General features: G+C 39.0%; 3 protein-coding genes across 5 annotated transcripts; 1 reads left to right on the forward strand and 2 right to left on the reverse strand.

Moving 5' to 3' along the window:
* Positions 1–13,636: 13,636 nt before the first annotated feature.
* On the reverse strand, positions 13,637–20,395 carry COPRS (coordinator of PRMT5 and differentiation stimulator). The gene is made up of 4 exons (XM_045837103.1): positions 20,225–20,395; positions 17,797–17,863; positions 14,578–14,799; positions 13,637–14,062 (listed from the first exon to the last, which is right to left on the reverse strand). Exons 1-4 carry the CDS (start codon positions 20,321–20,323, stop codon positions 13,893–13,895), a joined length of 558 nt encoding a protein of 185 aa, XP_045693059.1. The 5' UTR covers positions 20,324–20,395; the 3' UTR covers positions 13,637–13,892.
* A 3,320-nt stretch (positions 20,396–23,715) lies between these two features.
* Positions 23,716–49,265, reverse strand: UTP6 (UTP6 small subunit processome component). Its single transcript, XM_045837454.1, has 19 exons — positions 49,072–49,265; positions 47,603–47,687; positions 44,374–44,415; positions 44,050–44,142; positions 43,328–43,375; positions 42,811–42,874; positions 41,304–41,422; positions 38,562–38,639; positions 37,734–37,815; positions 35,051–35,132; positions 34,033–34,217; positions 33,058–33,137; positions 32,619–32,696; positions 29,589–29,768; positions 28,684–28,764; positions 28,381–28,490; positions 27,507–27,573; positions 25,217–25,289; positions 23,716–24,314 (listed from the first exon to the last, which is right to left on the reverse strand). The coding sequence occupies exons 1-19, from the start codon at positions 49,161–49,163 to the stop codon at positions 24,157–24,159; spliced, it is 1,797 nt and encodes a 598-aa protein (XP_045693410.1). The 5' UTR covers positions 49,164–49,265; the 3' UTR covers positions 23,716–24,156.
* Positions 49,266–74,861: 25,596 nt separating this feature from the next.
* SUZ12 (SUZ12 polycomb repressive complex 2 subunit) lies at positions 74,862–116,519 on the forward strand. Of its 3 annotated transcripts, XM_045837055.1 has the most exons (16): positions 74,862–75,380; positions 77,914–77,960; positions 78,045–78,109; positions 82,455–82,523; positions 92,503–92,552; positions 96,858–96,943; positions 98,766–98,997; positions 100,236–100,329; positions 104,723–104,828; positions 108,790–108,967; positions 110,416–110,507; positions 110,700–110,843; positions 111,387–111,544; positions 111,875–112,073; positions 112,487–112,566; positions 114,213–116,519. In XM_045837055.1, exons 1-16 carry the CDS (start codon positions 75,095–75,097, stop codon positions 114,556–114,558), a joined length of 2,232 nt encoding a protein of 743 aa, XP_045693011.1. In that variant the 5' UTR covers positions 74,862–75,094; the 3' UTR covers positions 114,559–116,519. The 3 variants fall into 3 exon arrangements, with proteins under 3 accessions (XP_045693011.1, XP_045693012.1, XP_045693013.1); XM_045837056.1 differs by lacking the exon at positions 82,455–82,523; XM_045837057.1 differs by lacking the exon at positions 112,487–112,566 and having other exon boundaries at positions 114,213–114,362.
* The last annotated feature ends 2,606 nt before the right edge of the window (positions 116,520–119,125 follow it).

Here is a 119,125-nt window from a genome sequence, read left to right on the forward strand (position 1 = left end):
GCATCACCTGTGACCCCGACATTCCATTCCTAGGCATATGTGTCATTGCAATCTGTACGTGTTTCACCAAAAGACATGAACAAGAACGTTCAGAGTGGCGTTCTTTATAATAACCTCCAACTGGACCCGCCAACAATAGATGAGATAAATGGCGACATATTCACGCAATGGCACACTGTTCGTTCAGCCACGTAAACGAGTGAGTTACCGCTCTGCAGTGATGTGGATGGATCTCCCATTATAGAGCATGACCTTCATCGAGTATAAAGTCAGACGGAAAAACAATGTAAGTCATGTGGCCAACCTAAAGTTCAAAAACGAGTAAAACGTGTTCAAGTAAAATTTGCACGTGATTGTTCATAGCAGCAGTATTCCTGACGGCCAAAAGGTGGAGACAATCCAGATGTCCATCCACTGCTGAAGGGATAAAAAAAACTCGGTGCAGCCATACAATGGAGTGTCATCCAGCCACAAAAAGGAATGCAGCTCTGGTGCATGCTGCATCATGAGTGGACCTTGAAAACATGATGCTAAGTAAAAGACGCCGGACACACAGGGCCACGTATCGCATGATCCCGTTCGTCTGGAATACCCACGTGGGCACATCCACAGAAACGAAAGGCAGATGAGCAGTCCCAGGGGCTGCGAGAATGGGACACAGGGAGTGACTGCTCGTGGGCGTGGGGTTTCCTCCCAACGTGATGAAAACATTCCGGACGAGGCGATGGTTACGGTGTGCCGCATTGTTAATGCACTAAGTGCCACTGCACGGCATGCTTTCATGCAGTTAAAATGGTAAATTTTATATGTATGTTGCCATAATAAAATTAAAAATAGAAAACCAACCCATGGTGTTGTCAGGACGGTGGTTACCTTGGAGATAGAGGGGGCGAGGGACTGGGAGGAGCATGGGGCTCCTGGGGTGCTGGTAACATATCTCGCCCCCTTTTTTTAACCTGGAGGGTAGTATCACGAGTGTGTTCATTTGTAAAGATCCACTAAGCTCAAGTATAGACAGTCCGTCCAAGCAGTTCAGTGCACGGTGGAGCTGAGAAGTGGACAGGGGATAGAGGGACAGTGAAGTCAAGGGGGCACTGTTTTCAGGAAGGAGACACAGTAGCGGGTTTTGTGCACATGGCAATGACCGGGTAGGAGAGTAGGAGAGAACTGCTTACATGGTCCTGGAGTAAGGGAGAGGAGGTGGAATCCAACTCGGGGGCGGGGGTCTGCAGTTTGTGCATTTATAGAAACAGGCAGGACGCCGATCGCCTGGGCCAGTGCTGATGGGTAGGTAGAGGGCGGTTAGTCTGTGCAAGTTCACTCCTGGTGTGTTACCAGGTTTACTGGCCCCAATTTGCCAATGGACAACCTGAGAGTCAGGGAGAAAAGAAGACTGCTCACAACCACACAGCTAGATCCAGGAGCAAAACCCAGGTCTTCCCGACTCCAGGGGCACAGCACCAAGCTGCCGAACGCCTCAAGCTCGCCTCTGCACTGCGGAAGGGAGCACTCTCTACCTCTGCACTGCGGAAGGGAGCACTCTCTACCTCTGCACTGCGGAAGGGAGCACTCTCTACCGTTTGCCCTGAGACACTTCTCAGACTTTCAGAAGCAGCACCCTGGGCTTCTAAGGATTCTGGGATTTGGTGGACAAGTCTGTCCTGCCTTAGCGATACGCCTTTCACATAATGGACTTTAATTACATCCCTCCTCAGCCTCCGTCTTTCCAGGCTGAAGAATCCTAAATGGGGACCTTTCCCTGATGGTAAAAGCCCTCCATCGTCGCTCCATTGTCTGGCTGCTTTCCAGTTCTATTACGTCTTTCTTGGAATGCAAAGGCTGTAACAACACAAACCACAGTGGCTTCCATTTTGAAAAGCTTTTTGCAGGGACAAGGGCTCCATTTATATATTCAAACTCATGGTCAGCAAGGCTGCAGCTTGCCCAAGGTCACACAGAGTGACAACAATAGAGCCCAGCAGTGGAGCATTCCAACTGCCGTGATCTCTGCCCCACACCCAGCTAACTGCCTGCATGCGGGACTCCAGACGGGCACATGCGTTAGGTGGGGTGCATTCAGCAGCAGGCAATGGGAAAGGTCATGTCACATTGGCTTAAACCAATCAGGAGGATTTACTGAATCACATACTGAAGTCCTGAGGCAGGCAGGCTTCCAGGATGGCAGATAGGAGTTCACCAGTGTCATCACGGTCCCAGTTTCACTCTGTCTTGCCACCCACAGAAGCGGTATGGGTTGAATGGCAGCCTCAAAAAAAGACGTGTTTCTCTCCCAAACCCTAGAAGCTGCGAATGTGCTTATTTGGGGGGCGGGGGTGGGGGGTGAAGCATCTTTGTAGATGCGATTTAGTTAAGGATCTTTAGATGAGATCATCCTGCATTACGAGGGGGGGGTGGTAATTCCAGTATCAAGTATCCGTCCGTGTAAGACACAGAAGGCAGGCGTGGAGAGGAGAGCCTGTGAGGAGCAGGCAGTGACTGGGCTGAGCAGCCACCAGCCGAGGACTGCCGGCTGTCCCCAGAAGCTGAAAGAGAAGGAACAGGCTATCCCCTGGAGCCTCGAGAGGGAGCACAGCCCTGCTGGTAACTTGATTTTGAACTTCTGGACTCCAGAACTGTGAGAAAAATCTGTTACCTTAAGCCACCAAGTTTGTGGTAATTTGTTAGGCAGAACCAGGAGACTAATACAAAAAGCAAGGAATACAATCATTCAGGTCAATCTAGGCTTGAACCTCATGTGCTGCCCTGTTTTCGGGGTGGGGTTAGCTTTCCCCAAGGTCCACGAGCTGCCCAAGAAAAGGGTGGCCATTGGGATGAAGGGAAGGCATGTAGGAGAGGCTGCCGGAGTGTCCACTGCAGACGCCCTGTTCCAGAAAGACACCGTATCCTGAGCACCTGCTCTGAGAGGAGAGCAAAGGAAAGACAGAGGGTACCCTGAAGGTGTGGCCTTCACATGTTCAAGGTGCAGGGCTAACACGGCCCAGGGGCATCCTCCGAACCCTGAAAACAAAGCTGAACATCTCGAACATGGAGCACCTTCCTCCTGAAACAGCGGGTGTGAAAGTGCTTGCGAATTGTCAAGACCATTCACACTTACACCATCCCATCCACCTGGCTGCCCAAGCCTGGACGGGCCTCGGGGTCATCCAGGACTCTTCCTTTCCCTTCCCCCTCCCTCCACAGGCAATCTGCCCCCTCTCCCGTCAGCTCTGCCTTCTACACATAGTTCCAATCTGCCCATCCTCCTCCATCTCCTCCACAGCCATTACCCTAATCTAGGCCACCACCCTCCCTTCCTAGGTTCCAGCCCTGAACTGGCCTCCCTGGCTCAGCCTCAGCCTCAGCCCACCACTCCCCCAGAAACTAGAAGAATCTTCTTCTTTTCTTTTTAATTGAACTCATTGGGGTGACATTGGTTAGTAAATTATATAAGGATCTTTTAAAAATGTCACATTCCTGCTAAAAACTCTTCAAGTCCCTTCATAGCTTTCAAGGCCCCTTGCTTACCTGATCTCTTCCCTCACCTTGAACCTCACCAGTTCCCCAAATACACAGGTTCTCTCACATCAAGGAGTGGGGAGGGCTTCGCACCCCCAGCTCCCCCTGCCTGGTGATCATCCGCACCCCGTGCCCCGCCGAGTCCTCCAGGACTCAGCTCTGAAGCTGTCTCTTGTGAGGGACTTCCCTGGCCTCCTCCCCCTTCCTCAGGGTTCCCGCTGCGCCCTGGGCTTGTGCGGTTCTCCTGTGGTGCTGCTCTTGTGTGCCGTCGCCTTCCCCCTAGACTCGGAGACCCCCAAGAGCAGGAACCTGCTCTTTCTCCCCTCTCCACCCTGAGTACACATTCGGAAAGAAGTCAGTGAATACAGATCAAATCCACACTGGATTCCCTTGCTTTTTCTGAAACAAAATTCATCCTAGACGTTTGCTAAACCTAGTTACCCCCCACCCCAGTAGAGCAAGCATATAAACCCAAAAGCTTAGAGTCAGAATCATGGGTCACATCTTTGTGAACTTGGGCTGATCATCTTACCTCCCTGGGCCTCAATGTCTCTTTCTGCAAAACGAGAATTATTAGCCTTTCTTCATAAGAAAAACCACCCAACGTATCTCCAGCTCCCCGTTGGAGAGGTGGAGCACAATGCGTTTTACTTTCCTTTGCACGCAGGCACACGTTGGCTGAAGTCAACAAGCATCTACTAAGCACTTACTGTGTGTCAGACTCTGGGGCAGGTATTGAGTGGTAACGAGCACAACCCTGACCCTAGATTTCACAGTATCCTTTCCTGAGAAAAATTCATCTATAAAATCAGAAGTAAATTCTACTCACAAATTCACAGGTGAGTTTGCCAACCAGCAGGAAGTCCACTAACAGGAAGGTAACCTTGAGCCTGCTCTGCTTTTCCTCCAGGGCCCTTCCCTCTCCCCAGCCCCCCACTCCCCCGACCCCCGCCCTCCGCTCACACAGGAGATAGCAGAATCAATAGGTCTTTACTGCCACCTGCTGGAGGAGCAGAATACGCCCACAGGCTGCAGCCAGAAATTCAGATGCCTGCCTGGAGCTGCCAAACGGCTCTAACTTATATCTGCCACATTTGTTCAACAGCTAATGAGAACTTGTCAGAGGAAATTGCTTTTGAAGTCAAAATCACCTCACCAGGAAAAAAAAGAAAAGAAAAGCAACTGCACTTTGTAATGGTCATAAAGTGGAAGCAGGCCTCGGGGGGAAGTTAACTCGAAGGCAAGGACCAGACAACCCTGTAAGGTGGAGAGAAATACTGTCCTCTGAAACCGTGGTTGTGGTTTACCGCCCAGGCCATCAGCAAGCACAAATCCCAGTGGAATTCTCCAAGCCTTGGTGCCCTGGAACCCAACCAACCTATCCCTCGAGCCCGTAAACACCTGCAGAATCTCCCTCAGTCCCGGACCAGCTCAGTAGAAACTGCCGAAGCAGGGAAACCATTCTTTCCAAAGGCCTTGGCTTTGCAGTCAGACTTGCAAAGTCAACAAAGTGGGAGCCAGCCCCGCTGCTTGCCTTCCTGTTCCACCCTCCGGCTTCTTCTCCCTGGCCTGCCGCACTCACACACACGTGTTCTCTCTCCTTCTCTCCCCCCTACCTAACCCCCCCCCCCCACACACACACACACAGAGTCCTCCAGCTCTAGCATCCTCCGTTGTTATTCGGGTGAGGAGCCTGTTCTGGGAGAACTGGAAAGCAGAATCCAGACGGGCTCTAGCCAGGGCTTAGGGTTGTTTTTTTGTTTGTGTTTTTTCCCTCTTCTTCTCTGTATTCCAACCACTCAGTAAAAAGTTGGGCCTAAGAAAGCAACTGCTGGAACACCAAGGGCAGCAGTGCCAAGATGTGTACTTAGCCATGAGTGTGATTCCTCGTCCCTGGAAGACAGGCTCCGGTGTCCTCGGGGCAGTGTGGCTTCACTGCGTCCGGCCAGCTGCTTCTGGACACGAAGACAGTGGTCCCCGCAGCCCCTACAGTCCTCCTGCCCAGCCACACAAGCGTCTGAGAGCAAAGCTTGAAGAAGCATTGCCCACTATAGCCCCCCGGGGTCTCAGGATGACTGACCTACCCCCACTGAAAACACAGCACCAAACTAACTTAGGAGTGGGGTGAAAGGGTATGTTCCCCCACAATTCCCCAAAGGGGAGAAAGTCGTAACAGACAGAAACACGTGGGGGCCATCAAAAACACACAAAACCACCTTTCCGAGTTGTGGATGGCAACTCTGCTTGTCCTGCCACGGCACAAAACTCGCAAGTTTTTCATCCAGATAGAAAAGAAACAGGAAAAAATGATCAGCATTTCAGTGTTAATCTACCCATGATGATACTTAAAATACGCCACCTGTCCCCAGCTGACAGTCTGCCTGCCCCCCACCCCCGGCGATAACTGGTTCTCACCCAGGCTCACTAACTTTGCATCTCTCTCTGTCTTGGGGGTTCAAGGAACCAAGTCTGGTTCTCTCTGACCATCCCACTCCCTGACCCGCGCTCCCATCCGGGCCTTCAGGGGCTGTCCTCCCCCCTCCTGCGGTGCCAAGGCAAATGGGGGTGGGACAGCCAGTCATCCATGTCCATCTTCAGAGGTCCTCCAGGCTGCCCAGCCCCTCTGGATCCACTAGGTTTTCTGCAGGCTCAAGGCATGGGCATTTTTTAAATCTTTTATTTTTTAGTTACAGTTGACACACAATATTATATTAGTTTCAGGTATACACCCCAGTGATTAGACATTACATGACGAAGTGACCGTCCCAATAAATTCCATATCCATCTGCCACCATCCATAGCATTATTGACTATATTCTCTATGCTGCACTTCACATTTCCAAGGTCATGGGCCTCTTTTGCAAGGTGGTCCCCACTGCCTAAAAGCACCGACACCCATCCCTCTCTGCGGGTGTGACCCCAGGGACACACCAGGAAGCCGGGCTCCTGTCAGTTCTGCTCTCAGCACCTCAGACGTCTCTCTGCTTTGAGTCCTTCTTCTCATGCCCAGGGTTTCTTTCTTTCTTTGCAGGGTAGGAGGGGATGACCTAGGGAAATTTCTTTCCCTCCAAATTCCTTCAAGACACATAATCTAAGTGGATAAAACAACTAATGGGACAGTTACACAATGGGCTACTCCTGGGGCGTAAAAAAGAAAATTTTACCCTTTGTGACAGCATGGATAGACCTGGAGAACATTATGCTGAATGAAATAAGCCAGTTGGAGAAAGACAAATACCATATGATTTCACTCATATGTAGAATCTAATGAACAAACTGAACCAACAAGCAAAACAGAGACAGACGCATAGATAGAGAGCAGGCTGGCAGCTCTGGGGTGGGGGTTGGGGTGGAAGGAGTGAGCAAAAAAAGAAAAGGGACTCACAGACATGGACGACAGTGAGGTGACTGCTGAGGGGCGGGAGTATAAGGGGGATAAATGGTCATGGGAAGAATGCAATAAAAAAACTGTTAAAGACACATAATCTGTTGGCTTAAAACCCATTGCTTCCTTACCACAAAAAAAAATTCTTTGTAAAACAGAAGCTGGAACACCGTCTTGGCTGTTTTGGACCCTGTTACGCGCCTCCACTAAGGCAAAGGGCAAAGGGCCAACCACCTGCTCACAGGAGAGAAACAAGAGCAGATCTCAGATGGCACCCAGCCACACTTGATAAACACGCTTTTACTCTTTCTCAGTCACCCAAGATTTTGGCAGTGGGCAGGTGTGATTTCTAGCTTGGTGAATGACAGTGTTTGAAAGCAATGTCAGAATAAGTTTGTCTTTTGCTCCTCCCTTATCAGCTGTGTTTCTCCAGCAGCTCCTGTCCACTCCTGTCCCTCTCTCCGCTCCCTCCTCGTCTCTCCCATCACTGCCACTTCCCAGCCTGGCACACGCCTTCTGAGAGAAGCTGGCCAGAAGTCCCCAATGCCCTCCTACCGTCAAGATCAACAATAGTGCTAAAGGCTCAGGTGGCCACACGCAACCCCCACGTGTTTTAACCTGCAACGCCCACACCCCCCCTACCCCTGCACCTGGCCGACATCATTAGATTATGTGAGCACTTTAATTTCCATATCCCAAGATACCCTTTTTAGCCTTCATCTTACTTGGCTTCTTTCTATAAAAGATGGCCAGTCCTTTTTCCTTAAAACTCTCTTCTTAGATTTGGCTTGAATGATACTCACCTGGCGCTCCTCCTTGTTGGCTGCCACAGGCTGCCCTTGGACTCTGACCTTCCATCTAGCCTTTGATTGCTGACGCTCCCCGAGTCCCTGTCCTCACCCCTTGTCTCACTCTACGTGCCCTCAATGAGCAATCTCAGCCTCTCTCGATGCCTTAGTGCCTACCAGAACCTCAAACATTCCCTCTCCCTCCCTCCCACTCTCCTCCTCCCCCTCTTCATCTCCCTGATTGCAGATATTTATGTCTATATATCCCTGTTGACGGTTTAGCCTAGAGAACAAAAAGCCAGAGAGAGGATAGATTGTGAACTTCCTGTATTTGAAAGAGTACCAGGGCCATGGAGCAGAGCTGGCCCACATGGATAGACGGTAACTCACTCCAAGGGAGAACGTTCTAACCAACAGCACTAGCCAGCAACAGATGGGCTCACGGCCTCCGACGGGTTCTGTCTGAGGCCGTGAGCCCCCACGACTGGAAATGGGTGGGGAGGATCCCTGCACACAGCGCAAGGCCCAGCTGAGCAACACCCACGCCTCTCCCTCTTCTGAGACTGACACTTCTCAGCTCGGCATTCAGAGGTTTGGATATGCAGAAGGGTTTTGTTTTTTTCTTGTTGTTGAGTGCCTAAAATTACAATTCTTCATTTTAGAACACTGGTTACAAATTGTTGTGATAGTTCTTTTTTATTCAATTATTTTAAAATCATTTATTACCAGTTACTTATCAAATAATTTGTATTATAAATTCATTTGTCATACACACACTCTAGGGTTGTTTTTTTTTTTTAAGATTTCATTTATTTTTATTTTTAGAGAGAGGGGAAGAGAGGGAGAAAGAGAGGGACGAAACATCAATGTGTGGTTGCCTCTCACATGCCCTGCACTGGGGACCAGGCCTGCAACCCAGGCATGTGCCCTGATTGGGAATGGAACTGGTGACCCTTTGTTTTACAGGCTGGCACTCACTCTACTGAACCACACCAGCTAGGGCCACACTCTAGTTTTTCAAGAACAATTTATTTGGTCATTGATTGAAGGCTTTCACATTAAAGCATGTTTGCAAAGTTCACTTCTTCTAGACATTTCTGTCCTATTTCTACACACTGTTTCAGAAAATAGTAGGTTAATAGAAAAGCAATCCTAAATAGATCCTAATCTGATGTAGCACAGACTTATTAGAGGTTCCTCAACTACTTTATTCATCAGCAGCCTGGATGCTTCATCACAAGCCTGGGGCACCCAACTGTAAATACAGAGGTGGGCAAAAACAGGTTTGCAGCTGTTCATATGGAAAACAATCCAGTAATTAATAAACCATAGTAGAAAAATAAACTATTTCAAGTGCTCACAACTATAAATCTACTTTGCCCACCCCTGTACAGCCAAGGCAAAGAGCCCCCCATCCCTCCGCCCGTGCTATGAAACAGGATGCTGAGGAGGGAGTCAGGGTCCCGCACCAGCGGTCTCGCCCTCCAGAGGGAGGCAGGCCCTCACACCGTGCCTGCAGCGGAGTGCAGAGGGCAGGCTGTGAAGTTTGTCAGACAGCAGGGAAGACTAGGCAGAGGCGGCAACTGTCTTTGAATAATATCCTCTCCTTATTTTAAATATTGCATTGCAAAATCTGTATGAAAATAACAAAAATATAAATTGTCCACACGTCCACAATTTAATCAAATTGTTTCCATGTATCCACATTTGCAACATTATCTGAGTAGTTTCACAGTCTGTATTTTCACTTATGTCATTATTATTTTTCCATTTCACTACCTTTGTTCCTTACTCTCCACTGACCACCTTGAGATAACCAGTGTTCCCAGCCCGGGGGAGTACTGTTCTAGCCATAGTTACTGTTCTCTCTCTATGCTTGATTCATCCTGTAGGGGGCACTAGAACAACATCTAAATCAGAACAATTGACTAATGCCCCCCCTCTTTGGTGGTTCTCCTGACAAACCCAACATTCAAGCCATAAAAGTCCTTCTGTTTTTCCTTTTTCTTTTTTTATGTAATTTTATTTTTAATTACATTTTATTGATTATGCTATTACAGTTGTCCTTCTCCTTTCCCCTTCTTCCCCTCTCCACCCAGCACCCCTCACTACTTCAGGCAAGCCCCACACCTTTGTTCATGCCCATGGGTCATGCGTATAAGTTCTTTGGCCGCTCCATTTCCTGTACTGTACTATACATCCCGATGGTTGTTCTGTAGCTACCTATTTGTGCTCCTTAATCCCCTCACCTCTTCACCCATTTTCCCACACAGCCTCCCATCTGGCAACCTTCAAAATGCTTGCTGTATCCATGATTCTGTCTCTGTTCTTGGTTGCTTTTTTTTAGATTCAGTCGGTGATAGATATGTATTTATTGCCACTTTGTTGTTCATGGTTTTGATCTATTTTCTTAAATAAGTCCCTTTAACATTTAATATAATAATGGTTTGGTGATGAACTCCTTCAGATTTCCCTTGTCTGGGAAGAACTTTTCTGCCCTTCAATTCTAAATGATGGCTTTGCTGGGGAGAGCAATGCTGGCTGTACATGCCTGCTTTTCATGACTTTGAATATTTCTTGCCAATCCCTTCTAGCCTGCAAAGTTTCTTTTGAGTAATCAGCTGACAGTCTTATGAGAACTCCCCTGTGGATAACAAACTGCTTTTTTCTTATCATTTTTAAGATTCCCTTTTTATCTTTAACCTTTGGCATTTTAATTATGGTGTGTCTTGGGAGTGGGCCTCTTTGCATCCATCTTGTTTAAGACTCTCTGTGCTTCCTGGACCTGTGTATCTATTTCCCTCACCAAATTAGGTTTTCTTTCATTATTTTTTCAAATAGGTTTCCAATTTCTTGCGTTCTCTTTTCCTTCTGACACCCCTATGATGTGAATGTTGAACCTCTTGAAGTTGTTCCAGGGGCTGTTTACACTACCCTTTTTTTGGATTCTTTCTTCTTCTTGATCTGTGTGGTTGTTTTTGCTTTCCTATGTTCCACATCATTGATTTGATTCTTGGCTTCATACACTCTACTCTCGTTCCCTTGTAAATTGTTCTTTATTTCAATTAGTGTATCCTTCATTTCTGACTGGGTCTTTTTTATGCTGCTGAGGTCCTCACCACATTCCTTGAGCATCCTTACAACCAGTTTTGAACTCTGTATCTGATTGCTTATCTCCATTTTGTTTAGTTTGCCAGGTTGGGGGAGGGGCAGGAAGAGTTTTGATCTATTCTTTCATTTGGGCCATATTTGTCTGCCTTCTGACTTTGGCAACCTCCCTGTTTTTATATATTAGAAAGAGCTGCTTTGACTCCCTGTCTTGGTAGCATGCCTAATGTAGGAGGTGTCCTGTAGGGTCCAGTGGCTCAGCCTCCCCTATCACCCAAGCTGGGTACTCAAGGTTCGCCCTTCATGTGGCCTGAGTACACCCTCTTCTTGTAGTTGAGACTTGATTGCTGTTGGCAGGTCAATGGGAGGAATTTACCCAGGCCAGTCAGCTGCAAGGACTGGCTGTGACCACTGACCACCACCATTTGTCGTCCGTGGAGGATCAGCCGTGCGGGGTCAGGGTGTTGGTGCTCTGACCTGGTCTGTAGCTGTCCATTGGGTGTGTAGGCTCCAGGGTTTCCCAGGTGATGCAGGCCAAGGTCAGCCTCCACCTGTGTTTTGTCCAGGGTAACCCTGGCTGAGCTAGAAAGCAATCTGAGATGGCTGCTACTTGTGCTGAACTTGGAAATTCCCAAGCAAAGCCAAGCTATGACCCTAGGTTGGCTGCTGCTAGTGCCAGGCCTGGGGCCACTTAGCAAGAGGTACAGGGGCTGAGGGTTCACTGAGGCTGGCTGTCACTTGTTTGAGAGGGTTTAGGAAGTTGTGAAGCATGAGCCAAGACCAGCCATTCATAGAGAAAAGCAGCTTGGGTGGGCCTATAAATTGGGTGGACAGAGTCTCAGGGGTCTCCAATGCAGGGCAAACAGTGTTAGCCAGGTTGAAAGAATCTCAGATATGGTACCAGCCTGCTGGCTCTGTGTGTGGGGGGGGGGGAGAACAGAAAAGGGACAATGGTCTCTGCCCACCTCTCTGTCCCCCAACTCTCACCTTGATGACAGACACTTCATTTTCTCCCTGTTTGCCATTGGTGCCTTTCAATCTGCTACCCCCGTAATGGAGCTCAGAGGGGTGAGACTGATTAAGTACCCATGCGGGTTAAGAACTGCTTGGGACTCCAGAAGTTTCTTCCACCAACACAACTCCCACTGTTTTTGTAGCCAGATGTTTTGGGGACTTATTTCCTGACACTGGAACCCTGGACTGGGGGTCCTGGTGTGGGGCTGGGACTCCTCGCTCCTGAGATATCCCTCCCAAATTTTTATCTACCACACGTGGATGTGGGATCAACCCGTTCCACTCTGCACCCCTCCTACCAGCCTGGACGGATGCAGTTTCTTTAATTCCATAGTTGCCAGACTTCTATTCAACTCGATTTCTGATGGTTCTGAGTGATGCTTGTTCTATGTATTTTAGTTGTAATTTTGACGTGGTTGTGTGAGGAGGCAAGCCGTGTTTACCTGTGCCACATCTTGACCGGAAGTCCTGTTTTTCTTTTTAACTCTAAGAGAACAGTTTTCTAGGTCCTTGCTCAAGTAGACCCCATCTTCCTCCCACCTGCTTTGCTGAAAACAACCAGGAGGAGAAACCACAAAGGTGAACTAACTTCTAAAAAGCACGAGCCCTAGATCCACGCCTGCTCCAAGGATCACAGCAGCGGCCTGGGAACGTTCTCTGCTGTTCCTGACACGGGTGCGTTTTCTTCCCTCCCTCCGACACACTGTACTCCCCCCACCTCGTGACTTCTGCTTTCACTGCTTCAGCTCACACGTGAGCCAAAGTAGCCCATCAGTAACACATCCTTCCCATCCTCCTCACTCCCTCTCGTTTCTTGGTTCAGCTTCTCAAATTCACCTTATCTCGCCACGCATACTCATTTTCACACCAGTCTTGCCAGCTCTGGCATTGAGAGGAGAGAAGAGCATTGTGGCGAGAGGGTCTATGACTGTCCCTTCAGCAAGGATGGTGGAAGGGACATTTCATCTCCCCCTAAGGCAGCCTTGGCCATGAGGGACCTCAGTCAAAATCACTGCCTTTCCTCGTAAGGTTCTGTCTGCTCATAATTTGTGGTGCCTCTGAAAAAGTAGTTTAAAAGGTTAGGTGTTCATTTAATTGCTATGGAGTTGACTCAGACTTCAGATCTGAAACTTTTTCTCAATTCAGCTTCAATAAGAAGGCACGGAGGTAAAGAAGCAAGCCCTCAGCCTGCCGAAAAGGCAAAGCTGACTTAGTCTGCTGTGTCACAGACTTGCCGAGGCACAGCCCCCAACCCCACCGCCAGGTCCTCACACACACAGGGCCACCGAGAGAGCAGACTTCACGTCAACCATGGGGTCAGGCCCCAGCTCTGCCACTTCCTGCTTGTGTGACCTTGAAGAGGTCAGCGTTTTCAGTCTTTTCTTCATCTCTAAAATGAGGCAATTTTTTAAAAAAACATGGACTTCATATAAGTAATTATAAGTCTTAAAACATTAAATGGAAAATAATTTTAAAATCCTTTCATGCCAATTGAGGGTTATATAAATGCTGGTATAATCAATTTGCCATTTAGTTTTCCAGCCCACAGAAAGTCCTTGTTAACTAAGTGAATGATCAATTTTCCAACAACAGGAAAAGAAATCAACCACAAAGTCACCAACGTTTCTTGGATTCCAGTCCCCGGCCAATGGTGCCAGATCTACAGACTCAAAACTAAAGAAGTATTTTCTTTCACAGTAGTTTTAAGCCTCCATGTCCTCCATCCTGAAAGTGTAAATCAGAGGCTTTCGCTGAAGGAATAAGGCTTTACTGGGAAGTATCTAATTAAACGGGAGGGCGGGGTGAGTAGACAGAAACGCACTGATTTTTTTTGCTGCCTTTATTTATAAAGAACACAACTCCTCCTCCTGACACAGAAACAAAACGCACGTCCAAAGAGGAGCTCTTTAAACACAACACAACGACAAAAGAACGAGGGGACTGTGGGACCTTATTTAACACCAGTCTGTGTACCTGGCTCGGGCATCACCAGGAATATTTCCTCAGGTATGACATCTCACCTCAAAGAAAAGGAGACCTTGATCTTGAGAGCCCATCCATCTGCCAGGCAAAAGCTGCACTCAGTCTTCAGCATCATCAAACTGTCCAGTTTCAAAGACCATCTTGGAATAATGCGGTATCAGTGGAGGCGGATGGTGCCAGCTGGGGTCGTAGAGCATTTCTCCTTGCGGGGCACAGCACACCCACGGTTTGGCCTCCTGGGAAATGCAACCCTGTATGTCGTCGGCATCTGCAGGCCGTTTTAAAAGACAAGATTAAAGGAAGGAGTGAAGGTGAAAACAAATAGGCAAAAAATGTCGAGAAGGAAAATACTCGCACTGTTTGCGCGCGCCCACACAAACACACACACACAGAGTCCTCCATTCCCGAAGAATCGCAAGCATGTTCTTTCTGAGGGCACCCATGGCGGGGCTTCCCAGCCAACAGTTCTTGGCAGGCAGAGGAAGCAACTGGGTAACAAGGTACTTCTGTCCACAGCTGCTCAGTTCACACAAAGGTATTTGGAGAGAGGAACATTGTTTCAAGGGTAAAACCAACCGATACATTATGGAGTCAAATGTAAAATTTGCATGTATTTTTTTCTTCAGTATGAAAAAGAAGCTGCCACAGAAATCAGGGATCTGTAATAGACATCAGCTAAGCTCACAGCTGTGGGTCCCTCTTCTAAATACTGTCTGCCTTTAGGTGCAACCTGGTAGGAGCATCTCAAACCCTGGCCTAGTACCTCAGAAATGCCACACCTACCATATGGATTCCCTTGATCTGCTTTCAGCTCCAAGTCCCAGTCCTCATTAAGAAGGTCAGTGGCCCGTTCCTTGGGCAGACAGCGGGGCATCCTTTCCGACAGCTCCCAGGAATTCAGTTCCCCATCAGAATCTTCATCCCCCACCGCAAAGCCTTCCTCTTCAGAAGGGGGGCCCTCACCACCGGCAGGACTATCGTTAGGGATGCTCTGTGCTCCACTGGCTAAGAAATCAACAAAAGGAAGAAGGTCTTAAAAAAACTGGCAAAGCAGGGAGCCTACTTGAGTGTTTGGGAAATTTTTGGCAGACTTACCAAGAGGGTGGCAGTAAAACAAGCGTACAGAGTTCTTTAGCCACCAGAGTATTTTTAAAAAAAGTTCTGTTGACACTTTTAGAAGTAGAGTTGATCAATTCTGTCCAATAGATAGGATATTTTGCCTACAACAAAGCCATTAATACCTCAGTCCTGTAATTCACACAGGGGGTCAGGCACAGGATACATTTTTAGGTAGCTTACAAAACTTGCACAATACAGGTGTGAACTGAACTTTTGCTCTTCCATTCCTCCTCCCTTCATCCTCAAAGAGCAGGTGAGAGGAGAGCACAGGAAAGTGGGATTAGGATACAAGCAAGCCAAAGAAGAGTCACAAAGGACAGCCACCACATCTCCTCCTAACATAAGATGGTCCATTTTCAAAAGGTCTCGTTTACGGCCATACCACCCTGAAGCGCCCGATCTCTTCTGATCAAAAGGCCTCAAAATAATGAGGAAAAGTTGGGGGAGGACAGAGAACCTCCAGGCACACGGTGCTATGATGATGCCAGGCAGAGCTGGGAAATGAATCAGCCTATTAACACTACATGATAATGACAGCTGTAAGGAATAAAGCAATACTTCAGGGCATGGGTTTGAAGCCAAACTGTCCGGGTCCAAATCCCAGTTCTGCCAATTACTAAAAGCGTGACTGAGCTTAATATACTCAACTGATTCCCACAACAGCTTAAAAACAGAATTAACATACAACCCACCCCTAAATGGATACCCAAAAGAATTAAAAACAGGTGTTCCAACAAAACTTGTACAAAAATGTTCACAGCAGGACTACTCACAATCACCAAAAGGTGGAAACAACCCAATACCTACCAACTGACGAATGAGTAAGCAAAACTCAGTTTATACACATGATGGGATTATTTGACCATAAAAAGGAATGAACTGTAGGCAAACTTCGTTTTATGGCATTTTGCTTTATTGCGCTTCACAGATTTTTATAAAGGCAAAATCCTCTACCAGCAAAAAGATCACAACTAGCTTTATTGTAACAGCAGCTTTATTGCAGTGGTCTGGAACCAAACCCCTAATATCTTTGAGGTATGCTGGTGCTGATACACGCTGGATGAATTCATGTTGAAAATATTATGCTGAAAGAAGCCAGACATAGTGTACGATTCCATTTACATGCAATTTACATTTGCCTGGCCAGCACAGGTAAATCCATAGAGACAAAAAGCAGATCAGTGGTCACTAGGGGCACAAGAAAGGAGGCAATGGGGTGTGACTACCTTCTGGGTAGAAGGTTTCCTCTGGGGTGATGAAAATGTTCTGGAGCTAAACAGTGGTGGTGGTTACATAACAGTTGTAACTGGGCTAAATGCCACTGAACTGTACACTTTAAAATTGTTAAATGAGGCCCTGGCTGGTGTAGCTAAGTGGATTGAGCATGGGCTGCAAACCAAAGGGTCACCAGTTCAATTCTCAGTCAGGGCACAAGCCTGGGTTGTGGGCCAGGTCCCCAGTAGGGAGCATGTGAGAGGCAACCACACATTGATGACTCTCTCCATTTCTCCCTCTCTTCCTTCTCTCTAAAAATAAATAAATAAAACCTTTTTAAAAATTGTTAAATGATAACTTTTATGTTGTGTGTCTTTTACCACAATTAAAAAATTTTTTTTTACTGTGCCCTGGCTGGTGTAGCTCCGTAGATTGAGCATGGGCTGTGAACCAAAGGGTTGCCAGTTCAATTCCCAGTCAGGGCACATGCCTGGGTTGCAGGCCAGGTCCCCTGTGAGGACCACATGAGAAACAGCCATACACTGATGTTTCTCTCCCTCTTTCTCTCTCCTTTCCCCTCCTTCTAAAAATAAATAAAAACTTTTTTAAAAAGTTGCACCCATTAAAAAAATTTTTTTACTCTGTATCTCTGTTTTCTCATCTGTAAAATGAAAATACGACTGTTGTGAGAGCTTTTAAGTACAGAAAAAGGAAAAAGAAACACTTGGAATTGTGCCTGGCACACAGCGGGAATCAGTCAGTGTCAGCTGCTGTGACTACACTGATGTACTCGGTGCTCCTCCTAGACCAGCAGCATCCAACGGCACTTCCTGCCGTGACAGTGATGTTCCACAGCCAGTGCTGTCCAACAGCCTGGCATTGGCCGCGTGTGACTATGAGCACTTGAAATGTGGTTAGTGCCACTAAGGAACTAAACATTTCATTTTATTGTATTATAATTTGCTTAAATTAAAAATAGCATTAGAATCAATTAGAGTTCTAGATCTTCTCATCTAATCCTCAGAACAACCTTCTGAGGTAAATATTATTATCCCCATTTTGAAGATAAAGAAAAGATGGCCCTGGCTGGTGTGGCTCAGTGCACTAAGCACCGGACTGCAAACCAAAAGGTCAGCGGTTCGATTCCTGGTCAGGGCACGTGCCTGGGCTGTGGGCCAGGTCCCCAGCTGGGGGTGTGCGAGAGGCAACTGATCAATGTTCCTCTCACAGACTTATGTTTCTATCTTCCTCTTTCTCCTTCCCTTGCCCTTTCTCTAAAAAATAAATAAAATCTTTAATAATAATCATAATAAAAATAAAGAAAAGAGACGAGACCCTTCTAAGGCCACAAGACTCAGGCCAGGGCTCTGACCCAGCACTGAAAGTGGAAACAATTTTGCCTGGCTCCAAAGCCTATATCCTCACTGCATTCCTAAGCTGTCTTCTTCAGTAGAAGGGATACATTTGGACACAAGTTCAGGACTTCCCTTAAGGAAACTCCAGTGGGGCTTCCAAACAAGGGCACTATTGGAACATGAGGCAGTAAAGACAATTTGACAGCTAAGAGGAGGACCTGCTAGAAAAAGAAGGTAAGCAAGACAGAGACTGTCCCTCTTGTTGCTTCCTGGGTCTCTCCCAACATTCACCCAGTCTCTGCCATCTACTTGCCTAGGCGATCCGTGGCCTTCTTCGTCTCTCTCTCCTGACTGGAGTGGTCGTCTAGGCCAAAGCCAGCCTGCCAGAAGAAGGAACAATTACCCAGGACTTGGACATCTGCGGTAGCCCCAGTATTAAGCTGTTTCTCGGCCACAAACCCATCCATCCACACACCCCTCTGCCCCCTTGTGTGTGGGGTTGGGACTCCGCAACCCTGGAGGCACTACCCCACCAACACTTCACCCCTGGCAGCAGGAGCACCTTCCCACAGCAGCCACTGAATCCAACTCAGAGTCCGCCAACACTTGCAAAGCCAGCCTCAGTGCCTGGTCCTGTCTTCAGAGCTCTGACTCCCAAACTCTCAGGACCTCTCCTTCAAGCTCACAGACCCCAGCACTAACTGGGGCGGTGCCCCCTTCTCCAAGGCTGAAACTTCAGCTCTGCAAAGCCTCTCCTCTGAGCTTATAAATTTTAACCATTCCAACCTCATCCCTTTGTTCCCTCGGCCCAAAGGCTGGTAGCTGTTTCCTGTAGTTGCTACCTATGTGTTCATTTTTAACTTTTCAGTTGCTGGACAATTTCTTATCTAATTAACAACTCTATCAAATTCTCTGTCTCCTGACTGATACACGGGGGCAAGAGAGCTTTAGTGTCTCAATGATGCTGAGGGAAATCTTTTTCCCCCCAACCAACGATAGGCGTCTCTGCTCTCACCACTCCAAAGTTCCCTAAGTCCTACCACCTCTAAGACCTCCTGCTAAACGGAACAAGAAATGTTTACAGTCTGCATGAGAAGACCTGCCTTCAGTCCCAGCTCTGCCATTCGTTCAGCATGTGACCCTGCACACATCGCTTCCACCACTCTGTCTGGGTTTCCTTCTCTGGAAATTGAGGATGATTGTTCTGACCTTGCAGAAGGCTTAGGATGACATTAACATTTACTAAAACACCTAGCACGTAGCAAGAATGTAACATTTGTTAAATCTAAACCCACCTTCTGACCTGGCTGCTGTGACTCAGTGGATTAAGTGCGGGCCAGCGCACCAAAGGGTCACAGGTTCAATTCCCAGTCAGGGTACGTGCATGGGTTACAGACCAGGTCCCCAGTAGGGGGTGCATGGGAGGCAGCCACACACTGATGTTTCTCTTCCCCTCTTTCTTCTTCCTTTCCCCTCTCTAAAAAGAAATAAAATCTTTTTAAAAATTAAATAAACTCACCTTCTGTGCCCCTACATCTACATTGCATTTGGCACCTGTCCCAGCTAGCTCACGATCTAGTCACACCTAGATTTAAAACACCCTACAATCAGTGACAACCCTTAGTCACGACTGAGACAGCTGGTGAGACCTCTCACTGCCACCACTGCCATAACCCCATAACTGCCTCCAGACTCACCTATCCTGCCTAGCCCTGCAGTGTTAATTACTTTGCTCCTCAAAAATCTTCACTTTTACTGCGGGAGCACAAAATTACCCATGGGAGTGACAACTCCCCCTCACAGCCATCAACCTGTTGAGCATAGTGTTCTCCCAGCTCTGCAGCCCAAGTTCCCAGGCATTTGCCCAGCACGCCCTCATCTCCACACCTCCACAGGCACCGCCTCTCTCTCCCCTTGGAGAGGAAACGCACGTCCCTTCCTACTATGCCCTAACAAAATTAGTCTCATCACATCTGCACTCCAAAGCAATTTTCTTTATAAGTCTATCACTACATTTCTCTTAACTTTGGTTAGTACTATCTTTGATACTTGAACAAGCATGCCATTCCTCCAATTAATAAGCGTGCCTACTGTGCCAGGCACTATGCTAAGCGCCAGGTTAACAGCAATAAACAGGATTTCTACCCTCAAGGAGTTCATTATCCAGCAGAAATTACTGACTGCAAACAAGGGCAGGTTATGGATGACGGTAATAACGGTCTTCGAAAAAAACAGGAGCTGCCTGGCACTCCAGTGAAAACAAGTTTCTGGAAACCCTACGCCAAACCAGGCCTGTGGGTTTCATTCAATAGAGAAGAGAACGCCTGAGACCTCATCTGGTGCTCAGGGCTAGCTAAGCATGACCACCAGTGGACACAGGTCCTTCAGGAAAAGTCTCTCTCCTCACCACCCTCACCTGGCCCGGGTCCAGGCCCCCCGCAGCTACCCCCAGCCCTCAGAATTCCGCATCACCTCCCATTTAGCAAGTACGCAGTGGCAGTGGCGCCCAGGGGCCTTAGCCTTCCTTCCCCGCCCCGCGCGCTCACCCACGACTCTGGTGCCCCGCCCCAAGGGCCCGCACCCAGCAGCCGTTCGGCCTGGCGGTTTCCAGCTGAAGCGCGTCCTAACGGCGATCAACGGTCTCCCCGCAGAGGCGCTTCCCCCAGCTCCGAGTCGCCCCTGCAACTTCCCGCCCCCACGCTGCAGGTGATGGGCCTTGCCCGCTCCCGCGCGCTGCTCACCTCCGGGCTTGTGGGCGCCACCCGCGCGCTTGACAGCGACAGACCCTGAGGTGGCTCCGCAGCCCCAAGCGCCACTGCCCGAGAGGTCTGCGGGTCCATGCCCGGCAGCCCGCTGCTCTGCGCCCTCGCGCCCTGGACGCTGCACGGCCACGTGATGCAAGGCCTGGCTGAAAGCCCGAGGATACGCCGCGGAGGGGCCAATCAGCCAGGGGTGCTCCCGGCAGAGGGGGCGGGACACGTGGTCACGAGGAGTGGAGGCGGGGCTGCGCAGGACAGGCAGGGCGCCCCCAACCGCAAAAGCCCACCTACCAATCCAAATCTGGGTTTTTGCAACTCTGGTCCCTGCAGGTCAGCGGGCTGAACAACTGAGTTTGGAATGCCAAATGTGATCACCTCCCAGCTTCAAAACCTCGAATCCCTGTTACCCGAGTCCATTTAATAATGTATAAATGTGAGCTGTAAGAACTTAATGCAATTGTAGCTCGAACCACATTTCACTTTTGACTTTATAATTTCTCTAGAACGCATGCTGGAATTGAACTAGAATCCAGACAGATGAGACAACACAGCAACCCTGTGATTCTCCACCTTAAGTTAATGATAGTTCTTAAAACTAGTTATTAAAAACCAGGGCAGATGATAAAAACAAATTCCGACAATGTACTGAACACAGCATGATGACACTTAAGTCATAGTAGCCCTTAGGACTGTGCTGACCATAGTCTGACCTGGGTAGTCCGACCTGGGGAAAGATCTTTTAATTGCTTGGGTCTGGCCCTCTACAACCTGAAGGTGGCAGAAGATAGGCAAGAACAAGCTTCACTGCCTTTCCCTACCCAACCTGCCTAAATTAACAAACCGCCTCAAGGTGTGGTGTGATAAGCATGTTAACATTTAAGTAGCAGAAAAGCTGTAAACTGGCTTACCAGACCACGTTAATACAATCTTTGGGAGGTTACAGAACCTAGTCCTTCGCCTTCAAAGTATGTGTTGCCTCAAAACTACGTAAGATATTTGAAAAAACTAGTGTAACAGTTGGCACGTAATATTCCTTTTTCTTTTTCTCTACGTGCACTTACTTCCCCACAGGGAAGAGAATGTGACATTTAATGTGTGCTCTGCTCTGACCCATGAGTCAGCTTCTCCAAACCTAATTTATCTATAGGTCAACTCGGTCCAATAGAACCTTCTGCGATAGTAAAAAAAGAAATTCTATTCTTTGTGCAGTCCAATATGGTAAGCATATGGCTAAACACTTGAAATGTTGTCAGCGTAAATGAAAAATTGAATTAATTTTAATAAATTCGAATTGCCGTATGAGCTAGAAACTACTGTAGCTAACAATGCAGCCCCAGGTGAGCTGCCTAGATGCCTTTCCAGAACCCGAAATGGAGAAAGCCTGACACCGGGTAGTTGGCGGTAACAGGGATCCTGACCTCCACCCTCTTTGCTCTCCTCTCTCACATGCAACATGTATCTCCTTACCACAATAAAAATGCCATGTGCAGCTTTAGAATGGTAACCATCCCTGGACTTAATTAGAAAGAGGAAATTTTTCTTATTTTAAAACAAATGACAACATTTCGAGTACAAAAGCTCAAAATAAAAATGACCTAAAACAGACTCTAATATTCATAGGAATTTAATATAAAGGTATTATCACAAATCAGCAGAGAGAAAAATGGCCACAAGTGGTTTTGGAGGAAAAAATCTGAGCTGTGCTCGGCAGAAAAGGGGTTATCAACAGTAAAAATCATACAGACAAAAAAAAGAAAAGAAAAGAAAAGAAAGACATTTAGGACAAATTATTTGCAATAAAGACAACATAAAGATTAATATTCTTAATATATCAAAAACCCTTATAAATTAGAAAAGTTTTTAAAAACTGTCAAAAAACATGAAAAAATAATAGATCCAGGAAAAATATATTAACATTAATGTCAAAGAAATACACATGAAAACAATATTTTTCACCTATTAAAATGACAAAAATTAAAAATATCCACTGCAGCTAAAGGTGCTGACATTTTCATACATTGCTTGACAGTATTTTTATACATTGCAAATTGGCACTATATATATCAACATTCCTTTAATAAGTTGTATCCTTTAACCCAATACTCTGTCAGATGTCAATCTCCTAAAAAAAATAACCAGGGATATAAACAAAGACTTACAAGAATCTTCATCAACATTTATAAGAAAAAATTAGAAATAACAAGGTCCAACCATAGGAGATTAGTAAAGTAAGTCATGGCTCATCTACACAACAGAATACTGTGAATGAAATGTTCTTAATGCTATTTTAATATGAAAAAATAACATTAAGTGAAACATAACTGTACCGAACATTTCTCATAACGCCAAGTTAAAGGATACAAAATTCAAACTGCCTCCCCTGCTCCCAGAATGCCCTCTGCTCCAAGCCATTTTCCACCATTGCCTCTAAACCCCTTCTCGGCAGCTCTAAACTACTCCTTACCCCTGCCCTTCACTGGTTGTCAGGCCTTCCTGACAGGGGAACTGAGTTTTCACTTCAGTTGTAGTTGATAGGCTTAAGTGACTGACGCATGTGGCAAGTTCTTATTCCAGGAACAAGAATGCATGACCTACAAAACTCCAGGAGGTTGACAAGCAACTCAACCTTTGTGCCCCAGGGGGTCTGCAAGCATAGGATATCTGAGCCCTTGTGTTCCAGGCAGGGAGTGTCTGTGATGCAGATAAAGAATTGTTCATCAGTAGACTAAGAAACACTAGAGAAATCGCCCCTGGCCTGCAACTCTCATCTGATTAACCTTTTCCCAAACTCCTTACATACCCTTCTCTTCTCCTTATAGAAAGGTCATATTGAGGTAAGATGTGAAGACGGTTTTTAGGGTATGTAACCCGCCATCTTCTCAGATCACCAGCATATAAATAAAGCGCCCATGAAGATTCAATCCTTAGCTCCGGCTGGCGTAGCTCAGTGGATTGAGCATAGGCTGTGAACCACAGTGTCGCAGGTTTGATTCCCAGTCAGGGTACATGCCTGGGTTGCAGGCCATAACCCCCAGCAACCGCACATTGATGTTTCTCTCTCTCTTTCTCCCTCCCTTCCCTCTCTAAAAGTGAATAAATAAAGTCTTTAAAAAATATTTTTTTAAAAAGATTCAATTCTTGTCTCTACTTATTGGTTCTGGTACTGAGAGGCGGCACAAACGCTGACTTTTCCAGTTTCATTCCTGCTGTAAACATTTCTCTGTGATCAGTCCCAGAGATAGAAGACACTTTTACAATGTCTTAATCTTCTTAAAGGACACCTTTCCCCCCAATACCCAGCATCCCTCTCTGCTGCTTCAGCCGGCTCTCAGGACACCCAGCGCCGTTCCTCTAACCCGTACCTCCATCCCAGAGAACCTCCCCTCTTTCCTGCTTATGATGGGCATGCGGTGAATGAATAAATGATCTAAGGGGATAAATCCAATTCTGATCAAGAAAACCAAGTTACTGAGTTTAACTCTAGATATTACAGGATGCTTTTATTTTCTTTTCATTATTCTATTCTCACCATAGTTTCTACAACAAATGCATACCAGGTATACTTTCATAATAAGGAGAGAATAAACAAATAACTGTACTTTCTCCTCCATTTCAGCTGGCCCCTAGGTCTAGATTAGAGACATTCATCCTTGACCAGAAGTAATACAAGAAATTCAGATGCACAATTTCCACCAATTTTGGAAAACATTTAGCACCTACATGAGATCCAGCTCAACAAGCAGCCTTTGGCCACTAAACAGCAGTTCTCTTTTCTGGAATTAAAAATTAACACAGTAACAAAATTAGAACATGTCACAGAATCTTGTCTGCAAATGGCAGATGAACTTGTAATCTAAAACTGCCCAGAGGGCTCACAACACTATCTCGCCAAGTCAGCTGTGGTCTTCCTCTTTTCACAAATGACCAGCTTGATGCAGAGCATGTTTAGCTACAAACGCATCTGCTGACTCTCCCTGCAACATTTTCATGGCTCGCCAATGGATCTGTCCGCAGTTCTCAGGTCTACCCAGGGGGTGGGTCAATTCTTCTTTGATGTAATCCATCCAAAGATCTTTAAAGAGAACCCAAAAATTACTATAAACATACAATTAGATAACTGATGATGCTCTAATGGGTAAACTTAATTATTTAACTTCAACACAAGATTCCTAAGAAACTTAACTTCTTTTTATTTCCATAGAACCCTATTGTGATACAATACCTCTCTCATCATCTTTATACTAAAGTATATCAAAGCTATTTTTTAAGTATAAAACTTCACTTTAATCATGACAGTCTACACATTTGACAAACTCAAATATACTAAACATTTTGGAGATAGGATTTTGTTAAGTCTCTTTCAAGGTGAAACTGACCTCAATGAGTTCACTATTACCTCGGTACCAAACCTTGTCTGGGTTAGTAAAAATGCCGTTTTCATGCATTCCATCAGAAGGTCTGTTGAAATCTCTTAAGAACTAATGTATTTTTTTAAATGGGAGCTGAACGACTATATATGTCAGATGTTACATGACACACCTACACCCAGAAGTATGTTTTGCAAGTCCTATAAATGAGGACAACGTGGCAACAGCCAATGACAACCAATGTCGATTAGCATGACACTACCCCTTCACTGTAAGTCCCACTCCTTTGTGTTCTGACCTAATTATTAACCTTTCCCTTACAAATACCACATTTTTTAAAGAGAACCAAACCAAGCAAATCTTTCTCTAAATCCAGAGTTAATAGAAGACCCATGGACTCTTGAGCTTGTGAACTTGAAATTATAAATAAAATTATATCTGCAAGTATTTATGCCCAAAGTGAGGGAAGAGGCAGGGGAACATGCAAGTTTTATTCTCAAAGATGACCATGACCCCCCAAAAGTTAAGGAACACTCTTCTAACTGTGCTGACAGGTTACAGACCACAAATGCCAACAGACTTGTGTGTCTATAACTTGTTTACTTACCAGAGTCTACAGATCCAAACTCTCTCAAAGCCCTCTCGTAATACTCTCTTAAGTTCACCATCTTGCAGGACTCCTAACAAAAATAATCAGACAGATAATCTTGCCTCAAAAACCTTAATTTATGTCACAAACTCATTTCAAGCACACTGTTAGGCAGCTACCATCTATTAGGTATTTCAAGGAGAGGAGGGTGTGGTTTAAGATGAGCACGGCCTGGCTTTCAGCTTACCCAGAGAAAAGTCCTGTGCATCTACGTCCAGAGTGAAACAAAAGCTAAACGGTGATAAAAAGCACTTTACTTTGGTAGCATATAAAAAGCCTAATTAATTCTCTGTCGGAGAAACATGCGCACTTTCACGGAAAAGTATATTTGAAAGCTCTGAGGGAGGAGTAGGACTGAAATAAATAAATGGAGACAGTTCTACTCCCTATGGCTAGGGGTTTCTCTCTTATGAATACCTGAGCTCTAGCACGTATTAGCTATATCTACCTTAAGACTTTTTATATCATGGCAAAGTATATATAAATACTGGTTATAAGAACTTCAGCAAATTTTTAAACCCTCTGACCTTAAAAGTTTCCTCACCCATAAAATAAGGATAATGATATCTGAGAGAAACTGCAAGGATTAAATTAAAATGCTGATTAATTATACACCTAACCAAATAGCTGACACTGTCTTCACGATCAGTGAATCTTAATTCTTTACCTCTACTTCCACTTAAATGTATTCTCTCTTTCATTTTCTAAGCAGATTAACATCTTCAGTTTAGAAATCCTTTTGTGTGGTCAAATAACTAGTTCCTCGTTCAAATTTCTCTTCACTGAGACTATTATTTTACATAAAGTCCATTTAACCTCATTATCTTACACATCCATGAAAATCAGAATTACACTTTAAGGGCTCATAATGTACGTGGCACTGGGCAGACCCCTTCCTATCCAATACCCCCTTTGCCTCCCTTATAACCCTCGCACCCCTGAAAAGTACTATGACCTTCTTTACAGATGAGGATGCTGAGGCCTAGGATTAAGTGACTTGCCCAAGGAACATAACTATTACATTATCAATCCAAAACCTAGCTATTAATTATTATTCTATACTATCTCTTATGCTATAGAAAAGAACAGAAAATTGACCCACAAAATGATCAAAACTATGAAAGTAACAGTTCCACTTCTAACTTTTCAAAATTCAAGTAAAAACAATAAACACCAAAATACCAAAATAAAGAAGAAAAAGCAAAACTGAATACTTGGAGGAGGTGTGATTATCACTATAAATAAGTATAATCCTTTTGGAGAACTATCTGGCAATATATAAACAACCATAAAAAACTAGTTTCTACAGTCTTAGAAATTTATCTCAAGATAATCAAAAGAAAAAAAAAGTTATGTAAAGAAAATGCTAACAACACTGTTTTCACTATCGAAAATCTGAAAATAACCTATATGTAATGAAATAGTTAGGAAAATTATGGGTTTAAGAATAAGACTACAACCATTAAAAAATTAGCCCTGGCTGGTGTGGCTCAGTAGACTTAGTGCCGGCCTGCAAACCAAAGGGTCGCCAGTTCAATTCCCAGTTAGGGCACATGTCTGGGTTGCAGGCCAGGTTTCCAGTAGGGGGCGCACAAGAGGCAACCACACATTGATGTTTCTCTCACTCTCTCATTCCCTTCCCCTCTGTCAAATAAATAAAATTTAAAAAAAGTATAGCCATGTGAAAACACAGAAATTTGTTTACAAAAAATGTTAAAAGAGAAAAAGAGAACCTCCATATACAGCACAGAAGTCAGAAATAAAACAGTGTAAAACTGTGTGTATAAAAGTAAACAAAAAATTAAAAGAAAACAATAAAAGTAAAAACAAACATGGCTGATAGTGTTTGTATGATGAGATTACAGATACAATTGGCTTTCATGTATTTTTCCTCACTCACATGTTCTGTTCCAGAAACCAGTTACTGAGTGCCTACTCTTTACCTCACGACCCAACAAAAGAAACAGGCAGCATGCTGTGCAGGCAGGAGGTAGTGCCTCACCCAGCCAGGCAGGGAGGGCTTCCTATAAGAGGTGACATCTAAGTTTTCTATCTTCCAAACAGGCACTTTCTCTTCTCTGCTTGATTACCACTCCTAAGCCATCTCCATAAAAAAAGAAACTAAACAAAGGGATTAGAAATTTATATTCTATTATAATGAGAGCTTTTTAAACATCAAAATGCTCCCATAAATTAGTAACCACCAATTCTTTTTCACAGACAAGAAATGCATAGACAGAACACTTACTTGCTCCTTTTCAAATTGGATCATTTTCCTGAAAAAATCAACTGAAAATGGACGGCTTTCCTGTAAACTAAAAAAGGAGGGGGCAACCGTTATCTTCACTGTGACAGAAAGCCTCTTACATCCCATGAACATAAATGCCTATGCCAGTGCCTCCACAAAACATGGTTTAATCAAGCCCTACCCACAATTCAATGCAAGGACAGGCCTTGACCGCCAGTCACTCAATGCTTTCAATCTCCAACAACATTCTTCACCACCCCCAAATTCTTTTCTATCCAGTTTTCTTCCTGTTTTTTCTCACTTTCAGAGTCCTAAGTTCCCTCTTTGACTACATCTCAAGGTCTTTTGGAGACCAATAATTCTACTTCTAAAAATATATTCTAGGGAAATAATTTCCAATATGGATAAATGTTTGTGCAGAAATATTAATCAAAGCAAGTACTACTGTGCCAAATAAGTTATGACACATCTACAGAGTGGCATATCATACAGCTATTTCAATAAATGATGCTTATGAAAAATTATTACTGGTAGGGAAAAGGCCAGTCTTAATGTTCACCAATAGAAGTGATAAAGAAAATGTGATCATAGTATAATCTCACATATGTAAAAGACAAATGTTAAAATAATATATCAACATGGCTTTTCCTCAATGATAGGATTACAATGAATTATAAGTTATCTCTTTTTTAAAAAATTTCCACAATAGGTATAAACTGCTTTAACTGTTACAAAAAAGAAAATAAAATTTCCTGAAAAAATCTCTTGGATTGGATTACTTCCTCAGATACCACTGGTGACATGTATAATCTGGGTATGAGGAGCAGAGTACAGAGTGGACGGACTAGCAACAGTCACGAACATACGTGGGTACCTTTTAAACACAGCTCTGGCCTTTTTGTAGCCACCACTTCGGTAAGCCCAATCCAGGTACTTATCCTTCAGAGTGACAGAGTCGGCGCCCTTAACAGCTAAGAGAGCTTTCTACGATTTAAAAGAAAAAACACACAAGCTGTGTGAGGAAATTTATAAATACCAGAACAAACGTTCCCAGAATCATCCCAGGCTGCTCAATGAATAGTGCTTTAGGGACAGCTGCTATCCAAGTCAGCCTAAAGCCAGCAGACCTGGCTGCTCACCCCCACACACTGCAAGACTCAGAACACTGCGCCTATACCTTATAGATGGCTTCAGTGTCTTCTCGGCTTTTGGCACCTTCACTCCACTCTGCCCAAGAGATCCACAATGGCAGACAAACCTGCTCACAGTAAGAATAGTTAGAAAAGGACAGCACAGCACTCACACTCTGAAAACAAGTCACTGTGAACACAGGTTCCCCCTAAGGTGAATCAATACATAAGAGACAGATCATCCGCAGTCTGTCCCCACTGTGACAGAAGCCTCGGTGCCCAACAGGAACGACGTGCCAGGACACAGCCTTCTGACCAAGTCACATTAATTCTAGTTCCCTTATGTTGGGGAATGCTGCCTACAGTTAGTATCATCACTTACCTGTTAGTTAACTAAGCCATTAACAACCCACAGCTACACTGCCAGTGACTGTGCTGTTCAGGACCCACAACACTATCCAGGCTGAACCATCTGATCTTCACTCGTGTCTGTCTCCGAGGCACACACAAATTAGCAGCAAAATAACTAAGATTTTATTTCCCACTTTAACTTCTGGAATACTTTTTTTTCATACTAACATAAAAGATTCATTGCAAAGCTTTAAGGTTTAGTCTTTTAAACTTTAAGGTTCAGGAATACATGTGTGTTTAAAAATCAGGCCAAAGTTCAGCTAAGTTTGAATATTCTGTTATACGTATTAATAGAATATATACTATATTTCTCACTTATAAGATATCTAGATGGAATATAAAATTTTATATAATTTAGCTAATTTTCAAATAAAGAACTAGAAATAGGCCATTAAATGAAAGTAAATTCTTCCACTCTTGACCCTTAAATCATCAGCACAAATGCAGCTCCCATCGGACAAGCACATTCCAAATAACCTTTGGCTGAGACCTTAAAAGGCTTCCCAAATAGAATGAAACATAAAAGACCCAACTCACGGACCTGGGGTTTCAGGCACAGAAAGGCTTCTTCAAAAAGCATGGCTACATCCGGGCTCTTTGCTTTAACCAGCACCTGCAGCTTCACCTGCCACATCATCACTGAGTTTCTAAACAGTTCAGTCCCGGCTACTGCCACCTGCAGGGCCTCCTCAAGGAAGTCTTGATGCAGCAACAACTCAACCTAGGCAAGACAAGAGATCACTGGGAAATTAACTACTGAAAGCTAAACTATTTACGTAATGAGGGATAAATGAGGTAGTAATTTCAACAGCCTTTCTCCATGGCTATCAAGCATGCACAAAGTGAACAATTTTGAATCCTCCTCCATTCCCTGCTCCTGCTCCTAAGGGGTATCAAAAAATAGGGAAGAGGTAAAAAGTAGAGGGCCTAAATAATCTACATTGAAAGTTAAGTTTTTAATAAAATAGCTTACCACAGCATAATAAAACTCATACCCACTAAACAGAACATAAAAATCAATAAAGATAAAACCAGTATTTGTGGGCTGGTAAGGAACCAAAGTTTATTCATTCAAACAGAGGTGGCACACTACAAACTGGTATAATTTCTCTGAAATATGACATTATGTAACAAGTCATAAAAGTGTTCATAACTTAAACTTGGGGATTATATTTTAACAAATATGACCCAACGAGTACATGAACAGAAGATAATCTCATCTGTTCAAAATGCTTGTATCTACATTATTTTAATAGGAAGGAAAAAACCCAACCCCAATTATAAATTTGTGAAACAGCAAATAAGTACAGTGTATAATCCATTCATTCAACAAGCATTTTAACTGCACACTATATTAAATTCAATAATGAGAACATCAGGTACATCCTCCCCCACCCACAGAGCCTCCAGTCTAGCAGTCTGACATCTGCCGTGACAGCAAAAGCATCACATGCTGCCAGAGTACAAAGCAAGAGCACCCAACAAGGTCTATGGCAGTGATGAGAAAGGACTCCAAAAAAGGAAGCACCATTCAGACTTAAGAAAGAGCAGGCATCAGTCAGGTGAAAGCATAGATCATAACCAGCATGTGCAAGAGGCTGAAGAAGAGAGACAGCTTGGATACAAAAGGAAACCAAGTTCAGAATGGCTAGAGGGGTAGGATGTAAACTGGAGAACTGGTACATGAGGCTGAAAATACAGGCAGGGGCCAAATGAATGAGACTGAGCAGCTTGGTCTGAAGGACGGTGAAAAACAACAGGATAATCAACGTGAGAGATTTGGAGAGCAGAAGATGGCTGAACTAGCCAGAGTGGTGAAAGGCAAAATAAGCCATAGTGGACAGAGAACACGGCTGCCAGGACGATACTCAAAGCAAAGCGCATCTGGATGTACAGGGTGGGACCGTCCTGCCAGCACTCTGTAACTCCACCGGGGCAGCTGAACTCACCCAGGACTGGGATTTCCGCCAGACAGATGCCACTGTGGGAGAAGGGTGCCTCAGTAGCAGTATAATGTAATAGGCTAGTCGACAGGATGTACATTATATAAGCATATGTAAGAAGTATTTTCTAGTTTTTAAAGAAGATATTATTTATTTATTTTTAGAGAGAAGGGAAGGAAGGGAGAAAGAGAGGGAGAGAACACTGATATGAGAGAAACATCATTCAGTTGCCTCTCATATGCACCCAACCAGAGACCAAACCCGCAACCTAGGCATGTGCCCTCACCAGGAAACGAACCAGCAACCTTCTGCTTTGCAGAATGATGCCCAGACAACTGAGCCACACTGTTCAGGGCTAAAAAGTATTTTTAAATGTTAATGTAAAATAGAATACAAAATGGCAAAAGATTAATTGTAAAAAATTATATAAAAATTGTACGATGATATGAATCAGGAGTTCAACAAGTTAGAGGCACTAGACAAATACAAAAATTTTTGTCCTTGCCCTGGCTCTTGTGGCTGAGTACATTGAGTGCTGGCCTGTGATTTGAAAGGTCGCCGGTTCGATTCCAAGTCAGGGCACATGCCTGGATTTCGGGCCAGGTCTCCAGTGTGGGGTGTGCAAGAGCCAACCCATCAATGTGTCTCTCGCACATCAATGTTTCTCTCCCTCCCTTTCTCCCTTCCTTCCCCCCTCTCTAAAAATAAATAAAATCTAAAAAAAAAAAGATTTTTGCCCTTTTTTGCCCTATAAAGGTATTTAAATACACTAACGCATTCATTATCCCATGTTATGCTCTCAACAACTCTGTGACATGGCAAAAACAAGGCTCAAGACCATTATTTTAAAATCAAGTAAAAAAAACTCAGAAAGGTAAATGATTTGACCAAGTCACCTAGCTCTTAAGTGGCAAAACCCAATCTAGAACTATGTATATCCCACAGGACATTACTCTGGTCTCTATAACCATCCTTACCCACACCAGGGACAGGGATGCGTCAATATGCCTCTTACTAGAATGTCAGCTTCTGAAACACAGGGAACACATCTAACTAGTTTTTACTATACCAGTGGTTAATCTGGGCCAGGCATTGTTTTTTAAGATTTTATTTATTTATTTTTTAGAGACAGGAAGAAAGGAGAAAGAGAGGAAGAGAAACATCAATGTGTGGTTGCCTCTTCCACACCCCCTATTGGGGACCTGGCCCACAACCCAGGCTCGAGCCCTGACTGGGAATCAAACCAGTGACCCTTTGGTTTACAGGCCAGCGCTCAATCACTGAGCCACACCAGCCAGGGCTGGGCCAGGCATTTAGATCTAAAGCTCAGGAAAGGGATGTTCAATAAAAGATGGAAAGATGGACAAACAAAATAAAACCAAATTATGACTCCTTGTTCTGAGTGTTTTCTGCTACATAATATTCTTCCCTTTAGTGGTACAGATTTCATTTCTAACAGATACCAAATACTACTGACAGCCAAATGTCAATACTTTCTACAGCTATCACACCAAACTTCCAAATGGCCTTAGTCATAACTATATAGATATATAGAAACACATGCCACCAGGATGAACCAACTGAAATTAAGTACATATAATTGACAGTGAATGTGTTCATGTCCTTACCCACTGCTTATATAGGAATTCTGGTAGAAGTTTAAGTTCATGTGCCTTCCTGAAAGCAGTCGTGGTTCTTTCCAGCCTCTGAAATCAGAAAAATGCCTTAGTTCATTACAGAGATCCCAGAAAAGGTCTTTGGCCTCTGACAGGAGCCAATGCAGTTCTGCACCTTTCTGAGGACCAAGAGAAGGGGCTGAGGTGTTTCACTGATGATCAGATGAGTGGGACAGCTGCACCAAGCACAGGCCAGTAAGAGAGCACCTCCCAAGCTGGTGGCCAGTGCCAGGGCAAGGCAGACTCAGACCTTCAGAATGACAGGTCACTCAAGGAGAAAGAGGAACTAAGCATGAAGTTCTTGGAAGCTGAACCAAGCCCCAAAAGAGTCTGTCCTTCTTCTTTCAAAGGACAGTCCTTCTTTAGTCAGCCACTACACCCATGTCCTTACCTTCCCTCTGAGGGGCTGACTATTTGTCTTCTTCGCAAACCTCTCCAAGCAGAAGCTGATGTAACACTTCCACATGGCCTCTGAAAAAGTCAGAAGGATAACACTGATCAGATCACCAACTCTTTCAGTTTAACCATCGTCCTACATCTTTTCTCTGAAGGAAAAACTCCTCTGAAGAAAAGTTTAAACTACTCTGGGTAAAAAAAAAAAAAAAATATATATGTTATTCTAATTACAGCCAATAAACCATCTCAAATACTGGGGGATAAAACAACAGAGTAATGACATAAATATAAAAATTAAGAGCCCATCCACATTATATATCCCTTCTACCTTAACACTCCAATATTACAAAATTAGAAAATAAATCTATAATCAACAAATAAGGAACTATAATTAAACAATCTTCCTAAGTACCATAATTTGCCATATATAATGCACTCCCGTGTATAATAAAGACCCACATTTTTGGCCCAAACTTTCAGGAAAAGAGTCTTTCATTTTAATTTTTTTAACTAAGTTATTCATTTATTTACAGATGCTTGTTTTTTGTATTATAATGGAATTTTAGCATTTATTTTTGAACATACAGATATCATTATTGCTTTCTAGAGTCACACTTTTAATGCATAAGCATAAACAAAAGAGTTTAAAATATTTATATACATACAGAATTAGCACTAGCCACATATAATAATGCACATTCTTATTTTTCCCTCAAAAATTTGGGCAAAAAGTGAACATTATACACAGCAAAATACGATGTCATTTCCCTCAAATGAACACATCTATCCACTACTGTCAAGAAGGTCATAGAAGGTCCATCTTTCACCACGTGAGAAAGAGCAAGTTGGAAAGCCAGACAGGTGCACTGTAAACCACCAGAGGTTCCTGAAATCTGTTTTGGCCGTGGGAAAGTGAGCCTCAGTTTCACATTCATGAGCACTATTATTTCTACCCCACACCATGGTTTACCTGTAGGGAGAGTCTTTACCGCCTCTTCATACACAGCACAGCACCGCTCCTCCCTCCGGCCTACCTCCTCCGCTTTGGCTTGTTTGGTCACAGGCGGCTCTCCCCCTGGCTGCGACTCGATCTGTAATTCTCGCCGTGCCACATAATCCCAAGTATGGGGGTCATCTGTGTGCATAGCCTGAAGGCTGAAAAACAGAGTTCACTGGCATGACTCCTGTGATGTGAGGCTAAATCAGGGTACCAAGCAGACAGTTCCCTGTGCTCTAAAAATGTATCCAGGATACCCTTTAACAATTCCATTACCATAAATAGGCTCTTTAGCTATTATCACATGCCCTGTATATAATATTTTGCCCATGGATCAGAGCTGTCACACATCTAGTAGGTTTCAGAATGTTTCAGGAATCTATCATTCACAAATGTTAACTCTCAAGCCAAATCAGCGGGAAGGTGTAACGAGACAATCCTTGAGCCCTGGAGAACCTCGTTAGGACCAGACTCTTGCATTTCTGTACTGAAGGCAGAGGAAAAGCAACCACCTAATCCTCTACCAAAAGAGAAAAGTGACTCCAGTGCTATTTTATCTCCTGTGAAAAGAAAGGGATACTACCTAAGAGCAAAGACCCACAGGTAGGCTGCAACGAATTTTCAAACCACATAATCGGACATTAAAGTATAAAATCGCCTGCATCACTCAAATGCTCACAAGTACAACTTATTTTACAGACAGAAGACATGACAACAAAGCAGAAATATAGATTTTTATAAAAGCTATAGGATGTACTATAAATAGTTTTCGAATAAAAGCAAACTATTTTCTAAGAAAAGCCAATAATGAGTCAACTTTTCCAAGAATATATTTTTTAAATGAAATGTATTATGATACAATGGTCCTAAAACTTAGCTCCCCTCCAAGAATTTAGTGTGCTATCTCCTGTCCCACTTTCTAAATATCCAACTTCAAACCCTTACCACAAGTAAGAAACAGACACATTCACCTTTCTACTGTTTTACTTACTCTTCATAAATTTCTCTTTGCAGGTCTTTGGCAAAGTCAAATAGCTGTGCAATCGAAAGCAGTGACACATGAAACTCTGCACCTAAAATTTTAAAAGTGGGGGAGGGGCGTAAGTCTCTAAAGCAGAGGTGTCAAACTCATTTTTTTCTTTTTTTCCCCCCAATTTTGTCATCCCCGTCATCCCCCTCCTCCCTGTACCCTACCACCCTCCAGCATTGCCCTCTACTGCCTAGTTCATGTCCATTGGTTGTATATATAAGTTCTTTGGCTTCTCCATTTCCTATATTATTTTTAATCTCCCCCTGTCTATTTTGTGCCTACCTATTATGCTTCTTATAGTCACTTTTCCCTGTACCTTTACCCCCCATTCTCCCCCTCCCCACGGATAATCTTCCATGTGATCTCCATTTCTGTGATTCTGTTCCTGTTCTAGTTGTTTGCTTAGTTTTTGTTTCTTAGGTTCATTTGTTGATAGTTGTGAGTTTGTCGTCATTTTACTGTTCCTATTTTTTATCTTCTCTTTCTTAGGTAAGTCCCTTTAACATTTCATATAAGAGCTCAGTGATGATAAACTCCTTTAACTACCTTATCTGCGAAGCACTTTGTCTACCCTTCCATTCTAAATGATAGCTTTACTGGATAGAGCAATCTTGGATGTAGGTCCTTGCCTTTCATGACTTGGAATACTTCTTTCCAGCCCCTTCTTACCTGCAAGGTTTCTTTTGAGAAATCAGCTGATAGCCTTATGGGAACTACTTTGTAGGTAACTATCTCCTTTTCTCTTGCTGCTTTTAAAATTCTCTCATTTTTAATCCTGGGTAACTTAATTGTGATGTGTCTTGGTGTGTTCCTGCTTGGGTCCAATTTTTTTGGAACTCTCTGAGCTTCCCGGAATTCTATTTCCTTCACTATATTGGGGAAGTTCTCCTTCATTATTTGTCCAAATAAGTTTTCAATTTTTTGCTCTTCCTCTTCTCCTTCCGGCACCCTTATAATTCAGATGCAGAGCATTTAAAATTGTCCCAGAGCTTTCTCAGCCTCTACTCATTTTTTTGAATTCTTGTTTCTTCATTCTGTTCCAGTTAGATGTTTATTTCTTCATTTTGTTTCAAATCCTTGGTTTGAGTCCCAGTTTCCTTCCCTTCATTTCACTTTCCTTCCCTGTATATTTTTCTTTATTTCACTTTGTATAACCTTCAGTTCTCCCTTCATTTTACGACTGAGCTCAATCGTTTCTGTGAGCATCCTGATTACCAGTGTTTTGAACTCTGCATCAGATAGGTTGGCTAACTCGTCACTTCTTTTTCTGGAGTTTTGATATGTTCTTCCATTTGGGCCAAATTTCCTTGTCTTGGCACACCTGTTATGTTGTAAGGACCAGAGCCCTAGGTATTCATCAGGGCAGGGCAACCCTCTTTGCTGTGTTGTGGGGGAGGGGTCAGAGAGGGGACTATGCCACTTGCTGGCTCTGCTCTAGCCCCACTTTCCATCACTTCCCTCACTTCCCACAAGCAGACTGTGGCCTTTCAGATGCCGACTTGCACATGAGTGGATTTGTATATGTTCTAGGACCCCATGGGCCTCTCCCACGGACTCTCCTGTGATCCTGAGTTTCTCCCACTGCCACAACTCCTGCAGATTTTAACACCCAGAGGTTCTGAGTCTGTAGTTTCCTATGTTGAAACCTTGGGTTCTGCAGTCTGCCTCAATTCCCAATGGTTCTTCCCAGCTTATCGGCCCATGAATGTGGGACGAACTGGTCCACCAGCCACTTCCTTGGCTGTGCATTCTCTCTGCCTCAGCTGCCCATCTCCACCCCTCCTACCAGTCTGGATGAATGTTTCTTTAAGTCCTTGGTGGTCAGACTTCCATGAAGTTTGAATATCTAGCAGTTTTGGTTACTTTTTGTCTTTAAATTTGTTGTTGTCCTTCTTTTGGTTGTCCAAAGAAGTGAAGCGTTTCTACCTATGTCTCCATCATGGCCAGAACCCCTGGGCTGCTTTCTCCATATCCTTGGTGTATCAGTACAGGAGTAGATCTTCAAACTCATTTTCACCAGGAGCCACATTAGCCTCGTGGTGGCCTTTAAAGGGCCAAATGTAATTTTAGGACTGTATAAATGTAACTACTCCTCAACTAGGGGCAAGGAGCTCGGCACTGCCACCGGGTAGAAACAAGGTGTCGGGCCAGATAAAACACAGTGGAGGGCCGATTCGGCCCGTGGGCCTTGTGTTTGCCACCTGTGCTGTGTCATATAACTTTACTCTGAAAGTATCACCTTCTTGATATACTGTAGTTTGCTTTAGGTTGAGAAATAGGACAAAGGACAAAAAAATCACCCATAGTCCCATTACACAAACAAAATCATTATTAATATTTTGGAGTATTCATAAGTACTTGTAGCTTTTATTCTAAACTTAAGGGCATAAAGGAATGTATTATATCATGTACTTCTTTTCAACTCGCCACAGGAACTAAGTACTAAGTAAAAACTTACTGAAATGTTCAAGTATACCCTAAGGGGCAATAAGCCTTCTGAAAGAAACAGGACGTCATTCCTACAAAGTTTTATACACAATCTAACAATTTCTAACAGAAATTTTCATAATTAGCTAAAGGTCTTCCTCATCATAATAGATTGTCTGACTGACCCACCATAAATAAATTTTCAAAAGATACCTACCTTTAATCATGCTTACAGAATTTTTGTAGATGATCCGTGCCAACTCGCCCGTAAGGATTTCTTCAGGATAATCAAGATTTTCCTAAAGAGTGTCGTATTGGACACAACTTAGCAAGCAGTGCAAGCAGAAAAGCACTAGGGTAGAAATAAACAGTCCTGGCCCACCTGCCATATGACCTCTGGCAATCACGTCTCTCTCGGGGCCAGTTTCCTCACTTGTATACAGTGTGTGGCTGAACCAGACCACTGATCTTGGAACTCTGTTCTCTCAGGCTCCTGGAGTGGTAGCAGGATCACTCGGCTTAAGGTCTCACCCTCCATTTAGATCAGAATAGTCTGAGGACCCTTCTGTGTGTGACTTTATTTGTATAAAAATTTCAGAGCTGGGAACCATAGTAACAACAGATGACGGCCAAGTTCCTTCTTCTGTACTAACATTCTAAAACTTTTTTTAAATTATTCTGTCACGTAAAAAATTACATAAGAAAGGAGGCTAGAAACCACACAGTTCACCACCTTTCTTGAGCACCTTCAACCCATTAATACACCATTTCATGAAATCATGAAGTATTAAAGAGTAGCATTTGGCCATTCCATCAGTAATAATTTTGAGGTCCACTCCCATTAGTCCAAATGCCTATTTTTAAAGCACAAAATTCTATTATTTTTATTTCTAAGCCCATTTTATGAAGTCAACTCTAGACTCATCATTAAGTCTCAAAATACGGCATTAAATTAGAAAGAAAATACATTCCAAAGACTTCCTCTAACTCATAAGCAGGCTCAAAACCCTATATATTAACAAGTGACAATACATTAGGATCTTACCACATCCATTTTGGCTTTTTCAAATTCTTGCTTTTCCTTCCTCAATTTCTCAGCATGCATCAGCTCCATCCTGAAGTACTGCAGAAGGCAAAAGATAAACTGAGGAACTTGGGAGATACTTTTTTTTAATTAGAAACACATAAGATGCCTTATTTTTTAACTGTGATTCCTGGATCTGGAAAGGTTCAGGGACTCTGGTGTATTCGTTATGGAACTAGCTGACAATGACAACAGGGGAGGTCTCTGCAAACATGGAACAGTTCCATATTTTGACTGCAGTGGCTACACAAACCTAGACATGTGGAAAAAAACAGAACTATGTGCACATTATACCAATGTCAATGTCCTGGCTTTGATATTATACTATAATTTTATAAAATGTAATCATCAGGGAAAACTGCATACATGATACACAGGACCTCACTTTATTATTTTGTAATTTCCTGGGAATCTATAATTATTCTGAAGTAAAAATCAATGGTAAATATGTAATATCAGGTATATAAAGAGAAAGATAATGCATGATTAACATGTACTGTAAAGTTGACTTTTCAAAATTTTTAACATTTTGAATTCTATATTACAAGACATATTAAATGACAAGGTTTTAAAAAATATTTAGCCCTGGCTGGTATGGCTCAGTTGGTTGGAGCATCATCCCATGAACCGAAGCCTCACAGGTTCGATTCCCAGTGAGGGCTTGTATCTAGGTTGTGGGTTTGGTCCTTAGTTGGGGCATGTATGAGAGGCAGCTGACCAGTGCATCTCTCTCTCATCCATGTTTCTCTCCCTCTCTTCCTTCCTTCCCCCTCTCTAAAAATCAATAAGCATGGCCTTGGGTGAGGACTGAAAACAAAAAAGCTGGCTATAAAATGTTACATACAACACCATCACCCCTATGTGAAAAATGTTGCACAGAAAAAAAATGCACCATCTTGTTAATAACATTTGTGTGCCATCAGTCAAACTTATTTCCACTCAGTGCTTTTGCTTTTTTTCTCCAAGATTTTCTATAAACACGTTACTTTGCTAGTGTAAAATAAAAACAGTATTTAGTGGGGTTTTTTAATGTGACTTTTAGAATAGATAATGTTCATCAGAGTTTCTCAAAATGTGACTTCAAGCTACCAAGGGGTCCTTTATACCCCTTCAGGGGGTCTGCAAAGCCAAAATTACTTTCATAACAATACTAACATGTTACTTGCCTTTGCTCTTATTCTATTAAGAGTTTAAAGTTTTTCAGAGGCTATATAATGGGTCCTATTACCCACATCAAATGCAAAAGGAGATCTGAGGCCCTGGCTGAGCAGCTCAGTTGGTTAGAAGACCGCCCTGATACGCCCAGGTTGCAGGTTCGTCTCTGGTCAGAGCACATACAAGCAGCAGACAGTGAACGCATGAGTAAGGGGAATAAAAAATCAATGTCTGTCTCCCTCTCTCAAATCAATAAATAGTAACTTTAACAAAAGGAGATTGAGAATCCAGCTGTCCTCTATTAAGTCAGATATTCCAGGGATTAACAAAAATGTGTAATAAAGCCATTCTTCTTTTTAAACTTGATTTTAGAAGAGCTATTTTTATTAAAAAATAACTAATTTATATTAATGTATCACGAGCTTGTTTTTAAATAAATACTTTTAGATTTCTTGGTTTCGATTTTCAATAAAATAAAAACTGATAGGTATAAGGACCTTTGGGGTAATTTAAGATTGAAAGAGGACCAAAAAGTCTGACCACCACCAATATATATCAGTACATACAAACATGGACCTATATTCATGATATATTAGGTAAGAATACAGAACATAATGACATGTAATAGAATCTCCCTTTTCATAAATAAAACCTGTTTTAAATATGTGACAGACAGCTTATGAAAGCTGCCAAAAAACATGCAAAATAGTAACAGCACACAACAACCCGCTAACAGTAGGAGGATGGAGTCTCACAACAGTTTCTCCATAAGAACTCTAAAGGCAGCAAAGGAACATCTAACAGCATATGAAAAAAACAAAGGGATGCAAGACAAAAATACAAAACATCATTAAATTAAATAAGACCAAAACCATGGTTGGAACAGCTACTATACCAATGAGCACGAAAACCCGTATCTTTTTCCCCTCGGCACACAGGCTTAATTTCTATTTGAAGGCTAAATAGCAATTTCTCCCTTATCCTGACAACTCAGAAAAGGGTGCATTTCCAGCATTTGTTTGGTTTTCTTTCAGCAAAAGTATGGCCATTGATGTTCTAGTGTACCCCTCCAAGGGGGAGTAAATTTACCAAGAGGGGAAGGAAGTATCTATCTCAAGAGACAGAGAAGAAAAAGAAAATGGGGAAAAAAGGGGAAAGAGAAGCTAAAAGGGGGGTTGTGGGGGTTAGAAAAAAAGGAAGGAAAAGAGGGAGGGAAGGACAGAGGGAGGGGGGAAAAAATAAGAACAAAGGTATAAAAAGATGGCTGAACCCTGGCCTTCCAATTTAAAAAAGGGAAGGCCCAGTTCCCCATGACTCCCAACTATAATGGTCAGGTACGAGTTTTAATCTCTCACCAAGAAGCTGGGAGATGCACACGGTCAAAACCTACTACTGCCCAAAAAATACCTTCCTGGCCCCCTTGCCACAGCAGCTCCCTGCTAATTCCTAGCCTCCATAATGCGAAGCCCTTTTTCACTTAAAGAATATGTGTCTCCAGAGGACCAAACTGAGACATCACTCTGTCGTGTTATGTACATACACACTCACCTCCTGATAAAGCTTTGGGCACTGCGGGTGAAAGCGCAGAGCTCGAAGAAAGAGCTGTCTTGCACTTTCTGAAGACAAGCGATCTTCCATTTCCCACTTGGCCGCCATAATCCACAAAGCTATAAGTGAAAAACATCAGACTGTGTTTTAACAAATTAATCAACTCAGGCAAAAAGAAGACTAATGTTCCAATTTTAATACTTAACAGAATTTTTTAATCCCATCAAAAGGAGGAGGAAATGAAGAGAAGGAAGTTTGTGATAGTTATCTATAAAGTGCTGTTCCTTTATCTAAAATTACAGAGTATCCTAAAGGAAATGGGTAAATGTTAACATCTGAGAGGCTTATGTGCCTATTACCGTTTCATCAGATCTAAAGGTCAATAGCATTTTAAGTCACACACAAATTTTAAGTGTTAAAATGCTGGGAAAAAATTGTGCATCCTAGAATCAATGAAATAAAATTATTTTGTTCTTTTCTCTATATTTAAAGCAGTTCAGAATTTTTTAATGGCTCATAATTTTAAAACTAAATTTTTATCATACCCTCTCGAAATAAAAACTTCAAAAAAAAAATAAAAACAAAACTTTTGTCCTTCCACATGAGAAATTAACCTTGAGTTAGCATTCTAACCATTTCCCTAGAAATGTAATGAAGATGAGCTATGTTACCAGGCAAGACTTTTTTTTTTGGGGGGGGGGGTAAAAATGACTATGATTGGTAACCACATCTGGACTAGGAGGGCTATAAATAGCAGAGAGCCACTGCTCTGGGCTCTCTTGAGCATGTGATTCCTCAAACTGAGCACGGTCCTTCCTGGGATCCTGGAAGCTATACCCATCCTGGTCTTCTAAGGCCGAGTGGCTCCTCTATGCACTCTTTCCCTCACACCCGAACTGTTACTAACCTCCAAATTGCTAAGAGTATTCTACTGAAGAAAGGCACCAAAAGCTGTCCTGCTATATTCTTCTGAATAAACTGGTGCGAAATATAGCCTATGAATCTTGTGTCTTATAAAATGTCTGATTGAGCCACATACTTGAGAAAAGGCACTGGAACACCTCCACTGTAAAATCACATACCATGCACACAACACACACAAGAGAAGTCTTTCTCCTACAAGACATGAGCACCTACTCTGTGCCAGGCACTCTTGTAAAATCTGTAGTAATCTTTTCCCCTGTCCCTGTAAGTTTCTAAAATCCCTTAAAAATGACTACCTTAAAATAGAATGTCCTCCCAAGGACCAAAGAGTTTCTTTTACCATTAACTAAAAAAGACACATAGTTCTACTTGCCCACAGATATAGCACCTGACACAGTAACTAGTACTCGGTAGGCAGGGATGACCAAGAAGCAGCTATTCAGGAACCAGATCTGCTGGGGCCAAGTGCCTAAGCTCAGGTTCACAAAATAAGTTCTTTTAGGTTCATCACGCAAAATAAATTCCAAAGTAGTGTGAGTCTTCATAAAAGGTAGAAAAAGAACTGACAAGGATTTTACCATACCTGGCTTGTTTGAATGAATGGCCAACATTGCAGAGAATACCTTGCTAAGTTGAGGTTTGGTAGCCTGCAAAGAGGAAGAAAAATTATACTTCCTACTCAGCAAAATCACTGTTACTACTTCTCTCTCTAAGTGATCTGTCCCATACCATTACCAATACTCAAATCCGAGGTGGCAAGATCTGCTACTGCCAGGGACATATGAACAAATATAGACCTTCAGAGTTTTCTTCTACCTAAACCTCACTATAAAAAACATTCTAAATGTCAAAAACATTTTCAACTTTAATAAACAAAATACTCATAAAGATCTTTTCTTTTCAACTGAAGTGAAGCCCCAAATCATTCAAATGTGCAAATGTCGTTACTCTGATGGTCAGCCTCCTTGGGTTCTCTCCCCATTTGTTAACCCTACACCTTTGGAGAAAACATGGAATGCAGCAATGAAGCATGGGGCCTAAAAGGCCAACTAACCAAAAGAAGGAAAGAGGGAGTAAGACACAGCTGCCCAAATACTCACCCATTTCTTACAAAAGACTACATAGGATAGCCAAAGTTGAACATCATCCTGCAAGAAAAGCAATGTAGTAAGCTCCCTGAGTTTGAACTTTATACCTAATACACCTTTGAAACAGAAGCAGATTTCAGAAAACCTACTGTGTTACAATGCCCCTCAGCCTATTAGGCCTTAAATCTCTTAACCGCAACAACTCAGTCTGTTCCCTTACTCCCCCCGCCTAACCATGCTCCACAACAAAATCTGTCGTATATCCAGTGTGTTCAATGTAGTTTTTACATGGCCTCAATCAAGGATAGCAACCCCAAATTTGTCATTCCCAGGAATCCAAAGTACTTCCCATATAATATGTTCCAGTCCCAGAGCCAAATGTGAAGAAAATCAAGTTACTGAAGTACTGCCGCTACTCTAACCATTTATCTTCCACAGCCAAGTCTTTGGCATACTTCAGAGATACACACAAACAAATGCCAGACAATTTTCTGATCCTGAGTTATGTATCAAGTCCACTGTTTTCAGCACCATCCTCACAGAATAACTATAAAGTAATGAGATCAATTTTCTTAATAGTTTGGTAAGTGGTTTCAAGTAAGGATACCATCACTAGAGTAAGAATCAAGACACTCAAGATAAGAACAGACAACAATACATTTGAATATCCAAGTCATATATGTATAATACATATCTTCACATCTCTTACAGGTAAGGAAGCACTGGCCACTCACTTTCCACTTTGCTGAAGCGCGTCGGAAGACGCCTTGCACCCGGTGCACTATAGAACTCTCAATCTCCTCCTTCTTAAATGAATACCCAATGCGCTAAAAAGGAACATCAGAAACAAAGCCTCAGTTTAATCACATTCATCCAAAGCAGCATTCCTACTTGATCATTAAACAGTACTAACATGTTGAGAAACAAATAATTACAAATATCCACTATGAGTACACCAGCATGCAATTCATCAATGCCACCTGCTTCCCAAACCCAAGTTCTAGCTACAGAGCCACCCTGTTTTATTCTACATAACTGTCAGAAAATCATCTACTCACAACTCTCCTTCTCTGAATCAGCTCCAGAAGGTTAATTTCATACTATGGAAGAAAAACATACAAAAAAAGAGAAAAATAAGGAAAATCATGTCCTTTTACATGTATAAGATATACATTTAGTTAAAATCATAAAATAAAGCACACAAAACAGAAGATAATTCACCATCAAAAAACATAATATATAGCAAATATCTAGCATTCACTGAAAATTCACCTTGCAGTTGCCAAATTCAAAAATACATACATTAGCAAGCATATAAACAACTTAGCTACAAAGAAAACATTTTACTAAAACCGTAAGACATAAGGTTTATAACAACCATCTACTTTTCTCATCCCTAACAGTGTATTTAAACTTTTAGTAGTTAACCTTTCCAAAAGTTTAGCTGATGCACAAGCAAACAAAACATGTAATAGGTTTGTACCAGCTGAAACAGGATGCCTAATTGGCCCTCTCTTCTCCCCTCTAAAGGACCACTTAGAACCTCTAAGGCTCCCTAAACCCACCACTACACAATTTCTCTATAAGCCTTGGCTTAAAGATTATTAGAGACTGAACGCTCAGAACCTCAAATATTGCATGCTTCATTTTAAAATTTTTATGAAATATTTCAAGAACATGAAACACCCATGTAGCTAACTACCACATAGCTACATCAAGGTCTATGTTTACTATATTTGCTTCAAATCCTATTTATGAAGAAGATATTCAAATAAGAGTGAAGGTCCCCTATGTACCATATCTGATTCCACTCTTCTCCCTCCACAGAGGAAGTGACTATCTTGATTTGACTGTTTATCACTCCCAAGCGTGACTCTGGACTTTATTAAAATGCTGTCTTGAATGCTTTCAAAATTTACATAAATGGTATCATACCATACCCATCACAGCATATTTTTACTCAGCACTGACATTAGATATATTCCTACTGACATGTGAAATTGAAGTCCGTTCCTTTTAACTGCTATATAGTATTTCATTGTGTGAAGTACAAGTTACTTATCCTTTCTGGTGATGCATATTTGTCTCCAATTTTTCCATTACAAAAAGTTGCAACTAATATTCTTGTACATATCTTCTTGTGGACATATCTAGGAATTTCTCCAGGGTGTAAACCAACATCGACCACTAGTATGTAAGGTCTTCAAGGTGATGACTTTTGTCTGGTTAATTTATTCTTGTACCCACACTGGACTGAATCAGTGCCACGTACAGAGTGGCACTCAATATTTACTCTGGCCATAAGAATCAAATTGCTAGATCATGGAGTAGACATATTTTCAACTTTATGGATTACCAAATTGCTGTCCAAAGTGGTTACAGAAATTATATACACACAGTATCAGTTTTTAAAAGCACTTGCTAACATGATGGATATAAAGTAGTACTGTACCCTGGTTTTAATCTATATTTACCTGATTACTAAAGAGGCTAATATCTTTTCATAAATTTATCAACAAATGATATTTCCTCTTTGGAAATTTCATGTTCACATTTTTCCAGTTCTTTTCATTTTCTTCTTAGTTTTTTGTCATTTTCTTCTTGATTTGTAGTTCTTTATATAATCTAGATCTTAAGCACATGTGTTCCAAATATTTTCTCCCAGTCTGTGGCTTGTCTTTTTACATTTAAGGTATCTGCACAGAAATTTTTACTTTTAATACAGTTGAACAATTTTTCTCTTCATGGCATGCCCTTTCACAGTCTCATTTTGGAAATCTTTCCCTACCTGAAGTCATCCTTTCATTGTTTTTGCAGATTTAAAGGGTTCCCCACACATTTAGCTTGCCAATCTAGCAGGAATTTATTTTTGTGTATTATGTGAGGAAGGGACCTAATTTATTTTTTTAAGGTGGATAACCAGAAACTCATTTTAAATTGCCACTCACAACTCGTAGCAAGTTTATATGGTTGTGTGCAGGTGGGGAGGGAGGGTAATATGTATAAGAGAATGCTTATTTGTCGTTTTAATCTCCTTTCAGTTATGCTCTTTTAAAACTAAACAAATCAGCCCAGGCTGGTGTGGCTCAGTGGATTGAGTGCTGGCCTGTGAACCAGGGGGTCACCGGTTCTATTCCCAGTCAAGGCACATCCCTGAGTTGCAGACCAGGTCCCCAATGGGGGATGTGTGAGAGGCAACCACACATTGATGTTTCTCTCCCTCTCTTTCTCCTTCCTTTCCCCTCTCTCTAAAAATAATTAAATAAAATCCTCAAAAACAAAAAAAAAATCTAAAATCAATCTAATAGCTCTTAGCTCTTAAATACTTGAAGAGTGAAATGATTTACCACTTCTTAAGTCTCTTTAAGGTTAAACACCCCTATTTTCTTCCGTAATTCCTCCTAGAATGAGATTTCCATCCTGGCTGCCTTCCAACCAACCTCTCAAAGTCTTCTTAAAATGTGGTCTTGAGCCTAACACAGTGTGCAAGACATGGTCTGGTAACTGCAAAGCCCTTTTTTTCAAACCTGCATCTTCTGAGTGCTTACTGTTTGCAATGTCCTGTGCTCAACTAACTTACCCAACACTCTACTTTTGTTAATGTGATCAACTAGATTATATTTTGTTGACAGAATATGCTCATTTTGAATAAACAATCTATTATGAGCCCTCGGACCTCTCCCAAATACAAGACTCTTAGCCAGGCCTCACATATTGCTAGTTGTTTTTAAGTTAAGCTCAGAACCTCTAGTCTTAGAACATTTCACCTTGTTACTGGGTTCTTTCTGAATCCTGATTTTGTCATCCAACATACAAATTATTCTCTCCCATCTGAAAATAGTTCTAGCATGTAAATTTCATCTTCACTCAAATCTTCCACTCATTTACAGGACTGAAGAATCCTGCAGCATACTTCTTTCTAAGCTGACAGACTTACAGTCACATAAGTTTTAACTTTCCAACCAGCTACTATCATCAAACTCACTCTCCGTTTTTTCCCCCCACACAAGATGGTTTCTCAAATCCCTTGCTGAAACCCTGACACCATGTGTCTTTGGCAGTCTCTGATCCACTAACCCCATAAGAGAAGAGAAAAAAAAAGTTCAGTTTGCCAAGAATTATAAAGCCTTAGTGCAGTAATGCTATTCCTAAATCACCAGGTTTTGTTTGGAAGTTACCTGTCTAATCATCAGTTGTAGAAATTTGTTGAAAATTGACATCAAGCTGGCCATTCCACTATTAATTTAAAATTTGTAAGATTAAAAGGTAATGAAATTATTCACTTACTTGAACATAATTGATAAAGTCTTCCTTACAAAGAGCTCTTCGCTGTATTCTGTATTCTAGATCCGAAGCTTTCTTAATGATAGCCCTGAGGAGAAAGCCACTTAAAATACAATTCTTGCAGGTTCGATTCCCAGTCAGGGTACATGCCTGGGTTGCAGGCCATGACCCCCAGCAACCGCATATTGATGTTTCTCTCCCTCTCTTTCTCCCTCCCTTCCCTCTCTAAAAATAAATAAATAAAATCTTTAAAAAATATATATAACTCTTGAAAAGAACAAAGTTTAAATAACTTTGGAGGTTTTGTTAAGTTTCTTAATTTTTAATATATTTAACATATTTACCAAACCATATAATTCCCAAATAATTGTTCTTCATAACCAAATATTCTCTTACAAGATTACTTCAGTGTTCTTAAGGGTATCAGTATATACTTTAAAACATCCATGAAAATCATCTTAATCAATTGCATTAACAGACCCACCAGCAAGACAAATAATCTTAAGTACTTTATTTATATGCAGTATTAATAAAGATTTCTTTTCCTCCAAATTCAGCTCACTTGAATTTTAACAAAGTCCTAAATTCCTCTTGCTTCAGAGTTCCAATATGCAGTCTTCAAAAAAATAAATAAATAAATAAAAACCTGACACTGTCTCTACCTAGAAAGGTTTATCATCTCTACAACACTTACGGAAGCAGATTCACTGTATTTAGCTAAGGAATGAACACACAACATGTGCAAATTAGGGGAATTTAATACAAAATATGCAATACCAATAACTGTCTCTAGTTAATTATAACAATAACATTTACTGAGCCCTCATTAAGAGTTCATACTGATAAGTTGTGTTTCATTAAGTATGTTTAAGGATCCCACAGTCACATTACTACATTCAGTCATTGTAAAATTTAGAAATAGTCGCAGAAAACCATTTACAACCACTAAACTTAATGTTAACAAATTACTGAATACCAACTTTGTGCCAGATATTGTTGGCCAAGCCCTGGGGTAGAATACGAAATTGAAGTAAATGGTCCCCATCTTCAAGCCTTGTTAGATTTATCTGCTCCTCCGGGGCTCCCTCGGCCCTCTCTTCGCATCTCTAGAGTATACACTCTAATCAACTGAGAGGAGTACACCGCACTGTAATCAACATGTTTAACTTGTCTGTCGTCCCCACCGTACACAAGGCAGTTAGCTCCAGATGGGAAGGGATCCTGGTTTTATCACCTTTATAGTCCCAAGACCTGGCTCCATGAAGAGCTAGCTGTCAATAAGTTTGGTGGGACAGATGACCTTGCAATGAAAAGAAATTAATTCTAGGCATCATAAAAATTAGAAATGAGCTTCTGCCGCGTGAGGAAAAAATAAACACAGCTCAAGTGCTCCCCATCCCGGTCCCCGCCACACTCCCACTCGCCGCAACCTCCTCTCTGCCCTCCCCAGCCCTTCCTCTTTCTCAGCTCACTTAATCTCCGCGTGACTGAACAGTCCAATGCGCTTCAGCTGTTCCAATTCGGGGAGTCTATCCTCGATGCGTTCCTGAATTATCTCCGCCATGAGGGCCAAACTCTAGAACCCAGGTGAGCTTCCTCAACCTCCAACAGACGCTGGGACAGCCCACCTTCTACTCCGGAGACCCAGCCCTAACGCTCGCACGTGCTGGCGTAACTGGAGCTCTAGGTTCCGCCTTTTCCGCTTCCGTCGTTGGAGAAGGCCCTCCGGCACCTGTGGCCGCTGTCGCCTCCCTGTGACTGACTTTGGTATTGCAGCGAGGGACTCTCCCTCAAAGAAGGGCTCCAGGGGACCGCAGTGGAAGGGCGTCGCTGGGGGGAGGTGGGGGTAAATCCGCGGGAGGCTAGACGTGGGAGGAGTTGGGAAAAAGCGGCTGCAGGTCTGTAAGAGTTACCTGGAGCAGACGTGAAAAGGCATTTTCTACAGAAAAATTGTCTCCTTTTATTAGGCTGGCTTCTCACACCCTTGCTTTCCAACACCAAGAACCGCCCCTCCCCCCAAAAAAGCAAAGAAGGATAGAGGGTATTATAGTACAAGGTGGACAAAAGTGAGTTTACAGTTGTTTGTACGGAAAATAATACAATCATTAATAAACAATAATATAAGAATAAGCCCTGTTTCACATACAACTGTAAACCTACTTCTGTCCACCCCTCTATACGTAAACACATCAAAAAAAAGTCACTAATGAAAATCGTAGGGAGTGCTAAAACTGACCAGTCTATTGAAAGCACTGTGTCTGCTTTCCACTAGATTTGGTAAACCAGTGTGGTAACACTGCTTTTTCAATTAGAACCAATAATTGGCTGATTAATTTTTAAATGGGGAGGTGTTTTTATTATTTAAATGATTATCCTTGTTGTATTGGACAAGATCTTTCAACACTCATATCCCTGGGTGGATATCAGAAACTTTCTTTTTGGAAAAGATTCTGGTATTGAAACGTTTGTGAGTTGCCAGAACGAAATCAATAAACCTTTGCCTGAACAACTTAGCATTTCTAAAAGAACCTCAGACACCCCAGCTTGGAAGCGACACTGTTGGTTTAGTTACTAAACTCAAAATAACTACATGGCTTAGTTCTTTTTTTAAGATAGTAAAGAACCAAAGCAGGAGTTCTGACTAGACCTGTTTATTTCAGGATCCACATTAGTATCTTGTGAATCCTCTGTGTGGTTTGTAACAGGGGAGTAGGCTTAGCATTTACCACGTTCCACCTCTGTACCTTCCTTTTTTTCCTTCCACATTTTACCCCACTGGTGTCAGAATTGAGGCAAAGGTTGGCTTGGGCTTCATCATTTCTTTCTTTCTTTTTTTTTTTAATGAAACAGGATCTTTTTAAAACATTTATTTTTTAGAAAGAGGGAAAGGGAGGGAGAAAGAGAGGGAGAGAAACATCAATGTGTGGTTGCCTCTTGCACTCCCCCTATTGGGGGGGACCTGGCCAGAAATGGAGGCATGTGCCCTGCCTGGGAATCCAACCAGCGACCGTTTGGTTCACAGCCCAGCACTCAATCCACTGAGCCACACCAGCCAGGGTGAGCTTCATCATTTCTTAATTCCCTCAGCTTTAAGACACTAGGGAAGTGGAAGAAAATCATGGAGGTAAAACAAAGAGGAAGTTTCTTTATGATAGGAAAATCTCTGTGGCTTGTGTTAGCAGTAAGAGTGGGAATGCCACTAGTAAGCTCCATATGGGTAGGGAATGTTTATTTGGTTCACTGGATAGCCTGGGAGTGTAGAACAATGTCTAGAATATAATAAACATCAGATAAATGCATGACAGAATAAGAAAAGGCACTTCATAAATTTCTTTAGGTACAAGGGAGTCAAGGAGCTCTGAAAGATTGTATTCTTTCATTTAAAAGCAAATTTGATAGCTAAATATCATTTTTAAATCAACACAACTATAAATACTCTCCTCTTTTATTTTCAAATTTAGCTTGTTTGTTATCTTGCTCTAAGAATTATTATAATGATAATGGTAAAGACTTTTTCCATCTCTTCTGCATCTCATAATAAGCTGTTACTTAGTAAGATTTACAATGCCCAGCTACAATGAGCAATGTTCTAGTTCTTTGTATATTAACTAAACTGCTACCACAAATATTTTTAAATATAAACCCATGAAGGAGCTCTTGAAGAGGTAAAAAGCACCTACTAGTGAAAGCCCAATACAGCAGAAGAAACTATATTTGAATGAAGCCCACTGGGTCTCAGAATGCTTAGCTGAGCTCACCTTCAGTTAGGAGCCTTAGGGCCAGAGAAAAGGTTCTCTTGAGTGTGGCGCTCTAAGGTGCTCCTTGTAAAGCTTGAGATTCCTTTTAGTCTTTTATTTGATCCTTAAAATTCACCATAGATGGCAGATTAATAAGCAGGTACTGACTGGGATGGAGCCCAAGGGGGCATTCTGTGAGCTGGAAACGTTCTATACTTGATCTGGGGGATCATTATATGGTTGTACACATATGTGAAAATCTATCCATTGAGATTTCTTAAGATTTGTGCACATTATGAAAGTTATACTTCAATTTAGAAAAAAAAATTAATGTCTAGACCCACTTTTTGAGGATATAATTTCTTTCGAGAGCTTTATATGTGTGGCAGGGTCAAAATATTAAACCACAGATGACCAAAGCCTCCTCCCTCTTTGAAAGAGTTCATGCAAATTTTGCATCCTCGTCCACAATGTATTAGTATTTGTTTTAATATAAATTACTATGTTTCCAGTTCATCAAGGAAGATTAATCTCAGAAAGATGTATCCTGCTCACCCCATGTTGCAGAAACACCCTATTTGGTGTTCATGACCCAGTTTAGAAAACAGCCAAGAGGGGTCTCAATTAGGGTCCTGAAGCAATCTCTTAGGGAGTGTGACAGATGAACAGTAGCCGCATGTTTGCAAATCAAGTGAAAACTCCTGTTCTTGCCTTCAAAGTACTTAAATGTAAACTTCTAAATAACTTGAATTTTTCTTTAACTATTCATTATCATATCTGAAGATTAAGTTCTCAGACAGCTCAGTGGTTAAAAAACAGCAGACAAATGTGTATCCTTTATTATTATTTTTATTTTTGTATTATTATTTAGTAAAGGGAAGTACCTAATTTCAATGCTAATTCACCTGGAATCCCATCCCCCTACCTTGCTGAAGTACCCAGTCTGCTTCTCCCACACAGAGAACTCTGGTAGACTTCAAAGTCAGAGTAGAAGTGATAGACACAGACCGGTCTTTGATGCCTAAGAACATCTGAGCCCGCTGTTTGATGAGAATGCAAAGCATCTGTACTTTTCAAACCTTTCATGTTATCTCACATTGCTAACAACAAAAGCTGAAGAGTTTGAGGTGACACACATTATACACATTAAAATATTTGGAACCAGGAACTTTTCATTTCTTTTTCTATTATATATAGCTTCTTTTACTTTGCCAACCACAATGGATAGTAAATTACTTCTGGCACGCAGCCTTGTCAGCTTGCCAAATTTCAACTGGAGCAAGTTTTTACAGCCGGGCTAATAAGCCCCGAAAATTAGGAGGTAAGTATAATGGAAATAATGGCATGGTCTTTAACTGCAGGAGCACAGAATGACAATGTGAGATTCTAGTAGATTCTACTTTTAAAGTTTTTTTATTCTAATGAAATCTTTAAAAACTCTTTTAGGTTATTCCAGTTCAAACACTGGAATAACCATGTAAATGGAAAGAGTTTCTTTTAATTGGCAAAAAAGCATTTTTGTGGGGTTTTTCCTGTGGCTTAAGTTATTGCTTTTTGCAAACTCAAAAAAAAAAAAAAGAAAGAAAAGAAAAGAAATGAAAACAAGAATATGGTAGATTGGGGATAACAACCTACTATTAAAACAAACTGACATCTTGAAAAAAAACATGTTCTGAAATGATTGGCCTGGCGATTGTTTGTGTATGAATACATTTCATCAAAGCCATAGCTGATTAGCTACATCAAACTTTTTTTCAGCTTGCCTCCAATCCAGATAGAAACCAGTCCTGCTTAAATACCTTTCAGGTCTTTATTGGACAAAGCTTCAAAAAATTAAAAATAAATATCACAGTTCATTTTCATCACTGAAAGACATAGGTAGTATCGGTTGTGAGGTAATACTCATTTCTCTAAATGTAATTCCCACACCCACTCCCATTCACAAGTGACAGGGAAAAATTCTTTTTCCCCCGTCTCATGCTGCCCTCCAATTAGACGTGGACTGATTAGCCTCAGCATCACATGGTCAGTCCCAAATCATTTAAGCAAAGACGTTTGGCATTGTGCGTGTGTGTGTGTGTGTGTGTGTGTGTGTAACTACACAAAAATAATATGGCCTTGCTCCAGTAATGCCAGCTTTCTTACAGTTCCCGACAGTTCCATGTTATTTTACACACACTCTTCCCTGTGTCTGGAATGTCTTTTGTCCCCTTATTCACTTGGCAAATTTAGTTCATGGGGAAAAAAAACAGGAAGCCTGCCCTTCACACCCCACCACCCCACCATCACCACCAACTTGTGCACTTATATACATTTCTATAAAGGGCTCAGTCTTTAAATCTCTTTTTCCTTCTCACTAATTTTCTACATTTCTAGGTGATCTTATCAGGCCCATGACACCTAGCAGTGCTGTCCAATAGAACTTTCTGTGATGACAGCAATGTGTTGTATCCGCACTTTCTGACACAGTAGCCACAAGCCCTAGGTGGCTATTAAAGTACTTGAAATGTGCCCTGGCTAGAGCATGTGAGAAAATGAATTTTTAATTCCATTTAATTGATTTAAATTTAAATTGCCACACATGTAGCTGGTGGCTACCACATTGGACAGCACAGATCTACATGGCTTCCAAATATACAATACCAGTCCATAACTTTCCACTGAACACAGCTCATGCCAGTGTACCCAGCCGCCTACTCAGCATCTGCACTTAGAGCTTTCAAAGGCATTTCAAAATTAGTATGTCCAAAATCAGTCTGCTGATGTTCTCTCTCAAAATCTGCTCTTGCTATATATAATCTTCTCCATCTTGGTTAATGGCAATTGTATTTTTTCAGTTTCTCAGGCCCAAAGCATGGGAGTTGCCCCAGCTCCACATCTAATTTGTGGGCAATCCTCCACAAAATATAGCCAGAAGGTGACTCTTCCCCATCACTGCTACTGCTGTGACCCTAGTGAAAGCAACCGTTTTCTCTCACCTGGATTATTACTATGGCCTCCGCCTGGTCTCCTTGCTTTCACACTGGCCATTTGAGTCTATGCTTTTTCTTTTTCATGGTAAAAGTTATTATATTTATTCAATATCAATTATGAGCTAGTGTTACCCATAGCATCTTATTAATATTTCATAGCTGAGATGTGTTCTATTGCTTACTAATTATGTGAAAGACCTTAGAAAAGTCATTTTACTGTAAGTAAAAGGTAGCATACATATGTATATATAAGCCACCATTCTGTTTAGTCTATGTATATTGATTTATGAATCATTAGTCCTATTTTTTATTTTTCAATTACACTGTACACTCAACATTATTTTGTATTAGTTTCAGGTGTACAGCGTAATGGTTAGACAATCACATACTTTACAAAGTGTTTCCCCAATATTTTCAGTACCCACCAGGCACCATAAATAGTTATACAAATTCTTGACTACATTTCCTATGCTATACTTTACATCCCCATGACTATGTAACTAATTTGCACTTCTTAATCTTTTCACCATTTTCACTGAGTTTCCCAACACCCCTCTCCTCTGGCAACCATCAGTCTCTTCTCTGTCTATGAGTCTTATTTCAGTTTTGTTTGTTTGCGTATTTGGTTCTTTAGATTCCACATATAAACAGGTGTCTGTTCTTTGCAGTTGTCTGCTTTTAACAGCAGCCAAAGTTATTACTATAATATGTCAGACCACGTCCCTTGCTCCTCAAAGCCCTGCCGTGGCTTCTTGACCCAGAGTAAAAACTAAAACCTCTCACTTGCCTACAAAGCACCATACTATCTGGTGCCCTGCCACTCCCTTCCCTCTCTGACCTTCTTTCCCACTCCTCCCTGCCTTCCAGATGCATTAGCCTCCTTGGTACCCCCAAACACAGCAACACAAGGCCTTTGCACTGGCTACTCTCTCTGCCTGGAATTCTCTTCCTCAGGTACATTTACGTCTCATTCTGTTACCTCCATCAGATCTTTCTCAAATGTCACTCTTTCAGGAAGGCCTTCATATTTACCTCCCCACAACAATCCTCAGTCTATATTCTTGCTTTTTCCCCTCCATATTACTAACATAGTGTTCGTCTTTCCACACATACAGTGAAACATAAGCTCCACTGAGCTGAAATTGTTTGCTGCTCAACCTTCAGAATTAGGCACATGGTAAGTCTCCGTTACACACCTGTTGAATAAATGAATGAATATTTGGTATAGTTATACTACTTAGTTTGTATTGTAATTTGTTTCTTTACCCTGTATGAGTACCCTTCATAATACTGTGACTTCCATGAGAGAGAAAACTAATACTTTCTTTACCTTTGAAGTCCCTAGAACCTAGCATTGAAAGACACTAGGTACTCAATAAATATTCACTGAAAAGAAACAGCTCTATATTGTGCATACCACCTGTTCTAAGAATCACTCACAGTGTTTAATATGCTCAGAATGCTTCCTAAAGGAAACTGTTCTCCCCACAGCTGCTTTCACCTTGCCCCCTGACCCTGCCACTGCCGGTCAGATCCTGACTCGAGATGACCAGTCCATTGGCCGGCAAAAAGCCTGTAAGCTACCATGGCATAAAAAGATGAACTGAACTAACTTAATTTTCCGTCTTTGGACTCTGAATTAAGAAGAAAAAAGAGAATTACATGATGGCAACATCTGAGTTAAAACCAAAAAGAATCCATGTGTTAGAGATTGAGCTTGAAGAGCTTGGCAATGCAAAGTTGTAAGGGAGTATAAACTATGAGTAAGTAGAAGTCGAAATATTATAAAGGTATGCAGAGGAAAGGGGTTGGGGAGGAACATAGTCCGTAAGAAAAAATGGAGAGCCGCTGAATCACATTAATAAGAGCACCCTGGAGTAAAGGTCCACAGACTCCTGCAACCTGGGCCCCATTTTGTACTGTTTTGAATCCAGGTCTTGTGAAGCTCTGTGGCCCTTCTTGCTCTCTGTGCCAATTTACAATAAAGCTGAATTGCTTGAGGTATCTTAGAATAGATTGTGTCTGTTCTTTCAACCCCATTCCTAACTAAAATACCATTCTTGTCACATAGTTGCTGTCACATGTAAGAGTGAGGGTATTGCGGTTTCATATTTTCTACCAAGTAAAACATTTGAGATGTTCTTCAAAGATGTAGGCCATTGACCCTTGGAGCTTTGAACATTTATTAAGAAGCACAGGGAGCAATGTTCTCTTTGGAGCCATTTGGTTTCTCTTAAATTCATACTCCTGAGGCAAGCTGGAATCCACTTACAGTGTGGAGGGACCCTGCTTAAGCAAATTTGAAACCCTGGATATACAGCAACAGATTATTATTTGGTCACTTTTAACACTCTTTTATTTATTTTATTACAAAAGTAGTGTACTGTTAGAAATTCAAATGCCATATTCTTTTAATAGTGACAATTTATGAACCACAAGAGAGCCACAAACCTAAAGTTCCCCTGCTACATTTCAGTGAATAACATTGGCTTCAGTTAACACAAAGCACCTAAGGAAAAGGGATTTCTGCTTCAAAGATTCGGTCACAATCTTCCTTTCTCCTTCTCCATGAGTAGCCCTCCCTATGGGTCCACACAGCTGCTGCCACCACAGAGGAAGCCAGCTATTTTAAAATGCACTCACTCCTTTGCTGGCAGGGCAATGGGCCATAACGATTAAGACCACCAGCTTTATTTTGAGTACATTTTGGCAGTATCTGCCAACATTTTAAATGTACATGCATTAAGGCCCAACTATTCTGACATATACAAATCTACAGAAATAACTAACAAAAGTGCACAAACATGTATGTATAAGAATGGTCACTGAAGCAATGTTTGTAAGACCAAAACAATTGGAAAAATCCTAAATTGTCTATCAGGGAAATGGTTAAATAAACTAAAGCACATCCATCCATACAACAGTATAATATGCAACAATTAAAAAGAATGAGGAGTGTATTTATATGAAATGGAAATAGGCCAATATGTTGTTAAATCTAAAAAAGGCAACTTGCAGAATAGTAGTTATTCTATAATACATTTAAAATGGGTGTGTGTGTGTTATGAGCAAAAAACAAAACAAAACAAAACAAAAAAAAACTTGGAGGATTGCCCACCCAACCATTCACACATTGGGAAGTGGAATGGGGAGTTTATACCTTGCTGTTTTGTGGAGTAATACAACAAAGACATATCCCAGCTGCAGCATCTTTTGGAGGTTAGTTGGGATATTAAAATAAAAATTTGCTTTATCTTAACATCTGATTGACACGTCACAGCAACTGCTGAAAATAACTTAGCTTTTATTTAATATATTGTTATTTTTAAACACCAAAGAAGATTCTGTCTGAATGGACTTGTGATGTTTTTCCTACCATGAACACTTTTTGTAAAGTAAATAATTTCACTCCCTAATGTGTGTGTTTGCTAATAAGATATCCGTAATAAATAGGGCATATTCTGTCTCCTTTGCAAATCCTGCTCCCTTTTCTCCCCGTCTTACCCAAGCCTCCATAACCTGGGAGCTGTCCAGGTACAAATTACCATTTAAAAAGACCTCAAGTTGTTCACACAAGCAGCTCTATTATGGCTCTCTCCTTTACAGCCTTGGTCTGCTCAAAAACCCACATTCAAATTGGATCCCATCCACTCCAGCCCTTCAGGACACAGGTATTGTGGGCAAGAGGCCGCTTTTGGCTACAAAACCTTTTATTCATCCTAAAATAACTTCATTCATAAGCTTCATTGAACAACTAGTTTGTGCTCATCACAGGCTCTGACAAAGCATTTTTGCCTACCTTGTCACTAATCCTTACAGCAACTCTGTGGGTGGGTGAAGCTTCGTTTACCGAAAGAGTCAACCTCCGGTCCAAAGAATGAAGAGACTTGCCCAAGATCTCACGACTGGGAAGTGGGGGGAAATCTAGGCTTCGGGGCTAGGAAGGGTCATTAACGGTTCTTTTTCCTTTTTTTAAATTCACTGATTTTAAAAGCCAAACAGTACTCTACAACTTGTAAAGAAACACACATTCCCCTAACCCATACGGGAGCTTTTACACTGGGGGTCCTGGTTTACCACCATATTTCTAAATAACGCGTGTGACCGGTGCGTGGAGCGGCTTTGGCCATGACATATCAAAAACTCCACTCTGCGGGCAACTCCCTCTGTTCCTTCACCTAGGGGTCACCCCCCTGCCCCGGCGGCGCGCTGGGTCGGACGCCCTCTCGTTGCTCACTCTGAGCGCGTCTGGGGCCGCCAGCCTGGCCGGACCGAGGACCGAGCGCGCACCACGCGGGCAGCCAGACTCAGATCGACCTTGCGGGAGGCAGGCTTGCGGCCACAGGGTCTGAGCGCGAGGATGCCGCGGGGGCCAGGGACACGGGGCGGGTGTTAAGGGGCAAGGTGTGGATAAGGGTCAGAGCCTGGGATGGAGGGCCGGGGTCTGAGACGAGGTTCCCTGACCGAGGGTTGCAGGCCGAGGTTAGGGAGGCAGTGAGGGGCCGCCGGGCGTGCATCAAGCAGAACTTGGTTTAGCCCCGCGGCGGGGCTCCGGGGCTCCCGGGCCGGAAGAGCACGGGAGCGGGGGCCATCCCCGCCCCTCCACACGGGCAGCTGTGGCTACTGGAGGTTCCCCGCGGGCCCTCGACAGGGCGGCCACAGCGCCTGCGAAAAGGGCGCTGACCTCCCTTCCAGCCTCGTCCCTGCCTGTGGCGACAGCCCACGCTTCTCCTGCCCGCTATCAAGCCTCTGTCCTCCCCTGGCACGGATTCCCTGGGGGACACAAACCAGGGCTCCAGGGCTTCGGGTGTCCCAGTTGGAGCAGCACGGCCTGAAGGCTCGGGGTTGAGGGGAGCACTCCCTGCACCGGCCTCGGCCTCGGGGGCGTTGGGAGCTGTGCACAACACTGCAACCTTGTTTCGTAGAGACCGCTCCACCAACCCCTCCCAATTTTCCCTTCTGACCACCTTTTTGCAAGTCCTTCATCAGGCTGAGGGTGTTCAAGACTTGAGCAGTTTTGGAGGGGAAATTCCCTTTGTTTAGGGGGGGCCACCGGGTGGGGTGTCTGTTTCCCACTAAGAGTAGTATCTTCTTTTAGGCCTTCCATCAACTGTCCCTCCGCCCCACACTCGCTTTTTCTCCCCTGCCTTCCCCTGTCATCACAGCTGTGGGTTAAATCAATTTTTAATTACACGTTATGAATTTGAAAATACTTTTCACCGTGGGTCTGTGTAATATTTCCTTTCTTACCAAGTTTTTCCCCTTTTCCCCGAGTTAATCATCGTCTCAACTAAGATTTCTATGTATTTATTAATTTTTTTCCAACTGTTCTGCCAAAACTGTAAATCCCATTCACTCAAACTCATCAGGTAACACATCTATTTTTGTTTGTTTTTTTTTTCTCAAAAATATTCCTCCCATTCCAATCTTAACAGTCGCTCACTAAGCCAACTGTACAGCTGTTGTCCTGGGATTTTCCTTCTCCATCACGGTCCTGGTAGTTTTCCTGACTTCTTTGTGTGAGTCCCTGCTGTCCCGGACTCCTTGCCTTGTTTTTGTTCCTCCTTTTGGTACAGTGCATCTTCCAGTAGCTTCCTGAGAAAGAGGGGAAAGGAGGTAAATTTTTCTTGAAATCTTTATTTGACCTCCTCAGTTGACTGATGTGATAATTTGTGTTTGTAAGTCTAGGCTGGAATTCATTTTTCCTTAGAACTGTGAATGGTCTCCTGGGTTTCACTGTTTTTGCTGAGAAGCCCAATGAAATTCTTATTTCTTTATGATCCATATGACTTTGCGTATTACCCTGTATTTATTATTGTTTCTGGACGCTTTATCTCCTAACTTCGATGTTTTGAAATATACCATAATATGCCTCAATGTGCATCTTTTCATTCATTGTGTTAGATACACCAGGGCCCTTTCAATTTAGAAACTCCCTTCAGTTCTGGAAAATTTCTTGTATTATTCCTTAGATCTCTCCCCTCTACACACACACACATGTGTACACACACACACACACACACACCCTCACTCCATCCCCATCCATTTTCTCTGTTCTTACTTTTTCAAATACTTGTTATTTGTATATTGGAAACTCCAAATAAACCCAATTCTCTCATCTTTTCTCCTCTACTTTTCATCTCTCTTTTTTCCTATTGTCTGTAAATTTCCTCAACTCTGTTTACCAAACTGTTCAAAACTGTCCCTTTGTCATTTTTGGCTTATAAACAATAGTGTGCTAGTAAATGTCTAATAACTAACTTTCCCAAAGGGGGAAAAGCTTACATTAGTAGTGTTTGTCCATTTCTATAGTGTAAATATTTCCACCATGGCTGATTTCAAGCTACCAACATTATATCACTGAATGCAGAGTTAAGAAGAGATGCACAGTAGTATATCACTATATTAGGATTTCTACCATATAGATACAAAAACCAAATAACCTCAAGAGCATATGTAATAATAAAATGTAGGAAAAATAACTTGGAAGTAATGCTCTTTTAGTATTATTTTTATTTTTAATGTAATATATTTAATTGCAAAATTACTACAAATTCAACAATTAGGTCTTGCAAGCTGGTATCAGCCAGCTCCTGCAAACTACTGCTTCAAAATAAAAAATCATGGTCTCTAACATAATAAAATGAAATCAGAGTAATCTTCTAAATTCAGTTCCGATCGCATCACTCCAATGAATGAAACTCTTTATTGTTTCTCTAAGCACTGAAAACCTTAACCCAATAGTCAAAGCTCAATTCAGATTCCACCTTTCTTAGTTATCAAATATTGATCAAGTCTTAAACCAGAGGCTGTAGATACAAGGATGAATAATGTACATTTCCTTTCTTTGAGATACTCACATGATAGTAAGAGAAGCAAAAACTTAAATACATACTACTGACAGTGATAAGTACTGTAAAAAAAAAAGTTTGCACAAGGTACTATAGGCATGCCTAGAAAATTACTAATTCAATCTGGGGTATCTGCCAAGAAAAAACTTAGCGTGTCATTCTTGGTCTTCTAGATCTACTAGTGGTTTTTTTTGCTTGTTTGGTTTTTTAAGCATTATACACTTCTTTCATCACAAGCCCTAAAGGTAAAGTGAAATGTTTATTTTGAAGACTGCTAGTCTACTTTTTTTTTAAGCTACGAGAGTTGTCCTCAGAATAAACTGATGGTTCATTCAGTTAAGTGCAAAAATTTTAGACTGAACTAATAAAGAATTTCTTTAAGCTATTAATGTATGGGAAAGGTAGGAATACTTAAAGTACTGCTGCTAAGTTTCTGGAGTGTATTTACAAGTATGAGTAGGAAAAGTGTCATGAAAATAATGTGAAACAAACATGAAAGTAAGATAATATGTGGCAGTGGATAAAATGTACTTGAAAGTTGTTACTGAGCTGTGTAGGACCCAGAAATCGTATTTCACAGGAATAGCAGTCATCTTATCAGAGTATCACAAAGCTTTTTCTGACCAAAAATATTTAAGGCTATAATTCCATTCCAGACTGAGAAAAACTGACCTCATAGAATCTTACGATTATGTAAAGAAAAAGACCCAGAAAGTTGAAGTGACTTTTCCAAAGCTATGTGGATGTTGGCTGAGCTGAGATTAGAGAAACTAGGTGACTTGCCTCCCACTTCAGTGTATCTTTTCCTTAAATACTTCAGTTATCTAGGGGGAAGCTCTGATGGCCACCAAGCCGCATTGAAGCAACTTTATGTCAGCATGTTCATTCTTCTGTTGATTAGTTCAACAAACACTTATTGAACGTCTGTCCATTCTATTACAGGTTTTAGAGACACACAGATGAATTAGATATTAGCTAGTAGGGTAGACAAGTACATACACTATGGGCAATTTATTTTATCTGGGAAGATTGTGGAATATTTTCATGTCAGAGATGACATCTGAGTTAAAGTGATAAATATGTAAAACTTTGATGAGAGAATGTGGGAAAGCATTCCAAATATATTAAGAAAATGCAGCCTTGACCAGTGTAGCTCAGTTGGTTGGGCATGGACCCAGAAAGTGAAAGGTTGCCAGATCTATTCCCAGTCAGGACATAGGCCTGGATTGCAGGTTCAGTCCCTGGTTGGGTGGCATGGGAGAGGTAACTGATAGATGTTTCTCTTTCACATCAATGTTTCTTTCCCTCTCTTTTTCCCTCCCCCTTTCTCTAAAAGTAAATAAATAAATTTTTAATGCAGAAATGTTCATGAAGCCCTGGCTGGCATAGCTCAGTGGATTGAGCGCGGGCTGCGAACCAATGTGTCGCAAGTTCGATTCCCAGCCAGGGTACATGCCTGGGTTGCAGGCTATAACCCCCAGCAACTGCACATTGATGTTTCTCTCTCTCTCTCTCTATCTCTGTCTCTCTCTATGTTCCTCCCTTCCCTCTCTAAAAAATAAATAAATAAATAAATCTTAAAAAAAAAAAGAAAAACGCAAAAAAAAAAAAGAAATGTTCATGAAATAATGTTGAAATTAGTGTGATGGAAGATCAAGCAGGATGGCCAGTAATAAAAAGACATAAGCTAGAAAGGAAAAATGAAACCAGACCACCAATTTACACCATACACAAGAGTAAACTCAAAATGGATAAAAGACTTAAATTTAAGTCACAAAACCATAAAAATTCTAGAAGAAGGGGGAAGGGGAATGGGTGGAGGTAGAAGAGGGCATAAGGGGGATAAATGGTAAAGGAGAAAATACAATAAAAAATGAAAAAATTCTGCACTGGCTGGCATAGCTCAGTGGATTGAGCACGGGCCTGCAAATCAGAGGGTTGCTGGATTGATTCCCAGTCAGGGCACATGGCTGGGTTGAAGGCCAGGTCCCCAGTGGGGGGGGTGGGGGAGCATGTGAGAAGCAACCACACGTTGATGTTTCTATCCTCCTCTTTCTCCTTCCCTTCCCCTCTGTCTAAAAATAAATAAAATCTTTAAAAAATGAAAAAATCCTAGAGGAAAACATAGGCAGTAAAATTTCAGATATTTCAGATAGCAATATTTTTGCTGGTATATCTCCTAATGATAGAGAACTCAAGAGTTAAAGATTTTATCTTCGGTTGATAGGCTAAGTGATTAATGCATGTGGAAAGCTGTTATTCCAGGAACTGGAATGCATGACCTATGAGACTCCACTATGTAAATGAGCAATTCAACCTTTGTAACCCAGGGGCATCTGCAGTGACAGAGACAGTACCTGAGCCATTGTGTTCTAGGCAGGGGTCATAGTGATGCAGATAAAGGAATACTAGGAAAATCTAGCTGGACTGCAACTTTTATCTGATTAACCTTTTCCCAAACTCCTTACCTACCCTTTCCTTCTTCCTTAAAAAGGTTGGCTTCAGATGAGACACTAAGACAGTTTTTGAGTACATGACCCACCATCTCCTCAGATCACCAGCATCTACATAAAGTGCCCATAAAGATTCAACCCTTGTCTCTACTTATTGGTTCTGGTAGTGACAGGCAGCATGAACACCGACTTTTCTGGTTTCATTATGATAGGGGACTCAAATGTTGGAAAAATTTTAGTTTCAGGTAATAGCTAATAAGCTTAGTAATCAATGTATGTAAAAAGCTATTGTTTCAGGAACTGAAGGTATGATAGACCCTGACTCCAGGAGACTATAAGCAGTTCCACCTTTGTGCCTCGGGAGGACTGCAAGCAATCAAGATGGTATCTGAGCCATTGGACTCCAGGGTGAGACATCCACTGCCCAGGGCACAGTTGAAGGAATGCTTCAGCTTTTTATCTGATTAACTTTTTCCCCTGAATTCCAATCCCCTTACCTATACTTTTCTTCTTCTTATAAAAAGGGTCGGTTTAAAATGGAATTGAAGATGGTCTGTTAGGGTAAAACCCACTGTCTGTTCACATTGCTGATGATCCGAATAAAGCACCCATAAAGATTCAATCCCTCCCTGTCTCTGCTTATTGGGTCTGGTAGATCACAGGCAGCATGAAGGCTGGCTTTTCCAGTTTCAACTATGGCAAGGGAAACAAAGGAAAAATAAACATGTGGAACAACATCAAATTAAAAAGCTCTGCACAGCTAAAGAAACTATTATCAAAATGAAGAGGGAACCAATTGTTCCAATATGGGAGAACATATTTGCCACTGATACATCTGATAAGGGTTTAATTTCCAAAATATATAAAGAACTTACACAACTCAACACCATGAAAACAAACAATCCAGTTAAAAAATGGGCTAAGGACCTGAGTAAACATTTATAAAATGTTCAACATCATTAATCATCAGAGAGATACAAATTAAGACTGAAATGAGATATCACCTCATACCTGCCAGAATGGCTACCATCAATAAATCAACAAACAAGAAGTGCTGGTGAGAATGTGGAGAAAAGGGAATTCTATTACTCTGTCAGTGGGAATGCAAACTAGTGTAGCCATTGTGGAAAACAGTATGGAGTTTTCTCAAAAAATTAAAAAATGGAATGCCTTTTGATGTAGGGATTCTACTTCTGAGGATATATCCTAAGAATCCTGAAACACCAACTCCAAAGAATGTATGCACCCCTATGTTCATAGCAGCATTATTTACAATAGCCAAGATCTGGAAACAATCCAAGTGCTCATCAGCAAATGAATAGATTAAAAAAGCTGTGGTATATTTACACAATGGAATACTCCACTGCCATAAAAAAGAAGGACCTTTTTTTGCTACAGCATGGATGGACCTGGAGATTATTACATTAAGTGAAGTAAGCCAAGATCAGTGAAAGACAAATACCATATGATCTCAATTATATGTGGAATCTAATGAACAAAATAAACTAAAGAACAAAATAGAATCAGAAGCATAGACACATGGAACAGACTGACAGCTGTAAGAGGGGAGGAGCAAGGTGGGGACTAGATGAAAAAAGGTGAAGGCCTTAGTCGATGAACATATATGTGTAACCCATGGACACAGACAAAGGTGTAGTGATACAGGCTGAGGGGAAGGGAGACAAGGTCTGGGTGGAGATGGGCAAAGGGGGGAAAAGTGGGGATGATTGTAATAGTGTAAACAATAAAAAATAAAGGAGAAAAAGAAGGTAGAAAGGACTCTGATTTTACAAAGCCTGTATTTGTAATTCCTCAGAAATTTGCATTCCTCAGAAATTAGGGATATTTATTAACTTTTAAAAGGCTCTATCATAGTATTATTTGAAACAGGAGTTGATAGCTTAGGTACTTAAAAAATCTTCAAGATTCATGGCTTTCCAAACTCTGTGTTATATGCCATCATTCTCTCTGAAATACTCCCAAATTCACAATGTCAGGAAACATGTAGCCCAGAATAAAACAAGTTCCCCCACTCTGGGAGTTTTATGGTGAACTCATTTTCTCTTTCACAATATATTCTGTTTCCCTTCTGCTCACACTTAAGTAAATTTTAAGATTTCCAAGAAATTAAAAGTATCTTCTAATTGAGGAAAAAAAAGAACTCTGCTTTAACTGAATATATAAGCAACATAATTAGAATAATAAAAGTAGAATTGATATCATAACTTTCCAGAAGTTCCTGAAGTGAGAAGCCTGAAACATGCCACTTACGAAGGGGACTCACGTTTAAAAGCACAGAGGAAGTCCCCAGTCCGGAGAGTGAGCTCTGCCGGTAAAGGGGAGGCACTACTGATAAGCACAACTTCAACTCATTTGCTACTCCCATTGTCTCTTTCTCTCACTGGCATTTGCTGGGAAGGGGAACAAAGAGTGTCTCCCTTCCTTTTACTCAGGGATTTGGTTGTCATCTCTCTCCTCCCTAACTAACATTTCAAGGTCCCTGAGAAAACAAAATTAGTGCTTTCTCATTAAGATGTTGGTGACACTTGTTAAACACATAAGTAATCGTATTAACAGCACCAACTAAGGCTCCTTGGAGTAAGTGCTCAGGAAAGAGTGAGATAGACTGAAAAGAATATGACTATTCTCATTAGAAAACAAACAAAAAGGACTAGAGTCAGGACACCAGTACAAACTCATATTTAGCTTAACATACAGAAATGAGGAAGGAGAGAAAAATCCCTTGTACAGAAAAATTGGAAATTATTTACATAGATACTCCCGCATCAAGGCTGTGGAGCATAATTCACCACTACAGTCACTGATCACCACACCTGAGTGTGGGCTACACTTGGGGACTTGCTTCCAAAGAATAGTATGAAAAGGGGTGAAAAGTAACTTTATAGTGGAGAAGCCTATCAAATTTTAAATTAATGGTTAAGGATAACATCATCAGTGACAACCATGTTGATAGCATGTGGATATGATGTGATGAGAATTCCACTTTACTTTTGTGCTCTTCCTTCTAAAATCCATAACCCCACTCAACTATTAGAAAAACATCAGAAAACCCCAAATTAAGGAACCTTCTATAAAAAATACCTGACCAGTACTCTTTAAAACTGTCAGGGTCATCACAAACAAGGAAAATCTGAGAAACTGTCACAGGTCACAGACCATAGGAGAGTAAGGAGGACTCAGAACAATGTGGTCTTCTGAATGACAGATGGACAGGATAGATAGACATAGACAAGTTAACTTGGTTCCCAACAGAACATATATGGATTATTAACATCCATGGCACATTAAAAATAATGGACTGTTTTAGCCCCCTCCATCTCAACTAATTACCAAAGAAAACAAACAAAAACACTAGAAATTATACAGGCCTTTTTTCCCCCTCTTACCACAGTGCAATGCAAAATTAGTGGGACATTGGTTGAATAAATTATGGAATATCAATAAAAAGCCTAACAACCTAATTTTTTAATATGCCTGTGGGTAATTCGACTGCTCAGATATTGTTGTACTCTCAGTATTTTTCAGGTATTTTTATATTCATTTATGAAAGATAATTTTTAGATTCTTGTATGATAAGCGAAATCTAAGATTTCCTTTTTAATTTTATTTCCTATCCTAAATATTGTGCAGTTCAACCTTCTTACTGGCACTCTTCTACATTATTTGATATGTTTTGAGTTGAATTTATAACCTTTTCCTGCTCCATTGGAGAAAAGATACCTCCATTTACCTTTTTTTTTTTTTAAGGGAAAGAGAGAGAGGGTAAGGGAAGGAGAAAGGAGAGAAACATCAGTGTGTGGTTGCCTCCTGCACGCCCCCAACTGGGGACCTGGCTCACAACCCAGTTATGTGCCCTGACTGAGAATTGAACCTGTGACCTTTTGATTACACAGGCCAGCACTCAGTCCACTGAACCACACAAGCCGAAGCCGCCTTTTGTTAATTGATCACTCAGGAACCAAAAATGGAACTCAAGCTTTATAATTTTCTAGAAAAGAAACATTAGTATGAATTTAACTTTGGTGTAGTGTACTGGAAGTGATTTCTATGATTTTCTTAGACTTAAATAACTTTAATAACTTTCAACAATAACCTAGATCAATGTTTCTTGATCTTTTTTTCTCAATGTCTAATTTTATTTTTTAAAAAGTCCTATTCTCCTACCCTTGAAAACCATGTCTCTAGGTAGATGTGCCTTAAAAATACTGATATGTGGAAGACCATCTAGCATAGCATCTAGACCATCTAGACCATCTAGCATTTATATATCCACTGACAAAGAACTTTATTTTCAGTCATTGTAGTATAAAAAACTACAAATAACTGCTTTTGTTTTCCAATAATAAAATTATAATGCTAAATATGTTTTCCCAAATTATATATGACCCACTGTCAACTTCCAGGGATTCTGATATGGTCAAAAATCACTAGTCTAAATCAAACCTTAATTTTATATTTGAGAAAACTGAGAGAAGTTAAATAACTTTCCCAAATTCATACTGAGTTAATGACCAAGTCAATTTTTGATTCATAGAATGATATTCTTTCTCCTGTTTGTTGCAAAGCGTAATATGAGGAAAAAATAGATTTTAAAAGTAGAAATAGAGCCAGAAGCATTTCTCTCCTATTAAGAAAACCCTCTTTCAAGAGTGCTCTCTGAAGAGAGTCTCACCAAATTAAAATTCCTTGGCCTCTGTTCATTTGATCCTGATACACTAAAAGTACAGAAACGTATCTTGATATAAAATAGAAGTCCTACTCCTCCAATCATTCTCTCTCTTTACGGTGCCTCTGTGATAGAAAGTGGTAACAGAATTCTGAATCCTACTGTTGAATGCTTTTATAATCTCAAGGAATTTCTTCCAGGCACATAGAGTACAAGCTATCCTGCTGGCGAGATATAAGCTCAGTATTGTTCTATCAAAAACAGCCGCTAAATCATTCTGTGGTCTCTTCAGGACACCTCTCTTATCCAGTTCAACCTTAAAGGTGGCAACTTTCTCAAACTGGTCACATGAATAAGTTACTGTTAGAAGCTTCTGTGCAAAGAATTGTTAAGAGTGCTAATAATTTCAGGGAACATGGAATGGGAATGCCTTTTAATGGATTCACAGCAAATTTCAAATCACTGTAGGCTCAAGAAAAAATCTTCCTAAAGGATATAGTTAAGAGATAGGAAGCCATGAATATGAAGAAAAAATTGTTTATCCAGGAATAACAGCTAAGTTTCCCCAGGAACTTTTTCCACTGAACAGTGCACAAGCCAAAATAAAATCCTGAGTAGAGTAAGGTGAATGAGGGTACTTTTTGTATGAAGTACATGAAAACATTCCAAAGAACACGGTATCGGTAAGTTAAAAGACAACTCTTCCATAAGTGTTCACCCCTACAGATTCTTTCCCAGTATACACTTAACCTCCTGTGTCATCTTGGCAAATTACTTTAAACTCTAGAGCTCAATTTCCTCAGGTGTGTAAAAAGAGGTTTAAATTGGATACTACCTAAGTTTCCCCTAGCTATAAAATTCATTTCCATATAATAAATTAACTTCTAAACAGTAATTGCTAAAGATATCCTTCAAACAAAAATCATATGGAATGATATTTGTAAAAATAAGTAGTAGCTAAAAATAAAGGCCCGAGTCTCTTAATTTGTTCCAATTAACAGTAGTAATTAGCAAATGAAGGTGAAATGAAGATGAATTTATAAACTCTAAATGAAAATCAAGAATCGAGTATTATGGAAGTGATATAATACCTAGTTATGTTGACATGATATATGAAGGACAGGAACATAGTAATGGTCTTTTCACCTCAAAAAAATGAAGGAAACATTTATTTTGGAAACAGTAAATTCACCCAAAGATAAGAGGTTAACAACATTAAGACAGATTTTTTTTTTTTCTGGGCAGGGCATGCATGGGATATACAGACACTGATTTTTTTCATCTATTTTTCATTACTAGGAAACAGAGCAATTTCTATCACTCTCAGTATAGGTTTGTTTTAATGTCAAATTTTGAAATGCGGAGAGTTCAGAATACATTATTAGTGCCATTTTAGCACCTTGTTTCTCATTAACAGATCTGGGAAGGCAACAGAGTGTAATGCGTTTGTTTTCTTAAAAATATATATTTTTAGCAAGTAGAGCCAATATCTTCAAACAAATTATAAAGCAGAACAGTTTTGACGGAATGGGGATGCAGAGCCCACCATATTGCAGCTTCTCCATTTACCTGAAGTAGCTTCCTGAAACTCTGGGGCTTCCAAGATGACAATTCGTATATTTTTGTTGTAGTGGAAAAACACATGGATATTTGAGTCCCTTGTAACTTGGTTCAAATCTCAGTTCTAACCCTTAAGCTGTCAGATGGTGAGAGCTATTTAATCTCTTTGAGATTCAATTACACGTGAGAGAGGTTAACAATAGCAACATTCCTGTTCACGATTGTTGTGTGGGTAGGATGCTCAATAAATTTTAAGTCACTTCTGATTTCTGTTTAAAATTAAACATAAAACAACTTGTCCCACACTTTGAAAAATGGGCATAGTAGCTGTCCCCAGGCATAGGCCTCCCAACATTCAGGTTTAGGCATTTCCAGTCTGTCTCAGGTGGCTTTTTCTCCCTCAGATTATTAGTGTCAAGTTTCTTCTTGTCCCAGGGGTTCTAACTACCATGCTTATTATATCTAGTTAACTCCAGATAAACACACACACACAAATCAGTGGTTTATTACAAAACCCCATGATACACAGTGAATGTTCTATGGGTCTCATGTTTTTCTTTTCTAAACAAAGGAAACAAAGGTATGTAAACTTTTGATTTTAAATTGCAAATAGAATTGTTAAAATTGTGCCTTCACACTAACTTTTATTGGAAGGTTATTACTATTTTTACTTTGGAGGACATTTCCTTTTGTAAAATCAAATTTGATTTTATTTTTCTCAGAATTTATCAGCAAAAACAACTTTTTAGTTTCCTGAAAGCAAGACTTAACCATTTTTTTCTGATATAGCATTTGTTGGTTTATTTTAATAGACTCAGACATCAATCTTCTAGTGATAGGAGTAGATGGAGGATAGAAAGACATTGTATGCGTAAAAAGAAATATTGATATCTACATTTTTTCAGCAAATTCACTCAATACTGATTATTCATTCCAGCACATCAGAAGCATTACTTACTGATATTCCTTGACCTAGAAACATGTACAATATCTTAAGTCTCAAAAACTCTTTAGTTTCATAGCATCATGGTCAAGAGTGAGGACTGTAGAGACAGACTGTCTGGGTTAGAATACCAGCTCCATCACTTACCTTGTGCATGTTGTTTAACAAATCCTGCCTTTGTTTCTTCATCTATGAAATGGGAATAATAACAGCTACATCAGGGGGTTGTGCGAGGACTGAATGAGATAAAAACATTAAAATACTGCCTGACACATAGTAAGCACTCAATACTTATTATCATTATTTACATTGGTGCACTGGTATCCTTATTCTTCCAAATTCAACGGGTGAGGCCCTGTTCTATGCCAAGCACAGTGATAGACACCTCAGTTACTAAGACAAATCACCCATCATCCCTACCCACAAGAGCTCCCAGTGAAGTAGAAAGAAAAAGACTTGGTGATATAATGAAGTAGATGTTAACTTGAACTTGATTCAGGGAGTGCATGAACTAAGATGAGAAAAAAAATCAAATATTTACATTAACTTCCTACTGAAATTTAGCATTTCCTTCGACTATTAATATAGGTGACAAATCACATTAGTGTTAGCAGGGCCTGTGGCTTTATTTCCAAGAGAAATTACAGATATGTCCATATCAAGTTACGGTTCTCGCAGGTATCTCAAAATATTACTTGTATTCATCACTACTTTGAAATTATGATAATTATTAGATTGACCTGTTACTAGATCTTATTTGATACATTCAAAAAGAAACACCTGCCCTGGCTGGTGTGGCTCAGTGGATTGAACACTGGCCTGTGGACCAAAAGGTTGCAGGTTTGATTCCCAGTCAGGGCACATGCCTGGGTTGCAGGCCAACCCCCCCCCCCCGTTGGGGGCATGCAAGAGGCAGCCAGTTGATAATGTTTCTCTTTACACATTGACGTTTTTTCTCCCTCTCTTTCTCCCTCCTATCCCCCTTCTAAAAATAATTTTTTTTTTCCAAAAAAGAGGCACCTAGGCCCTGGCCTTTTATACCAAAGTTGCAGGTTCAGTCCCCAGCCAGGGCACGTAAAGAAATCAATCAATGAGTGCATAAATAAGTGGAACAACAAATTGATGTTTCCCTCTCTCTCTCATCAATAAATTTTTAAAAAGCACTTAGATTACAGCATCACAACTTTATTTTTTGCTATTTTGATAATGATATTTTATTGTAATTGACTTCCTTTATAACAGTAAATTTCATATTTGTGCATTTTTTTAAAAAGGGGGTCTACAGTCTTCATCAGAGTGCTGAAAGGGTCCATGCCACAAGAAATATAAAAATTCCCACCACAGAAGCCTGTGGAAGGCAAAGTTGCAGCACTAATAAAAGAGTGCACAATTGGGAGGAACACAAAACCACAAAATGCTTTTTTTGGTAAGAAAAGCAAGGTGCTCCTCATTTTTAAAACAAACTTTTAAAAACAGTCAACCTGAGGTACAAAGGATAACTTTATTATGATTGCAACGGTGCACGTAAGTTGGAGTTTAAAAACCTGGATCCAAGTCACAGCTCTGCCAATAAATGAGCAAGTCACTTAACCTCTCTGAGGCTAATTTTTCATCTGTTAAATGAAAATAATGCCAGTTTCATAGGATCATTATGATGAAGTAAGATAATATAAATGTATGCAAAACAATTATATTCTTCTTCCCTTGAGCACATAAATATGTGTTCTGTGCTAGGAAATATAAAAGAAAAAAAACCTGGCCTTTGCTTTTTAGGAGCTTATCAATTCCAGATACAGCATGAAGGCAAAAAATAAACAAAACCCTAGAAAGCAATTCAAATTCAGTGTGAGGTAGCAGACTTGTGAATTGGTGCCACAAGTCTCAAAAAACAGTTGCCATGCCAAACTTAGACATAACATCACAAAATAAATAAGCTGGATACAGAAGTGACCAACCCTGAGATGATCTGCAAATGTTTTACCTACAGAACAAAATCTGATTAAGAAGACTGTAATATAATTGACAACACCTCAATTAATTGTCTGAAGTAATAAGCTGTGTGTTGTTTTTTTTTTAAGTGCTCTACATACATTCTAGGCAAAGGAGAATACAAAAAGTGAGGATTGGCTTCTATGCCTTTCCCATCACATAGTTGGCTTGCCCGTGACCAGGTGGTTAGCTACTCTACATCTAAAAGATGCCCACGCTGAAGCCTGGAACGCTACTGGGGCGTTCTTAAAGGATTACCTTTTAAGAACGTCCCAACTGCCTTCGCTCCATTTCTCTGTTCATTAAAGATTTATGATAACCTGTAACTTGGCCTTTGATTGTCTCTGTTCCCCGACACTCCCTCCAAAAGGGAGGACCTTGTATGATACGAACACTGGTAATTTTTGCCAGTTATTATTTTACTGTTAATAAATTAGAATTCTGGTTTATGACTTGGTATTTTGCCATCTGCTTACTGTAACATGATTCTCCAGACCCTGACTGAATTTAGGAAACTTTAGTTCCTAACCCAGTAAAGCTAAAGACCAGCAGTTTACCAAGATCTAAAATGCCACAAGCCTCTATGGGGTGACATTAAATCAGAGGTTTTTTCCCCAGAAATCTAAAAAAGAAAGAAAAACCCTCTTTTTTTGGGGGGGGGAGCCAATACAGATAGTATGTACAAATAGTATATCAAAAGAACATTCTGAACTTTTTGTCTGTTGAAAAATACAGGCTGTAGTTAAAAATCAGCAACAGGTTTACCCATTTTTAGATGTGTTCTTGAAATACCAAATGTTACATTAAAGGCATCGTTTGTAGAGTTCACTTTAAGTAGCAAATGCATTGATAAAATCAGTATTTTAGATGTTTAAATAACCATTCCAAAGACACTTGTTTTGTAGTGTTTCAAAGCTAACTCTGAAGACTAAAGCAAACGTTTGCAAATGTTATGACAGCGTGAAATGGTTGTGTTTATAGATTGGGGTTTTGGAAAATAATGTTTCACTTTAATGTAATATTAGATCACAGGATTTGAACGGAAAAAACATCCCTAGAGATCATCCTGCTCAACCTAAAATTCAATTCTGTGAGTACACTAGCTCAACTCCAAACCTGTCTGTATCAGAAGACTGAATGGAGACCTGTGCACCTATCTTTTTAAGCAATATCCGCAAAATATAGGATTCCCTCTCAAGTTTTTGAGCCGCAAACTTAATAGGTTCTCAAGAAGGGTGAAGTACTTCTAAGAAATCATCCAGTTTATCCCTCTGACCACTCCTATGGTGTCTGGGGTGGTGATTGGTGGTGGGAATAAAAACCTAGGTTTTGATTCCAACATGTTGAGAAGCCACAACCTCTCTCAGCAACGATCCTGAAGCCTCACAGCACCCACGGAAAATAGTCTTTCTCCCTTTATAGGACATTCCTATTATATATAAATCGCTCCCTTTGGTAGAGCCTGGTCGCGTCCAAGAGCTTCAGCCACAACCCTCTGGCTGCCCCTAGGCTTCCCAAGGGCTTTGCTGGGTGGGATTCGGCCATGGGTGTCTCGAGACACGTGGTGACTAGGGGACAGGGGAATCGATCCCTGTCCCGGGAGCCCCTCAAGAGAAGCGACCCGACCAACCCCCAGCTAGGCCCCTTCCTATGAAGTTAGAGACTCGATGATCAGTAATGCATCTCAGTTCATTTAACTGACCCCTCACTCCCAGTTCCTCAAACGCCCGCCTCTCGTCAGGGGTCCTGTACCCCCTGGGGGCGGTGACTGACGACGCTCAAAAGGCGAGAAACGGCTCCCTAAGCCGCTCGCCCGGTCCCTCTCTCCCCACAATGCACCGGGGCCAGCAGGAAGGCCGCTCCGACCCCTAATTTTCCCGCGAATTCAGTTCAAAGAGGCGGCCGGGCCGAGGTCGGCAGCGCGCACGGGCCAACCAAGCCGAGCCTCCGGGAGAAGCGCCTCCGCGTGACTGACGGGGCAATCCGCGGGCCAACGGGCTGGGCCGCCGGGCGGCGCGCGCTCCCGCCGGCCAATCAGAACTCCGGGCGGGGGAAGTAGGCGGAGCCAGGCCAGGCTAGGGTGAGCGGCCTCCGGAGCGGAGCAGGGCTCTCAGGAGGAGACACTTTTTTTTTTTCCTCCCTCCTTCCCTCCTCTCCTCCTCCCTTCCCTTCCCCTCTCCTCCCCTCTCTCCTCCTTCCCCCCTCGGTCCGCCGGAGCCTGCTGGGGCGAGCGGTTGGTATTCCGGCGCTTACTCTCCGGGGCCGCCGGCGGGTAGCTGGCGGGGGAGGAGGCAGGAACCGCGATGGCGCCTCAGAAGCACGGCGGTGGGGGAGGGGGCGGCTCGGGGCCCAGCGCGGGGTCCGGGGGAGGCGGCTTCGGGGGTTCGGCTGCGGCGGTGGCGGCGGCGGCGGCGGCGGCGTCGGGCGGCAAATCCGGCGGCGGGGGCTGTGGAGGCGGCGGCAGTTACTCGGCCTCCTCCTCCTCCTCCGCGGCGGCGGCAGCGGCGGGGGCTGCGGTGTTACCGGTGAAGAAGCCGAAAATGGAGCACGTCCAGGCTGACCACGAGCTTTTCCTCCAGGCCTTTGAGAGTGAGTACGTTTGAGGCTTTGAGGGCAGAAATAGCCTCTCTTCCAGCGTTGGGGGATCGGGACACTCGTGCCGGGCCCCCCTTCCTCCCCAAGAGTCGACTTGATTTGAGAGTGGAGGGAGAAATTGGTGAGGGAGCTGTTCTTTCCTCAGGGATTACGGCCCAAGGGGCCCCCGAAGTCTGGGGCCTCTGGGGAAAGTGGAATAGGAAGTCCAGGTGAGGGTCCCGACTCCCCGAAGATTTACACAAGAGGTTAGGCAGTGGGGCCTCACGTGAAGAGCAGGCTTCTTTCAGATGAGGTTCCAGTTGGGCTGTAGATCTGCACGGGCTCAGATCGGCAGTCAGATCCCAAGACTAGTTCTTGGTTTTTTCACGCCTTTCGTATTCCAGACGTACAAGGGTTTCGGTGGGAGGTTTTGCGGAGCGAATTAAGCCTCCGAAGAGAAGAATGCGGTAAAATCGACAAAATTGTCATTAGTGTGAAACGCCCTCGCTCTACCTTGTGCTGCATGTTAACAGGGCACCTTTTGATGCTTTAAACCTTTCAAATCTATCCACCCATTTCGTGGATACACAGACTGAGACAGGTAGTGTTTAAGCATTTTACTTAACTTCGAGATGATGTCGGAAATATGCCAGTTGCACTTGCCTTAATTCCGAGCATTCTTTTATGTCAATTTCTGTTTTAAGGTCTGTTTCGAGGGCAAAACTGCGACTTAATTTGGAAAGGGGGACAAGGTGTCTGAAACAAACAATAGAATTTATTTTTTAAAAAATCGTGACTATAAAAAATTTCAATTGTTCTTCAGTGAATATATCTTGATTGTTTTTCTTTTTGCTTTTGTGTGGCTGTTATAATTTGGATGATCATCTTTACTAAATATCTTACAGAAACTTGAATAAACTCGGCTCCACCCCTGAATGCCTTTATTTACAATTTTTCCGTGGCATATGTTAAAGGCATGGTATCAGCTGTGCTTGGAAAGGCGTATTACATTGTGCAATACCCTTCTTTCATTCTCTCATTAGTGCTTCATGAAATTCTAATTGGAATTTAATACAAGGAATTTCAGTTTTTATTGAAACGAATATTAACCTACTTGAGAGAGATTCACATTTTTAGTTTTGCTTAATATGTAGTACAAAAGTCTGGAGAGGATTTACATTGGAAATACAATGGACAACTGAAGCACAATAATGATAACATACACGTTTGGACCTCTTAAAATATTTCATAGTTTGGGTTATTTGGAACAAAACTAAACTAGCTTCGATTAAGTGGGCATTTTAAAAATTATTTCGAAATGTTATGGGAAGATGTCCTCCAAAAAAGTTTTAGCTATTTTGCTTTCTGTTGCGTTTACCATGGAGAATTGATCTGTCATTAAGAACTAGATTTGGCCACAAAACAATTAGATTCTTCCCTAATACTGACCTTGGTTTCAGAGAAGTTTAAATGCTTTGATGTATTTAATAATATAATCATTTAGTTCATTTTGATACTGCTTTAAGGAAATTAACATTGTACTAAGTAGATCAGTAGTACAACTGGTGTGTTGGTGTTATATATAAAATATTTTCTCTTTAACCTAAACCCTTTATAACAAGTTAAATTTTAACTAAACTCAGCATTAAAAAGATTTTGGGAATCTATTATTTTAAAAATATGTGTTGGTAGTATCTATATGTTGATAATATTTACATTGAACAAAATTGATAAAAACTTGAACTGTAACTGGAAGTATTTAAAAATTCACAGTTTATGTCTCATGACTTTAAATATTACTGACTTTCATCATATCTGTATTAGGACATGTAGGAAACAATTTTATTCCATTTTGTCTGACTACTATACATTTGTAGAAGACTGATGAAAAAGTAGAAACTGCATTTTTGTTTGGCATCAATAAGTAGTTCTTTTGCTGAATTCAGCTACCGCATTTCAGCTACTTTTTGGAAGGAGATGGGTTCTAAATAGTTTAAGTTAGCTAAATTAAATGAATGTAACTACTTCTCTTCAGTTCTGCCTACAGACTAGTTTAAAAAGGGCCTACTCTAGCCCTGGCTGATGTGGCTTAGTAGATTGAGCATCTGCCTTGGAATTGAAAGGTACAGGTTTGATTCCCAGTCAGGGCACATGCCTGGGTTGTGGGCCTGGTCTCTGGTTGGGGGCCAGCCAGAGGCAACAGATCATGGTATCTCTGGCACATTGATGTTTCTCTCTCTTCCTTCCTCTCTAACAGTAAATAAATCTTTAAAAAGTAAACTACGTTGGAAATGAAAGAGCAAGATTATGGAGCATCTTAAGTTTAAAATACATGTAGATGAATTTTGAGAATGTATACCATAGATCCAGTGTCTTTTGATCTTACTGTGCATACCAATTTTCTTGATGTAAATATTTAGTATTTAGTAAGTGTTTTCATAATAGGAAATTAGTTTATATCGGTTATAATACAGGTGGGTATTTTTCTTGACAGCTTGAGTGATAAGTAAGTTTAGATAATGTTTGGATTTTGTTTTCTATTACTTAGAACCAACGCAGATCTATAGATTTCTTCGAACTCGGAATCTTATAGCGGTAAGTCATCAACAAAATATATCAATGTTATTTTTTTCTTAGAATTTCACTTATTTAATTTTAATATATTTAATTTCTTTATAGCCAATATTTTTGCACAGAACTCTCACTTACATGTCTCATCGAAACTCCAGAACAAACATCAAAAGGTACATTTTATGAATCTTATTTCAAGTTAAACTATGTTAAAGTTTTGTTTTAAAGTATTCTTTTTAATTAAGGATTAAATATGAAAACTTAGGTGAAAGAATGGCAGGTTGAATTGTTTGCAGAGTGATCATTTTAATAGTATCATTTTCATAAATCTGTTTATTATCATTTTTTTCCTAATAGAGATGATTTAGTAATGAAGTGAATGAAATGATTTTAGTGACTTCTGTTTTCACTACATGCTACATGTTATTTTCAAGTTTGGTAGAAGTTGAGGATTTAAATACTTATCAGCGGGCTCAAACTATCTTGGATACATAGACTTAACAGTTGATTTTTGAATGTTTCTTATGTGTTCTAACAGTAAAGAGTTTGCTTCTGTAATAGGTTCAAAAAGTCCCATTTTATATCTTTGGTGGTGGTCTTACTAAAGGGGAAGTATTTTTTAAGTCAATGGGATGAATGTCCTTCAAAAACAAGAAGTTTTAATCATTTAGTCTTAAAGTGAAGTCTAGAAGTGTCAGAGCATATACTTGCTTTGTAACATTTAATATTTAACCATATATAATAAGGAATGCTAGTTTCATGTTTTACACACAGGGTTATTTATTGAGCAAATCAAGTGAACAGCTTGAAAGGAGAGAACTTTTTTACTAAGCATTTGGTGTTGTCATCTTGACTTGGTAAAACAATCTTATCTAAGTAGACTTTTAAACTAAACTCCTTTGAAGACTCCTACTGGTTCCTAAGTAAGCATCATGTTTTCTATAGCAAGACATGCTTTAGCTTTGTAGATTCATCTAGGTGGATTTTGAAGGATTGAATTGTTTAAACTATATTTGTCTTCTGGTAATGTTTCTGAAGAGAGAATTGCATTTAATAGGTGAAATTTGCTACATGCCTAAATAATTAGGAAAAGGGTAGTGGATTCGGAAATAGAATTTAAAGCTCTTTACCTGTCAACTCCATTATTTGATCTATGCCTGAGTTCAGCAAACTTGCTCTGTAAAGGACCAGATAATAGGTCTAGGAGGCAGAGTTGAGAATATTAGATAGGATGTAGTACTTTTTTTTTTTTTTTTAAGATGTTTTTAAAAAAAAAATTTATTTACTTATTTTTGGAGAGAAATGTCCATGTGTGAGAGGTACATCCATTGGTTGCCTCTTACACACCCTCACCTGGGGTTCTGGCCTGCAATCCAGGCATGTCCCTTGACTAGGGATTGATCCAACGACCTTTTGGTTCGAAGGCCTGCACTCAATCCACAGAGCCACACCAGCCATGGTGGGAGGATGTAGTACTTACACAAAAAGAAAAACACCAAATGTCCACAGATTTTTTTTTTTTATTATTGTTGAAGTTCAAAATGTTTTGAATTGAGTACAGTGTTTTGAAATACAGGCCTACTTTGGTGAGCAATGTGGGATTCTTTTATTTTTGCAGGGTTAGGGGAGATAACATTTGCTTAATTGGGGTTTAGAGTTAGTCTCTGTTACAAATCAGTTACAAATGTTTATCAGTAGAAATCATTTTTAGATTGTAGGCTGTGTAAAACAGATAGTAGGCTGGATTAAATAGTGGTTAACTTTTTCCTATAGTATTTTTAATATGAAAGATTAGCTGAGTTATCTAGGATGCTGCCAGATTTATATTTTAAAAGTGATTTTTTTTTTCAAAATAATTTGAGTTAAACCATAAATGGATAAAAACAATATATCCATTTAAAGCCTAAGTTCATCATTTTCCCATCATGTTTGTTAGACTATTTGTTTCATTGTCAAATATGTTTCTGTTATCTGCTAATGGGCGGAGATGATATTAAAAGCTTGGTAGTAGAAATTAATTATCTTAATTTATTGCCATTTGGTAAAAAAAAACTTATCTTTTGGGCAAGTTTCAAAACAGTTTACCAGCCAAGAAACATAAATTCCATTTAGTGTATTTCCGTACAAAAAGTGCATTAGGGGAAAAAATGCATTAGGAATCACTTAATTCTTTTGTTATATCACTGGCCTATATAAGGCATTAAAACTGATTTTTAACAGATATACCACAGCTTATATCTTTAAATGAATCCTGTCCTGTTTAAAGTAGTTGGTGGCTTTGAGGGTGGTGTTTAGTCAGTAATTGTGGTCTTTGTTTGAACTGTTTTTGGAACTTCTTTTATAAAATTGCTTTTAGTACTGCCCCTTTGCTCAAAATGTTTTTGGAACTAGCATTGTACTTTAGTCTCACTTCATAGATGTATTCAAATTCTGTAGATTAACACTATACTGGAAATACAACAAAATGGAAATACTAGTGAGGAGAAGGGCATCTTGTATTGAATTCATTTTATAGTTTTATGTAAACTGTTTTTTAATTCCCCCAAGAAAATCTCCTAAAATTTCTTGATTTTAAAAATATTCTCCTTTTTGATAACTATTTTCCTTGTTAAATTTGAGCTACAGTAGTTGTACCTTTCTAAAGAACAGAAATACTTGGTGTTGACTGATCGGGCTGCTTTTGTATAGTTGCTTGTGTGGTTTTTTTTTCCTAAGAAGAGATGGGATGTCTGTGTGATCTTACCTATTTCAAAGGGTTGTTAATATTCAGTTCTCCTTTGCAGAACTCCTTAGTTTTGGAAGAGATGAACCTTGTGACTTAGTCTTATCTTTACTTGCAACAGATAGCATTTCTTCTTAATCATTACACAAAGATAAACATTATTCTTAAAAGTTTTTAGTGGTTTTATTACCCTCCTCCGTAGTACATTTCAGTATTTATACTGAAAAGTTCTTTGTGACTAGCCTAAAGGAATCTTACATTTTTCTTCTTTCTTCTCTCTTATCTGTGGAGATTGAAAATGTATTGCCCTGCTTCAGAAAGTACTTCTTACTATGCTCTGTTGGATGAAACTTTCTTATTGAAGTTTTCAGTAACTCTAGAGGTAAAGAGAGAAGGTTTTTTTAAAAAGATCTTTTGTTAATGGGGGCTATTTATTTACCTGAAGTATAGATTGTATCAATTCTGTTCTTCCTATCAGTTTTTTACTGCAACACATTTACATTAACATTACTCTACTGATAATTTTTATTATAGCAATTGAGTATAATTGGTTTTGAAGAATGAGAATATTAGTAATTTCTAGTATCTGAATTCACGCTTTACAAAGTAATTGGAATACATTAAGCTTTTCAAGTCCTAAATTTGAAAAGAGAATATGAATATATAAAGAGAAATATTTGTTTCCAGTTAACATGTGGATCTAGATTTTCAGTCTCTAATCTCTAGAACATTTATAGAAGACCAACTTAAGAACTAAGATAAGGTTTATTTTAGGATCCAGTCATTCTTATATTACTTGGCAGGGTTTTGGTTTTGGGGTTTTTTTTTTTTAAGATTTTATTTATTTATTTTTAGAGAGAGGGGAAGGGAGAGAGAAAGAGGGAAAGAAACATCAAGGTATAAGAGATACGTTAACCCATTGCCTCTCACACACCCCCTACCCAGGAACCTGGCCTGCAATCCAGGCATGTACCCTGACTGGGAACCCAACTGGTGACCTCCTGGTTCGCAGGCTGGTGTACCAGCCAGGACACAGAGTGTTATTCTTCATTTAAGTTTCAAGCTTATGGAAAAATTATTAAACTTGTTAAGTTAAAAGCTAATAATATGATTTGGTGGATATGTCCCCTAAACTTCAAAATTTTTTAATGATAATGACAACAATCTCTTTAATATGACATAATGTTTAACTTTAGCCATTGCTAATAATGTTTGAGGATGTTTTGTTAACTCTAGGTTTTTATATAAAATATTTTACGTGATAGTGCTAGCACATATTTGTCAGGTTACTTAATAAAAGGATGAGTGTTTCAAAATATTCATAATTTGCATTTGTTTGGCTCAGTCTGACAGATGCTTGAATACCTACCAAGTATAAGGCACTATGCCAAGCATTGTGTGACTTACCTTGAAAAAAAGCAATCTCTGCCCATCAGGAGCTTATAATATAGCAGGAGAAATAAAATATTTATGTAAGTTTCATATTTAGGAAATGTTAAAATAAATATAAACCAAGTGGCATAGGTAAGGAGAAATCATTCTGGTTTGGGAATAATAACAAAAGGTTTCATGGAAAAATTAGCATTTGAGATGGGACTTGAAGGCTTGTCTGCTGTATTAATAACATACACTGTCTTTATAGTATTCATTGTTATGGCTAACCATCCATAATTTGTCTTATTAAAAATAATAATAAACATCAGATTTCCAGCTTGCCTATTATAGTGACAATAAAGTGTAATCTGTTTGTTTTTCCCAGTTGAGAAGTGATTATTTTGTTTATCTGTTTCTTCCAGGAAAACATTTAAAGTTGATGATATGTTATCAAAAGTAGAGAAAATGAAAGGAGAGCAAGAATCTCATAGGTAAGATGATCTATCAGTGTACATTAAGTGACATACTTGAGGAAAGAGGAAAATGATAGTGATCATTTCCCTAGTGATCACCTTAATATTATAAGGAGTTAGAAGGAACCTTAGAGGTCACTTGGTCCAAACTCTTACACAAGTCAGGGATTATTTCCACTATACTATTCCTGGCAGAGATTCCTTAAGCCTCGTCTGGAATACTTCCAGTGCTGGGAACTCAACTGTTTTCTAAGGCAGCTATGTTCATAATTATCTCTCTTACCACTTTCTTGCATTTTGTATACAAGTTTCTGTAACTTTTGCAGTTGTTGTTAATCTTACTACCTCACCTGAGGAGGGATGGAGACCCATATTTATAGTGTACTTATTATGTGCCAGGTGTTTCACATCATATCTCTTCTAAGTGAATCATCTTCAGATCTGAGAGAGGCTCTCTTTTTTCCCATTTTTACAAAAAATTATTTGGTTGATTTTAGAGGGAGAGAGGAAGGAAGAGTGAGATAGAGACATCTGTGTGTTCCACTTAATTATGCATTCATTGGTTGATTCTTGTATATTCCCTGACCAGGGAACATATCTGCAGTGTTGGTGGATTGGGATGATGCTCTAAACAACTGAGCAACCCAGCCAGGGTCTCTCTTTTCCATTTTATCTTTTGCCTTATTTATATCTTTTAGGCAAAGTATTGCTAACTTTACTTTGTATTTGAAGTTTGACCCTTTGGGAAGAATATACTTATTGTATGTTTTCAAATGTGATATCCAGAACTAATTTCCTAAATGTCCTAATAAGCCCAATATCTGCCTAGGCCAGACAGTATACTTCCATCCTAAAACAGTATGCTTCTGTTTATTCTTTGGTATGTAAATTTAAAGAAAGTTGAATACTGTTCTAAAGAGAAGCAAGAACTTAGGTGGTATTTATTCATTAGAGTTGAAAAAATTGCCACAATGGATTTTTCTTTTGAATTTTAAATCATATATTACCAGTTTAGATAGGCTATATGCTGACTTAATGATACTCCATTTACAGTTTCTCATTTTAGTGACTGGTGTAAGATGTCATTTTTGTAGATGCTTATATTTAAAGTTTGGCTTTTGAATTAGGTTATTTTGTTACTTGAATTGTAAGATCACATTTTTTTATTTTATATCCTGCAGTCTTGTAGGACTGAAGTGCAATTTCTATTTCTGTATCTAGGCAATCCTGACTTGTAAATAAGCTTTGATAGTCTGTTCTAGAAGCTTAGATCAAAGGTCTTTCATTTATTCCTACCCAAGGAGTACCTTACAATACAAGATCGAGAATATTGCCAGTGATTGCATACTATTCTTTCTTGAATATCAATTCCAGATCCTTGTCTGGTCACTTACCCTGGACAGAGCTCTTGGGATCCTCAGGGCCTTTTTAACTTAAAGCGTAAGCTGCATTCTGACCTCCCTGCCTCTTTTCTCCTGAACACCTTAATAGTTTGCCCTCCAGGTCATTCATGGTTCATGTAAGAGGGAAGAATGAACCAAGAAGAAAATTAAACCCTTTTCTTCACCTTCCCTGTCAAGGTTCTACCTTCATCACTGCTAAACCCTACCATTATCTTTGTGACATTGCTTTTGATAACTATTACAGAGCTTGCCTTAGGGAGACAGGACATTAACAGTTCTTTCTGAATAATCACTCACTCAGTAATTTTGTTCCTTTTGACCCAGTGTGTTCAATAGCTGCACCTGTACTGTAGTAGGTACTGTTAACCAACTCATAGAAACATCAGAGATTTGAATAGAATTCCTGCTTGTAATTTTGAAAAACAACTTTTTCAATTTTTAGGATCCAACTGGGGCCAGTGAGTTGGACATTTCAATCCCCCAAGATACTTTATTTTCTAAAACCTAACTCTTTGTTGAAACTGACCATGCTTAATACTCAGTAAGGCACTTTAGGCCAAGGATTTATTGCATTAAGAGCTTGAAGCTTCATTCTCCCCGATGATGATTATGAATGTCTCAGTGGTGCTCCCAGAGACACTAAATTGAATTTGGGAATTGCTTTAAGTTTACCTCCAAAGCCTTATACATATTATTAAATGACTTCAGTGTATTTCTTATCTCAAACTAGGCATAATGTTATTGTTTACTAACTTATCACCTAGGATTGTAAGACATTTCTTAGACCACCAGTATGTAATGCCAGCCATATAAAACTTTGCTTAAAAAAGTCATTGGTCAGATTCTCTTTCAGGAGAACAAAATAAATCTCTGTTGTTCCGTGACATTAATTAACCAGAAGTTAAAATCCTAAATCATATCCCAAAAGACATCTCTTCCATCTATATTTTTATTCTGTACTATTGCAGATATAAAGAAATCTTGTTTAGTTTATTTGGGTCTTGAATCTTTTCAACAGCTGTAGTTTGGGAGTCTTCTACTGTAACTCATGTTCTTTTAGTACTTCCAAAGTTCTAATAGCTCCACTCCCCCCAAAACTGCAAAGATTTTATGAAATCTTAATATCAAGATTCATAATACTAGTACTAGAGCCTGAAAATTATCATCAAATGCCTGGCCTACTTATGACATTTGTAGTGACTTACAAACCAAACCAAATTCCCAGCATTATCTCTTCAAAATGAAGTTGATGCTCCAGGATTTTTTATGTAGTTTCTACTCTATAGTTGTCTTACTGGTGACAGATAATGTCAGAAACTTACTATGGGCAGGAGGTGATAGGGAAAAAAACAGACATTTCATGGTTTTTACTTCTTTAAGGTGTCAGTCAATTCATGACAATAGACCAGAATTGTCATCTGTCACCTCAAAACTCAATTAAAAGTCTACTATCCATGAAGATTGTTTCTTTTCTTGAAAAATGGCTTCTGAAAACTCCACAGCAATGAGCAAATTTTAGAAATTTATAGTGGTCTCACCTAGCCTCCCAAATTTTTACTGATGATTCTACTTGCTTTTTTGGTGTGATTATATTTATAAATAAATAAATTTTTAAATTAATTAATTAATTATTTGTTTATTTAGAATGCCTTATAACCTATCCTCTTTAGCTCTTGTTTCTGACACTTCCGTTTATTGTGGGTTTAATTTATTTTGGGTTTTGACCAAGCACCATGGCTTATTGGAGTAAATCTCTAGTATTTTTGTAGTTTTCTCTCCTAGCAGGATTCCTAGGGGTCTGTTGTGCTATTAATCCTACCAGTTTTGGAATTACTAGTCATAACTCCTGACTTCTAAGTGCATCTCCACCAACTGAAAGGTCAGCTTGAAAATATTTCCAAATTGGAGTTGCTTCCAAAAGAATTTTCTGGGGCCAAATGAGAAGCAGAATGTCTCCTTTCTCTTCCCCTTAATCATCTTTTATTCCTGGTCTAGTGTTAGTAGCTAGAGAAATCCCCTCAAAAGGTAGCTGAACTACAACTTTTACTAGGGATATTTTTAAGCCTCTGTTTTTAGTAGGTTAATAAGGTAAAGTGCCTTTTTGTAGTTGTTATTACAACCTAAGCTTTAGAATTAGAAATCTTCCTTTTCTGAGCATCTTTTTGTACTATAATAAGGCACCAGTCTATTTTTTTTTTCTGGAATTCCCATTTACTTAGTGTACCAATGTCCCAAACACTATACTAAATCATAGGGAATATATAAAATAAGTGCTGAGAAAGAAAATGAGTGTTTAAAGCAGGAGAATTAGCTCTTGTTTGAGATAGTGGTCTTGGGAGTAGTGATAGTCAAGGAGGGTTTTTCTGGAAAAAATGAACTGAGATTTGAAAGATAACATAGGAGTAAAATGGGGCAAGAGTGTGAGCAGAGAGCTGGTTCTAGATAAAGGGAGTATTATACATATGTCATTAGAGGCCATGGTGGCTGACAGGGAGAGTGGCATTAGATGAGGCTGAAGCAGATGGCCTTGGCTAGATAATGCAAAGCCTTGTAGGCTGTTTAAGGATATTGGTCTTTATCCTAAGAAAGCCATAAGTTATTTTAAATATATCATGTTAACAGTACTTCCTTACCCTTGTCTTTTAGAGATTTAACTGTATTTTTTAAATTTCAGGCTGCTACTTAAGTTGATGGTATGTCTTTCCCACCATTAATAAGATCTAATGTTATCCTTCTTTTTTCTTTCTCACTTTCTTCTTTTTAACAAATCCTGTTTTGACTACACATTTTGAAGTTGTTTTCAAATCAGCGTGTTTTCATGCTTGAGTTTTTGTTGTTTGCTTTTCAGAACCTGGGCTATAAATTTTGTTTTATATACCTGTTTCTGAAGGTGCCTTATTAACCAACACTGAGCATATCTTCTTAAAATCTAACTGAAGAACAAATTTTTTAAATATTCCTTTCTTGTATAATATTTGGGGTTGACCATAATTCCTTTATGTTTTGTCTATAATACTTACAGAATGTGATTGATTTATATGGAATGGATTTCCTCCCATTCATCCAACTTTATCTTCTCACTACAAAGAGTTCCTAGCTTTGTATCTGAACCTCAAAAGAAATACCAGATATCAAAATAATGGGTTTGGGGCATTCACCAGTTCCTTGTATTCATATATCATAATATTAAATATATAAGAAAAGTTGGGTAACTAACATCTTGCCAAATAGTTTATCATCAAACTTGTCCTGTTATTGAGGTAATATAGTATTGACCCTAGAAATGAAACCTTATACCTGCCAGTATCATGTGTACAAACCAGAGTCACTAGTCTTGGTGTTTTTCTAACGTAAAAACTTTGGTCCTTCTGTGGGATTTGGCTATTTTCTTTTTTGGTTCTTCTTAAAATTTGACTTTCCTACATAAATCTTATCAAAATACTTATCTCTTATAAATTTAAGTGTATGTAACCTCATTCTACAGACTGCTTTAGAATTGTCAGATGTTTGTGCTTGGAATCTTATCTCAATTCAAATTTCTCATCTAGTTTCCTATTGCTTGCTTCCTCAGAAGGTATGGTTAGGAAATGGCACAAAGGTGAACCAAATTCTTACTGATACCTTAACACTGATCACCTAAGCAAGGTCCTGTGCAGCCTAAAACTAAATATGCCTGACCAATCCTACAGGTTTCTTTTCCTTCCCTTTTTCTAATCCAGATTAACCAATTAAAATGTGACTATAGTAGCCATTAGAAAGGGAAGAGGATGAATCAGGAAGAAGAAAACTAGCCTGTTCCTTGGATGAAACCAGCTGAGAAAGTATCAACTAGGCCTCACTGTTACATTTTATTCTGGGTACCTATCAGAATTTACTAAGGGAGAGGGGAGGGAGAAAAGTTGCATAGTAAATTACACTCCCAGAGTTATTTTTTAAGTTGGTTAATTTAAATTTGGAGTTTCTTTTCTCAAAGAAACAATGGTATATTATAATGATGGTTGAATGTGCTTGCTATCTCATTTAACTCATAATGTACTATTTTTTTTTTTTTACGTTTTTTTTTAAAGGTTTTTTTTTTTTAAGACTTTATTTATTTATTTTTAGAGAGGGAAGGGAGGGAGAAAGAGAGAGAGAGAGAAACATCAATGTGCGGTTGCTGGGGGCCGTGGCCTGCAACCCAGGCATGTGCCCTGACTGGGAATTGAACCTGCGACACTTTGGTTCGCAGCCCACGCTCAATCCACTGAGCTACGCCAGCCAGGCTGATCATAATGTACTATTTAAAACTGTTTCAAACCCTCTGTGGTGAAGGACATTTCTATTTGTTTTTAATTTCCAGTCTTTTGCAGATAGATACCTTTGTAAATATATTGATCACATGCTTGTATGTTATGGCAATGCTAAATTTCTATAAAGGTTTTTGAAGTCTTATTTTTAATTTTTTACCTTGTGGTGGAATGGTATGCTTTCCCAGTGATACCTCAGTTTGCAAACCACATTTTAAATGACACTGATTCAAAATATTTTCTGAGGTAGATTAATGCAAGATGTTTCTGGCATTTCAAAGTTAGAAGTTAGAATCACATTTCCTATAAAAAAAAACAATGTTAAGTAATAATAAGTATTATAATAGTAATTGCACTAACTTTAAAAATCTTACTACTCTAGGAGGACATCATTATTATGAAGAGCATTTGTTGAGTGCCTCTCTATAAGATACTGCTAGGGCAGGTTCTAGGGTCACCAATGTAATAAAATGATTGTTGAAAGAGAACCTTTGTGAAAAAACAGTGACAAAAAAGTGATAAATTCAAGTGCTTATCAAGGAAATTAAGCTTTTGGTCATTAAGTTCTGGGATGGTTGGGGATGGTTGCTTTGTAGAAGAGGTTTTATGTAAGCCTCAATGAGAAGAGGTCATTTTCTCATTTTATAGATATCATGTCACAGCTAATAAAGACCCAAAATTCAAACCTGGATTTTCTGTCTCTAATTAATCTTCTATTTTCATAATCTGTTTTATCATTGTAATATATTTTCATATATCAGGCTTTAGTGCAGATAAAAAGAAATGGGAGCCATGTTACAGACAGCAGTAAGACTAAAGATTTGACAGTTGGGTACTCATGAGAAAATCTGAAGAAAAGAATGATACATACAAAATGGTGTTTCTAAGAAAATTAACCAGGCCTTAGTATATAGGTTTAATTGAAACAACTAAGAACAAGATAGGTTGGTTGTGACTAACATATTTTCCAGCATGTGGAAATTATAGAATATTCCTCTCTGTATTTCAGTGATGTTTTGGACTTGCTAATTCTACTCTGTAAGGTGACATGTATAGAACTAATTTCATAGGAAAATGCTAGATATTTTTTAGTCATTAAATAGCATATGGGTTTTGTAAATCACAGGTATACTTTTAAAAAAACAACTTGTACGCCCTGACTGGTGTAGCTCAGTGGATTGAGTGCCGGCCTGCACATTGAAAGGTCCCTGGTTTGATTCCCAGTCAAGGCACATGCCTGGGTTTCAGGCCAGGTTCCCAGTTGAGGACGTGTGAGAGGCAGCCAGTTGATGTTTCTCTCTCACATGGATGTTTTCTCTTCCTCCTTCCCTTGTCTCTTAAAAATTTTAAAATCTTGAAAAAAAATAAACTTTTGGTATAATATTCAATAAAATATATTCACCTTAAACATGTGGTTTGAAATTTGACAAATATATATACTTGCATATCCATAACCACAATCAAAATGTAGAACATTTTCATCACTTTGGAAAATTCCTTTGGGCTTCTTTACAGTCATCTCCTCAATGTACTTTTTTAAAAAATGTATGAATTATATGCAGCCAAATTCATTCTTTTTGGTATATAAAGAGTTTTGACAAATGTATGAGGTCTGTCCAAAAGGTATCCAGCCATGTAGTGTGAAAGATAGAGGCTTTATTGAAGAAGATACAAGAAATATTATACATAGGACAATGACACCTCAGTCCCCTTCAAAGTAGGCACCTTGGAACCTAACCCAGTTCTCCCAATTGCCATTGGCTGCCCCATAGTATTTTCCTAAACCTCACTGATGGCCTGAAATCTCTTTTCTTTAAAGGTGATTTTAGTTTTGGGTAAAGCCAGAAGCCACAAGGCACTACTAAATCTGGGCTGTAGGGGAGCTGAGTCACCTGGGTGATTTGATGTTTCACAAAAAAACTCTGCACAAGACGTGATCCATGTGCAGGAGAGTTGTTGTGATGAAACCACGAATGACCAAGTGCCCATAGCTTGGCCTTCTAAATCATCCAGATAGTTTCCATGGAAGAATGTTCAAGCTTAATGCAAAATTTGATACAAATTCATTGCTCTGCTTGCTCAGTCATTTTGAATGCAATGCCACAGAGAACACATGCTCTCTTAATGGCATCTAACACCTGCACTAAACAGTACAGTGAGGTAGTCATTGTTCACACATTTACATTCCAGGCCACACTTCCTGGCTGCCAGTTACGTTGATGTCATGTAAACTGTTCTCATTATTATTAACAATGACTGTTTTTTCCCAAGGCAGACCTTGTATAGAGCCAGGTAACTACACTTGAGATAATCCTAACAATGCCCTCATGCCTCTTAGAGCCAACCGTCCCCACTCCCGATGTACTTTTATTTATTTTTCTTTAAAATGTTCCCTTTCATCTGAGGACGTGCTCACTGATTTTAGAGAAAAGTTGATGGCAGGGAGAGAAACAATTGGTTGTCTCTTTTATGCACCCCGACTGGAGAAAACCACAACCTAGGCATGTGCCGTGATTGGAAATTGAACCCATGACCTTTCTGTTTACCGGGCAGTGCTGCAGCCAACTGAGCCAGAGCCCGGTGTACTTTTAAGATTTATCTTATTTCAAAAAGCGAGGGACCTGTTTTCAAGAATTCCATTGTATTGCACTTTTATTTTATTTAAGTTGTTACTTTTTTAAAAGATTTTATTTATTTTTAGAGAGAGAAATATCAATGTGTGGTTGACTCTTACATGGCCCCCACTGGGGACCTAGTCCGCAACCCAGGCATGTGCCTTGACTGGGAATTGAACTGGCAACCCTTTGGTTCGCAGCCTGTGCTCAATCCACCGAGCTACACCAGGCAGGGCAAGTTGTTATTTTTAGTTTTTCTCTCATATTTATGCTTTCCACTCTGCTTGGATTCTTTCATAGTCATTTTGTCCTTTAATGATATCCTGGCGTACTTTTGTTGGAACTATTCTAGAAATATACTTTGAGACCCCTCTCCTGTAATTCTTTTCCCCTCCCTCCCTTAATTGATTGTAGAGAGAGAAGCAGCCATTTGTTGTTCCACTTACGTATGCATTCATTGGTTGCTTCTTGTATGCGCCCTGACTGGTGAATAGAACTGGCAGCCTTGGCATCTGGGGATAGATGATGAGGCAGCCTTGGCATCTGGGGATAGATGATGATCTAACCAACTGAGCTACTCAGCCAGGGCATTAGCATTGTTTCATAGCTTATCTCAGTGAGAATATAGAGGCATCCTCACATCTTCTGTTGAAATATTTCACTGGACTTTTATTTATCTAAGAAAAAGAGAAGTCCCAGGCAAAGTTAAAAAATTAACCTCTTCGTAATACGTCATTTCTAATCATTACTTGCTCTTTAATACTGTCTTGACTCAGTGTCTTTATATAATTCTTTCCCTCTGCTTTTAAAAATGCCTAGATTGTCACCACCATTTTTATAAACATTAACATACCTTTTATGGATCCTTATTGCCCTTTAACTACTATTTACTTTCATTTATTACACTAGTAAATTTCTTATGTAAGAAATCAGTACTGTTTCCCTTTCCCCAACATGTGTTCTATATAGCCCTCTATCTGGTGTCTTGCCACACTAAAGAAACTGTTCTGGAAAGGTATAAATGGCCCCTGTTCAACAAATAGATTGCTTTATTTTGCATTTTAAAGGTACTACAAAAGCCTGTTGATGTTTCTGTTTGTTCTATTGCATCTTAATAGTTCTTTCATTGTTAGCAGATATTTTCAAAACAAATAGAAGTGTAAACATGTTGAAACAGTAAATTATAGATGAATAGCAAATTTGTAACTGTGTATTTCTCCCCTGATTGAAGTACAAAGTGATGGGTTCTGCATCATTTGTTAGAAGGTTGAATTCCCATAACTTTCAAATATTTAGACACTTTTTCATAGATTCAGCAGCCTTTATCAAATTTTTTTTTGAAGGGTGGAAAGGAAAACTTGTTCCCATTTTATAGGTACAATGCTAAAGCACAATAAATTAATCCTGCCCCTCATTTGGTGGTCTGTTTTCATCTACCTTACTCCTTTGGTGTTTTCTTTCTTTGTATTACGGGTTTGTTTTTTTTGTTTATTTGTTTAATTTGCATAGACACTATTTTCTATGTCAGTAGGGAAAACATGGAGTTGTGGGCTTGAACAGAATTAGGAATAAGAAAACCAAATATTTATAAATTACCTGAAGTAGCTTTGATTTTAATGTGATATTTTAAAGTCTAGGCTGTTTTTATTATAGTGCATTAAAGTGATAAAATGTCTTATTTTGTTTTGTTTAGCTTGTCAGCTCATCTGCAGCTTACCTTTACTGGTTTCTTCCACAAAAATGGTATGTACTTAAAAATAAACATTAGCATTCTAACAAACAAATACCTTTGTGAATGGAAAGATAATTACTGTATGTGTACAAATTTATGAAATTATAATTTAATAGACAAGATATTGATTCTGATAAACTTCTTGTTAGTTCACCTCTCCAACAGTTTCCTTTATTGTTTTATGTGGTTCATAGTGGGCTGTGGAGGGTGTAATTTGCAACTTTTTAAAAAGTAATGGTTCTCAAATGTTAGTGATTATAAAAATATTTTGACGCTTTGTTTAAAATTCATGTAACTGGGCCCTACAAAGGGTCAGATCTAGTAGGATTTTGGTGTAGCTTAGGAGCCTGCATTTTAATAAAGCACCAAGATTACTCAAACATAGGTTGTCTAAGAAACAATTTTTTCAAAGATTTTGTTTTTAGAGAAAGGGAAGGGAAGGAAAAAGAGGGGGAGAGAAACATCGATGTGCAAGAGAGCAACATCATTTGGTTGCTTCTCACACACACTCCAACCAGGGAACAGGCCTCCAACCCAGGCATGTACCCTGACCAAGAATTGAACCTGTGACCTTTTGGTTTGCAGGACAGCACTCAACCAACTGTGCCATGCTGGTCAGGACCCAAAGGAATAAATTTTAAGAGACTCTGACTTAAAAGCTTTTAAAAATTGTAGGTAGACGTTATATATAAAATTGCTCATAGTTTGGTCTTACTGCTTTCCTGCTATCCATTTTAACTTTCTAATAGATTTTGAAATTGTTAATCAATGCTGTCTGCTTTTTTTAAAGATTTTTTACTTTATTTATTTATTTTTAGACAGGGGGGAGGGAGAAAGAAAGGGAGAGAAACATCCGTGTGTGGTTGCCTCATGCCCCCTACTGGGGGCCTGGCCTGCAACCTAGGTATGTGCCCTGACTGGGAATCAAACCAACAACCTCTAGGTTCCCAGGCCGGTGCTGAATTCACTGAGCCACACTATATCCAGGGCAGGATAAAAATCCTTTAGAACAAACATGTCAAGTTGGTATTTTGTAAGAAACAGAGTTTAATAAACAAAATGGTGACTTAGACCAGTTTGATAATTAAGTTTTTTTACATAAGAATTATGAACTCTAGTCATATCTCTATTAGTAGCTAGTATAACATTCATCTTGTAGAGTCCTTTTTTAAAACTGATTTTAGAGAGAGAGAAGGAGAAAGATTGACTTGTTGTTCCAGTTACTTATGCATTCATTGGTTACTTATGTGCTCTGACCAGAGATTGAACTTGCAACCTTGACTTATGGGAACAGTGCTGTAATCAACAACTGAGTTACTTGGCCAGGGCTGGAGTCGTTATTTCTAATAATTCATCATTATCTGTTTTTCTGTAGTACTTCTAAAGTTACCTGGACTCTAATACTTTAGAAACTTATTATTTGAATTTTGTAGGTCTGTGAGCCCTTTGTTCCCAAGGGCTTACCTAAAACATATAAATTATTCATCAGTGAAATTAGTAATGGACATTAATTGAATGATATTTACTGATTGTTATTTGGTTAATGTAGTTCAATTAATTTTACTTGAATTAAGTAGTTGAAATTAATTGGAAAATAGTTTCATTGAGCTTTTTTCATGTCTGTATGACAAAATGTGTAAAGCTCGAAAATTACTCGAATTCACCTGAAGATTTTCTTTTTTTCTTGATGTTACTAAAGTAAATGAGAAAGTAAACTCTGTTGATACTTCTGTTACCAGAAAATAATTTCCATTTATAATCAAATTAGTGGAATTTGGGAGGAAACAGGTATACTGCCTTTCTTGTCTATTCAAGGTATATAAGTTGCCTGTTTGATTCCTAGTCAGGGCACATGCCTGGGTTGTGGGCCCTGTCCCCGATTGGGGCATGTGCAACAGGCAACCAATTGGTGTTCCCCTCTCTCTTCCTCCCTTCTTTCCCTTCTCTCTAAAAATAAAGGAACAAAATCTTTTAAAGATGTCTAAAACCTGATTATTTTCTTTTGTTTTTAAATGAAGACTTTTGTTTAGCAGTTAATTAAACTGCTTCAAATTAATACACAGATTATTATATTAGAGTGCTGTTTTTGTGGTGAATAATGTTCAGGGAGTATTTTTGTTACTGCATTTTAGGCATTGAATTATTTTTCCTATATTAAAGTATTTTTATCTGAATATAACTTTTTTTTTAAATTTAATCTTTGTTTTTTTTTTTCCCCACTACAATTTAGTACCCTTTTACCGCCCCCCACCCCTCAGCAATCACCACACTGTTGTCCGTGTCCATGAGTCCTTTTTGCTGAATCCCTTCACTCCCTTACCTCTCTACCCCACCCTAGCTGGCAGCCTGCTCTCCATCTATGAGTCTCTCCATTTTCCTTGTTAGTTCAGTTTATTCATTCGATTCCACATACAAGTGAAATCATATGGTATTTGTCTTTCTCTCATTGGCTCATTTCACTTAGCTTAATATTCTCCAGGTCCTTCCATACTCTCGCAAAGGGTAAAATTTTCTTTGTTTTTGGATATTACTTTCAAAGAGATTGATTCGGATGCATTTTATGCACACACCCTGCATAAGAAGAATCTTTCTAAGTAGAAAAAAATTGTCTAAAATCTCCGAACAAAGCCCTGGCTGGCATAGCTCAGTGGATTGAGCGTGGACTGGGAACCAAAGTGTCCCAGGTTCGATTCCCAGCCAGGGTACATGCCTGGGTTGCAGGCCATAACCCCCAGCAACCGCACATTGATGTTTCTCTCTCTCTCTGTCAATCTCCCTCCCTTCCCCTCTAAAAATAAACAAATAAAATCTTAAAAAAAAAAATCTCCGAACAAAATTATTTTATTTCGGTATATGTTCATGGATTCATCTATCATACTTCTACATATTACTGAAACTTGATGAATGAATAATTATTTAAAGTTTTGAACTATTAATGGTTTTGGGATTCAAAGACAAATTATAGATAAGTACTCTGGAACTTTAATTTGCAAAAGCATTTGTTAATTGATACAGAGGATATGGACTGTATTTTAGAATTAAAATACTTAAACTTGGTGAACCAAGAGATTCCTCTAGGTAGTAAATGATGTCTTAATTTCTGCTATCCCCTTTAGGCTTTAGAGAAACTTTCAGGGAGAGGTAAAAAAAAAAATAGCTATTTTTCTTTTGAAATTAACTTGTGTAATGTTTACTTTTTAATTATTTATATATGAGGGTACATTTATTACAGCTGGGGACAGTGAGACAAGAAAGAGCCTAGCACAGACACAGCAACAGGAGAGCCTAGGCAGGGCTGCTATCACTCACTGAGAAGTCAGAGGAAAGGGGGCCTTGGAGACAGGTTCCAAATGTTAGCCCAGGACAAGTTGCCACTGCTCATGGCTTCCTAGTTGCAAGTCTTGTGCAATCCCTTGCGTTTAGTTTTTAAATCCATATTTTAATCTTTTTGGTCATGAGTCCTGGTCTAAGATTTTTTTAGTTTAATATCTCTGCATTCAAAATGCAATGTGTAATAGTAACTAATTTAAATGTATCTTAAAGTAAGTTTTAATGATAGATATGGGGAGAAGGAAAAAAATTTAATGTTTATTTTTTGTGTGGTTGTCTCTCCTGAACTATTTTTTTAACAGAAGTTTTTTTTTTTTTTTTTTTTTAAGACTTTATTTATTCATTTTTAGAGAGGTAAGGGAGGGAGAAAGAGAGAGAGAGAGAGAGAAACATCAATGTGTGGTTGCTGGGGGCTGTGGCCTGCAACCCAGGCATGTGCCCTGACTGGGAATCGAACCTGCTACACTTTGGTTTACAGCCCGCGCTCAATCTGCTGAGCTACGCCAGCCAGGGCTCTCCTGAACTATTTTTATTTTTGCTTTCCACCAAGAAACTTTAAGTGTGTTTGTCAAGAAATTACTTTTTGGGGGGACAAATACAGACAACACACAGTTTATTATAGTTTTTATTATTATTGATTATTGTTTTTATTTTATTATTATTGTTATAGCAGAAATAATTGGTAAATTTTTTAGTTTAATTAAAATAATTGAGCCATAACTTGAATCAAAAGAAAATCACAGCATATAAGAAGGTAATTATAATTTTCTTGTGAAAGGTTTATTTAAATGACTTTATATGTAAAGCTTTTTCAGAGTTTGCTGTACATTTGAAACTGGTTTTGGAGAAAAAGAATGAATAAACTTCTGAGAAGCCTTTGTTACAGGAAGTCTTTTTGTTTGAAATTTCTAGGCTTCTTAGAAAATAAGTATTGTGTTTATATATTTTAAAGGATAACATTTTAAAATACTGATTTTTCTATTTAGATAAGCCATCACAAAATTCAGAAAATGAACAAAATTCTGTTACTCTGGAAGTCCTGCTTGTGAAAGTTTGTCATAAAAAAAGAAAGGTAACATATAAAACTCAACTGGTAGATTAAGTAGAATAATTTTTTAAGTTGAATATATTCATGTATATATACTTTGTTTTTAAACCTTTAAAGCTTTTAAGTATGTTGGTGCCTGAATTATAAAACCCATAACCTCTTTTGCCAGCCTCCCAGATCTACGTGTTTTTTCTAGTCTGGCTATAGGTATATGTGTAAAACTTCCCCCATAGGAGTCTGACATTGAAGGAAAGAAGCTATCTTTTAGCATTTTCAGATATAAATTGATTTACCTCCCTGCCACTTCAGTGTCTTAGCTTCTTTTTTAGCTACTTGTCCCTATTGAAATATTAAGTGAGGGCTAAGAGAGAAATTTTCCAAGAGGATTACTTTTTTAAACATTTTATTTATTTTTAAAGAGAGGGGAAGGGAAGGAGAAAGATTTGAGGGAGAGAAACATCAGTGTGTGGTTGCTTCTCTCACACCCCCCACTGGGGACCCAGCCTACAACCCAGGCATGTGCCCTGATTGGAAATCGAACCAGTGACCCTTTGGTTCACAGGCTGGCACTCAACCACTGAGCCACACCAGCCGAGGCAAAAGGATTACTTTTTGTAAAACTACTCTCAGGGAAATCCTGTTGCCCAGCATTATTGGGTATCTACTTGTTAATACATTGCTTCACGTTTTTATTATAAGATGATGAAACAAGTGTAATGATGATTAATCATTGGACAACCTACGAAAGCCAAAAGATACTTTTTGTAGCCTCAGGTTGAGTCCTTGGGTATTTTAAGATCAGGAATGACCTGTATGGAGTTCCTATTGCTGATTTTCTTCTAAAATCGTAGTGAGGTGATAAGGGGCTTAAAATCTGTGCATTGGTATGAAGTGGACTAAGGTGACAGGAGATAGAGTAAGTATATATAAAAAACTTTGAAGTTAACGAATACAACTCCCCATGTGCTCCTAACCCCTTGCACATCTGATGTGCAGTGATGTGAATATTCTTCAATAAATAATTTTATTTAGGCAAAAAATTGTGAATATACTTGTTGTATCCTTTTGGTGTTTCAAAAAAATTAGGCATAAGCATTTTCTTGGAAAGATTGATATAGTAATATCAGTCATCTCTGGAGTGTAAGACCTGGGGGGTGGAGGAGACATCTCATTTTATACTCTTATGGAATAAAGTTCTATTTTTACCATAAGCATGTATTTACTTTAAAAAGAAGTTATAATGAAATATGTACTATATTTTCTTGTTATAAAGGTCTTAATGTATGTATCTTCTAATTTTTGAACTATACTCTTTCAGCATAATTCTAGTTAGTAATTACAGAACATTCCTCATAAGATGGTTAATATTGCCTCTGTTAAACATACATGAATTTACTGTGTGGGATTATAATTCTCTTCTTTTCTAATGGTCTCATCAATTATTTTGTTAAGTAGAAAAGTTAAGGGAAAAGATTAATTTATATGATTAAAAGATTCATTTGTATTAATGTTTTAAACATGATTTTAATTCTCTATTTCTAATTTAAAACTTTTAGATGATCATCAGCTAAATATCTATGTATTGTATCATCATTTTCAATATATTGGAGAAATCCTTATTTATGATTATTTATAGTCCTCATCATAAACTGTACTTAGGATACAATTTTTCCAAATTTTCTTTTTGCTTCATCACAATTTTCATAACTATGGTTAGAATTTTAGCATATCCTTTGGTAATCTTGGCCTATACCATGTTTCCTATAACTGTGATTATAAGTTTTGTTGTAATTCTTATATATATTGTATATGTATAAATATAATTTAATAATCTTTACTTTTGCAGGATGTAAGTTGTCCAATAAGGCAAGTTCCTACAGGTAAAAAGCAGGTGCCTTTGAATCCTGACCTCAATCAAACAAAACCTGGAAATTTCCCATCCCTTGCAGTTTCCAGTAATGAATTTGAACCTAGTAACAGCCATATGGTGAAGTCTTACTCATTGCTATTTAGAGTGACTCGTCCGGGAAGGAGAGAGTTTAATGGAATGATTAATGGAGAAACCAATGAGAATATTGGTAATTTTTTAATTTTAATAATTTTACTAGATTTTGTCATTGGAGCTTAAGGTGGTTCATGAAAGTTATTGACCTAGTATATCTTCATAGTATTCATAATTTTGTATTTTTTCTTTTTGAGTTAATGTAATAATTTAAGACTACTATTCCAAGGGAAAAATAAATTGCATGTATTCTAATAGCATGACTTTTATTTGCAAATCTCTGATAGTATAATGAGATAATTTTATGGTAGATTGCCTGACTGTTGGACTCTTGGCTGTCACGCTGTACTAAATATTTAATTTATAAAGCTCTCATTATTACATAATGGAACATATCTCACTAATAGATGATGAAACATATTTCATACAGTAAAAAAATTGATGGAAAAGACTAGTATTTCAAATCAGTGTCTCAGCAAATAATAAATTTGCCCCCCCAACATTTTATTGTGGAAAATTACATACAGAACAGTCAAAAGAATTTATGAAGACCAATATGTCCTCACATTCTACACATAGATTGTACAATTGATACTTTATTATATTTAGTTGTTATGTGTACCCCAGTAGTTCTGAATCCACCTTTGAGGTAATCATTCAACCAACATATAGGTGCAGGGGATACAAAAATGATTAAAACATTCAGTTTTATCCAGCAACGGTTCACAACCTAGATTATGGATATAGACAAATACAAATAAGCACCAACCCACCCTCACCTCACCCACCCCCGCAGTTGAAAATTTGTGTGTAACTCAAGTTGGCTTTCTGCATCTACAGATTCCTGAGTGCAGATTGAAAATACACTTGATGGGTTTGAACTGCACAGGGTGTATAAGTGTACCTGTGCAGTTCAAACCAGTGTTGTTCAAGGGCCAGGCATATTTGCAGCAAAATGATGAGTGATCTAATAGAGGTATAGGTGAAGTTCAGTGGAGAAGCACCTTTGAGTCTTGAAGTATCCTTTGAAGTTCTTGAAAAGTAATCATGAATAAGGACAATTGTTTTTCTCCTTGCCTAGCAAAATCATGCTGAACAGAAAACAACATTTGCACAAATGTGGAGTTATTGTCTAGGAATGTAAAAAAGTAAGGACAGACATACCGCAAAAACAATATAAAGAGTGCAAATCTGGATAGTAAATTGCAATTTAAGTGTAATTTGGAATAAATGTAATATGTTAAGGGATCACATATCATAAATAGGACATTTTGTTTGAATATTTGATTCATGAGAAATGTTTGTCAAATTCAGATGTCAATGAAGAACTTCCAGCTAGAAGAAAACGAAATCGTGAAGATGGGGAAAAGACATTTGTTGCACAAATGACAGTATTTGATAAAAACAGGTAATGCTGATGGACGAGTGAAGCTCCCATAAGGTTCTAGATATCTTTTTATTATGAAGCAGAATGTAATGGTGGTGGTATTTCTTTGCCTTTGTTCCTCTTTAGTCTTATGACTGAAAAAATTAAAAAATGCTAATACTTTTTTCTTTATTACAAAGAAAGCAATAAACACAAGTGAGGAACTATTTGAATGGTTCAGTTAAGATTATTAATTTGGCAGGTGTTTTTTGAGTGTCTCCTCCTTGCCAGACACTGTTCTAGTGAAAAAACAACAAAATCTTTGCATTCGTGGAGCTTAACTTTAGTGGAAGAAACATACATCACTCCTCTAAAAAATTAGATTAACTGATATCCCTTAGTGATGAGTGCTTTGAAGGAAAAGAAAAAGAATAGATGGGTATTTTATAGGGAAAAATCTCTGAGAGAAGGTAATATATGAACGAATGAAGTGAGCCCTGTTTTGAGATTACGTATTTACTAAAATTAGAAAGAAAATTGTATGTAATCATTGTATGGTTCTCCATGGGCATTTAGCACAGTAGCAAAGGACACTTGGTTTTATAATCATCTTGGCAGTTTTCATTTGAAAATGAAGCATCTTAGTGCCAGTAAAAGAAGATATAGGAGGCAAATGCAGCATTCTTTGACAGGTGAAACTTTGACATGACTTTTTTCTTGTCCCAGGCTGCTCACTGGTAGTTCATGCAGTTCACTGTCGTGTAGAGGAGAAAGAGCCGAGTGTAGCACTAGTACATTCCTTGCACTCTTGTATGAGAGTGTTTCTTTAATATCATTTACTAGCCACCACATAAAGAAAGGTATTGGCTTTTTATGGGAAGGCAAAGATGATTAGTAATAAACCCATTGATTTTTTCTACCAAATTGTCTTAGAATATGTTTCTTAATATTACTACTGGCAGAACAAGTATAGTGTCTTTTTAAAATCAGAAATTTGAATGTGGATCAAAATTTATGGAAAACAAACATATATATAGTAGGAGATAGCAGTTATGTCTGAGAAGCAGTGAGGATATGGTGTACTGGGCTTCATTGATGTTGGTAAATGTTATTTCTTAGGCAGCATGGGGAGCTATGTTGTGTTCTTTTTTAAATTCTGTACATATATATTACCTTACACATGATATTAACATATGCTTAACATATATTATACTTTACACATATATGAACACATTCCTTATGTATGGGAAATACTCCTTTTTATTTAATGATCAAATGTACCAAGAAAAACCATGGGAGCATTTTCCCCCAACTTCTTTTGGAAACTCCAAACCTATAAAAAAGTTGAACAATATAGGTAACTAATGCCTATATACCCTTCATATAGTTTCATCCGTTAACATTTTACCACATTTAACTTTATTTGTGAGTGTGTATTTTGTTTTTGTGATGAACCATTTGAAAGTTTGATTATGACACTCTTACTTCATTCCCCCTAAATATTTAAGGATGTGTCTCCTAAGAACAAGAATATTGACCTCCATAACCACAATACACCTATAATGTTAAGGGAATTTAACATAATATAAAACTATCTTCCCAATTGACCCCAGTAATGTCCTTTGTAGCTCTTTCTCCCTTACACCTGCATTGAGAACTATGATCTGTAGCCACTTGTCATATGCCATATCTATTAGTCTCCTTGAATTTGGAATGGTTGTCCAGTTTTTTTTGTTGTTGTTTTAAAGTATAGGCTTGCAGAATGTCTCAATTTGGGCTCTTGTGGTTGGTTCCTTAATAAATAGATTCAAATTAGATAAACATTTTGGGCAGGAACTAAATAATTATGTGTCCTTTGCACATCACAGACACAATATTTGATCATTTGGTTAAGGTGGTATCACCATATTTGTCCATTGTAACAGTACACCTTTTCCCTTTAGTTAATTAATGTGTAATCTCTATGGTAATATATGAAACTGGGTAAATGTCCTTTTCACTCCCTTTCCCAAAGCTGCCCTTTCCCCAGCAGTTTGGCATCCATTGAGGATTCTTGCGTTATTAGTTGGTAACTTCTATCATTTCTTCCATGTTTATTGGTAGTTTCCTGTAAAGAAGAGCATTCCTTCCCTTAACTTTAAAAAAAAATAACAAATTCCATTTTTATTCAATCTCTTTTAATGTATTCGTGTAGTTATTCATTTTAATGCTAAAATTGTCCTAAATTTGATCAGGAGAAGCCCCTCTGAGCAGGCTCCTTATATTTTTTTGACTTATGTATTTATTTATTTATCCTTATTTTCTGGAATAGTAAAATATCCCAGGTTTACGTTCCCCTTTTTCTACCTCTGTTCTGAAATTGGGCATTTCTTCAAGGAATCTTGGCTCTTTTTAGTAGAAGAAAGTACTGTATTTTACCGTGTATAATGCACTCCAGAGTATAATGTACACCCATGTTTTTGGCCCACACTTTCAGGGGGGAATCTTTAAATTTTTTAATTCAGTTTTTTTATTAATATTTAGAAACAAAACTGATTATCATATTTCAGGATATTATTTTGCGTACGGATATCATTGCTTTCCAGAGTTACACTTTTAATCTATAAGCATAAATAAAGGAATTAAAAACATTTATGTAGATATGGAATTAGTGTTATCCATGTATAATGTGCATCCTTATTTTTCCCTCAAAAATTTGGGCAAAATGCACATTATACATGGCAAAATGTGGTATTTGCAAGCAAAGATCTGAGGAGTTAGGTGTGTAAAAATTCTTAATCTCAGAGAAATTAAAGTCTCCTTAAAGAATAACTAAAACTCAAAAGCTATGTAGAAAAGGTATGAAATATTGAACAAAATAAAAAATTTCTGAAAACAAATAAACCAAGTCAAGAATGACAGGTCTGAAAAATTAATTTTAACTAATAATGTAGTTGGATATCTTGTTCCTATAATATAAAAAGATCATACTAAGTAAAAAGAAAAATACCACAGCCCCTTAGAAAAATGAGCCAGAGATACAATAAAAATGTTTACAAAGAAAGAAACTATTATGGTTCTTAAACAATTAAGAGATAAGACATCTGTATATAAAAGTACACTGAGATGTCATTTTTTTTCACTTACCAGTTTGGCAGAGATCAAAAAAACTTGATAAAGCACTATTGATCAGGCTTTGGGGAAAAAGGGCCTCCTCATACATTACAGGTAGGAGGGTAAATTCGATTGAACCTATCAAATATGCAACCATAAAATAGAATATTATATAGATGCATGAGGGAAGCTCCTTTACAATTCAGAATTATATGAATGTATTACCTATGTAAATAAAATTAGCTTTTTTAAATACTAAGTTAAAACAGCTTTTCTGATAGACTATTGGAGTAGTATAAATTCAAGTAGTACAGCATGAGGACATAAATTCTTAAGTCTCAATCATTGTGTTAAGAGTCAGTCTTTGGAGATGGACTACCTGGATTTAAGTGCTAGCTCTGGCTACTTTGTCATCTTAAGGCAAGTTACTTAACCTCTCTATTCTTCATTTTTTGTCTTCCGAAAAATTGGAGTAATAGCATCTTCATAGAGCTGTTGGGAAGACTGTGTAAAGTCTTTAAAACAGTGCCTGGCACATCGTAAGCACTCAATAAATGTTAGCTATTAGCACCTAACAGAGTTCTCTAAGACTGATGAAGAGATGCCAGATTCTTCTTGATATATACAATAAATTATTGAGCATGATTGAAGAATGGTGTTTAGGTAGTAGTGTTACCAGTGTTTAAAAGTATGGAAAAATAATATAAACTATATATACACACATATATATATGTACATACACATTAAAACTAAACTGTAGGTATGGGTATAATTTAGTTAATTCTTTGCTTCAGCTGGTATTTCATTTATTCATGAAATGTTTATTGAGCACCTATATGTGCCAGGTGCCCCTAGGATCTTATAGTTATTAGAATTATCATTATAATCATAAATTGGATTACTGGTCAAGTATAAAAGTCAAGAACTCAAGTTCAAAAATTACAATAGTTAAAAATAACAGAAGCATAATTCTTAGTGGTCCCCTAAGGCAAGTATTATAACACTCCCATTTTTGCCAGTATAAAGCCTGCACATATACTTTATACTTAATGTTTAAAGCTCACTAAGTTTTGAGACCTTAGGTATATTATACTTTAAATGTTTAAAGTTACATCTGAGTAGCTACATTAATAAAATAATTATCTAGTAATAGTTAATAGTGGAAATCATTAAAATTGCTTTTGTCAAGAATGGAGTATAGGTATATTTTAAAATCTTGTTGGGTATATAAGCTAGTTCATAAATTTAATAAATGCTTGTTAGTGTAAATCTAAAGATGTAGAATTTGTGTACTTATAATAATAACACAGGTTACTTTAAAGTGTATGTGTTTGTCTAACAGGCGCTTACAGCTTTTAGATGGGGAGTATGAAGTAGCCATGCAGGAAATGGAAGAATGTCCAATAAGCAAGAAAAGAGCAACATGGGAGACTATTCTTGATGGGAAGGTATGGACTGCTTAGAAGGTTGAGCACGTTATAGATATGAACTCCCATATTTTATTGATGGTTTCTCCCCCAAATGCAAATTCACGTCGGAAGTAGAGTCCTTTGTTTTTGTACTTGGAAAAAAAAAATTATCCAGTCAGCAAATTTAATGGAAGCATCCTCTTTGGAGCCAGACCAAGTTCAGATTTTCACTCCTAGGTATGTGGCATCTGGCAAGTTACTTTAAACTTTGTGTCTCAGTTTTTTCATCTGTAAAATGAGGCATAGAATTGATGGATTAAATGAAATAATGAAGTATGTTTAACAGCACCGTGCCTGGCATAAAATAAGTGCTCAATAAATGTTAATTGCTATTTTAAATCCCATTCAAAGCAACAGTAGGTAAAATAATGACTAGAAATAAACTTATCAAGAAATCTGCAGAACTTAAATGAAGCACACTTAAATTCTTCTGAGATTTAAATAGGCATACATTTCTTGAATAGGCAGGCTCAGTGGAATGTCATTTATTTCTGACTATATTAGGTCAGTGTATTATCACAAGCAAACTCCTAAAAAGATTTTTTAAGCATTAAAATTAATCTCAAGTAAACCTAGAACCATATGTAATAATATTAAGGAAACCTATGGAAAAGTTTTCTGAGAACCTTTACTTACCATAGAGTAGAACGTACTAAAAGTTAAAAGTACTTAATTGGTATGGTGTAAGCATAGGAGTAGACAAGCACACCACTGAAGCATAATTCTGAAATCATTTCATATACATTTGGGATTTAGTCATGATAAAATAGGCATTAGACCTGTGTGGGAAAGAAAGACTACTCATTAATTGTGACAGCTAGTCTCTAGCCAACTGGAAATAAACTTAGACCTAATAAATTCCAGAAGGCCTATAAATGTAAATGCAAAAATGAACAATACATGTCCAAAAATGTAGGTAAATATTCATGTAATCTTGCTATGAGGAAAGCTCTTCAAAGCGTGATGCAGCAGCTAAGAAGCATATAATAAAAATGACTACAGTGAATTCTTTTTAAATATAAAAACCTGAATTTGAAAACAAATGATGGACTGCAGAAAATATTTGTAACATACCAAAGGCTAATATGAATGCATAGTCTTATAAATCGATAACAAAACGGTAAGCAATCTAATTAGAAAAATGGCTAAAGGACAATCGAGCAGTTCTTAACAAATATAAGATGGCCAGAAAATTCAAAAGTATTCTAAGACATGCAAATGAAATCAGAGATACATCTTTTGACAAAATTTAAATGATTGACAGTTTATAGTTGGGTATGTGAGGACACATACCCTCAAATAATGCTTTAATGTAAGAATAAGTTGGTACATCCCTACTGTAGGGCAGATGGACAATATGGGTACAATTTTAAATTGTATAATTATTTATATAGTCATTAACAAGTTTACTTCCACCATTTTGTAACAAGATGGTAACTGAAAAGATAGAAGTAACAAGTCTTGTCAAAATTGTTAAATACTGAATAATTAGAAACACCTTAGCCTTGGCCGGTATGGCTCAGTGGATTGAGCTCCGGACTGCTAACTGAAGGGTTGTCAGTTCAATTCCTAGTCAGGGTACATGCCTGGGTTGCAGGCCAGGTCCCTTGGTGGGGGGCACTTGAGAGGCAACCACACATTGATGTTTCTCTCCCTCCCTTTCTCCCTCCCTTTCCCTCTCTGGAAATAAATAGATAAGATTTTTTTTTTTTTTTTTAAGAAAAGAAAGGCATTATTGTAAAAAGCCATTAAAAAGAATACTTTTCATGATATTTAATTTTCACAAAATTTCCATGATATTTAATTTTTATGTAATTGTACATGTACTTCCACTATTACTAAAATGATAATAGTGACTAAGTTGTAGGTGATAGGATTTCAAGTAATTTTTATTTCTTTATACTTATTTATGGTGTTTGAAGTTTCTACAGGTATTTATTATCTTTATGTTTTAAATTTCTTACTTAAAGTTTGTTTGGTTTATCCATGAGAAAATAAAGATTGTATCTATATGGGTTGTTGGTTTTTCCCAAGAAATTGAGACAATATGAAATGGCATCCTTTTAAATCAAATCATAAGGATTTGCTTCTTTTTAAAAACTCTGTGGTATTGTTTTAAATAAGGGTCCCATAAACCAGTACTATTATAATGGATAATTTTTTAAAAACTTTTTTTACATTTTCAAAAATGTTGTAATGAATATATTTATATGTGTATCTTTTTGCATTGCAAGTATTTTTATAAGATAAATTCCTAGATATGGCCCTGGCTGTTGTGGTTCAGTGGATTGAGGGCCAGCCTGAGAGCCAAATGGTCATTGGTTCGATTCCCAGTCAGGGCACATGCCTGGGTTGCAGGCCAGGTTCCCAGTTGGGGGTGTGCAAGAGGCAACCACACATTGATGTTTCTGTCCCTCTCTTTCTCCCTCCCTTCCCCTTTCTCTAAAAATAAATGAATAAAAACTCTTTTTAGAAAAGATTATCTTTAAAAAAGAAATAAATTTTTATCTAAAAAAAAGAAATTCCTAGATACAGACTTACTATGTCAAAACTAGTTCATGTGATCATATTTTTGTCTCATTCTAGTCTAAAATTTAGTTTTAAAAGCATTATTTATAATGAAGATATAGAAGGAGTTTAGGCTTTTATGGCAGCAAAATATAAAGGAGCTCATATGTCCAAGAGACAGTTGGAGATATATGGGTTCAGAACTCAAGTATAAAGAATGGAGAACCAATCTGGGATTGCCAAATAATAGGTAAATCCTGGAGGATGGGTAGGAGATAGGGAAACATGGCTAAATGTTAGCTGGGAACTAAGAAAACCAAGAAAAGAGTAAGTAGTCTTTTTAGAGAGGGAAAGGAACGAGATAGAGAGAGAAACATCAATGTGCAGTTGCTGGGAGTCATGGCCTGCAACCCAGGCATGTGAATCGAACCTGTGACACTTTGGTTCACAGCCCACGCTCAATCCACTGAGCTACGCCAGCCAGGGCAAGAGTAAGTAGTCTTTAAGTGATTAGAGGTGAAGGAGGAAAGCCGAGGTAAAGTTCATTGTGCCAAAACCTAAAGAAGAGAAGCAAGGGTAGCCACCAGTAAAGCTAAGAGAAGTCAAAGGGAAATTACTGTTACAACTGTTCTTTATAAAGAAAGTAATTAGTCTAACAGTGTCTGCAAACTGACAGGTTTGGGTACTGCAGTTTTATTGTTGTTTTTAAAGACTTTTTTTTTTTAATATATTTTTAGAGAGAGGGGAAGGTAGAAAGAGGGAGAGAAACATCAATGTGTGGTTGCTTCTTGAGCGCCCCCTGCTGGGAGACCTGGCCTGCAACCCAGGCATGTGCCCTGACTTGGGAATCCAACCCTCAATTGACCCTTTGGTTCACAGGCTGGTGCTTAATCCACTGAGCCACACCAGTCAGGGCAAGACATTTTTAATTGGTTACCAACATAAAAATGGTAATATTTCACCCTGGCTGGTGTGGCTCTGTGGATTGAGTGCCAGCCTGTGAACCAAAGGTTTGCTGGTTCAATTCCCAGTTGGGGGCGTGTGAGGGGCAGCTGATTCAATGTATCTCTCACACATTGATGATTCTCTCCTTCTCTTTCTTCCTGCCTTCCCCTCTCTCTAAAAGTAAATAATTTTTTTAATGGTAATATTTCCCATTAGAATTTGGGTTTCTGGTTTCCTTTGAAAAATATGAAATTCTGGCTGTGCTGGGCCAGTGTTTGCACATGGCAACATCTCAGCTTACTGCTGTTAAGTGGCTGCTTTTTAAAAACATTCTGAGTACTCCAGTACTTTGGATTTTCAAGGAAAAACTGTTGGTTTTAATCAAGTCCACATTAATTTATAAATGTTTTTTACGTTTCTACAGTGTCTTTCAATTCATTGTGTGGAATCTTCCTTCACTCTTTACATGTTTTTAAAATTTTTTTAGAGGCTGCCTCCATTTGAAACATTTTCTCAGGGACCTACGTTACAGTTCACTCTTCGTTGGACAGGAGAGACCAATGATAAATCTACAGCTCCTATTGCCAAGCCTCTTGCCACTAGAAATTCAGAGAGTCTCCATCAAGAAAACAAGCCTGGTTCAGTCAAACCTACTCAAACAATTGGTAAGAAAACATTGCTGTCAAAATAATGCTTTGCAGAGACAGGGCTTAAACTTTAGATTAATTTGTTTGTTGTTCCAAAAATTATTCTTTGGGAAATATTTGACTTATTTAGAGAGACAAATTATGAGCCATGGTAAATTAGGGTTCTTTTATATCAAACAAAGTTTTGTGTTAAAGTGCAGATCAACAATCCTGTATCTAAAACCTTTGTGTCAGATGTATCTGGGGATTTTTTTTTTTTTTTTTAAATTTTAGAAGCATAATACAGAATACAGTATACATGTCATACATGATATAACACCTCCATACAAGGTCTGTAGATCGTCTATATTGACTTAGGACAGATTTTTCCACTTAACAGATTTGCCTCATATTCATGAATTAACGGTTGGTTTTCAAAATTTTTTAGATTTTGAACTTGCTACCTTGATAGAGCTTTGGGATTGTATGCTTTTTATACTTGATGTAAAACTTTGTATATGTTGTAGAACTGAATTCAGTATTGCAGAATGTTTTTGTAATGTTAGAGCTGGAAGAGGATCATCATAACCTGAATTTGGCCAGGTTAAATTTTGAGTAATTTTTTTTAAGAGGGAATACATTTATAAATGGAGTTAGCTCTGCTGAGTTAAGGCCACTGATCTGTCATTTTGTATCTGCCTGATAGAAACACTGTCCTTGACCTGAGAGTATCCAGGTCTTAATCTGTTTAAAGAAGGCAGAAAGTTTAAGATAGCTGTCTTTGATATTGACCCCTCATGTACATTTATTGTGTGCAAGTCATTTATAAGAGTCAGGTTAAAAAGATTCTAAAAATGGCCTGTGTCAGAGAAAAGATTTTTTAAGTAAATTGTTGTCTGGGCACCTCTCAAAATGCTCTGTGGCCAGCCAGTTAAATAGGTGAAAAGAGTTTCAAAGAAACTGAGAAAAAAAGTTTTATACAAGATTGTACATGTAAAATAGTTGTATCAGTGAAAATAAAAACATTTTAAGTCTGTAAATAAATACACCATTTATTGATTATCTTTTGGATTTGGAATGATTTTGATAGTCATTTTTCACTTAATTTCTCTTCAACCAACACTTGGTGGATGTCCACTCACTGCTTTGCATTGGGAGTAGAAAGACCAATCAAAACCACACTCTGACCTCAAAGTGCTTAAAACTGTACAATGACTATATATTATTATTTGGGGTTACTTTAATAATGATTCAGGATATAAGAGGTGTTTTTTAAAGGAAAAGTATGCCTCCTGCCAATAAAGACCTAAATATATGATTAGGAATATTGATTAAGGGGGATGTTCCCTTGAGGGTGAGAACAAAAATTGCATTAAATACCACAAGTAGGATTTTGTGAAACCTTTAATGTCTAATTATTTTCACAAGATATGTTACCTTGCTTAGAAGCAGTTTTTTGAATTAAATATAAAAGTATGTATTTTCAGCTGTTAAAGAATCATTGACTACAGATCTACAAACGAGAAAAGAAAAAGATACTTCAAATGAAAACCGACAAAAATTAAGAATATTTTATCAGGTAAACATAGCTGACCTTTTTATAAGTAATCATGAAATGCTTTTGTTTTTGCGTGTTACATCTAAAATATTTTGGATAGTTAAATAAAAAGAATGTTTTTGTTTTTTCCTTTTAACTAATTTTAAAGGTGATATTGAAGAAATATTTTGAGATGTATAAGCTAGAGCTTTGCTTTCTTTGTTTGTTTTAAAGTTCCTTTATAACAACAATACAAGACAACAAACTGAAGCAAGAGATGACCTACATTGCCCTTGGTGCACTCTGAACTGCCGTAAACTTTATAGTTTACTCAAGCATCTTAAACTCTGTCATAGCAGATTTATCTTCAATTATGTTGTAAGTCACTTTTTATTTTTTCTTATGTCATACATTATAAGACAATCTGTCTTTCAAAAATTATATTTTGTACAGAATACCTAAATTTCTGCATTTGATGGGTTGCTATATTGTGTGAATTACAATGAGTGATTCAGAGTTTACATATAGCGTGCCTGTATTGACTCACATAATCCTCAGACCAGCCTTTTGAATTAAGTGGTAATTTCTGTATTCTTGTTCACACAAGAAATAATTTTTAAAAAGTTATCAAGCCAATAAATGGCATAGCCAGGATTTTAACATAGATCTTTTTGACTCAGAGTTCTCTGACTTCCTGTTCACCATGCTGGTGTGTCTGGCTAATTATAGTTTACAAAACACTAAAAATCACAAGTACTCATCTTGCACATGTACTTCATGCCTTTTTTCAAATGCTAGTAATTATGAGAAAGGGTGAAAAAAGAACCACACGTGCTTTTTAAATAAGTTTGGAGTGCTGGGTATTTAGGATAGGATAATTGATCATTTTTTTTCCTAAACTCCTTGCCATTTTTGTTACAGTATCATCCAAAAGGTGCTAGGATAGATGTTTCTATCAACGAGTGTTATGATGGCTCCTATGCAGGAAATCCTCAGGATATTCATCGCCAACCTGGATTTGCTTTTAGTCGCAATGGACCAGTAAAGAGAACGCCTATCACACACATTCTTGTGTGCAGGTAGGGGAAAAAGCCATACAACAAAAGTTTATTCTCTGCCTTTATTGATGATAGTGGAAGAACAAAGGGGAGCATTAGCGAAGTCTCTGAGTGCTGCACTGCTTTATATCCCTAGCTCCTTCTTCTGTGGAGTTTTCTTACTTCCTCCTTACAACTTTTTCCTGTTTTAAATGTTAATGTCACTACTGGTGCCGTGATTGGGGGTATTAAAGAATTCTCCTAGTAGATCTAGGTACAAAACCGTAAGAAAGGAATGTAATCTATTTGGAGTGAAATATAAAGAGCCCTGTCCCTATCACTTAATATTACATCAACATTTCTTTTCATTAGGCCAAAACGAACAAAAGCAAGCATGTCTGAATTTCTTGAATCTGAAGATGGAGAAGTAGAACAGCAGCGAACATACAGTAGCGGACACAATCGTCTGTATTTTCATAGTGATACTTGTTTACCTCTCCGTCCACAAGAAATGGAAGTAGATAGTGAAGACGAAAAGGATCCTGAATGGCTAAGAGAAAAAACCATTACAGTAAGTATTATTTTTTATTATTATTTTGACAATGATTTTTAGAATTTTATTATTAAATTACTTTGAAAACTGTTGTTTAATAATATGAATTAAACTTTTGACTTAGTATAAAGGAACTTTTTCTAAATTAAGGAATTTAGGAATACACAATTTATAATTGTGTCATTTAAATAGTTACCAAGGAAATACATATTTTCTTCTTGTGATTTAATAGTGTGTTCATATTATTTATAGGTAACTAGTTTTTAAGAAATGTTGCCACTTTGCTGTATAAAGAAGTTGTGGTATTTTTAGTTACAGAAAACTGCTTTTTACATTCTCACAATTTTTTCTTAGAAATACCAATTATATTTATTCTGCATTTAATAGGTGTTTTTCTTTTTCTTCCTTTGTAAACATTTTTTTATTTTTAGCAAATTGAGGAATTTTCTGATGTTAATGAAGGAGAGAAAGAAGTGATGAAACTATGGAATCTCCATGTCATGAAGCATGGGTAGGGTATTTCTAAATTTAAATATTCCATTTCTTTTATATCCTATTTGCTGCCTCACATTCTATAAATCTACGTCTGTTAGAATCTTATATAAAATTCTGTTTATTTAGATATAATGTGTCCTAAATCTTACCCTAATCCAAAGTATTATAATTGCATTGAGAAAAATGGTGATGCTCAGAGAATGTATAATAAAGAAGGTGCAAGCTCTAACAGCAGATTTTTATTTTTAATGTCCCAGTTTTTAATTTTCATTCATTTTATTGCCAGGGAATACAAAAATAAAATGCCAAGTGCTATATTCCTGGAAATCCTGCAAATTACTTATCACAGTTATTATCATAATTTTAAAAAAATTGCTTAATTATTCAGAATAAAATGTAACTAGCTTTTCTGATTTATTACCATTTCATAGGAGGCAAGGTAAAACAATCCTTATTTCTCATGCCCTTGTGGCCACAGTATGTTTCCAAAGCATTGTTTTTCCTGCAGATCTGCCTCCTTCCTTGTGTGAACTATTTACTGTCAATACACATTTTCTTCTCTACCTTCATTATTATTAGATCCTCATTTAAAGCTTTCTTCTATAGCACCAGAGCCAGAGTTTTTTCATTTTTAGATAAGTGAAATAAATGGGAGGGAACACTTTGGTTTCTTTACTCTTGGGGAGTGAAGAGTTACTGATACATAAGATACCTGGGTGCATGGCCCATAACCTTTTTTGTATACATGTACTGCCTTCACCTAAGAATAATTTTCACATGTTTAGTGGATCCTCGAAAAGATCATACATATGGCTTGCATAGCATTAAGTATTTACTATGTAGCTTTTTACAGAAAATATTTGCCTGTTCCCCAGTTAGGGGAACTAAGTTAGGAGTCAAGTATGTATGCAGAGGCTTAGGTTAAATCTCTTCCTTTTGTCCTGATATGCCAGTTTCAAGATAAAATTTTAGTCACATTTTATTGAGTTCTATTTTAATTCTTTGATCTAAATGTTTTAGCACAACTCTTGGGGTTCATTATATACCGGCATAATAAAGATGGGGGGGGCGTAGTTGGGTAGACTATTCAGATATTTAAAAATTTTGTAGGCAGACCTTCTGGAGTCTGTTGTACTCTCAGTTCCAGTGGATGACTGAGCAGCCTTTCTTCTATTTGGTTCTCTCAAATTTTATTCATTGTACATGCCACCAACTCACTTTCCACCTCACTGTTGTCTCATTTGTTGTGACATCTTCATTTTTTCAGAAATTTACCATAAACTGAAAATGTAGAAAGACTGCTTCTGAAATAGGAAAGTATGTCAAAATCAAGGGACAGAATAAAGGGGATAGTGTGTATGTGTAGAATTAAAGTTGTGCTGGCAAAAGAAAGTATTTTATACTTTTAATATTGCTATATGTGATTAGGAAAAACAAATGACATCTACTTAATAAGCTCTGGTTATATTATATCTCTAAATTTTTTAAGTGGTAAGCTCATTCAGGTTATTGAGTCTCACTTTCACTATAGTTTTACTTTTTGCTAAATCATCACTAGATTTGGATAGTCTTACTGTTCATTCATGAATGGTTATCACTGTTCCATTTGACAGAAATGCTTTGTTATCACTATTGATATTTTGTGTTGTTTTTATTAAATAGGTTTATTGCTGACAATCAAATGAATCACGCCTGTATGCTGTTTGTAGAAAACTATGGACAGAAAATAATTAAGAAGAATTTATGTCGAAACTTCATGCTTCATCTAGTCAGCATGCATGACTTTAATCTTATTAGCATAATGTCAATAGATAAAGCTGTCACCAAGCTCCGTGAAATGCAGCAAAAATTAGAAAAAGGAGAATCTGCTTCCCCTGCAAATGAAGAAATCACCGAAGAACAAAATGGGACAGCAAATGGATTTAGTGAAATTAACTCAAAAGAGAAAGCTTTGGAAACAGATGGTGTCTCAGGGGTTTCAAAACAGAGCAAAAAACAAAAACTCTGAAAAGACCTAACCCTGTGTTATGGACAAACACTGAAATTGCATTCTAGAAAGTTCAGCCTCTAGGAAGAGTTTGGGTTTTGTTTTTTAATCATAGGTTCCAAACAGGCATTGTTAGATGAAGTTAATGATTTCAACAAGGATATTTGTATCAGGGTTCTCCTTCACTTCATTGTACATCATTACATGTATATCAGTTTACTGATGTCATCAAAACATTCTCTTGTTTGAGCATGAAAAGCAATACTTCAAAGAAAGTATTTTTAACTTGAGCAATTGTCTTATGAAATAAATTGATAATGTAGAAATTTCATATATTTAAATTTTAATGTTTTTTGCATTTGTGATCGGCTTTTTTCCTATTTTGTAATTGTGAGACATTTTCATGGGGAGGGAAAATTGAAATGTGATACCCTTTTTTAAAAATTGGAGATTTTTGTGACATGTTGCATTACCACTTGCAATCAAAACTTGATCCTTGATCTTGAAATCATTAATTTAAAATGAAAAATTACAACACAAGATCTTTTGCATTGCATAATTTGTTTTACAATTTTAAAATAGCACTTCTTCATCTTATGCCTGTTTGAGATATTAATTCTTCACGTTCTACAGTAAAATATCATGTTGGTTTATAAGGTTACTTACCATTTGTTTTTATGTGGATAATTTTAGTGCATTGCTCACCCAGTATGTTTTTTAAACTTGAATGGTTTGCTGTTTATCCCCCCCACTTAGGTAATCAGATGGAAAATTAAACTGTCCACACTAGGATTGTAAATCAAGTGAAGAACAAATTTGAGACTTTTAAGATGCCACATTCAAGGGAAGAAGCGTTCTATGAAAACAAACCAGAAAATGTTATTTTTTTCTTTGCAAGGATGTCTTTGTAATGTGTTTCACAATTAGAATATTCAGTACAGATGAGCTGACTTGAATTGTTTTGAGTAATTTGCCCTGTGTTATGTGTTTTATGCACATATTTGCAGTTGGATTTTGTCCAACAAAAAGTGGTTTCACTACTGGCACATTAACAAACACCAATAGATTTTTATTCCAACAAGCACTGTGGTTGAGTAACATCACCTCAATATTTTATTATCCTTAAAGATAATTACATTTTCATATTCTTTATTTATAAAGGAACAATGCTGCTGTAAATACAGGTATTTTTAATTTTTTTATTTCATTCCATCACCATCAGATGCAGTTCCCTATTTTGTTTAATGAAGGGATATATAAGCTTTCTAATGGTGTCTTCAGAAATTTATAAAATGTAAATACTGATTTGATTGGTCTTTAAGATGTGTTTAACTGTGAGGCTATTTAATAGTGTGGATGTGATTTGTCATCCAGTATTAAATTCTTAGTTATTGATTTTTGTGTTAAAAATATAGGAAAGAGGGAAACTGCAGCTTTCATTACAGACTCCTTGATTGGTAAGCTCTCCCAATGATGTTACAGTAAACTCTGATCATGCCTCTGGATAGTGGATGTTGAGCATTTCTCTCGGGCTTTAATTTGCTAAAGCTGTGCACATATGTAAAAAAATAGATTATTTTAGGGGAGATGTAGGTGTAGAATTATTGCTTATGTCATTTCTTAAGCAGTTATGCTCTTAATGCTTAAAAGAAGGCTAGCATTGTTTGCACAAAAAGTTGGTGATTCCCTCCCCCAAATAGTAATGAAATTACTTCTGTTGAGTAAACTTTTTATGCCATCTTATAATAAAAGCTGAAAAATCCCTTTGTTTCTATTTATAAAAAAATGCTTTTCTATATGTACCCTTGATAAGAGATTTTGAAGAAATCATGTAAGATGATAAAGCATTTGAATGGTACAGTAGATGTAAAAAAAAAATCAGTTTAAAAGAACGTTTGTTTTTACATTAAATGTTTATTTGCAATCAAATGATTTTGTACATAAAGTTCAATAATATAAAAGTTGTATTCGTTTTGTGTTTATTTTATGGATTGTTAATGTGTGCACTAAAACTTTGGCTTGTTAGCATAGTGAGGATGCAGTAGTACATACATCAGTCAGAGTTAATAAATTTAGAAGGCACTTCCCAGCCTCCAAAACTGAGAAGGAAATGTCATTTGTTTCAGCCAAAGGGAAAAAATTAAGAAAACAGCTTAATGTGAAACCTGCTTTCAGTTTTAGTAATGTCAATTTCAAATTAAGTATGTTATTTATAGTAGTACATATGTCAGTATAGAAAGTTACCCATCTTTAGTTGTGGATTCTTTTTTCATTTCCTTTTTAATGAAAAAGAATATCTTAACTTTCAAAAAGCTCAGACTAGAGAGGAATACAAATGATAGTTATAAAGTGATATTGTGTGATACAATTATATACTACATGCCATGAGGTCAGTAGTTGTAGAAGTTAACTCTAAGAGTTGGGGAAAACTTGACAGAAGAGTTCACAATTCAGCTGGTCTTGCCTTATTTACTAGTAACAGCATTTTGTACAGGTTTTTGTGTTTTTGAGATGATGCCCCTCTTTTCCCAGAGCTCACCATGTGCATTCCTTTTAAGCACTTGATTCCTTTTCATTAGACTGCTATATCCATCTCACTGACCTTGGTACTAATGATCTTAGCTGGTACTGGTTTTGCTGACATGAGGGCTTTATATGCCATAGTAAAGATCTGGACGTAGAGATTTACTGCATAGATATGAAAAACTGGTATGTATATTATTTTTAAAAAATTAATTTAGTTTTAGGGGGAAGGGAGAGAAACATCAGTGTGTGGTTGCCTTTTGTGCACCCCCTACTGGGGACCTGGACTGCAACCAAGGCATGTGCCCTCACTGGGAATCTAATTAGTGACCCTTTGATTTGCAGGCTGGTGTTCAATCCACTAAGCCACACCAGCCAGGGCCCAGTGTGTACTTTAGGTGAGCCACAGTTGCAAGAATTTGGGAGGGGAGAATTTCTACACTAGAATGTATAACCCTGCCTGTCATGAAGTGTTTAAGAAGGTAAAATTGTTCAACAGTACTGCAATACAGAGGACTGAAAATGCACTAATAGAGTGATGAAGCCAAGAAGTTTCAAAAAGGAAGCAGTCCCATAACAGAAAATGAGTAAAATGGCAATATCAAGGGAATTAAGTAATAGCAAACAGGGTTAATGAGTTTATTAAATGTGAAATGAGCTGGAGAAATTTATCACAGAGTATGTGAAAAATGGGGCTATAGCAAGAGGGAAACAGACAATGGAAGATTCTGGGGAGAGTGAGTGGGAAGGTTGAATATAGTTGCAGACAGGAAGAAAAAGACCAAAGAGAAAAGTTGCCAGAAAAAGGAGGAAGATCAAGAACACATGGATTCACCCTGGCTGGCATAGCTCAGTGGACTGAGCGCGGGCTGCGATCCAAAGCATTGCAGGTTCGATTCCCTGTCAGGGCACATGCCTGGGTTGCAGGCCACGTCCCCAGTGGGGCCCACGTGAGAGGCAACCACACATTGATGTTTCCCTCCCTCCCTTCCCTTCTCTAAAATAAAGTCTTTAAAAAAAAACATGGATTCTGCTTGCTAAATAAAGTTGGCTAGTAACACTCGGCAAGGAATGGGGAAATAGGCGCTCAAGACATTGGTGGTAACTGAAAAGTAAAATTTAAATTTAAAATACAGTACTGAAGAAATGGAACAAAAGTAAAAGTATTTTTAAGCACATTTTTGCTGGGAAAATAATTGGTACAATCTCTAGAGAGAGCAATCCAGTACTTTTCTATTAAAATGCATTTAACCTTTGCCCAGACTCACCATCTTTAGAAATTTGTCTTAGAGGCCAAGTAGGGAGACAGAATTTTTACCCCACCAGGCAGTGATGAGGAGCCCTACCCACTGTGGTGACAGAAGCCTGGACTTCCATTCCCACGAGCAGTAATGGTGTGTCTCTCCTCTTCCTCTCTCAGATGGGGTGGTTCAGAAAAAGCCTGGTGGAGTCAGAACTTTCCTGCCTAAAGTGCTGGGACCACCCCAAATTCAGTGTCTGGAGATCACGTAGGGAACCAGAACTCCCACACCAAGTGCAGCAGAAGTAACTAAGAGTCTCCTAGTGGTCAATGGAGGCTAAGTGGAAGTGACACTTTTATTACCTCCATTTGGAAGTAATGAGGCACCACCCTCCCCCCTCAATCTTCTGCTAGAGTGATGTCAAAAAGCCAGCTGTCAAAGGTGTAAATAAGATCCAGAGTCTCAAAACACAAAAATGTCCACATTTCAATAGGAAAACACTTGTCTGGGAGAAAACTGTACTTGAACAATGATTAAAATAAAATTTAAAAAAAAAAGCTCATGAAAAAAAAGAAAAACACTTGTCACAGCAAGAACCAGAAAGATCTCCAACTGAATGAAGACAATGGATAACAACACTTGGCTGACAAAGATATTAGAACTAACTGCAAAGATTTTAAAGCAACTGCATTAAAATCTCCATAAAAACAATCAATACAAAATTATGGAAGCTGAGAAATCTCATGATCTGCCTTCAAGGTGGGAACCCAGGAAAGCCAATGGTGTAGATTGCAGTCCAGGTCCGAAGGCCCTAAAACCAGGAG

Source organism: Phyllostomus hastatus, unplaced genomic scaffold (genome assembly GCF_019186645.2).
Source record: "Phyllostomus hastatus isolate PE091 unplaced genomic scaffold, TTU_PhHast_1.1 phas_contig_210, whole genome shotgun sequence".
NCBI lineage: Eukaryota > Metazoa > Chordata > Mammalia > Chiroptera > Phyllostomidae > Phyllostomus > Phyllostomus hastatus.

What these genes read in the sequence shown, in the direction of transcription:
- UTP6 (XM_045837454.1), bottom strand. Translation starts at nt 49,163, where the DNA reads ATGGCGGAGATAATTCAGGAACGCATCGAGGATAGACTCCCCGAATTG. An exon ending in TGATTCAGAGAAGGAGAGTT is followed by an intron (nt 44,143 to 44,373) that starts GTGAGTAGATGA and finishes GTTCCTTTTTAG; the next exon opens with CGCATTGGGTATTCATTTAA. An exon ending in TCCAATTTGAAAAGGAGCAA is followed by an intron (nt 25,290 to 27,506) that starts GTAAGTGTTCTG and finishes TATTTTTGTTAG; the next exon opens with GAGTCCTGCAAGATGGTGAA.
- COPRS (XM_045837103.1), bottom strand. Translation starts at nt 20,323, where the DNA reads ATGGACCCGCAGACCTCTCGGGCAGTGGCGCTTGGGGCTGCGGAGCCA. An exon ending in GAAGGCCACGGATCGCCTAG is followed by an intron (nt 14,800 to 17,796) that starts GCAAGTAGATGG and finishes TTGATTTCTTAG; the next exon opens with CCAGTGGAGCACAGAGCATC. An exon ending in AGATCAAGGGAATCCATATG is followed by an intron (nt 14,063 to 14,577) that starts GTAGGTGTGGCA and finishes AACGGCCTGCAG; the next exon opens with ATGCCGACGACATACAGGGT.
- SUZ12 (XM_045837055.1), top strand. Translation starts at nt 75,095, where the DNA reads ATGGCGCCTCAGAAGCACGGCGGTGGGGGAGGGGGCGGCTCGGGGCCC. An exon ending in TCCAGAACAAACATCAAAAG is followed by an intron (nt 78,110 to 82,454) that starts GTACATTTTATG and finishes TGTTTCTTCCAG; the next exon opens with GAAAACATTTAAAGTTGATG. An exon ending in CAAACCTACTCAAACAATTG is followed by an intron (nt 108,968 to 110,415) that starts GTAAGAAAACAT and finishes ATGTATTTTCAG; the next exon opens with CTGTTAAAGAATCATTGACT.